Source organism: Aquila chrysaetos (genome assembly GCF_900496995.4).
Source record: "Aquila chrysaetos chrysaetos chromosome W unlocalized genomic scaffold, bAquChr1.4 W_unloc_2, whole genome shotgun sequence".
Lineage (NCBI taxonomy): Eukaryota > Metazoa > Chordata > Aves > Accipitriformes > Accipitridae > Aquila > Aquila chrysaetos.
In genome coordinates this window covers 5496473-5618368 of record NW_024470322.1, presented here as the reverse complement: position 1 = coordinate 5618368, position 121896 = coordinate 5496473, and the positions used below count along the sequence as shown (strand labels likewise).

At 42.6% G+C, this 121896-nt stretch overlaps 2 protein-coding genes and 2 long non-coding RNA genes across 4 annotated transcripts; all 4 read right to left on the bottom strand.

Moving 5' to 3' along the window:
* Positions 1-229: 229 nt before the first annotated feature.
* LOC121232944 (transportin-1-like) lies at positions 230-101754 on the bottom strand. The gene is given in 26 exon segments (XM_041121460.1): positions 230-466; positions 3250-3392; positions 6366-6431; positions 6433-6441; positions 9104-9203; positions 9983-10058; positions 12906-13001; positions 13226-13324; positions 14445-14532; positions 14628-14786; positions 15016-15123; positions 15905-15991; positions 17497-17668; positions 18655-18880; positions 20033-20185; positions 23424-23592; positions 24104-24164; positions 29356-29474; positions 33843-33965; positions 34703-34784; positions 46219-46352; positions 47504-47610; positions 54657-54806; positions 88963-89038; positions 92944-93057; positions 101642-101754. Coding segments are annotated over 25 exon segments (2691 nt in total). The 5' UTR covers positions 101651-101754; the 3' UTR covers positions 230-466; positions 3250-3284.
* On the bottom strand, positions 90424-92283 carry LOC121232976. The gene is made up of 2 exons (XR_005931782.1): positions 91481-92283; positions 90424-90618 (listed from the first exon to the last, which is right to left on the bottom strand). It is a non-coding gene; the product is annotated as an uncharacterized LOC121232976 (long non-coding RNA).
* Positions 101755-103843: 2089 nt separating the features above from the next.
* Positions 103844-110057, bottom strand: LOC121232952. Its single transcript, XM_041121508.1, has 3 exons — positions 107063-110057; positions 106344-106540; positions 103844-104974 (listed from the first exon to the last, which is right to left on the bottom strand). The coding sequence occupies exon 1, from the start codon at positions 109848-109850 to the stop codon at positions 108330-108332; it is 1521 nt and encodes a 506-aa protein (XP_040977442.1). The 5' UTR covers positions 109851-110057; the 3' UTR covers positions 103844-104974; positions 106344-106540; positions 107063-108329.
* Positions 110058-119648: 9591 nt separating this feature from the next.
* Positions 119649-119998, bottom strand: LOC121232970. The gene is made up of 2 exons (XR_005931776.1): positions 119901-119998; positions 119649-119727 (listed from the first exon to the last, which is right to left on the bottom strand). It is a non-coding gene; the product is annotated as an uncharacterized LOC121232970 (long non-coding RNA).
* Between the last annotated feature and the right edge of the window lie 1898 nt (positions 119999-121896).

The window sequence follows — 121896 nt, the reverse complement described above, 5'->3', positions numbered from 1 at the left end:
CAGGATGAAATAATGTAGAAAACCCTTACTTAAAAAAAATAAACAAAACATAAAAGAAAAAAGAAAGCCTTTTACTGTTTGTACCCCCCATTCTTAGGTTTCCTTTATTGTGCACAAAATAGTTTTCCTCTTTATGTATCCCTATGGTTCAATTATATGGTTCTTATTTTGGTACAATTCCCCACAATAGTCCAGAATGTGTTTTTTTGTTAATAGATTTTTTTTTTTCCTTCTTCACATCCAGTGCAGAGTTGTAATAGGAGACAGATTTCCACCCACAAAGGCTCCAGATGTTAAAACATTTCCAAACATCGACTTAATACAGTGATGGCAACACCTCCCTCCCACCCCTCCCAGTAGGGTTGGGATTGTACTGTATTCCCTACTGGTTTACCCTTCCCCCCAGTAAAGGGTAACATTTTCCCTGGGTGCAGAGGCTCCCTCATAGTCTCCCAGACTGAAGGACCTGTAAAAGAAAAGATAGAGGTATAGTTAAATCTTACCTTGAACCTTAACTGACAGATCAGTGCATAAAGAAAGAGCTTTTTTTCCTTTTTTAAGTGGTAGGTGTGTGGAATAATTGTTGGAGGTGACTTATTGATATGTGTCCCCCCCTCTTAAGGGAAGGTAAACCTCCAGGGTGGAATGCGGTGGATATACAAGAAATCTGTTCCATAATAATTCCCTAAGCAACATAACCTGCAGCCTTAGATGTTAGCAACACCAGGGGAGCTTGATATGCTGACTCTGAGAAACAACACGGAGGGTGGAGTGGAGTGGAGACACCACGGCCAGGCTCTGTGACATCACTGCAGGGATGGGGAACTGGAACTACTGGAACAAGAATGGAAGGTCCCTGCATTGAATCCACTGAAGCAAGGAGGTGAAACAATGGGGGTTCTGTCAACACTACTGCCCTACTTCTGATTTATATCATAAGTGCCCAATTCTGGAGTAGTGACACGCTAAATCATGTCCTCTGGGTGAACTTTGCTCATTATAATCTCATTATAATACCAAAACACACTTCCATCCCAAAAGCTACCTGCCTCCAAGCTGCGACCACCCCTCACTGAGCATGCGCTCTGATTTTTCTCTAGCATATACCTTTAAAAGTAAAGTGAGGAGATTTTACACCAGTCATAATAAAGGTATGTAAGACTAGAGTCACTCAAGCTCCACCTAAAAATAATAAAATAGTATAAAATGGCTTAAGGGAGGAGGAATGCTGGGGAAGACACCATCATAGACAAGTTGGGAGGACATCACTGACTTCTGGGATCAGTCGATGGGCTGAACCTCTCTTCCCCCCAATAGGGATGCCTATTGGGTAAGATTTGAACCCTCGGTTATACCGAGTGCTTCCCTGGGAAACTTAGAAATCTCTATAGAGTTTTTCCATAATTTAGTGTGCTTGTAGTCAACTGTATTATTATTTGCACATGCTTTGCAGACAGTGTATTTATCACCAGCAATCCAAAAGAACCTGTACTCCTGTTGCTTTAATAAACTGTACCATTCATTAAAATCTAGCCGTGATAGTTCATTGAACGCGACCAAACTCCTTAAGTCTGGCCGTGATAGTTTGTTGAACGCAACTAAATTGAAAGTACAGTGCGCTATTAGTGCATCCATAATCATGATAGTTCAATATATTGAATGCGACCGAACTTATAGTGCTGAACTGGGCATCACTCAGAATCTAAGCCTAGCTGCCCCCAGCCCTTCTGATATCTGAGGACAAGCTGGAATGCAAGGGGGTTTATTTTCTGCCAAACTTCTTTTCCCTTTAACGCAACAAGGTGCCAACCTTTAACTTAAAAATGAATTTATGCCTAGATTTTCCCTTTCAAGTCTGTTTGAGAAAAGAGCTCATTTATACCAGATAAATTATTCATGAAACAACAACGTATACTTTAAAGCTACACTGACAGTTCCACTATTGTTGCTAAGCTTAGATTTAAGATAAAAACAGTACTGTATATTCTAACAAGCTTTTGCCTTTTTAGTATAAGATCATGAGGTAGTTATGACATTGAGAAAGAACATTAAACATACCTTCTACTGACCTAACAATTTCACTTTTAGGTGGATTAAACAAGATAGACACAGTGTCTCCTCAGTACAAACTGAGGATAATTGACAATTTTATCACTTTGGATTCCTCTTCATTAGGATGAAAAACCCACTTATTTCAGAATTAAAATGCCCTCATTTATAAATAAGTGAATGTTTGAAACTGGTTTATTTTTAATCCATTGTTCAGATCAAAAATGTAATTCAAACAATTTCTTATGTCACTGACTGACAAATCTTAGGCTGACTTTTAAACAGTTGTCCATTCAACAATAAAACAGAATTGCATGATTCACTCCCATAATTTCAGTACAAAAATTCTAGAGCAAGTATCAAATTTATATAAAGATTGAATGAATAAGCTTAATTTGCCCTCTTTTTTGGATAGTATAATAATCTCTTCGCAGTATCACACTACTTTACACGTGGGAACTTTGCTTTATACAGTGTGCACAAACAGCATACAAAGCAAGGTTGTATAAGAATACAAGTATTCTAGAATGCACAGTCACTGTTCTTTGCTGAAGTTGAATCCTTCTCCGGACAGAACTGTAACAATTCTGAATTGGTACATAAAGTAGAACATGGCAATAATAAACACATCAGCTTCCCCAAAACATCAAGCTCTACAGTCAGCAGAGTTACAGATTAGCATAACATCCTTTATTCAGCGTAAAGATCATCTAGTATGTGGTTAGGAATGTATTTGATTTCTCATGGCTAAAGTGTCTTAACAAACTTGCTTTCCTATCCTAGGGAAATATTCCTGCTTAGACCACATCTGCCATCTACTAATTCATAAGACATAAGGGAGCCTATGACTAGTATGATGGCTTGAGGATTATAATCATCATTTTGCTTATTAAACCTGAACAGGCACTTTGTTACACCTACACTTCCAACCTTATCTTGATACGCTACTGTGCATATTGTACGCTCTCTTTCTCTCTCTCTGTAAAAATGAAAGAACAGTCTCAGACAACTGCTTTTGCTACAGCTACCACCATTTAGGTACACTATCTTTTTTTTTTTTATTCTTATATGAAGGAAAGATATCTGTTCCAGCGTATCTGAAAAATTTTAGTCTAGTGAATTAATTATGTTTCATATAATGTAAACAGGGAGGAAGTCTGTTATACAGCTCTGTTTAGCAAGGAAGATTCATGTGCTTACCTCTAATTATGGGACTGCAGCTACAGCACATAAGGTTAAACTCCATAGTAAGCTGCAAGGCGCTCTTTTAAGGGAAGAGGAAACTGGTCAGAGAAACGCCTCCAATTCTCATCCCCAACTTGATTTTTAAATCCATGAAGAATCTACAAATGAGAGGGGGGAAGTCAAGATAATCATTAAACAGCAGATACATGATCATTATTTAGTAGCAACATATGCAGTAAGCCACAAACTCCTAGATTGTGCATCTGTCCATTTGAATTCCTCAGTTTAATATTTAAATGTTACTAAGAAACGAAGGAAGTCTAGTAATGTCTGTCTTAAAAGAAAAAAAAAAATCAGTTGTGTGACATATAGAATATAGCTACCCACACCAATTAGTATAAAATATATAAATATATATTCTATATAAATATACATATATGTGTGTATGTATTTTTAATGATTATGGTGACTTACAACCTAGAGTTAGGCCAGTTCAGAATGCTAAACATTTTGTCAATTGACACAGTTTATATGTTAAGATTACTGTATTCACGTTTATTTTTTTAAATGTGTAATATGTTCTGGGAGGAAAGCTGAGCCAGAACCACCACCAGCATTTGACAGAATGAATGCCTGTCAATTTCTAGCAAATGCGTTTTTTCCATGGAACCTATAGACAACTATTACTAAAAAGGAAGCTATTAAATAAAATCTTTTGTGTTTGAAAGAACAGGGATCCACAGCAGTCAAAAGCCAGCATAAGAGGGGAAAAAAACCCAAACAAACAAAAAACCTACATGTTTCAGGTCTGGACCCTCCAATGTAACAAATTAACTGAAAACTACAAAAATTGAATGATACTGCCAAAAAGGTCTTAGTATTTTAGCTTGAAAACAGCAGGTTAAAAGGCAAACATACAAAAGAACAAAAGCAGATGAAATGGCTTCTTCTAATAGAAAATAACACAGAGAGTCTCTGAAGTTTTTGTTTGTTTTTCTGTTTTAAACTCAAGGATACTGAATTGTGGAACAGTCTGTCATGAAAACATCCTCACAAAAAAGGCAATGTCAAAGTTAAAGCTCATGGTACTGAGTTCACCCTCAACACAACTTTCTTAAGGAGAGCTGTTCTTAAACAGCACGTAGCAATAATAACATTACAGTGTCACCAGTTAATTTACTGCTTTTTCTCCCTGAAAGAGACCTTCCACAGGCAGATTCACCTCTCTTTCCTAACCCAAAGAGTCTGATTACCCAGCTGCCAAGAAACTACTGAAAAAAATCTAAGAATGTTCAGGTACAACAAAAAGAACACTTTTTGAAAATCATCTTTCAGTACAGTTTTAGCAAGTGAGCTTCAGCTACAGTCTTCAGATATCTTGCTTTTATAAAATGTGATACAATTCTTAGGGTACGTATCAGATCTCAACACTGGCAGCTCATCTACCTGTGCTCTTGGAAGGGGTATTTTCTCTCTCAGCTCTAGTGCTTCAAAAACAACAAACCAACCAACCAACCAACCCACCCACCCCAAAAACCAAACACTGGACAATCCACTAGCAAGAGAAAGACCTCATGGGACTACAAAAAGTTTTTTTCCATTGTTCCTAAAAGGCATAATTATTGCTGAAAAAACATGTAGCTGGACTACAGTAATCATGTATTCAGCTAGCATAAAAACTCACTCCAGTGAGGAAGTAATCTAAAAAATTTGCATGCCATCACTTGAAGAAAGCTTTGTCTCCTTTCTTGCATGGCAAAAAGCACAAATGAATACACTTTAAAAAGCAAGGATGTCCTTATGCCAAGTAACCAAGAAACATTGTGTCTAGTTTGAATGCATTAGATCCCACATGGATATCCTGGAAAGAATCTGAAAAAGAGGAGCGTAGCTTATTGAAGCAAGTATTGAATGCTGAAGGACCAGGACAGAAACATGTACTGAAACTGCTTTGGACAATCATCACAGACAGCATCCTGGACTATTCTTTTAAGCTTGTATTTCCTGTTTCCTTCTGCTGATGCTAGAATACTCACAGCCATGCATTTCCTGACCCTGATGTTCCTTTAAAGCCTCTTAGATAACTGGTCTCCCCTAACTAGGACAGCGAGATTTTTGTCTTTGTTCCTTCAAGACAGAATTCAAAAGTTCTAGCTTCTGTTCTGATATGCACACTTGGCATTACTCGAAGAGAAAGCGTCAATACTGACCCATGATCCAAGTACGTACTTAGAAATATGCTTCGTTTTAGCTTTAAGAGGACCATTAACTTTTGACATACATCCTTCCTAAAAACAGAGATTTCATTTTACAACGTACGAGGGGAGCCGCACTACTGAACAGTACCAGCATCTGTTCATGAAACTGAAATAAGTTTATTTTGTTCTGGTTTTTAACTTATGACACTAGTGCCAAAACACAATATATTACTTTCTGGGTGGTTTCTTTTTTTTTTTTTTTTTTCCTTGTTTATTTTCCAAAAGGCAAACAGTCCTTTTGCTTAAATTCTGTTGACACTTTGTCTAGGGATGCATTCTTGACTGTCACTGTACATTAGTTTCTTGAAGACTTGCTTATCCAAGAGGGATTCTGAGGAGGATTAGAGCAATCCCAAAAACTTATTTTCAGCTGAAGCAAGATAAACAGATCAGGATACCACTGGAAGATTTTTCATTTGCAATTTTCTAGATATTTCTCAAAAAAAAAAAAAAAAAAAAAAAGAGGCATTTGGGGGGGGAGGGGAAGTCTTGAACCACACAGATCTCATTTTCTAGAAAAGAAAAGAACCCCCCCCCCCAAAAAAAGTGTCTTATACGTGGTATAAAACCCCCTGTTCTTCCAAATGCAGTCAAAACATAGTAGGTTGGACATTATGAAAAGCTTTTTGAGGATGATTATCCTTTCAAATAAGATCTCAAGTGAGCTTTTCAACAATGTTAAAAAGAATTTTGGAATAACTTGAAAGCATGTAAGAAAATATAGGTAAGAAACCTTCAGATTTTATGACTTCGCAAGAAAGCCTTCATGACCACAAATACAATAAGTGCTAATAGTGGAAATAGAAAGCAAGAAAGAAACAGAGGATCCAAAACAACCACAGTTCAGACATACTGTCATACTAGAAACGTTACCTTACAGAACATGTCTCGGAGATCATCTTTTGGGCTAATCCACGATGCAACAGCATCACAAAAAAAAAATAAAGTCCTATAAGATTAAACAATCACATAGGTTAGAAACCTCAATTTATAGGTCTGAAAACAATGCTTGATGTTCATTCTTTGAACTATGCAGCGTATTTGATCCTAATTCACAACTGCTTTTGGTTTTATGTCCTTATTTTCCAGTTAATTCAGACAATAATGGTAAGTTATTGTATGCTTAAGTGTATGAAAACAGAAATAGCTGAGTGTAGGAATAGCTTTGTTTAATCAGGTTTTTGATTAAATAAAACCACAGTTAAAAAACCAAAACCAAGCTGTCCTGGTTTTGGCTGGGATAAAGTTAATTGTCTTCCTAGTAGCTGGTATAGTGCTATGTCTTGGATTCAGTACGAGAAGAATGTTGATCACACACTGATGTTTTCAGTTGTTGCTAAGTAGTGTTTAGTCTAAAGTCAAGGATTTCTCAGCTTCTCATGCCCAGCCAGCAAGAAGGCTGGAGGGGCACAAGAATTTGGGAGGGGACACAGCCAGGGCAGCTGACCCAAAGTGGCCAAAGGGGTATTCCATACCATGTGATGTCATGCCCAGTATATAAACTGGGGGGAGTTGGACTGGGGGGGATCGCTGCTCAGGAATTAACTGGGTGTCGGTTGGCGGGTGGTGAGCAGTTGAATTGTGCATCACTTGGTTTTTTGTAAATTCCAATCCTTTTATTATTATTATTGTCATTTTATTACTGCTATTATTACCATTATTAGTTTTTTCCTTTCTGTTCTATTAAACTGTTCTTATCTCAACCCACAAGTTTATAACTTTTTCCTTCCGATTTTCTCCCCCATCCCACTGGGTGGGGGGGGTGAGTGAGCGGCTGTGTGGTGCTTAGTTACCGGCTGGGGTTAAACCATGACACAACCAAACAAACACCTCCTCCCCTCCCACACCACACTTGTCTAATTATTTCAGTACACATACCGAGTTTGAGAACCAATCATCTTAATAACAATGGACAAACTCAAGACCACACTCGCAACTCATTCTCATGTATTTCCAGTTGGGAAAAAAGCTGCTGTATTTCTTTAAGCAGAGCCAGAAGTTGTTTCTGCGATAGACAGAATGTTTATCATACAGGTTCAAAAATAAAGCCACCCCAAAATCCCAATGTTTAGTTCATCTGCTGTTATGCGTTACCTCCTACTACACCATTAAAACATCAGTCTTCATGATTAAGTTGATAATGCACATGTTTTTGGATAGGAACTGAGGATAACAACTACATAGGAGGAGAGCTGGGATAATGAAGAGTCCTTAATTACTCCCTCCCTTTTTAAGCTGTGTTGAAGAACAAATGGACAGCAGAAGAGGGAAATGCTAAGTACAAAATAAGGGATAAGTGAAATGAACTGAAAAATTCAAAACAAGATAGAGGCTCAATTCTTGTGTTTCAGGGAGAAGGATTCCAGGCAGAGGAGAGGGGAAATTCACCTTCATTTTCCTCTTAGAAAATATTACATTGGTACAGTTTTACTTTGGAGCTGAAGAGACTAAAGAACAAGTCATATTCTATTCTTGAGATGTACCATTTATTTTAGAGGTGCATCTTCCTTGTTATATTAACTATTTAGGCAATATATCCAAAGCTGAAACAGAATCTTCCCTACCCAAGTTTTAAGAATGAAGGCGTGGTTATTGTTTTTGTTCTGTTTCTTTTTTTAAAAGCCTAGATTGCATCTGAAAAACAGGTTTTAGTATGTCAACTTCTGCCTTGTATTTTCATACATATCCTCAACATAAAAAAGACTGACAGAAGTATCAAACTACAGTTAATAAAAAGTTCATTATTTACATATTCTTTGTAAGTAAAAGTCAAAAAATGAATTTAACAATATTGTCCTTTCCTTTCCATAAGTGATAATTACTGAAGCAGAAATCCTGAAGTATCATGTGTCGTGGTTTAACCCCAGCCAGCAACTAAGCACCACGCAGCCGCTCACTCACTCCCCCCCACCCAGTAGGATGGGGGAGAAAATCGGGAAAAGAAGTAAAACTCATGGGTTGAGATAAGAACGGTTTAATAGAACAGAAAAGAATAAACTAATAATGATAAGGATAACACTAATAAAATGACAACAGCAATAATAAAAGGATTGGAATGTACAAATGATGCACAGTGCAATTGCTCACCACCCGCCGACCGACACCCAGTTAGTCCCCGAGCAGCGATCCCCCCACCCCCACTCCCCCCAGTTTATATACTAGATGTGAGGTCACATGGTATGGAATACCCCTTTGGCCACTTTGGGTCAGGTGCCCTGGCTGTGTCCCCTCCCAAATTCTTGTGCCCCTCCAGCCTTCTTGCTGGCTGGGCATGAGAAGCTGAAAAATCCTTGACTTTAGACTAAACACTACTTAGCAACAAGTGAAAACATCAGTGTGTTATCAACATTCTTCTCATACCTAACTCAAAAACATAGCACTGTACCAGCTACTAGGAAGACAATTAACTCTATCCCAGCTGAAACCAGGACATCATGATATGTATAATTTGAAATATAAACATTTTGGCCTCCTTGACGTCAAAAAAGCAGCTACAGTGTGTACTACAGGGAATCAACATCAAGCTAAACTTTTTCATACTCCATATACAGCTTTCACTAAATTTCACATGAGTAAAGAAAAAAAATTTATTATCTATTTATGTATCTTACTTGGACTACTCCACTGGGGTTGACTGAGATCATGGTACATATCCCACGGAATGCTGAATCCTTTTCCTCATTGTCTCTTATGTTTCGCAGAGAGGTGCACCTAGTAAGTTGGAGAGCAAAACTTAGCTAATTCTATTACTTTTTCATTCAATCAAGTCAGAACTAGATGACAGTATTTGATGGAATAAGTCACACTGACAACGTTATCTGAAACATTATTTTGAACACTCAGAAAGATACTTGTTGCACACAGTCTTTACTAATATATTCCCATTAGGTATCATCTCCAGAATCTTGCTTTCCTGTTGCACTATATACAGTTAGAAAGTGTGACCTGTATTCCATTAAATAAAAAAGAAACATGTATATGAAATATTTATAGAAACTATCATTATTAGAAGCAGAACATATAATACTATCACAGTATGAATTATGTCAGATACCACTTACAGAACAGTTATTTAACTTTTACAGCAGCAAGCAAGCTATTTTATACATAACAAGTCTAGAAACATATTCCTTACAGAAATTCAAGCCTCAGACTGAATTTTAAGTAATGTACTGTTTAAATTTTACAGTATTTGCATGCATTGTATTATCATTCTGGTGGATTTTAAAATGTTCTTTCGTAGTAACTTTAACACGCAAGCATGTGACAATCTTATCCCATGCATAAATTAGTCGTTAGCCACAACATAAAGAATACATGACGGTGCTACTAAAACCTCACAAACCTGATAGGACAAGATTAGTCACATGGTTGGCAATGATTAAGGATTGAGATTTTGTAACCAACTGAAAATATATCTAAAAGTGAGATAGAAGAAAGAAAGAGAGTGAAGAAAAATGAATTAAAAAAAAAGATTGAATAATACACACCAGGGTCTTATAAACTGCTGTAGCATGGGGGCCACCTCTTGAGGACAAACGTAACCAAGACGACCAATTGTTATTGCTAAGGTAATGCAATCACGGTTATACACCACCAAACGCCAACCAAGACATGAGCAAATGAGGGGGGAGGAGAAAAAATAAAGAAAAAACAACAAATAACTCAGAAACAGAAGCCAACAGAATCTGTGTATGATAGTAAACATAAGATTTCACCAGTGCTGTTTATTACCACCCCCTAAATAAGAGGCAGCAACATATATGGTATACTCTCCAGGGTAAAAGAAAAATTAAAGAAAATGAGAGAACACCAAAAAACACAATTTAAAATCCAAAGGCTTTCTGATTTAAGCAGTCATTCTGCCCTCTTCAGAATCATCTCTTACAGTAAATTTACCTATCATACACTTCAAAGTTTTTAATAAAAAGTACTATTATGGATACTCTTGACAGAAAGGAATTAACCATTTTCAGTTTTAGTATCAAGTAGTCCTAAACATTTTATTTTTTCAATATTTTGAATTCAAGATTTTAATAGGCCTACTATCTATCAGTAAAAATACATTTATAAATACTTTTACATTGAATATATTGTGGTCTATCTAGTAAACGCTAAATAGATTAAACACTTCTCAAAGGGCACCAAATATTTGTTTTCTTCATAATCTTGTAGAGAATTTAAAGTGGTTGCTAACTCACAGCAACTGACTGCAGAAAATTAATTCTTTAATCCCAATATTTCTCCTGTTCAGAAAAGGCTTCCTCATAAAAGTTGTATAAGAATCTGACTTCTGATACAAAAGCATAAGGACACATGAAAAGCAAAACTGCTTCTTTGGATGATTAGGTAGTGTGGTCCTTTGTTCTGAGGGACAGACTGAAGAAAATATCATCATGCAAACGTGTTTTAATGGTGTTTGCTCAACTCACGAAAGATTAATCTTTAGAAAAAGGAGAAGGTGGGGAATAATGTATCAGGATTACTTGAAGCAAAATACATGAATAATACTAAAATCCAGCAGATTTATATGAAGCAGAGAAAGGAAACCTATGTTCAAGGGACATACTATGCAACACTAATTAACAGGCATTTGTGAACAGTTTCATGAAACATGCAATAAAGCAGATGATGCTTTCTTCAATAAAAGTTTAGTGTAGGATATACTAGCAGTTTGAAACATACTCATTCCATAAAAGCTGTGGCTCACTGGTAATGTACTATTTTGTCCAGACATTACTCAATTTCAGTACACAGTGTCTCAAATTTTTGGCAGATCTAACTTATAAAACTGCATTTGAAGTGCTACTTTCAAATGAAAATACACTTTTAAGGTTTATCTGTAAGTTCTCACAGCTACAGTCTGTACAAGGAACAGTAATTTCTGTCAAAGCTTAACTTTTTGGCATGTACTCATTATTTTCTATGCAACTACTTTTACTTAAGGTGGTCTCATATGTTTCCATAGGAGAAGTGTTTTCATAGCTCATTACATAACAACCTAAAGCAGAAAACAGTAATACTCTTGCACATACCAATGGCATGCAGCACAATATCCCACAACAAACTTAAAAGTACACCACACTCAACATTTATTTGCAGTTATGCATACACATTTAAAGTGACTATTAAGATACTAAGAAAAAAAAGTCAGTGTTTGGATGCTTCAAAAAATTCTCTAGCAATGATGGAAGCAAACTTAAGTACTGGATGCTTCTCAGTTACGGTATTACACATCCATCAGTGCAGACAAAGGGGGTTGGGGCAGGGGGAAAGAAAATTTATATTGCTATACTATTCCATGGTGTATTTCATGACAAGTAGTTATTTGGTCCAAAATTATCTTTTCAAAAAGCAGTACCTATAATATGCCAGACAACTAGGCAATTTTTCCTTCAAGTTCACCTTCCATACTAAATGAGGGGGTGGGGTGTAGAGAATACTGGAGGGAAAATATGCATTGAAAGAAATCTCTCTCCAATTTATCTCATACTTAGCTCAAAAAAAAAAAAGTAACTGTAGCACTGAATTTGCATAATTTTCAATTATGTCAAATATAATGACTAAACTATCATTTTTCTTACAAGACAGTTTTCAAACAGAAAAAAGTCAAAAGATTCTCAATTAGTAAAATAGTAAACCAGAAACCTGTTAAATTATTAATAAAGTTTTGCTGAAGTATGGAAGGTGCTCTTCATACCATAACATGCCCTCTATAAATGCAAAAGAAACAAGTCTCAGAAATTCCAATTCAATAAGGCATTTGGGGACTGCTCCCAATTTGGAAAGCAAAGCTGCTGGCCAGAACATAAAAATGTGTATGCCACTGTTAGACTTCTTTTCAGAAATTTGTTATTAAGTGACCAGATAATAGAAGTTATACATAATTTCAGTTATGTTGTGGTAAAATTGCCATCACAGATCTAGATTTTTGTGCATATTACTACAAATTAATCTTAAAAAAAAGAAGTGCATTTTTTGTAAATTCAAAGAGTTCATTATTTGTTTTATATATGTCAATTACATTTGTTTCTAACACTAGACATCTATATACAGTACACGTGTAAGGACATGCATTTATTAAAATCAGTGTAAAGCCACTAAGTCTTTAAGTGTTATTGCATACATTTGTCATATTGTATACATAAATAAAATTGGAAGAATACTTAAATAGATGATAAATAAATATAAAATGTTATAAAGGTGAGAAAGCAATAACTTTAATAATCTAGATATATGATAGATGTTTTGCTGCAAGACTGAGACTTGTAAGAGCTTCTGCAAAACAGAGTTGGTTTTGCTTATAAAAGCCAAATACATAGCAATAAAATAAGTCCTATGCAATTTTTTAAATCATTAAAAAAAAATAAATCTCTAATTCCCTTCACCATGAATGGCTCAGTTTTTGGGTACCTGTGTTCTCTAACAATGTCTTTGGTGTGTTGGGTCTGTTAATTATTTCTACAAGCTGGTGCAACACCATTGGAATATAAGGCTGCATCTCTATACCTGAAACAGCCAAAAAGAAACATTCAGAAGAAAATGACCATTAATATACATAATCTATTTAGATTTGGTATATTGAATTTACTGTCAAGGACAAGAATATCAAATTTAATTTAAATTTTAACATGAAAATATCACTAAAAATAATAATAATAAAAAAAAACCAAACCAGGCAAACCATTCTAAATGTGCAAAGATTCAAAGAAAAAAAAATTTAAAAATCTTACCCATCTGGATGGAGATTTCTCCAATTGCCCAGGTGGCATTGTTACACACAGAAATGAATTCAGGGTTTAGGTTGGTTCCCAAAATAGGCATGAAATCAGCTAGAAAGAACAACAATTTAAAATCTCATGACAGAATACAATCATCTTGTCCCATTACTGTAAGATCACGGGGGGGGGGGGGGGGGGGAAGTTTTTAAAAAAATCGTGCAAGCATATTTAAATTCTTGTAAAGCACTACACCTGAATTAACAAGAGTTGTATTTCTGCTATATATCAGATTAACCTGGATTTTACAACCTAAGCAGATCAACGCAAATCTTTTCAAACTATGATTTAAAAATATTTCTAATAGGCTTTACTTTAGAAACCTTTTTTCTCCCCTTCCCAGGGGTGGGGGAAGAAAAAACACACCTGGATAGCTATGTATTCAGCTGTGCTAAAAAAACAAAACAAAACCAAAACCCCACAAAACCCCTACAAACCACCCCAAAGAAACCCAAACCAAAACCACCCCCCCAACAACAAAAACAAAACAAAAAACCACCAAACACAACACCACCCCCCCAAAAAAACCCGTCAACAACAATGAAGCCTAGAAGACAAATCACAGCCTTGATTAAATTTTAATAAAACATTAGTCACAAAGATAGATTATAACAACTGCCAAATAAATTTTAAATTCCAAGCCTATCCAAGCATTCATTTGTCAAGTTAAGTGTATCTCAAGAGTATCTGAGGGAAGGGACAGTGAATATCGTGGAAGTGTATAACTGATGCTACTTCCCTACTGAAATTAAAACCAAACCAAACCCAAAACCTACCCTCTAGCCAAGTTTTCTAATTTCAATATATATAAATTATATGTAAAAATAGATTCTAGTGGAACAAAACCACTACAAATTCAAGAATTTATCAAAGCAAGCAACTGTTCTAACTGAAGTCTAAGTACATCTGTTTTGCTGTATTCCAGCACAATAGGAAGCATGTTACATTATAAAAATCAAGCAGCAAAATGAACTTTTGCACTGTCTACAAAAAGAACAACATGTCTTAAACACACAGTTCAAAGGAGAAAAGACTACAGACCCTTACTGATAAAGGAAAATGAAAACTTACAACACCATGACAAGGCAAGCCACAGAAAAGGGAACAACAGCTAAACCAGCCTCTTATCAGTTTGTGAAACATGTTAATTATTTAATATGTAAAAGAAACATACCGATGCAAGGCTTAACATGCTGAAAACACGCCTTTGTCAGATCACCTAACAATGCAAAAGAACTCTGCCGTACCTCGGGCATTTTATCCTAAAGAGAGGAAGAAAAAAACCTGACAATTCTAGAAGTGTTTCCAATTCTCTTAAGAAAGAAAATCCTTGGATTAAACAGGTTACTCATCTCACCTGCATGCATTGGTACATTAGTGTCAGGATATTGCTGCGAGCCACTAGCTGTTCAATGTTGCCTCCAAGTCCTTCAGCTAAACCACTGAGTAAATCAAGAGCCACAATCATGAAATCTTTATCTGGAGCCTCATATTGGTCTGGCTGAGCATTGTGCAACTGCAACAAATAAGTATGCATTTTCAAAATGAGCATTAGATTTTCTCAGAGGTATGCATAAAAGTAAAAACAAAACAAACAAACAAACAATTAGTTTCAGAACTGCAGCTTCATTTAAATATTCAATGGTTAATACTACAAATCTCCCTGCAAACCCATAACTTTATATAGTTAATACACTGGTTTAAGGAGATATTCTGAAAAGATTGGAATAGCAATAGAAAAATACCATAGCTTGTGCAAGAGTCTTCTGCACCAGATTTACACAACGCTGGTACACAGGTTCACAGTATGGAAGAAAACCAGATTGCAAGGCAGTAGCAACTGACGACAGGCACTGGAATAAAAAAAAAAAAAAAAAAAAAAAGAGCAAGAGACACACACTAACTTTCCTCACCTCCCTGAAGTACCTTTTACTTGGGAGAGGTAAATTAAAAGCATTTTAAGTATATCCACAAATAGCTGATTAAGTAAAAACAGCCTAGAAAGGCAGCACCAATTAGCTGAGCCAAGGCAACTGTCAGCTAATTGTTACTCTCTCCTACGTATGTCAGTTGAGAAAATTTCTCAGAAGCAGCATCTTCTTAGAGGTGACCAAGAAAGTTCATATGAAGACAGTTACTATAATTCAGCTAGCACTTACACTAAACTTCAGTATCCTGACCATGTACAAGCCCTAACATTACCCACGAGTTACGAAACTAATTTCTCTAGAAGCATTTTCCTGCTTCACACTTGGAAAGTACAGAGAATAGACTACATGGTCTGGTTTATACCTTCAGCCTGTCTGATAATAGTTTTAATGGAGGGATGAAGGGAGAGCAAGGAGAGAGAGAAAACAAGAACAATAGGGGGATGGAACAACTTAAAAAAAAAAAAAATCCCAAAGAAAACACTCAGGAATGGCAGGAAAAAAACCCCCAAACCTAAAAGATTTCTGCTAAACCTAATGACATTTCCTCAGTCGCAAGATTTTCTCACTAGTCATATTTTCTCCATAATGGGAAATACCTAACACTGTCAGCTTTTGTAGTCACACTTCCTAGTAGTAGCATCTTTAGTAAAAGGGGTAATTCCTAAAAGAAGTTGATAAAACATATTCAAATTTTAACATTTACCTCTAATAAAGGGAAGAGATCTTTATCTTCATCCTTCAACATGTTCCACTTCTGGATTAATGGAGGCATTAGCATCTGAATATATTCCTGTTTAGGATTAAAATGCATCAGCTACTGAAACACTTCATTGCATACTAGTTTATTTCAATGCTAGAAAATTGATATATTAAGAATTGATATATTCTACTTTTTCAGCAAAATAAAATTGATATACTGTAATTCAATCATTGTTGCAATACGTAGAAGTAGTTTAATATTAGAATTTACAATTTATGTCTTAAGATTTTTTGCTGAGGCACATAAGTACCTTTGTAGAACGAATCTTTTCCTCCAGGTTTGGCTTCAGTCTAGCAACTTTTAATAGCTGCCTGGGTTGTTACAAATCTACAGGATTGTCTCAGGACCTACAGAAAATGTTTTTACCAGCAATGAAATCTGGCTGTGTATCTGCCACCTGCTTTTCTCAACCATCTCCCATTGCCCTGATGCTACAACCCTATTCCCCCAAGTTCCTGAAACCTCTTCCTCAAGCAACTACCCATCCATGAAGAAAGTAATTTTCTATCCCTCTAGAAGGGTGCACTTACCAATTCTGTATAAAGATGTTGCATCTTCCCTGCCACTGCTGTCACAGTCACAAGGACATTAAAAGCAAGGCATCCCTGTAGTACTGTTGCTCCCAGAAAGTATCCAAAGAGACAACAGATGCTGCCAGCTAATGCTATGTCCAAAGATACAATATTCTAAGTGACTGAAGAAAGTCCCACTATCACCAGGAGCTCCCATTTAGCTTCCTCCTGGTGTTGTCAAATGTCAAGCTGGCCAGGGCCAGAGAGAGATTGGAAAAGATGTCCTTTGATGGTGTGGAGTCTTGGACAGCAAGTAAAATGCCATGGCAACAATCCAAATTGTTTTATTCTAGTGTGTCTATGCCATGTGAAGCACTATAGAGAAATAAAGCAAATTCCAATAGCCATCATAAGATGCATGTGACATATATGCATATCCTATTAATGAACATATGTATACTACAAAAACCCCCACTATATTTGCCTGTGTGTTATCTGTGCTTTGTCCAAAGGATTCTGTGTTTTTATATATAAAATGCACCTCTTCCCACTCTCTGATAAAGCAATTTCTAATGATTATGTGCTCCAATACATTGGAAAGACACACAGAGCAGCTTAGCTATACTGAAAGTGGTTAAAAAAAAATATATAAAAAAAGAAGTCATTAGAAATTAGTGTACACATTCCACCAATTTCTTTAAAGTCCCATTTCATATCTATATTGATATATATAATCTCCTCTGAGCTGAAAAATTCTGAGAATGAGGAAAAATGTCACGAGAATGAGAAGCACATTTCACAAGCCACCACACACACAACTGTTTATTCAAAATGGAGAATATTTGTGTAGTGGGAAAATTACATGCAGTCTATGTATTTTACATGTAAATATTTATTATTATTGAAGCCTACACAGAGAGGTCAGCATTTCTGTTTTATAACATGTAAAGCACACTACAAAAACCACCAAACCAGTTTTTCAATATATGACAAGTGCTTCTACAGAACATAAGGTATACTCACTGGTTTATTTAGATGATGTCCTACAGAATCTGCTAGAGTTCCTATAGCATCATAAAGAATGAGCAGGTTTTTATGCTGGTATTTACTAAATGCGAAGACCAAAGTGTCAAGTATATACGCAAGATAAGGAACAAGCTCTGTACAAGCCTCCTCTTCTAGAGTAGCAAAGGCACTGAATGACAAAAAACCCACCCCAAACAGGTCAGTCAGTATTTTGGAAAAAACAAAACAAGACCACCCCAAAACACCCTATACTACCCATTTCTGTTTAAACATAGAACTGTATTTAGTCCTCAAATTCATCCAAGGTATATTTTCAAAATGGTATTACTGAGACAAACTCAATCTATTCCGAGCACAAAGATTCAGCTCTTACATTGTGATGAGCAAAATTTAAAAATATTCCTGTAAAACCTGTTATGTATACATGTTACAGATCTAATTCTGCTTTATGAAGAAACTTTCTTGGCAGTCTGCTGCGTACACTCCTGCCCCACAATAACTGACATGTAAAAGCTTTATTTGCTGAGTTTCCTGCACAAGAGGTGTACCCATTCCATTAATGGTGTGTCCGTTAAAAAAAAAAAACAAACAAACAAAAAAAAAAAAAACAAAACACATCAGCAGACAAGGAGGAGAAGAGAATCTTACCTCCAAGGATCTCCTTTCAAGAGAAAGGGAATACCCCTTGAAATAACTGTAACCCAAGTGTTTTGGTAATCCTGAGCTAAATAAAAACAACATCACTAATGCAATGATAGGATAGTTTTCCTTTGTCATCAGTATTGACCTTGTTCATAGGCATATAAAAGCCAGATTTCAGGTCAATGAAACTTCAAATATTGAAAATAAGCAGGTGTCACATACAGATCATTTCTTTTACTGCAATAGATTTTAGTTTGGTGATTCATATATTCTGAAAACAAACTGGACAAGATAGACAAGAGAAATAAAATGAAAACAGATAATTTGTATTACAACTTGGAGTAATTTGTGACTACTTCAGAAGCTGAACCTACTCCAATTTAAAAGGAAAAAAAAATAAAATACATTAAGAGCTAGAAATGGAGACATGCATTCATCGATAAAGGCATTAAAATAGTTTCTCATGAAAAAGCAGTGTCATGGATGGTGCTTTTTTTTTAAGCTTTGGCTCACCTGCAGGCAGCTTCTTGTACTCTCTTGTTGCTATCCAGAATACGCTTTAGCAATTCAGTCATTAATGGCTTCAAGTATGTGTCTGGGGGTTGACTAACTACCCAGTGTGCATAGCGACTAAGAGTCCAGCATGTAATGGAGCGCACAAGAGCCTTTTTATTAGAGAGGCACTGAATAAGGTGAGGTATCAGCTCAGGAAGATATGGAATCATACCCTGCATGCAGCCTAGAAGGAAAAATATAGCTATTACAGTATGAGAATTAGAAAACATAATAGAACTTTTTGTTATTTCCTAGAAGGGACATATTTTCATCCTCTATCATGTAGCAATACATTTTACCAATATACAAAGCAAGTCTACCTAATTTATGTTAATTCCCAAAAAGAAACCTCACCATAAACAATAATTAAAATTCCCAATCAAATTTACATTCATTTCTACTGTAGTGCTTCCCCAATCCCCAGAAATTCTGCTTTATTAAATGGAGTATAGCAAGAACATCCAAATAAAATTAGTTTATAAAGCTTGGAAGTCTTATGCCAGTCTACTCAGAGTGACCAAGACAACAAGTAGAGAAAGATTAGGCCTTGATAATAAATCAAGCTATCATTAAAAAGGATTACTTAAGAAATTTAATTTTCTTCTTGTTTTCTCCTAATATCACACAAATACTGACCAGCAATAAGAGCTACACACTTTAAGTCAGCAAGGGCAGGAATACACTGAGATTTGCCAGAAGTACTAACTTTTACCTTGCTTGACTTAAAATCAAAACCAGCAAAAAAGTTTTCTAGCAACAAAGAAAAAGTATGTTCACTGGGCACTGCAGGAAAAGATAGATAATCCAGGCACGGACCCAAACATATTCCTTCAGTTTGCAAAATGGACAGAGATGCTGGAAACACAGGCAGAAAGCCAAGCCTGTGAGTAAATACAAAGAAATGGAAGTGATCACATTTAAATCAGAGAACCATCCACAAAAAGCAGCTCAGGGCACTGAAGTCACAGGACCGGTCTTCTCCATTTCTGAAAACACTGAATGAAATGTAAGGCTCAAATTTATTAAATATTCCTGTTGTATCAAATCAAGGTAGTACTTCATGAGAGACCAATAAATATATGCTGCAGAGTTAAGAAAGGGAGGAATAAAATAAATTATCTAAGTTATTTAGCCTCTGAAACATGCATAGATTTGAAAATGAAAAATTAAACAAATAACTGCAGTCACCAACTAGTAGATGTAGAGATTAATCACTAAAACCAAATCAGCTAAGGACGTATACTTGTTTGCACAAGTAAATTCACCTAGAAGGAATCACAGAGCTGCTTTAGAACCAATCAAAAATTCAGCAACCTGATATGCACTGTTGCCTTACCTTCAGCAATTGCTCCAAGAACAAGGATACCAGATTCTTTAACTACCCATTCGGGATGGAAGAGCAATTCCTTCAAAAGGGGCAAGATGTGTGGCAGAAGTTCATCACGAAATACATTAGCCAGGACATCTAGAGCAGCAGCAGAACATTTCCCTGAGGGGAATTAACAGTGTTAATCTGCTTATTATACAAGCAGTTGTAGTTAGACAGTATAATCCTCATTTTAACTTTGAGCTGCCAAGACATTAGGAGGAAAGATACTTCCATTTCATTACAATACACAGGGACCCACTGTGCTCTGGTACAAAGCCACAGCTCTTAGAAAGCCAATTTTACAGCATTTTTATAGCCACTGAAAGGACTTATACCGTGGTGATATTAAAACACTCACTGACAGGAACCACACCATTATATTGCAACATTATATACACTACATAGTTTCAGGATGGTGTAACACTACAGAAGAGGGAAGGTCTGTGACATGAATGTAACATACTGGAGAAACTAAGGAGAAACAGCCTAAAAATATCAGCAATTGATTAAAAAGAAAATGCTCAAACACAATCCATGTCTCAAAGCAAAAAAAAGGGCAAAGTCATCAATCTCTAGAGACTGTAAGAAATTTGCTGACTTCTGCTCTGAGCTTTTATATCTTATTCCTAATTCTGTGATGCACCAATACAAAGAATGCCACCTCGAAATTTGTTTGAAAGTTTTTAATATCATATTGTTAGCACACAAAAGCTCATAAAAGAACAACTTCAAAACATGACTCAGAAATCCTTACTCTGGTTTTCTGCTGTGGTGCTGTCATGCCTAGAAAAATAATGCTAAGATGGATTTATAAAGACTGCTTGTATTACAGAATTTATACTGCACTTTTTTTGCTTATTATGATCTTAGTTCCTTCTTAATCTGTCAGAAATTATCCAACTGGAACAAAAGTATATACAAGACAGGTAATCAGGCAAAATATACATAGCAAATGTAACATGCAAAAATCCTAAACTGGACCTAAACTGTTAGTGGGCCCAAACAGGACACAGATAAGTTTTCAGCTGGGAGGTAGCAACGACTAGAATAGATAATAAATAAAAAACTTTTTCTGCTCTGCTCCTAGATCATGTCCAAGAGGTTTGAATAAAACAAAACACGAGCCCTCAACTCAGAGCAGATCTCCACTGCAAAGCAATAATAAACAGCACAGACTCCTCAAGACCACCACCTGCTGCTTTCAGCTAAGACTGTTTCAGCTTTCTGCTAGAGGGAAAAAAAGGCGGGCTCCCATATTTAGTTACCAGGTCTCATTAGTAAGCAATGCTGCTAACTGTCAGGCTGTGCTGCTGTTTCCTCTCTGTTCAAATTGGAAGTCAAATATAGAACACTGGATAAGAAACAGGGCACACAATTCTGAATTTCAGATAATCCAAATTCTCTCAAGTCCAGATGACATGCATCAAAACAGATTTCTTAACTGTTCTGTTCTCTCTCTTTCCTAGTGATGTGGTTTAACCCCAGCCAGCAACTAAGCAGCACACAGCCACTCTATCACTCCCCCTCCTCAGCTGGACAGGGGAGAGAAAATATAACAAAAGGCTCATGGGTCGAGATAAGGACAGGGAGAGATCACTCAACCAATTACCATCGTGGGCAAAACAGACTCAACTTGGGGAAAATTAACTTAATTTATTGCCAATCAAACCAGAGTAGGGTAATGAGAAATAAAACCAAATCTTAAAACACCTTCCCCCCACCCCTCCCTTCTTCCGAGGCACAACTTCACTCCTGAATTCTCTACCTCCTCCCCACCAGTGGCACAGGGGGACAGGGAATGGGGGTTATGGTCAGTTCATCACATGTTGTCTCTGCCGCTCCATCCTCTTCAGGGGCAGGACTCATCACACTCTTCCCCTGCTCCAGGGTGGGGTCCCTCCCATGGGAGACAGTCCTCCACGAACTTCTCCAATGTGGGTCCTTCCCACAGGCTGCAGTTCTTCACGAACTGCTCCAGCATGGGTCCCTTCCACGGGGTGCAGTCCTTCAGGAGCACACTGCTCCAGCGTGGGTCCCCCACGGGGTCACAAGTCCTGCCAGAAAACCTGCTCCAACATGGGCTCCTCTCTCCATGGGTCCGCAGGTCCTGCCAGGAGCCTGCTCCAGCATGGGCTTCCCATGGGGTCACAGCCTCCTTCGGGCACATCCACCTGCTCCAGCGTGGGGTCCTCCACAGGCTGCAGGTGGAGATCTGCTCCACTGTGGACCTCCATGGGCTGCAGGGGGACAGCCTGCCTCACCATGGTCTTCACCACAGGCTGCAGGGGAATCTCTGCTCTGGTGCCTGGAGCATCTCCTCCCCCTCCTTCTTCACTGACCTTGGTGTCTGCAGGGTTGTTTCTCTTACATGTTCTCACTTCTCTCTCCTGGCTGCAGTTTGTGTGCTACAGGAACTTTTTTTCCCTTCTTAAATATGCTATCACAGAGGCGCTACTACTGTTGCTGATTGGCTTGGCCTTGGCCAGCGGTGGGTCCATCTTGGAGCTGGCTGGCGTTGGCTCTGTTGGACATAGGGGAATCTTCTAGCAGCTTCTCACAGAAGCCACCCCTGTAGCCCCCCTGCTACCAAAACCTTGCCACGCAAACCCAATACACCTAGTCAGCTTTAGCTTCCTCACCATCTTAACCAAAACTGTGGACCACAGGGCACCCTCTGTCATTTCAGCTATGTTTTTTAGAATATATGTATTTAATGGTATGAAAAAAAAGATACTTTACAAGAGCAAGCATATTTGTGCTTATTTTCTTCTAAAATAATAATAATAATTTAAAAAGTTTAGATCTATCTCAAAGTTGTTTGATCCATAAGCTTCAAGTTACATTCATCTGTACTACATCTGAACTACTGGCAATGGCTGTCAGTTGTAGCGTGTTCAAATGGAGGAAAAAAAAGGAATAAAAATCAAACACACAAACCAGATTTAGAGGGAAGACTAAAAGTAAAAGAAAGCATTATTAAGCTTCCTCAAGCTAAGAACAGTGTGTAAGACTTTTTTTTAAATAAACAGGTGATCCATGATTTGTATTATCTTGTAGAATTCAAATTCAAAATCCAAAGCTTCTGTTGAACTGCATGCAGTAGATGTTTGCAGCTCTATTGGCCATATTCAAAATAAGCTTACAGATAGCTAGCTTTTGTCAATACAGTTACATAGCCACAACATCACCTGAAAGACTCCCCCTCTGCCCCAACCACCAATTACATCAGCAGATAGTTCCTTTTCTATGCAAAAGCAAAGCTTCAGTATTCCTATACACAAACTCCTCTTTTTACTGTGGTTCTTGTATTATGCAAGTAGCTATATTTTAAAACATTTTACACATTACTCTGACATACTTAAATTCCAGTCAGAAATAGTATCATCATCATCAAGATCGTCATCATCATCATCATCATCTTCAATACCATCTTCTTCATGTTGCTGAGCTACCGTCCGTGAACGATGAAAACGAGGTCTTATGTCCTGTTCACTATCTGGAATAGCTTCATCTTCTTCAACATCCCCCTGTCATCAAAATGATTTATCAGATAAACTAGTGCAACTATATTGCTCAAGGAAGTTAAGGATATAGTGTAAATTTTAGTTCAAGATTTTATAAGCATGTGAAAGATTCACATCCCACTTGTGCTGCCCAGCTAACTAAAAATGCCATTGTTCCTGCATTCTGCTACAGTATTTACCAGAAAAATTACAGGAAAACAGAAGCAAGAGAGGTAAGCTCACACAAAAGCACAAAGTATCCTTCTTGTTAAGAAATTACTCTTGATGGGAAGGAATTAGAAGGAAGAAGAGATAGAGAAATTCTAGTACACAGCAGGAAAGCCCACAGATTATTTTCCAACAAACATGGCAGCAGTCACATTTAGTTTTTGTAACAGCACACCTTGCCCCAGAAAACTAAATCTCCATTGAACAGATGGCAGACCAGATCTGGCCTACCAGCTCAATCATTCTGATTTACAAGTCAGAACCTAACCAGATATTCTTACTGAGTATAAAAGAAATCAATGCTTACCTTCAACAGAATAATATCGATCTCTGAATATTTCATACCATTTACCAGCACAGGTATCAGTCTACAAAGAAATATTGATACATGTCAAGAAGGAAGACCCTGGTAATTACAGGCCTGTCAGTCTCACTTCAGTGCCTGGTAAAATTATGGAGAAGGTCATTCTGGGAGTTACTGAAAAACACTTGAGAGACAATGCAGTCATTGGTCATAGCCAGCACGGGTTCACGAGGGGAAAGTCCTGCTTAACCAACTTAATTTCCTTTTATTACAAGGTCACCCATCTAGTTGACCAAGGGAAGCCAGTATATGGGGGATTTTTTCTGATTTTAGCAAAGCTTTTGATACTGTCTCTCATGGTATCCAGCACACAGCTAGACAAGTCCAAAATACGTTGGGTGAGCAAATGGCTGACGGGTCGGGCTCAAAGAGTTATAGTAAATGGGGTTACGTCAGGCTGGTGGCCAGTCACCAGTGGGGTTCCCCAAGGCTCAATTTTAGGGCCAGTGCTCTTCAATGTTTTTATAAATGATCTGGACGCAGGAATCGAATGTAAAATCATAGAATCATAGAATCATTTAGGTTGGAAAAGACCTTCAAGATCATTGAGTCCAACCATCATCCATGCCCACTAAACCATGTTACTAAACCATGTTATGGAGTACCCCGTCTACTCACTTTTTGAATACCTCCAGGGATGGTGACTCCACCACTTCCCTGGGCAGCCTATCCCAATGCCTGACAACCCTCTCAGTAAAGAAATTTTTCCTAATATCCAATCTAAAACTCCCCTGGCGCAACTTGAGGCCATTTCCTCTCGTCCTATCTCCAGCCACCTGACAGAAGAGACCAGTACCCACCTCACTACAACCTCCTTTCAGGTAATTGTAGAGAGTGATAAGGTCTCCCCTCAGCCTCCTCTTCTCCAGACTAAACAGCCCCAGCTCCCTCAGCCGCTCCTCATAAAACTTGTGCTCCAGGCCCTTCACCAACTTGGTCGCCCTTCTCTGGACATGCTCCAGCAACTCAATGTCTTTCCTGTAGTGAGGGGCCCAAAACTGAACACACTACTCGAGGTGCGGCCTCACCAGTGCCGAATACAGGGGAACAATCACCTCCCTAGTCCTGCTGGCCACACTATTTCTGATACAGGCCAGGATGCCGTTGGCCTTCTTGGCCACCTGGGCACACTGCTGGCTCATATTCAGCCGGCTGTCAACCAGCACACCCAGGTCTTTCTCTGCTGGGCAGCTTTCCAGCCACTCTTCCCCAAGCCTGTAGCGCTGCATGGGGTTGTTGTGACCCAAGTGCAGGACCCGGCACTTGGCCTTGTTGAACTTCATACAGTTGGCCTCAGCCCATCGATCCGGCCTGTCCAGATCTCTCTATAGAGCCTCCCTACCCTCAAGCAGATTGACCCTGCCTCCCAACTTGGTGTCATCTGCAAACTTGCTGAGGGTGCACTCAATTCCCTCATCCAAATCATCGATAAAGATATTAAACAGAATGGGGCCCAACACTGAGCCCTGGGGAACACCACTTGTGACCCGCCGCCAACTGGATTTCACCCCATTCACCACAACCCTCTGGGCTCATCCAGCCAGCCAGCTTTTCACCCAGCAAAGAGTACACTTGTCCAAGCCATGAGACACCAGCTTCTCAAGGAGTATGCCATGAGAGACAGTGTCAAAGGCCTTGCTGAAGTCAAGGTAGATAACATCCACAGCCTTTCCCTCATCCACTAGGCAGGTCACCTGGTCATAGAAGGAGATCAGGTTGGTCAAGCAGGACCTGCCTTTCGTAAACCCATGCTGACTGGGCCTGATCCCCTGCTTGTCCTGGACTTGCCATGTGAGTGCTCTCAAGACAAACCGTTCCATAATCTTCCCTGGTACTGAGGTCAAATGTACATTAAGTAAGTTTGCTGATGATACTAAACTAGGAGGAGCTGTGGACTCCCTCAAGGGTAGAGAGGCCTTACAGAGAGATCTGGATAGACTAGAGAGCTGGGCAATCACCAACCATATGAAATTTAACAAGAGCAAGTGCCAGATTCTCCACCTGGGATGGGGTAATCCTGGGTATATGTACAAATTAGGGGACGAGAGGCTGGAGAGCAGCCCCGCAGAAAGAGCTCTGGGGGTTTTGGCTGATGGCAAGTTGAATGTGAGTCAGCAGTGTGCCCTGGCAGCCAAAAGGGCCAACTTTGTCCTGGGGTGCATCAAGCACAGCATAGCTAGCCGGTCGAGGGTGGTGATTGTCCCACTCTACACTGCACTGGTGCGGCCCCACCTCGAGTACTGTGTGCGGTTTTGGGCGCCTTAATATAAGGACATCAAACTATTAGAGTGTGTCCAGAGGAGGGTGACCAAGATGGTGAAAGGTCTTGAGGGAAAGACTTAGGAGCAGCTGAGGTCACTTGGCTTGTTCAGCTTGGAGAAGAGAAGGCTGAGGGGTGACCTCATCGCAGTCTACAACTTCCTCAAGGGGAGGTGCTGATCTCCTCTGGTGACCAGCGATAGGACATGAGGAAATGAAATGAAGCTGTGTCAGGGGAAGCTCAGATTGGACATTAGGAAAAGGTTCTTCACTGAGAGGGTGGTCGGTCACTGGAACAGGCTTCCCAAGGAAGTGGTCACGGCACCAAGCCTGTCAGAGTTCAAGGAGCACCTGGATGATGCTCTTAGTCATATGGTTTAGTGTCAGGTAGTCCTGCGAGGAACAGGGAGTTGGACTCGATGATCCTTATGGGTCCCTTCCAACTTGAGATATTCTATGATTCTACGTCAAAGTAACACATAAATAAAGCAAGCTGGTTTTCAGTTACCTGGGCCATAATTTTGGTTGTAACCACCCCCCTCCCCCCAACAATAAAAACAAACAAACAAACAAAAACTTAGACTGATAAAAGCTAGTACCTTAACCATACTCCATTTCATGAGGTTCATCAATAATTTGTAATCTGAAAAAGTGTTAATTTCTAACTAGAGGTAGCCAGACGGCACAACTGAGTTTTACACTTTAAAAACAGGATATTCTTCCACACAATGAAATTTATTCTGAAGCACCTTTCAGAAATTAAGTCTAAAGCTTTTCAGTAAGAATTCAAACTCCCAAAATATGCTTGATAAACAAGTTATTAAGTTAGCTCTCATGAACAGTATTTGTCACTTTATTTACCTCTGGCTGAAGACTCTACCTCATTACTCTTAAGAATGGAAGTCTAACTACATTAAACCCTCCTATCCTTCTGTGATTACTTCAAGTATCACCCCTAAAGACAAGTCCCCAGCATTGCAGAGATCTTGACATTAGTCAAGTCATTAGTTTATATTAGAACTTTAGTTAGTTATTAAACTGGTTATGGCCATGGGACTCCAACGGTACTGATGTATGGCGCCAAAAAAAAAAAAAAAAAAAAAAAAAAAGTAGTACTAGGGGAAAAAAGTCAAATACTTCACATAAAAACACATTCACTATAAAAATAAAACCATAAAAATAAAAATATGTGTTACAAGCCAAATCAAGCTAATACTGAAATCATCGTGGACTGACCCAGCACCAGTGACAGACTCAATCCCTGTATATTCTGAAGCTGAGGAGTATTGTTTCTGAAGGTACTCAGGCCAGCAATAATATTCATGCATCTCAATGGCACATTACCTTCTGAACTTTTAATGAAAGTATTCTGATTAACACCCATTCATTGGCATTTCTGCAGCATACTTCATGAAGTATGCAGGAGCTATATATAAGAAAGCCTACAGGAGCAAAATGGAACAAGATATTAAACAAACAGGTTTTTAGAAGATCTTGTCCCACTTAATCTAATATAAAAAAAAATTAAGATTATCATCAAATATTGGCAAATTTATATAGCTCCATAGTCAAAAAGGACTTGCCAACAAACAAGTTGCTTTCAACAAATATGACGCTGAAAGATGAGAGATATGTAATGTTACTCTTATCTGTTTTTCTAGAAATTTAAAAGCTTCTTAAAAACCCCACAACAACCGAGGATGAAGCTGTTGCAATGTCAATGTTCATGTAGCCCAGAAGAGGTTTAAGTTTTATACTGAGAAGGTGACTAGTATTAATATGTGTGTTGGGAAGGGGTAGGTAGAATCAAGAACTGCGCTATCATTCTTTTGAGCTATAAGAGTAGGAGTTAAGTAATAACATTTTAAAACTTAAAATCATTTCTTATAACATTGGTTCTCCTGTTTTCAACTCCTATTCCTGTACTGCTACAGTAGGTGTTTTAATCTCAATTCTCTGCTTTCTAATTGCTTATGAAAACTGAAATTTTGACACCCCCCCCCTTTTTTTTTTTTAAATTGCTTTACATCTAAAATGGTCATTTTTGCTGAAAAGAGTGTGTCTCTTCTCTCAACATCTTGACTGGAAAAACAGAATCACAGACAGAACTGCTCTTCTAGTATTTTCAAAATCCTTCCATGCATGTGTCAAAACCAGAGTCTCCATTTATTTGGAACACTGAAGAATTTGTTTCCTATTGCAAAAGTGTTCAGATTAGTCTGGAAAAAAGTTACAAGCACTGTTGCACACGTGCAGATGTTTAAATCTCAAACATGGATATTCATTCCCATTCAATCAAGGATCTACATTTTAAGGCTTTGGATAACTTTTTGAAACTTACAAAAAAAAGTTTTTGAAACTTAAAAAACTACTGTCAGTCTGAAGAAGTATGAAGAAACACATTATACAGGCTTTCTTCAAGTTTAAATTGCAGTGGCAATTGATATGAAATTGATTCCTAAATCTAAATGATCTTGTCATTTTGTTATGTTCTTCATAAAGATGGGGAACCCTTGGCATGACTATGCACATAGAAGCATTGCACAGAGATACTCGCAATAGCGGTTGTCAAGACAACATGTTCATGGTACACCAGATACTACAGGTAATGTCACATGGAGATATTTGTTTAAGCTTAAGTGCGCATTAGTATACCTTTGCATCAATCTGATGCTTACCAGGCTGTTAAGCTCGAGGTAAAGCACCAGTGACACAGTTTAGGTTGCTTCTGGAGCTGAGTCTGAAATCTTCAGAAGTCTTTTCAGTGACCTCTGCTACAGCCATTTTTAATATGCACAAGAACTAGCTACAGGAAACTCCTCCTAAGCATACAGTAAGCTAGATAAAATCTCTATAAGAGTAACTAGGAACAAGTCAACTTAAGTTTAAAGATGACTATTTCAAAATAACTAGGAGTTGCAATTCTTAATACTTACTTAGTAAGATGCCGACATAATACATCTTTACAAATTGGCTGTTCGGCCAAAGTCAGCCAAAACTCGCAAGCCTCCAAAGCCACATTTTCATCTTGGTCCTGGGTCCTTTGAAGCATATACTACACAATATAAAAAAAATTACTTGTATAAGATATAACCGCCCAGAGGAAGCTATCAACATTGCAAAGTGTGTTTGCAAAAACAGACTACGCTATCAGAGTAATTTTGTTTCTTTGGGGTGAGGGGAAGAAACAGATATAAGAAACTACTTAAGGCTATGGTGAAAATAAGCCAAGAGACTTGCTTCTTAATGCTAGATGATTCAGATTCTAAGTTTCTTCACTGCTTAAGTGAGAACATTATTACCAAGAAACTATAGACCCAAGATAATAAACAGCAGTTTCCTGAAAATAGTTGGGGTTTTTTTTATTATTTTACCACCCCCCCTTTGCCCTTTTGAATAAAAAGGTACAACTATACACTTAGTAAGATGGAAATACTTTTTATATCTAATACCATAAAAAAGCTTCTCTTTCAAATCTTGATTACCTGACAGGATGCAATTAAGTAGAACCCATAACGGGGGGAGGGGGGGAAGTCTCACTTTTTTCTAGCATGAATGGTAATTCAGAGATTCAGTATCAAATCTTTAAGCTTGTTGTTAAAATTTAACCCCCCTTAAACAAAAAATAATCAAATACCTGCATAAAAAGACACCCTAAGTATACCACAGCTACATCAGTTTCTTATACACAACTGCCAAAACAATTTAGGGAAGATGCTTGCAACTTCCAAAATAGTAATTTCTGCATTCTTCCATGCCAGCCCTTACTTCTGAGACAGTTGGTTCTTCCACTCATTTTAGAAGCCTCATGGAAGTCCATACAGCTACCTTTCCTCACACATGGATTTAAAATGAGCAAAGGAAATCCTTCTTCAGAATACCATTTTATTCTCAAAATTAAATAGAACAGGGTGACCTATATTATCCTTATGCATTTCAGGGATGCAAGATTTGCCACAAACACACCCCTTCCTACAGAACTGCACTAAATTGCAAGTGTTTCCTAATGGGTCAATACTGTGATTAAGAACTCACAGTAACAGAAATACTGCTCTATTCTGAGTTGTCAACAGATTACAGCTTGGAAAAGTTGAATAATGTCCTACCCATTCCATGCAAGGCTTCATTAATGCACCTGAAGTGATTTGGCATTTTTCCCCAGAGGACTTGAAAATCCACTATTTTGTTGTATCCAGTTATTTGTCACAAAGACAAAAACAGAATGACAAAAACTAATCTCAGAAGGTTCTCCTCACACTGTCATTTCCTCTTTAAGTATGTATTATAGTATATGCTCCGTGAAGTTAGATAGCAGTAGATTGAAAGGACTACTTAAACTCAGTGGTATAAGATAGCCATATACACAGACTGGAAATCATAGAATGGTTTGCATTGGAAGGGACCTTAAACATCATCTAGTTCCAACCCCCCTGCCATGAGCAGGGACACCTTCCACTAGATCAGGTTGCTCCAAGCCTCATCTAACCTAGCCTTGAACACTTCCAGGGATGAGGCATCTACAACCTCTCTGGGCAACCTGTTCCAGTGCCTCACCACCCTCACAGTAAAGAATTTCTTCCTAATATCTAATCTGAATCTACCCTCTTTCAGTTTAAAACCATTACCCCTCATCCTATCACTACACTCCCTGATAAAGAGTCCCTCCCCATCTTTCCTGTAGGCCCCCATAGTAAGAACAGTGATACTAGTATCAAAGCGTGGGAAGAGTATTTGAAGGCTTTTTTTTAATATTATCATGCCAAATTTTAATAAGTACTTTTAATGATAAGCTATAAAGTTCTACTGACTTTAGGCAATGGAAATAGTTGCTTAATAACAATAAATGACAAAATAGCATAGGCATGACATGGGTTGAGATAAGAACAGTTTAATAGAACAGAAGGGAAGAAACTAATAATGACAATAATAATAAAAGAAATGAAATATACAAAACAAGTGATGCATAATGCAATTGCTCACCACCCGCCAACCGACACCCAGTTAGTTCCTGAGCAGCGATCCCTCCCAGTCCAACTCCCCCCAGTTTATATACTAGATGTGACATCACATGGTATGGAATACCCCGTTGGCCACTTTGGGTCAGCCGTCCTGGCTGTGTCCCCTCCCAAATTCTTGTGCCCCTCCAGCCTTCTTGCTGGCTGGGCATGAGAAGCTGAGAAATCCTTGACTTAGCATAAACACTACTTAGCAACAACTGAAAACATCAGTGTGTGATCAACATTCTTCTCGTACTGAATCCAAAACATAGCACTATACCAGCTACTAGGAAGACAATTAACTCTATCCCAGCTGAAACCAGGACAGAAGATTATTCAGAACTGGTTTGCGTACTCTGTAACAAACAGTGTTGCGTTAGTCTTGTTATGTCAAACCATCAAGAAAAGAATAGCGTGATGTACAAAGTATTAAGAACGCATCCTTTGAGCAGTAACAGGTGTCTATCTGAAGAAAACAACAGGATGCACACAATTTCATGACTTCAGCAACAAACTGAGTTTCTGTGTTATAACTTCATAACATCGATATACTATTAATTCATTACAAGTAATCTCATTATGCATTGTACAATAAAAAGTCAGGACTTCTATTGAGAAAGATCTTAGGAGCCATGTGTTTGGCTAAATATGCTCTATGAACATACAAGTGCAATCTAATAACTGAAAACTGTTAGGTCAGTCTACTTCTGACATATCCTGTTGTCATGTTCTCAGAGAAAGGAAGGAGGGAAAAAAAGAACACCACAAAACACCACCACAAAAACATACACCTCTGCTTCTGCTCACCTGGAAGTACATGCTCAAAAAACCCACTGAAATCCAAACTGAACCATTCCTGTATGCTCCAGGAACTTGGCAAGAAAGTTAATACTAAACCTGTCTGCTTCAAAAGCATGATGCTGGCCAAGACCTTCTGTCTTAGAATCACTACTGGAACATTAATATTCTTAACTACTTTAAAAGTGATTCTCCATAAGCATAAAAAACCCCCATCGTGTGGATACAAGTTTCTCTCTTTTTAAGACTTCCTTCAGTTAGAGCAGCCACCATCAGCAGCATTCAGCTTGGAGGTATTCAAGCTTCAAAGGGGTAAAACCAGACTCATTTGAATGTTGAACAACAGTCAGTTCTGAGATATTACATTTGCACATACCAATATGTATACAGAACTGGGGAAATCAGTAACAGTACACAGTAGTCCCAAAATGGGGGGAAAAAAAGTCTAAACTTTGTTATAGAACAAAAATTCACTACTACTGTCTTTTGTAGAGAAGCAGCCTAGTAATAGTTTTCCCAACAGAATACCGGATACAATGAGAATACAATCTTGGATCTTCTTCTGGTTGGTGACATCATTTCTACCTGCAAAGTCCAGAAGTTCCTTACTGATCTTAGGAGGGTGAAGAGCCAGAGAAGTTATCACTTGTTGACAATATAATCTCCAAAGCTTTATTCTCTCTCTCTCTCTAAACCCCAAACCCAACCAAACAAAAGAAAAAAAACCACCTCAGGTACCAACAATCCCTGCTTGTCCTGTGTTACATGAGAACGTCTGCCAGTGTTGGTGTCATGGAATTCCAGACAACATATAGGAAGACTAGACAGCAGGCCAAGGCTGTCACGGGTCACCTCAATTTTATGCCTCTCTAATGCCTTTGTACAGGAACAAAAAAAAATTAACACTTCCTTCATGTTGTCTGAACCTAGCCCTTATGGAATTTGATACTGAGTTATGACCCACTTGTTCACATGAAATCTGCATGGGAAACATACTGATCTTTGCTATATTTCCAGTCTAACAAATACTGTATGTAAAGGCTACCTAGAAACTACCAGTATTTCCCAGAAAGATGGAAATTACAACTCAAACAGTTGAGCAGACAAAAACCAGCTGATTGGTCCTCTGGTAGGCAAGTCTAAACTAATCTAGAATGATAAAGGAACTATCAAATGACACTAACCTCTACAACTGAATGCAATGGTGGGCAGCTTCGTTAGTAGCTCAAAGAGCATCTCAGCTATATAAAATAACATTCCTTATCCTTGTTGTGGTCAAAAGCTCAAAAAAAGGTGACAGCTTCAATGTGTAAACTGTCGCAGTATCAGCACTAGAACTAAGATTTTTAACATGATCTCACTTGTGGTCAGGCAATGCCTGGCTGCTCCATGGTATAGCTGATCCTGGCCATTTCAGGATCAATTATCTGCCATATGCATCGTCTGTCAAATACAACGTCAAGTTGGCAATTAGCTAAAAAGAAACTTTCACAACCTCAATCTTGAAGGAAAATGAAGAGCAGGCAAGTGCAAGAGTAACATGCCTGTTCTGATGAATGCTTTTAATTTGTTATTATTTCTGCAACCCCAAACATGTTTCAACATGCAATCTGGGAAATGAGACTCACCTCAACTATACTAATCATATGAGGAAGCAGGCGATCCATTCGAACTTCCAGCAACATTACCAGAGCACGGCAAACATTTTTGCGTACTTCAGGCTCCTCATCAGCAGCCAGTGCAAAAAGATTCTGTTGGAAAGCAATACCAGTTGAAAAGCCTCAATTCATCTAGTTCAACTTGTATTTAAATTGACATTACTGGCAAACTAAAGTATGCAAACACGTACTTCTGTAACCCTCCCAACCCACACCTCAAAATACCATGTTATTTCTTAAAAGATGTACGGTTTAGCAAATGAACTCTTCAGACTTTCAACGTGTATTGTTACCCAGTGTTTTGGTCATGTGTACATTAGACACAAGAACATTATTTCCTGAATTATTTTTTTTTCCTCTAAACATTAATGAAGTTCTGAAGCTAGAAAACTCCTTCAGTACATAACAGCAGCAAATAAAATACTCTAGATAATCCAAAATATCACCCTTCTAATCCACATTCAGTAGTAGTATTCAGAGACCCATCATCCAGACTCAGTGACATGATGATCCCCATACTGAACTCTCCATCACAGGTAAGCAACAGACTGCTGCCAGTACCTTTATAGCTTCCTCTATTTATGAAAAGGAAACATCTTTCAAAATACTATTTCTTGGGCTGGGAGAGTGCTTAGACTAATCTGAGCATAAGCATACAGAATGAACTTCAATCCATGGGGACTGAAGCTAAGAATGGGAAGCCAGCAGAGAATGGGAAGTCAGCAATATGGAGTTTGGGGGTAGTGGTGGTTGTAAACCATTATTCAAAGCTCTTGATAAATCTGATATGTAATTTGACTTAACCCCCCCAACCAAGAATGCACACTCACCTCAATAAAAGAATCTATGTGCAACATCAGAGCTTGAGTTCTGCTGATGATGAATTGATTGACGCATCCAACAGCATGAGACCTACAAATGGAACAGTTAAAATATACATTTTTCATTACTTAAACATTTTCTAAACTGTACATAGGCATCAAAAACATTAGGAAGCAAAGCACATTGTCCAAGCATCTTCTAGAGGCAAGAGGGAACAAATCTGCACATCTATATTGTTAGCAAGAAAAATTACTAACCCACATTTTTAAGTACCGCCTTGTACTCCCATATATATAATAAATAATTTATTTTAAAGTATTCAGTAAATAAAAACCAGAGCAGGATGACTATACCTGGCATATTTGTTCCAAACAGTATGTAATGTTCTTTTTCAGTATGATTATTGATCTTCTCTGATATTAACAATTCCATACAAGTCAACATGGTGAAATTTTAGCACGCCCTTCTTTGTTGCTAACTATCCAACTGCCTTTGCAATATTTTTAGTATTTAATGAGACTAATATGCATCGATAATATAGTTGTAGCTTAGAACAAATACACACTTGCATTAGGATACATACTAAAACACTTGTGGTAGAAACATACTAAAAGTAAAGAATTGTTTCTTCTATTCCACTTCATGCAAAGCCATTACTTGGAAGTCTTTTTCATTCTCGGAGATACAAAAGCCAAATTACGTAAGTAAAGGCACAAGGCAAAGCTACCTTTCAAAGCCTTTGAAGTTCCATTCAAGTATTTTTACTAATGTAACTCCAAACATCTAGTCTGTTCAGACATTTCTTGGAAGAAAGTCTCATAAAACAGCATTCAAAAGTTGTCTCTGACAGATTTAAATATATTTTACTGACACTACTAATATTCTTCATACTTCAGCACTATGTACTGAAACCAGGCCATGGGTCAGCAGGTGATCTGCCTTAACGTTGAAACTGGTTTAACTATCTCAAAGCCACAAACATCACAGCATACAAAAAGTGAAAGGCTGTTTAATGTGATAAGGAAAAAAGGAGGTTTTTCTCCATCTTTCTCAGCTCCAATGAAGTATTAAGCTTATCTTTCCACAAGTGCAAGATCATGCTTTGTTATATATTTTTCTTAGTGCACATCTATTTTAGGTGAGTTTCTAAATCTTATTTAAATCCTATCATGATATATTCCTAGCTATACTCTTCCTTTTAGTCTTCACCATCTACTACTGTTGGCAATAATTGCTGCCTCCAAGTTGTAAAACCTTTCAAAATACTTTTCAAAAAGGAGTTCAAAAACACATTTCACAGAATCACACAGAATGGTTGAGGTTGGAAGGGACCTCTGGAGGTCATCTTGTCCAATGCCACTGCTCAAGTAGGGCCACCTAGAGCTGGTTGCCCAGGACCACATTCTGACAGCTTTAGAATATCTCCAAGGATGGGGACTCCACCACCCCCCTAGGCAAACTGTGCCAGCGCTTATCACCCTCACAGTGAGAAAAAGTGTTTCCTGATGTTAAGGCAGAACCTCCTGTGGTTCAGTTTGTGCCCATTGCCTATTGTCCTGTCACTGGGCACTGCAGAAAAGAGCCGGGCTCCATCTTCTTTGCACCCTCCCTTCAGGTATTTATAAACATTGATGAGATCCCCCAAGCCTTCTCGTCTCCAGGCTGAACAATCCCAGCTCCCTCAGCCTTTCCTCACAGGAGAGAGGGTCCAGACACTTTATCACTTTCGTGGCCCTTCGCTAGACTCTCTCCAGAAGCTCCATGTCTCTCTTGTACTAGGGAGCACAGAAATGGACACAGAATTCCAGATGTGGCCTCACCTAGAGAATGAGGGGAAGAATCGCCTCCCATGCTGGCAACACTCCAGCCCAGGATACCATTCGCCATCTTTGTAGCAAGGGCACATTACTGGCTCATTTCAGGGTAAAAACTACTGTTCTTATTAATAAATATTAGCAATAACAAGTTGTCCTGGTTTCAGCTGGGATAGAGTTAATTTTCTTTCTAGTAGCTGGTACAGTGCTATGTTTTTGAGTTAGGTATGAGAAGAATGTTGATACCACACTGATGTTTTCAGTTGGTGCTAAGTAATGCTTAGTCTAAAGTCAAGGATTTTTCAGCTTCTCATGCCCAGCCAGCAAGAAGGCTGGAGGGGCACAAGAAGGTGGGAGGGGACACAGCCAGGACAGCTGACCCAAACTGGCCAACGGGGTATTCCATACCATGGGATGTCATGCCCAGTATATAAACGGGGGGAAATGGGGGGGGGGGGATCGCCGCTTGGGGACTAACTGGGCATCAGTCAGCAGGTGGTGAGCAATTGCATTGTGCATCACTTGCATATTCCAATCCTTTTATTATTACTATTGTCATTTCATTAGCGTTATCATTATCATTATTAGTTTCTTCCTTTCTGTTCTATTAAACCATTCTTATCTCAACCCACGAGTTTTACTTTTTCCCGATTTACTCCTCCATCCCAATGAGTGGGGGGGAAGTGAGTGAGCGGCTGCGTGGTACTTCGTTGCTGGCTGGGGTTAAACCACGACAACTGGTCATAATGTTGGTTTATGAGCTCTTAGAGTTGTGGCACTCCTTTTTAGAGTTCTGTTATGTATCACCTCACTTCCTGTATGAAGTCCCTGTGCTACTGCTTATCACCCGAGAGGTGGATTAAGGCTTTCACTTTGATGTATTGTGTAACACTGGCTTAAAGTACGATAAAATTATCAGTCGTGGGACTAATCCGGTATTCACACTCAGCATTGTTGTCACCCCTACACTTTGGGAGCCATCTGTGGGAAACTATTCATAATTACACCCTTTACCTTTCCTCCTCAGAGAGCCAATCTATGGGCGAGACACCTTTCCTCCCCTTTCCCTTCTCCTCCAGGCAAATTACAATGGCATTTGAGAATTTTGAACAATGTGAATACCCTTGGGATGTTGAAACCAGCATGGTCCTACTGCTAGGAACTAGCATGTTCCTGAATGTAGTTCAGGCCTTGTTTAGGGTTAAACAACTATTTAAGAAGATCACCCAGAGATCTGCCCCGAGGCTGGATAATTATGAGTGGCACGGTGTGTGGGGTAGTAAGGGCAAGTACCTAGAACAGTGGGCACCTCCAATGCTTTGGAAATTCACCCCTGAACAAGTGCAGAATCCAGAAGAACCAGCAGAACATTTGGAAAAAGTATGCTGTCACCCCGACAATTCCAGGAAGACACAAATCACTGCAATGTGCTGGGGCCTAGCCCATCCCTATCAAGCCCTGATAAACACCACTCAGTACCCTCAAGGGGAAGAGAAGGTCTCTGGACCTAACAACAAGGTGATAGGCACTGTGACCACTCCAACCCTGGCGACAGGCACTGCAGGCCCTCCAACCCCAGCGACCAGCACTGCAGCTGAACCAGCAAAAAAAACCGCACCAGTATCAGTTGCCCCCATACAGAAGAAGAAATATACAAAAAAATCAGTTCGCTTACCAAAGGATGAAGGTGAACCAGGGTCATCACGGGAACAGGAGGAAGAGGCAGAACCAGAGGTAATCACCCAATCCCTAACCCTGATTGAGCTGCGGGATACGCAAAAAGATTTCGGCCACCGTATAGGTGAGCACATTATCACCTGGCTGCTCCGATGTTGGGACAATGGGGCTAGTAGCCTGGAATTAGAAGGTAGGGAAGCCAAGCAGCTGGGATCGCTTGCCAGGGAAGGTGGCATTGACAAGGCAATTGGAAAAGGGACACAAGCCATCAGCCTCTGGAGGCGACTCCTGTCAAGGGTGAAGGAAAGGTACCCCTTTAAGGAAGATGTTATATGTCAATCAAGCAAGTGGACCACCATGGAAAAAGATATCCAATATCTGAGGGAATTAGCTGTGCTAGAGGCGATTCATCATGACCCGGACAACCCACAATTACCCAAAGATCCAGATGAAGTCCAATGCACACGACCCATGTGGCGGAAATTTGTACGGAGCGCACCATCGTCCTATGCCAACACACTGGCAATAATGACCTGGAAAGACGAGGAGGCACCGACAGTGGATGAAGTGGCTCGCCAACTCCGTCAATACGAAGAAAATCTCTCCTCCTCCCTGCAAGCCTGCACTGCAGCTGTGGAGAAGCTGTCCCAGGATGTCCAGAAATCCAAAGAGGATATGTCCCACTCCCCACCTGTAAGGACCAATGTCTCAGCTATTAGGAGTGAGCGTTCCTGTGTCGGAGAAAGACAATACAGAAGGTACACACTGCGAGGTGCCCTGTGGTTTTACCTATGTGATCATAGAGAGGACATGAGGAAATGGGATGGAAAACCTACCTCGGTCCTAGATGCACGGGTACGTGAGTTGAGATGAAAAACCACCACAAAAGGGGATTCTGCCAGGAAAAATGCCACTCCAGTTTCCAAACAGAGTAGAAGGGCTGATCTTATTTCTGATCCTCTTGAAGGGACTCCTGAGCCAATTTTACGAGAATTCAATACCGGATACTCTGACCAGAATTAGAGGGGCCCTGCCTCCAGCCAGGTGGAAGAAAGGGATAACCAGGTTTATTGGACTATGTGGATTCAATGGCCTGGCACGTTAGACCCACAAGAGTACAAGGCTTTAGTAGACACCAGTGCACAGTGTACTCTAATGCCATCAAGCTATAAAGGGGCAGAACCCATCTGCATTTCTGGTGTGACAGGGGGATCCCAAGAGTTAACTGCATTGGAAGCTGAAGTAAGCCTAACTGGGAATGAGTGGCAGAAACACCCCATTGTGACTGGCCCAGAGGCCCCGTGCATCCTTGGCATAGACTATCTCAGGAGAGGGTATTTTAAGGACCCAAAGGGGTATCGATGGGCTTTTGGTATAGCTGCCTTGGAGACGGAGGGCACTGAACAGCTGTCTACCCTGCCTGGTCTCTCTCAAGGCCCTTCAATTGTGGGGTTGCTGAAGGTTGAAGAACAACAAGTGCCAATTGCTACCACGATGGTGCACCAGCGGCAATATCGCACCAACCGAGACTCTCTGATTGTCATCCACAAGTTGATTCGCCAACGGGAGAGCCAAGGAGTGATCAGCAAAACTCACTCGCCCTTTAATAGTCCCATATGGCCAGTGTGAAAGTCTAATGGGGAGTGGAGACTAACAGCTGACTATCGTGGCTTGAATGAAGTCACCCCGCCACTGAGTGCTGCCGTTCCAGATATGCTAGAACTTCAATACGAACTAGAGTCAAAGGCAGCCAAGTGGTACACCACAATTGACACTGCTAATGTGTTCTGCTCAATCCCTCTGGCAGCAGAGTGTCGTCCACAATTTGCCTTTACTTGGAGGGGTGTCCAGTACACTTGGAATCGACTGCCCCAGGGGTGGAAACACAGCCCCACCATTTGCCATGGACTAATCCAGACTGCACTGGAAAAGGGTGAAGCTCCAGAACACCTGCAATACATTGATGACATCATTGTATGGGGTGACACAGCAGAAGAAGTTTTTGAGAAAGGGAAGAAAATAATCCAAATCCTTCTGAAAGCTGGTTTTGCCATAAAAGAAAAGTAAGGTCAAGAGACCTGCACAGGAGATCCAGTTTTTAGGAATAAAATGGCAAGATGGACGTTGTCAGATCCCAATGGACGTGATCCACAAAATAGCAGCTATGTCTCCACCAACTAATAAAAAGGAAACACAGGCCTTCTTAGGTGTCGTGGGGTTTTGGAGAATGCATATTCCAAATTACAGTCTGATTGTAAGCCCTCTCTGTCAAGTGACCCAGAAGAAGAATGATTTCAAATGGGGCCCTGAGCAATGACAAGCCTTTGAACAAATTAAGCGGGAGATTGTTCATGCAGTAGCCCTTGGACCAGTCCGGGCAGGACAAGATGTTAAGAACGTGCTCTTTACTGCAGCTGGGGAGAATGGCCCTACGTGGAGCCTCTGGCAGAAAGCGCCCGGGGAGACCCGAGGCCGACCCCTGGGGTTTTGGAGTCAGGGATATCGAGGATCCGAGGCTCGCTATACTCCAACGGAAAAAGAGATATTGGCAGCATATGAAGGAGTTCGAGCTGCCTCAGAAGTGGCTGGTACTGAAACACAGCTCCTCTTAGCACCCCTACTGCCAGTGCTGGGCTGGATGTTCAAAGGGAGGGTCTCCTCTACACATCACGCGACTCATGCCACATGGAGTAAGTGGATTGCACTGATCACACAATGGGCTCGCATAGGAAACCCCAGTCACCCAGGAATTTTGGAAGTGATCACGGACTGGCCAGAAGGCAAAGATTTTGGAATGTCGCCAGAAGAGGAGGTGACACGTGCTGAAGAGGCCACACTGTATAATAAACTGTCAGAAAATGAGAGGCAATATGCCCTGTTCACTGATGGATTCTGTCGCATTGTGGGAAAGCATCGGAGGTGGAAGGCTGCTGTATGGAGTCCTACACAACAAGTCACAGAAACTGCTGAAGGAGAATCAAGTCAGTTTGCAGAGGTGAAAGCCATCCAGCTAGCGTTAGACATTGCTGAAAGAGAAAAGTGGCCAGTGCTCTATCTCTGTACTGACTCATGGATGGTGGCAAATGCCCTGTGGGGGTGGCTACAGCAATGGAAGCAGAGCAACTGGCAGCGCAGAGGCAAACCCATTTGGGCTGCCGCACTGTGGCAAGATATCGCGTCCCGGCTAGAGAATCTGGTTGTAAAAGTACGTCATGTAGATGCTCACGTACCCAAGAGTCGGGCCACTGAAGAACATCAAAATAACCAACAGGTGGATCAGGCCGCCAAGACTGAAATGGCCTAGGCGTACCTGGACTGGCAACATAAGGGTGAGATATTTATGGCTCGGTGGGCCCATGATACATCAGGCCATCAGGGAAGAGATGCAACATATAGATGGGCTCGCGATCGAGGGGTGGACTTGACCATGGATACTATCGCACAGGTTATCCATGAACGTGAAACATGTGCTGCAATTAAGGAAGCCAAACAGTTAAAGCCCCTGTGGTATGGAGGGCGATGGCTGAAATATAAATATGGGGAAGCCTGGCAGATTGACTATATCACACTCACACAAACTCGCCAAGGCAAGCGCCATGTGCTTACAATGGTGGAAGCAACCACAGGATGGCTGGAAACATATCCTGTGCCCCATGCCGCCGCCCAGAACACTATCCTGGGCCTTGAATAGCAGGTCTTGTGGCGACACGGCACCCCAGAAAGAATTGAGTCAGACAACAGGACTCATTTCCGAAACAACCTCATAGACACCTGGGCCAAAGAGCATGGCATTGAGTGGGTATATCACATCCCCTATCATGCACCAGGCTCCAGGGAAATCAAACAATACAATGGAGTGTTAAAGGCTACATTGAGAGCAATTTGGGGTGTGTCGCGGTTTCAGTCCAGCCGGTAGTACAACACCACACAGCCCCTCGCTCACTCCCCCCACCCCGGCCATGGTGGGATGAGGAGAAAATATAAAGAAAGGCTCGTGGGTTGAGACAAGGACTGGGAGGGATCACTCACCACTTATAGTCACGGGCAAAAGACAGGCTCATCTTGGGGAAGAAACAAAATTAATTTAATTTACTACAAATCAAATCAAAACAAGGATACTGAGAAGTTAAACCAAACCTTAGAACACCTTCCCCCCACCCCTCCCTCCTTCCTGGCACAACTCCACTCCCGGTTCTCTCTACCTCCTCCCCCCGGCGGCGCAGGGGAACAGGGAATGGGGGTTGGGGTCAGCTCCCCACACATTGTCTCTGCCGCTCCTTCCTCCTCAGGGGGAGGACTCCTCACTCGTCCCCTGCTCCACCGTGGGGTCCCTCCCACGGGAGACAGTCCTTCACGAACTTCTCCAATGTGAGTCCTTTCCGTGCACTGCAGTTCCTCACAAACTTCCCTCGTGTGGGTCCTTTCCACGGGCCGATCTTCAGTGACAAACTGCTCCAGTACAGGCTTTCGCATGGAGTCACGGCCATCTTTGGGGGCATCTGACTGCTCCGGTATGGGCTTCTCTACAGCCTGCAGGTGGGCATCTGCTCCACCGCTCACCTCCATGGGCTGCAGAGGGACAGCCAGCCGTCTCACCACAGGCTGCAGGGGCATCAACCTCCTCAGGTGCCCCTCCTCCCCCTCCTTCTTCACTGACCTCAGTATCTGCATAGGTGTTCCTTTCACATTTCAATCCCCCTACCCACTGCAGGTTCCCTTTCTTAAATATGTTATCCCCAAGGCACTACCAATGTCACTGATTGGGTCAGCCTGGGCCAGAGACGGGTCCAACTTGGAGCCAGGGGAGCTTCTAGCAGCTTCTCAAAGAGCCACCCATGCAGCCCCCTCCCCCTCTACCAAAAATCCCATGCCACACAAACCCATAACAGGGTGGGACCTGCAAACATTGGGATACACATTTAGCAAAAGCCACCTGGTTAGTCAACACCAGAGGATCTGCCAATCGGGGTGGCCCTGCCCAGTCAGAATTTTTACGTACTGTAGAAGGGGATAAAGTCCCTGTAGTGCACACAAAAAATATGTTAGGGAAGTGTATTGGTTTTGCTGGCAAGGTTTTGGTAGCGGGGGGGGGTTACAGGGGTGGCTTCTGTAAGAAGTTGCTGGAAGTTTCCCCTGTGTTCGAGAGAGAGCCAATACCAGCCGGCTCTAAGATGGACCTGCCGCCGGCCAAGGCCGAGCCAATCAGCGATAGCGGTAACGCCTCTGTGATAACATTTTTAAGAAGGAAAAAAAGTTGGGACAGGCAGATTCGGCAGCCGGAGAGAGGAGTGAGAACATGTAAGAGAAACAACTCTGCGGACACCAAGGTCAGTGAAGAAGGAGGGGGAGGAGATGCTCCAGGCGCCGGAGCAGAGATTCCCCTGCAGCCCGTGGTGAAGACCATGGTGAGGCAGGCTGTCCCCCTGCAGTCCATGGAGGTCCACGGTGGAGCAGATCTCCACCTGTAGCCCGTGGAGGACCCCACGCCGGAGCAGGTGGGTTTCCCGAAGGAGGCTGTGACCCCGTGGGAACCCCGCGCTGGAGCAGGTTCCTGGCAGGACCTGCGGATCTGTGGAGAGAGGAGCCCACGGAGCAGGTTTTCTGGCAGGACTTGTGACCCCGTGGGGGACCCACGCTGGAGCAGTGTGCTCCTGAAGGACTGCACACCGTGGAAAGGACCCATGCTGGAGCAGTTCGTGAAGAACTGCAGCCCGTGGGAAGGGCCCACGTTGGAGAAGTTCGTGGAGGACTGTCTCCCGTGGGTGGGACCCCACGTTGGAGCAGGGAAGAGTGTGATGAGTCCTCCCCCTGAGGAGGGTGAAGCGGCAGAAAACAACGTGTGATGAACTGACCGTAAACCCCATCCCCGTCCCCCTGTGCTGCTGGGGGGGGTTGGTAGAGAAGCTGGGAGTGAAGTTGTGCCCGGGAAGAAGGGAGGGGTGGAGGGAAGGTGTTCTGAGATTCGGTTTTTTTCTCATTACCCTACTCTGGTTGATTTGTAATAAAGTGAGTTAATTTCCCCAAGTTGAGTCTGTTTTGCCCGTGACGGTAAGTGATGAGTGATATCTCTCCTGTCCTTATCTCGACCCACAAGCTCTTTGTTATATTTTCTCTCCCCTGTCCAGCTGAGGAGGGGGGAGTGATAGAACGGCTTTGGTGGGCACCTGGCAACCAGCCAGGGTCAACCCATCACAGGAAGACAGTCTGGGTTACTCCTGCCTCAGGCAAAGGCAAACCCATTCATGGGATTGCTTTTGCTCAAGGACCTGGGTGCACTTGGTGGGTGATGCGAAAAGATGGGGAAGTCCGATGTGTGCCTCAAGGGGATTTGATTTTAGGTGAGAATAGCCAATGAATTAAATTGTATGGTGTCAGTTGCTATATAACCCTGCCACTGTATGTTATCATTACTATAACTGTTATATGCTATATCAATGGTATTACAGTAAGAATCACTTAGATCAAGCAAGAATGAACCGTGATAAAACTGAGCAAAGTGCAGTAGTGATGGAACCAGAACTGACTCCAGCATGCAACAATCCAACAGCGCACACCATCCTCCTGCTGCGTCCAATGTCACCTGCTCGTCACGCCACACTGAAGCCCGATCCTGTTCTGCCGACTTAGTGGACTTCACACCATCCCTCCTGCCCAGAAAGACTGGTATGACAGACGGAGCCCAAAGTTGGGGACTAAATGAACTCAATGAACATTTTACAGAGATGTCCCATAGACTAAGGGAATGATATATCTGTGTGTGTATACATATATATATATCAAAGGACGGAAAACGTGATGGTGATTGATTAGGATGTACTGGAAAGTATGGGACCTGAGCATGACATCAATGGTATGGAATAAGGGGTGGATACTGTCCTGGTTTCGGCTGGGATAGAGTTAATTTTCTTTCTAGTAGCTCGTATAGCGTTATGTCTTGGATTCAGTATGAGAAGAATGTTGATCACACACTGATGTTTTTAGTTGTTGCTAAGTAGTGTTTATGCTAAGTCAAGGATTTTTCACAGCTTCTCATGCCCAGCCAGCAAGAAGGCTGGAGGGGCACAAGAATTTGGGAGGGGACACAGCCAGGGCAGCTGACCCAAACTGGCCAACAGGTTATTCCATACCATGTGATGTCATGCCTAGTATATAAACTGGGGGGAGTTGGCCTGGGAGGGATCGCTTCTCGGGAACTAACTGGGCATCCGTCAGCAAGTGGTGAGCAATTGCATTGTGCATCACTTGTTTTGTGTATTCCAATCCTTTTATTATTACTGTCATTTTATTTGTGTTATTATTATCATTATTAGTTTCTTCCTTTCTGTTCTACTAAAGTGTTCTCATCTCAACCCACGAGTTTTATCTTTTTCCTTCCAATCGTCTCCCCTATCCCACTGGGTGGGTGGGGGAAGTAAGTGAGCAGCTGTGTGGCGCTTAGTTGCTGGCTGGGGTTAAACCACAACACAAGTTAATTCTGGAATTTTTCTTCTATCCTATACTTCTGTTACTTTGGAGAGATTAATACTGTATTAAAGTAAAAAGATGTTGAACCCATTGAATTTGATCCAGCTGAAGGATAAAGAGCTAAGTTTTGGTGCAGTTAAAGCAGAAAAATATTTTTCTGCAAGAACTCAGAAAGTATTATCAGCAAACAATTTTTTACTCTCCCATTGCTGCAGTCATTGTAAAATGAATGGAAGATAGTTCTTGCTAATGAGAATATGAAATTTTAACCACAGCAATGAAATTCTCATAATAATACGCTAAATCTTAAAAGAGACAGTTTGATTTTCAACGTCAGACAGATTTTAGATTTGGAAGATGTATACAGAGGTGAGGCTGATCTATTAACTAAGCAGATAAGCGTGGAAATCACTGATGCATGAAATCTCTGTGCCTTCTCTTCTCACACTTGCACATGCAGGATCATTTAAAAAAAAACTAAGGATGTTTTAAACTGATCAAAGTATCAAGCTTGCTGCTCATGTAAATACATTTTTAATAGGTAACTTTAGTACAACACCTAAACATACCTTATTTTTGGACTGCTGTGCTTGAAGAACTGCAAGAATTTAGGTATCATGATATTGAGTGGTCGGTCTAATACGTCACTATCTAAAATTTCAGCAGAATCTTCACATATCTTCTGAAGAGCACCAAATGCACCCTGTTTAAAAAAAATAAAATAAAAGAAATAAAAAAAAAATCTGTTCTTTTACATTTTGAAGAAAGCAACATTTTAGGTTTTGTACAGAACAGGTAATTTTAGCACAACACCACAGTAAATGTAGCTAATTAACAAAGTAAATGTAGCTAACTAAATATGGAGTTAAATTAAAACATCCTTAAAGTCCTTTTATTGAAGCTCTTCATACTGTCATCTAAGCTCTCAAGGTGGATGAGTCTATAATAGATAAGTGGTAATTTTAATTTTAGCATTCAATGCTCATTTATTCAATCATATTTTTTAAAATGCTTAAAAGCAAGATCTTATTTGAAAAATAAATGACAAGTTGCAGAAGCATCCAATTTAATTTCATATATGATTTTATTTCCTTTAATGGTTTGTTATAGGGCAAAACAGAACTCTAGACATGATGGTCAATTTGAGTTTCATTTTCAAGTTTTGTTTTTTTCTTTTTCTTAAGAAAGCAGCACTAAAACACTACATAACAGCATGACATCTTGGACCACTGTCATATCTCTAAAGATTATTTCATACAAAATGCTTCACACACTTATGGAGTCAGCATCAAGTAATTAAAATTGTGTGATCACAGATTTTTATTTTTAAAAAACCAGACAAGACTTTTTTTCTCCTCATAGCAGTTTCTCTCCTCAAAACAGTTGAATTGGTATTTATTTTCCTTCATAAACACTGAACAAAAAAAGTTCATTTCACAGTAGTCTGATACAGCAGTGACAGATCACATTTCCAGATTAAGTTATAAGAAGAATGAACAACACTACTTTTAAGTAAGACAAAATTCAGGGTCAACTTGATGATGCCTAAAAGATTGGGCATCACAAAGCGATAACTTTAGGACACTTCTCAGCTGAGATGCTATGACTACCCATCTACAGTCTTATTCTGCTTTTATGCAAAGAAAACAAATTCATTTGAATGAACACTAAAAACATGGAATGCAGGTAGAATAAAAAGTATCAAATTTGAGCCACTATTCTCTGAAGAGATTACATATGTGCGTATACACACACACACACACAAAATACTATACATATATATAGTATCTATGAAGAGAGAGAAAAAAATAATCAAATTTAGATGATAATCCATTTCAAAATAAGTCTCCTTACCTCACAGGTATTGTAATCTTCAGAATCCAACAGGCTGCAAAGCTTTGGTAAGAGTTCAGGCCAATTCTGTAATTCCCCTTTTGAAGCAATGGTTGTTATCAGAATGCCTAAGTGAATCAGAGGAATAAAGGAAATGAGATCTCATATATCTTCACAGGTTTCACACCAGTTTTTCTCATTTTACTCCTCTCAAAGAGCTAAGGAGTTAAGAAATTTCTTGTTTTATTAAGAGCTGGCAAGCATAAAAAGAGGAATTACATTTAATTACAAATGGTATTTGAAGGGCTTTGAAATGCAAAGGCAGGTTGTTCCTTCCTGCTACCATGAAGAGCTCAGATGTGAGAAGTCAAGCACAAAGTAATACCAGTTAAGGAAATAATCATGCCCAAACACTGCAGGGCAGGTTCTGCTCTAAGTTTACTAAAAACTGTACAAATCTTGACCTCCAGTAAACATAAAGTATCCACCTCAAGTCACCTCGTCTTTATTATGACACAAAGGCATGAACATGGAAAGCTGTCATTCAATAAACTTATAACCCAATGGTAAATTATGTGTTCAAAACTTTACTATGTTTACACAAAACGTTAAGGACACATTCTAAAACCAAGATACCTACTAAGAGTTTACACACTATGGCAGGTCATCCAGTGATCAGCTGTAGGGGTTGGCTGATTCAGATCCAGCTAATAGATAGGACAGCCCTAAGAATCACTAATTCCATTTCCAGCACATACAGAAATCCCAGGAAAAAACAATTAGGTGACAGGAATGGGGAAGGCTGCTTACAAACTAGGACTGACTATGAGTCCATTTTGCCTCAACCAGTAATCTCCCAAGTGACAAGTGATGAAAAAAAAAGCTTTCCTAAGCTTTTTCATTGAGCTACTCACCATATATCCTTTTTCTTTGGAATAAAATGTTAAAATTCTTATTAAATATACAAGAATACAGGACAACATTACAGAGCAAAGGACATTCTGGGCAAGACACAAAGATATTTTGCATTGCGTTTCCTTTGATACAATAAGGCCGGAGAACCCAAGAAGACAAAGGGCAAAAACAAAGACAGAGGTAAAACACAATTTTACAGCTCCAGAAGTAGTTTGTATCCAGTTGTCTTCATAATTGCAACTGAATAGAAAAGATTCCCAAAAGCCTATAGGGATCTATGGAGTCATAAAGACTATTTTCTCCTGAATATTATGGTCCTGCAAAGAATATCAGATGCATTAATAGAAAATACATATTTTACTGTTGCTGGATCTTAATGATCTGCTTTTTAAAAAAAAATTAAACTGAACTTCATAAACAGAACAAAATAAATTAATGTTCTTGCCTCCTAGACAATGTAATTAAATTGCAAAATTGTCTCCCTGACTTAGATCTGGAACAGGTTTGTAGAAATAACACAAGTTGAGAAACAAACTTAAGAATCTACGATTCTATGATTCCATAAGATGTCGCTGATTGGCTTGGCCAGCGGCGGGTCCGTCTTGGAACCGGCTGGCATTGGCTCTGTCAGACATAGGGGAAGCTTCTAGCAGCTTCTCACAGAAGCCACCCCTGTAGCCCCCCCAGCTACCAAAACCTTGCCACGCAAACCCAATACATTCTACCCCTTGCCTCTGTGCATCACATATTCAAGAATTATCATTAAAATCCACGTTCATCACACAATCTTCACAGTTTTCACAAACTTCACTCACATCAACAAAAAAGAATTCTGCACACCAAAATCCAAATAACATCATCACAACACCGACAAAAAGTGGACAATTTACGCACGATCCACCCCTCGTCCCTTCACCACAATTACAACAACATAAATTCCCCACAGTCATTCAGCTCTTCACTCTCTAGCTGTGTTCAGTCCATGTTTTGCCTGTTACCTCTCCCAATTACTATGCCTTGAGCCCCACGTTGGGTGCCAGAAAGGACTGTCGTGGTTTAACCCCAGCCAGCAACTAAGCACCACGCAGCCACTCTATCACTCCCCCTCCTCAGCTGGACAGGGGAAAGAAAATATAACAAAAGGCTCATGGGTCAAGATAAGGACAGGGAGAGATCACTCAGCCAGTTACTGTCATGGGCAAAACAGACTTGACTTGGGGAAAATTAACTTAATTTATTGCCAATCAAACCAGAGTAGGGTAATGAGAAATAAAACCAAATCTTAAAACACTTTCCCCCCACCCCTCCCTTCTTCCCAGGCACAGCTTCACTCCTGGATTCTCTGCCTCCTCCCCCAGCGGCACAGGGGGACAGGGAACGGGGGTTACAGTCAGTTCACCACACGTTGTCTCTGCCGCTCCTTCCTCTTCAGGGGGAGGACTCCTCACACTCTTCCCTTGCTCCAGTGTGGGGTCCCTCCCACAGGAGACAGTCCTCCATGAACTTCTCCAACGTGGATCCTTCCCACGGGCTGCAGTTCTTCACAAACTGCTCCAGCACGGGTCCTTTCCACAGCGTGCAGTCCTGCCAGGAGCACACTGCTCCAGCACGAGCTTCCCACGGGGTCACAGCCTCCTTCGGGCACCCACCTGCTCCAGTGTGGGGTCCTCCACAGGCTGCAGGTGGAGATCTGCTCCACTGTGGACCTCCATGGGCTGCAGGAGGACAACCTGCCTCACCATGGTCTTCACCACAGGCTGCAGGGGAATCTCTTCTCCAGCACCTGGAGCACCTCCTCCCCCTCCTTCTTCACTGACCTTGGTGTCGGCAGGGTTGTTTCTCTCACATGTTCTCACTCTTCTCTCTCCAGCTGCAGTTTCTGTCCCGCAGCAACTTTTTTTCCCTTCTTAAATATGTTATCACAGAAGTGCTACCACTGTCACTGATTGGCTTGGCCTTAGCCAGTGGCGGGTCCATCTTGGAGCCGGCTGGCATTGTCTCTGTTGGACATAGGGGAAGCTTCTAGCAGCTTCTCACAGAAGCCACCCTGTAACCCCCCTGCTACCAAAACCTTGCCACACAAACCCCATACAAAGCATTCTTCAAAAAGGCTTATCCTAGACAGCAACAGGATAACCTAGGAGGAAACACTTCCAGATGTGTAGGCAGAATCGACTTGAGGCTATTGTCCCCTTGCAACAGACACATATGCAGTTCAGACCATACATGTCATTACGAGCTTTCTGTAAAGGTCTGCAGAGAAGCCATTTAATGTCATGCTAGGTGTTCTGGGTTTTTTTTGTTTTGGTTTTAAATGATGAAGAGACACTTTGTTGGGGACAGACAGAAATAAATAAATAGATAAATATCAGACTATCAAGAACTTAAAGAGGCAGTAGGTATAGCACTTGAAGCTTTGCAAAAGGTTTTAAGAACAATGAGGAAACAGCCATATAAAATAAAGTTTTAGGCACTTATATTCATTTTAAAAGAAATCTACATGGACTTCTAATGAGTTTCATCTCTTTTCAAATGTGAAAGCCTGCTGCTTTAGTTGGCCAGTAGGGAACAGAAGACACCAGAGATTTACCTTTGTGGCTTTCTCTGCAACACAGACACAAAAACAAGGACATTAGAAGAATAATCACAGTAAAGAAATAATCAATTTAGTAGCTAGCAGCTTTTTGACAGGTTTGGGCTAGATTTGACAGTTCATAGAATCATAGAATGGTTTGGGTTGGAAGGGACCTTAAACATCATCTAGTTCCAACACCCCTGCCATGGGCAGGGACACCTTCTACTAGACGAGGTTGCTCAAAGCCCCATCCAACCTGGCCTTGAACACTTCCAGGGAGGGGGCAGCCACAACCTCTCTGGGCAACCTGTCCCAGTGCCTTACCACCCTCACAGTGAAGAACTTCTTCCTTACGTCTCAACTAAATCTACCCTCTTTCAGTTTAAAGCCATTACCCCTTGTCCTATCACTGCATGCCCTTGTAAAAAGTCCCTCTCCAGCTTTCTTGTAGGCCCCCTTTAGGTACTGGAAGGCTGCTATAAGGTCTCCCCAGAGCCTTCTCTTCTCCAGGCTGAACAACCCCAACTCTCTCAGCCTGTCCTCAGAGGAGAGGTGCTCCAGCCCTCTGATCATCTTCATGGCCCTCCTCCAACAGGTCCATGGCCTTCTTATGTTGGGGGCTCCAGAGCTGGACACAGTACTCCAGGTGGGGTCTCACGAGAGCAGAGTAGAGAGGGAGAATCACCTCCCTCGACCTGCTGGTCATGCTTCTTTTGATGTGGCCCAGGATACTGTTGGCTTTCTGGGCTGCTAGCACACATTGCCGGGTCATGTTGAGCTTCTCATCAACCAACACCCCCAAGTCCTTCTCCTCCAAGCTGTTCTCAATCCACTTGTTGCCCAGCCTGTATTTGTGCTTGGGATTGCCCCACCCATGTGCAGGACCTTGCACTTGGCCTTGTTGAACTTCATGAGGTTTGCATGGGCCCACCTCTCAAGCCTTTCAAGGTCCCTCCAGATGGGAGGCCTTTCCTTCTGACCAACATGCTAAGCTGCAAGGTTAGAAATTGCAAACTGAAAGGTGGCCTTTGATTTGTAATGAACTTAATTACAAATCATTATTACAGAATCTGTTGATATTTCACTTGACAAATGTGAAATCTAACATGTACAGCAGTTAAGCTAATTGAGCAGTAAACACATGAGAGAACAGACTCCAGAGGGATGACAGAAATTGTTAAAAACAGAACTGTAATTGTCATGGCAGCATCTTTTATGTCACTATTCCAATTACATGCATCCCAGTTTATAGCATCAACTCTACAATAAAAAAACTTAACATAAAGAAAAAGTATCTATGCTTCAGTACTTCCATGCCAATAACAGGACAGGGGAAAGTTTGGGGGTTTTGGGGGGGGGGTGGTTTGCCTCTGTAGCTCCTAAACTTGATTTCTGAACTCTTCGATTCTAAAAAGTTGAACTTCATGACAAAATTTGCCCCTCATAGGGCAATCATTAACTTTCACTTTCCTTCTGCAATGAAGCTCTCCAGTCCCGCCACTACTCTTAAACACTCAAACTATTTCCCCTGCTTGCTTTTAAGCAGTGAGCTACACTAAGGTCCTGCCTAGACTAGAATCCCCAGAAAGTTTTAAGAACAGTCATAGACACCTCCTAAATAGATGTATGTATTTCTTGGTAAGTTTGTAGGTCCTCAACACATGCAGCTGTCTTTTTTGAACTTGAGTCCATATTTCAATGTTGGCACAAGGGTTTTTAAAACCTGTACCACACAGCACAGAGAAGTTCCACACTGTTACTCATTTGGGGGTTAAAACAGGGAAAAGCTAAGGATACAACAATGTGTAGTTACCATTCAGTCTGGAATCACAGTTCTAAAATAGACTACTGCCATCTTCATTGTCCTTAGTGAGGTGACTTCTGAGAATGGGATTAATCAGCTTGTCTCCACCTTGGTCAAAAGGTATCAGCTTTTGTCTGGTTAGCACCAGATGCCAGAGACCACAAAGGCTGCATTACTTCTTCCCTGATGCTATTTTGATGTACTTGCTCATCTTCCTCTCAGAATTCCAGAGATCTTATTTGTGGTTGGCTCATTAAATTGATAGTGCTTGAACAGCAAAAACATGTACGCATCTCAAAGAGCAGCTATGACTAGCACATGCCAACTCATATGCTAACAAGGCAGCCTAGGCAAGTAGCAATATATTTACACCTAGCTAGTATCAAGAGACCAGTGAGTACTGGACCAACCTCACTATTAAGACAGAAGCCTACAAGGATCCAACATTTAATTACTTCACACAGGAGGGTGCAAAACACATGCTAAATAGCAACTCTTATTATGTAAGCATACAGTTCATCAGTTGGTACGCATCTTCAGAGTTCATATATAATAATTGAATAATCCCTGCAAGGACCACTTAAAGCTCAACAGTAATTGAGCTACTAATCCACAAATGTTTCCTACTAGGATAAATCAAAGAACAAACTGCTCAAAACCAAACAAACAACAGCCTGCCCCCTCCCCCAGCCGCCGCCACCACCACCAAACTACCCTAAGACAGCAATCCAAACAGAGCTGTAATATATTCTTATATTCTTTAGTTGGCTCCATTGTACTCCACTGGCAACTCCTATGAACAAACAAGCAAGCACAACTCTTCTACAACCTGAAATCACAAAAGTATCTGCCACTCAAAGACTTGTTTCTACTGTCATTAAGGAAATGGGGCATTAATGAAATTCACAGCAAAGCAGCTTCACAAGGGATGAGACAGCAGGAAAAAAAAGAGAGACGGACATTTTTCTCTAGTCCAAAGTCCTTAACCCAGATGTCTGGAGAAGGAATCCTATAGAAAAAGCAAAGGATTCTAAAGGAGCAATAACTGGTAGATTATTTTATAACAGAAATCAGCTGATACAAGCTGAATTCCTTTCTGAACTTGCACCCGCCCCTGTTTTTTTCTACTGTACTTAAATATACATTTATTTTATTTTTTTCTAGTTTTTGGAGCGGACAAAGAAAATTACTACAATTGTAGTAACTGGGGGTAATCATATTATCAAAGAGCAGACAGAAAAGCAACATTACCTAGAAATAAGTAAAAATAACACAAATATACATGTTATGGAAGAGGTGTACTAAAGCACAATATTTAGGAAATCAGAAATCCATGCAACAAAACCCACTTCTAGCTGATGTTCTGATCACCACACTTTCTCTACTGTTTTCTGACAGAAGGTATTTAAAAAACATAAACTCATTATGTTAATGTGTGTCACGCATGGTATAATGATTCCCTGAAGGGGTGTGCATATGGGGGGGGGGGCAGGGAGGAAATCAGCTAACACAAGTATTTCATTGATGCAAGCGGAGTGTTGAAATAGTTCTGAAGTCAGACCTTTACCTTGTTCCTGGGTTTAGGTATAAAAATTGGCAGCAAGCTGAATTTTAGTAGATTCAAGCAAACTTATGTTCAGTCACATTTCAAGAGATAGGAACTGAATTGCTAAATCAGTTTTAAGAGAATAGGAAGCAAAAATAAGTGTGAATTTCATATATTCATGCTGAAGATTAATATCAGCATCAAAACATGGTGTAGTTGTGACAATTATCAGAAGCAAACAGTTTTAGGAGTTTAATAACTCTCACTCGTGCAGCTCTCGCTTATATCAGTAACATTTTTAGTGTGCAGAAGACTGTAATAAGAGTAAACTTACCTACAGTAGCTCTAATTAAGGGGGAGGAATCACCAATGTTGTTCAGACATTCACTTTTAATGAAGTCAGTTACCCCATTTGGAAAGTTGTGAAAATGTGCTTTTACATTATTCTTCAAGATGAGACCACTCAAGGAACGTGTCGGTTCATCTGCAACAGAAAATAATTACATTCAAACTTCAATCAGCTCATGGGATAAAGCAGATTTCCAGAACAATGCAACAAGATCAAAGCTTATAGTGAGAGATATTAATCTTTATTTCCTTATCTCTCCTTCCAAATATACCCATCAATTCACATAGCAAAATTTTTTAGTTTCAGAGTTCACTATTTCTATTTATTCAAAATTAGAATATCAGTACTGCAAATTCTACATTTTAAGAAAGTTTTGTATAGATATAAGGAAGGAATAGATCTGAACTCATGGGATATAGGAGACTCATGAAAGAGATTAATCAACCAAAGACATTCGGACATTCTGATTATATGGACAGGCTTGCTGTAGCACTATTACTGTATGAAATAAATGACAACCCACCTTTCACCATAGTAAGATGTAGAAATGAGGTAGGAACTATGCAGTAAGTCCAACACCCCCTACTCCCACAAAAATAGTGTTCAATTTTTCTACAAAGTATTGCACTCCCTTCAGATACCAGCTGTTCTATTAATCTATTAAATAAATAATTAGAGGGAGAAGAAAAAAGGCTTTAAACAATGTTAACAGGTAAGTGTAATATAGTGTGAACCATAAGAAAAAAGCCACCAGAATTGAGTAATAAGTTTAGGCAACAGTTTCAGTTCTCTTCACTGAGCTCTTTTTGCCTGCAAATTCCTCTAAATTACTGGGACAAGGGGAGGAGTGGAAAAGGAACAGCCTAAATTTTTCAGTTATACTGGAGCAGACTCATGTTTAGTTCTTCAACCAAGGGCATGAGTAACTTGATATTACTTCTGATACAAGCTGAAAGCAAGATCTGGATCTTCTACATAGAAAGGATTAGTTTACAGTATAAGAAAATTTAAATTTACAGTTTACAGCAATCCTAATCAGCACATGAAGCTAATTTTAATTAGCATTTTAGCCACTTGTTTGAATTTTTTTTGTATGAAGCTGATGTTTAACCTCAGCAGGCAGCTAAAAAGCACACAGCCGCTCGCTCACCCCCCTCGCAGGGGGATGGGGGAAGAGAATTGGCAGGGTAAAAGTGAGAAAACTTGTGGGCTGAGATAAAGACCGTTTAATAGGTAAAGCAAAAGCTGCACACACAAGCAAAGCAAAACAAGGAATTCATTCACTGCTTCCCATCAGCAGGCAGGTGTTCAGCCATTGCCAGGAAAGCAGGGCTCCATCATGTGTAACAGTTACTTGGGAAGACAAACACCAGCACTCCAAATGTCCCCCCTTCCTTCTTCTTCCCCCAGCTTTATATGCTGAGCATGACATCATATGGTCTGGAATATCCCTTTGGTCAGTTGGGCTCAGCTGTCCCAGCTGTGTCCCCTCCCAACTTCTTGTGCATCCCCAGCCTACTCGCTGGTGGGGTGGGGTGAGAAGCAGAAAAGGCCTTGACTCTGTGTAAGCACTGCTCAGCAGTATCGAAAACATCCCTGCGTTATCAACACTGTTTTCAGCACAAATCCAAAACATAGCCCCATACTAGCTACTATGAAGGAAACTAACTCTATCCCAGCCAAAACCAGAACAGAAGCCCTGATTTTGGCAAGAAGTAAGGATGTTCAAAGTTCCTTTGCACCAACAATTACAGTTTACACACAGATCTATTCTAGGCCTTCAAAACTATTAACATCCCAACAGAAATATAAGCAAAATAAATATAACTTTTAAATATAAAGTATTTTAAAACTAAAAGTTATTGCATCACAACACCAGGACTCTAGGCACACCCATGATGACTGACTGAGGGCCATTAAAAATACTTTCTATCGTGATCTATGCTAGTTAGAACAGAAATGGCACTTTTCATAAGAAGGGGTTTTGTTAAAATTCATTTTAATCAACTGATTTTATTTGAGCTCCAAAACCAGAATGCCATCATATGAACATAAAAACAAAATTAAAAAGTATATTTCAGTCTTCATAAAGAAGCATTATTTTTCATGCTCTGTAACTATAAATATATTGATTTGCAAACATAGCTTTTACATAGAATTCAGTAACTTTATAAACCAGGAATCCACCCTATGCATATATTTTTGAAACAATTCTATAACTTCACCTACACTACAGGTTTTAAATACACACCAACTTCTAAACAATGTAAAAATAAAAATCATTCCACTTGCACAGCACTGCATTTCAAAGGCCAACAACTTTTCTAGGTGAATGGATTTATTATTTTAAATAAAAATATTAAAGACTAGATGAGTGGACAAACCTCTCTCAACTACAGAACTTAGTTATGAGATGTGACAAGTATTATTATTATTATTACTTGGCAAGTCAAATCAAGTAATTTTGTCATTTTATTTAAAGTTTTGAAGATGTCAGTAACAAAGATCAGGTGGAGAATGACCTAAAGAAAGAAGTTCTCACTTGAACTCTTGATCAGTCTCAGGTTTGCCTGAAATACTCTCTGAATTCTACAGTAAAATCTCTGCATCTACTATCGCAACAATTTAATATGCCCAATTATGATTTCTTTACATAACATCTTCATGAAATCCAGAACTCCATAAGCAATTATTAAGATGTAATGTTGTGTCTGGCCAGGAAGGAAGCCAAAGGAGTTTTCCTTTAATTTCGCATTATTTAAAAGCATCTGCAAGCCACAATTAATACCTTATCTTTAGCAGCCACAGTTAGGCACAGAATCATAGAATTGTTTAGGTTGGAAAAGGCCCTTAAGATCATCAAGTCCAACCATTAACCTAACACTGCCAAGCCTAAACCATGTCCCTAAGCGCCACGTCTACATGTCTTTTACATACCTCCAGGATGGTAACTCAACCACTTCCCTGGGCAGCCTGTTCCAGTGCTTGATAACCTTTTTGGTGAAAGAATTTTTCCTAATATCCAATCTAAACCTCCCCTGGCGCAATTTGAGGCTGTTTACTCTCATCCTATTGCTTGTTACTTGGGAGAAGAGACAGATCCCCACCTCACTACAACCTCCTTTCAGGTAGTTGTAGAGAGCGATAAGGTCTCCCCTCAGCCTCCTTTTCTCCAGACTAAACAGCCCCAGCTCCCTCAGCCGCTCCTCATAAGACTTGTGCTCCAGGCCCCTCACCAACTTGGTCGCCCTTCTCTGGACATGCTCCAGCAACTCAATGTCTTTCCTGTAGTGAGGGGCCCAAAACTGAACACAGTACTCAAGGTGTGGCCTCACCAGTGCCGAGTACAGGGGAACAATCACTTCTCTAGTCCTGCTGGCCACACTATTTCTGATACAGGCCAGGATGCTATTAGCCGCCTTGGCCACCTGGGCACACTGCTGGCTCATATTCAGCCGGCTGTCAACCAACACCCACCCCCAGGTCCTTTTCTGCCAGGCAGCTTTCCAGCCACTCTTCCCCAAGCCTGTAGCAGCTGCATGAGGTTGCTGTGACCCAAGTGCAGGACCTGGTACTTGGCCTTGTTGAACCTCACACAACTGGCCTCGGCCCATCCATCCAGATCCCTCTGTAGAGCCTTTCTACCCTCAAGCAGATCAACCCTCCCACCCAACTTGGTGTCATCTGGAAACTTACTGAGGGTGTACTTGATCCCCTCATCCAGATCACTGATAAAGATATTAAACAGAACAGGGCCCAATACTGAGCACTGGGGAACACCACTTGTGACTGGCCACCAACTGGATTTAACTCCATTCACCACAACTCTTTGGGCTCTGCCATCCAGCCAGTTTTTTACCCAGCGAAGAGTATGCCCGTCCAAGCCATGGGCAGCCAGTTTCTCCAGGAGAATGCTGTGGGAAACGGTGTCAAAGGCTTTACTAAAGTCTAGGTAAACGACATCCACAGCCTTTCCCTCATCCACTAAGCGGGTCACCTTTTCATAGAAGGAGATCAGGTTAGTCAAGCAAGATCTGCCTTTCATAAACCCATGCTGACTGGGCCTGATCACCTGGTTGTCCTATACGTGCCATGTGATGGCACTCAAGATGATCTGCTCCATAACCTTCCCCAGCACAGAGATCATGCTGTGTTGTGGATTAACCCCAGCCAGCAACTAAGCACCACTGTCATGGTTTCAGCCCAAATGGTAAGAAAGCACCATGCAGCTGCTCGCTCACTCTCCCCACCCAGCCACGGTGGGATGAGGAGAAAATATAAAGAAAGGCTCGTGGGTTGAGACAAGGACTGGGAGGGATCACTCACCACTTATAGTCACGGGCAAAAGACAGGCTCATCTTGGGGAAGAAACAAAATCAATTTAATTTACTACAAATCAAATCAAAACAAGGATACTGAGAAGTTAAACCAAACCTTAGAACACCTTCCCCCCACCCCTCCCTCCTTCCTGGCACAACTCCACTCCCGGTTCTCTCTACCTCCTCCCCCCGGCGGCGCAGGGGAACAGGGAATGGGGGTTGGGGTCAGCTCCCCACACATTGTCTCTGCCGCTCCTTCCTCCTCAGGGGGAGGACTCCTCACTCGTCCCCTGCTCCACCGTGGGGTCCCTCCCACGGGAGACAGTCCTTCACGAACTTCTCCAATGTGAGTCCTTTCCGTGGGCTGCAGTTCCTCACAAACTTCCCTCGTGTGGGTCCTTTCCACAGGCCGATCTTCAGTCACAAACTGCTCAAACGTGGGCATTCCCATGGAGTCACGGCCATCTTGGGGGGCCTTCGCTCCACCGTTCACCTCCACAGGCTGCAGGGGGACAGCCTGCTGTCTCACCACGGGCTGCAGGAGCATCAACCTCCTCTGGCGCACCTCCTCCCCCTCCTTCTTCACTGACCTCGGTATCTGCATAGGTGTTCCTCTCACATTCCAATCCCACCACTCACTGCCAGTTCCCCTTCTTAAATCTGTTCTCCCAGAGGCGCTACCACTGTCGCTGATTGGGTCGGCCTGGGCCAGAGGCGGGTCTGTCTTGCAGCCAGGGGAGCTTCTAGCAGCTTCTCAAAGGAACCACCACTGCAGCCCCTCCCCCGCTACCAAACAAAAACCTGTGCCACACAAACCCATAACAACCAAACAGTGGGATGGGGGAAAGAATCGGGGAGAAGAAAAAGAAAAAAAAAGAAAACTAAAACACATGGGTTGAGATAAGCACAGTTGAATAGAACAGAAAGGAAGAAATAATAATGATAATAATAATAATAAAAGGATTGGAATATACAAACCAAGTGATGCACAATGCAATTGCTCACCAGCCGCTGTCATGGTTTAACCCCAGCCAGCAACTAAGCACCACGCAGCCGCTCGCTCACTCCCCCCCCACCCAGTGGGATGGGGGAGAAAATCGGGAAAAAGAAGCAAAACCCACGGGTTGAGATAAGAACAGTTTAATAGAACAGAAAAGAAGAAACTAATAATGATAATAACACTAATAAAATGACAATAATGATAATAAAAGGATTGGAATATACAAATGACGCACAATGCAATTGCTCACCACCCGATCAACACCCAGCTAGTCCCCGAGCTGTGATCCCCCCACCACCACTTCTGCCAGTTTATATACTAGACATGACATCCCATGGTATGGAATACCCCGTTGGCACGTTTGGGTCAGGTGCCCTGGCTGTGTCCCCTCCCAACTTCTTGTGCCCCTCCAGCTTTCTCGCTGGCTGGGCATCAGAAGCTGAAAAAATCCTCAACTTAGTCTAAACACTACTTAGCAACAACTGAAAACATCAGTGTTATCAACATTCTTCTCATAGCTGAATCAAAAAACATAGCACTGTACCAGCTACTAGGAAGACAGTTAACTCTATCCCAGCTGAAACCAGGACAGTATCCACCCCTTATTCTATACCATTGATGTCATGCTCAGTTCCCATACCTTTAGTTACATCCTGGTCAATCATCAACACCGTTTCCATCCCTTTGAGATATATAAACAATGATATATATATGTATATATGTATACACACACAGAGATATCATTCCTTTGGTTTACGGCTCGTGTTCACAAAATGTTTGTTGAGTTCATTTAGTTCCTGACTCTGGGCTCCATCTGTCATACCAGTCTTTCTGGGCAGGAGGGATGGTGCAAAGTCCTCTCAGTCGGTAGAGCAGAGTTGGGCTTCAGTGCAGTGTGATGAGCAGGTGACATTGGACACAGCAGGAGGATGGTGTGCACCGTTGGATTGTTGCATGCTGGAGTCAGTTCTGATTCCATCACTACTGCGCTTCGCTCAGTTTTATCACAGTTTTTTTCTTGCTTGATCTAAGTGATTCTTACTGTAGTACTATGGATATAGCATATAACAGTTATAGTAATGATAACATACAGTGGCAGGGTTATATAGCAACTGACACCATACAATTTAATTCATTGGCTATTCTCACCTAAAATTAAATCCCCTTGAGGCACACATCGGACTTCCCCATCTTTTCACATCACCCACCAAGTGCACCCAGGTCCTTGAGCAAAAGCAATCCAATGAATGGGTTTACCTTTGCCTGAGGCAGGAGTAACCCAGACTGTCTTCCCTAACATATTTTTTATGTGCACTACAGGGACTTTATCCCCTTCTACAGTATGTAACAATACTGAACAGGCAGGACCACCCTAATTGGCAGAACCTCTGCTGCTGACTAACACATTTAGCAAAAGCCACCGGGTATCCCAATGTTTGAAGGTTCCACCCCCCATTACTCTCAATGTAATGTTTAACACTCCACTGTAATCATTCGATTTTCCCAGAGGCTGGTGCATGATAGGGGATGTGATACACCCACTCAATGCCATGCTCTTTGGCCCAGGTGTCTGTGAGGTTGTTTCGGAAGTGAGTCCCGTTGTCTGACTCAATTCTTTCTGGGGTGCCATGTCGCCACAAGACCTGCTTTTCAAGGCCCAGGATAGTGTTCTGGGCGGTGGCATGGGGTACAGAATATGTTTCCAGCCATCCGGTGGTTGCTTCCACCACTGTGAGCACATAACGCTTGCCTTGGCGAGTTTGTGGGAGTGTGATATAGTCAATCTGCCAGGCTTCCCCAAATTTATATTTCAGATACCGTCCTCCATACTACAGGGGCTTTAAGTGCTTGTCTTCCTTAATTGCAGCACGTTTCACATTCACAGATAACCTGTGCGATAGCATCCATGGTCAAGTTCACCCCTCGGTCACGAGCCCATCTATATGTTGCATCTCTTCCCTGATGGCCTGAAGCATCATGGGCCCACTGAGCCATAAATAGCTCACCCTTATGTTGCCAGTCCAGGTCCACCTGAGCCACTTCAATCTTGGCAGCCTGATCCACCTGTTGGTTATTTTGATGTTCTTCAGTGGCCCAACTCTTGGGTACGTGAGCATCTACATGACATACTTTTACAACCAGATTCTCTAGCCGGGACACAATATCTTGCCACAGTGCGGCAGCCCAAATGGGTTTGCCTCTGCGCTGCCAGTTGCTCTGCTTCCATTGCTGTAGCCACCCCCACAGGGCATTTGCCACCATCCATGAGTCAGTACAGAGATAGAGCACTGGCCACTTCTCTCTTTCAGCAATGTCTAACGCTAGCTGGATGGCTTTCATCTCTGCAAATTGACTCAATTCACCTTCTCCTTCAGCAGTTTCTGCGACTAGTCGTGTAGGACTCCATACAGCAGCCTTCCACCTCCGATGCTTTCCCACAATGCGACAGGACCCATCAGTGAACAGAGCATATTGCCTCTCATTTTCTGACAGTTTATTATACAGCGGGGCCTCTTCAGCACGTGTCACCTCCTCCTCTGGCGACATTCCAAAATCTTTGCCTTCTGGCCAGTCCGTGATGACTTCCACAATTCCTGGGAGACTGGGGTTTCCTATGCGAGCCCGTTGTGTGATCAGCACGACCCACTTACTCCACGTGGCATCAGTCGCGTGATGTGTAGAGGAGACCCTCCCTTTGAACATCCAGCCCAGCACTGGCAGTAGGGGTGCTAAGAGGAGCTGTGTTTCAGTACCAACCACTTCTGAGGCAGCTCGAACTCCTTCATATGCTGCCAATATCTCTTTTTCCGTTGGAGTATAGCGAGCCTCGGATCCTCGATATCCCTGACTCCAAAACCCCAGGGGTCGGCCTCGGGTCTCCCCGGGTGCTTTCTGCCAGAGGCTCCACGTAGGGCCATTCTCCCCAGCTGCAGTAAAGAGCACGTTCTTAACATCTTGTCCTGCCCGGACTGGTCCAAGGGCTACTGCATGAACAATCTCCCGCTTAATTTGTTCAAAGGCTTGTCATTGATCAGGGCCCCATTTGAAATCATTCTTCTTCCGGGTCACTTGACAGAGAGGGCTTACAATCAGACTGTAATTTGGAATATGCATTCTCCAAAAACCCACAACACCTAAAAAGGCCTGTGTTTCCTTTTTATTAGTCGGTGGAGACATAGCTGCTATTTTGTGGATCACGTCCATTGGGATCTGACAACGTCCATCTTGCCATTTTATTCCTAAAAACTGGATCTCCTGTGCAGGTCTCTTGACCTTACTTTCTTTTATGGCAAAACCAGCTTTCAGAAGGATTTGGATTATTTTCTTCCCTTTCTCAAAAACTTCTTCTGCTGTGTTACCCCATACAATGATGTCATCAATGTACTGCAGGTGATCCGGAGCTTCACCCTTTTCCAGTGCAGTCTGGATTAGTCCATGGCAAATGGTGGGGCTGTGTTTCCACCCCTGGGGCAATCGATTCCAAGTGTACTGGACACCCCTCCAAGTAAAGGCAAATTGTGGACGACACTCTGCTGCCAGAGGGATTGAGCAGAACACATTAGCAGTGTCAATTGTGGTGTACCACTTGGCTGCCTTTGACTCTAGTTCGTATTGAAGTTCTAGCATATCTGGAACGGCAGCACTCAGCGGCGGGGTGACTTCATTCAGGCCACGATAGTCAGCTGTTAGTCTCCACTCCCCATTAGACTTTCACACTGGCCATATGGGACTATTAAAGGGCGAGCGAGTTTTGCTGATCACTCCTTGGCTCTCCCGTTGGCGAATCAACTTGTGGATGGGAATCAGAGAGTCTCAGTTGGTGCGATATTGCCGCCGGTGCACCGTCGTGGTAGCAATTGGCACTTGTTGTTCTTCAACCCTCAGCAACCCCACAACCAAAGGGTCTTGAGAGAGACCAGGCAGGGTAGACAGCTGTTCAGTGCCCTCCGTCTCTAAGGCAGCTATACCAAAGGCCCATTGATACCCCTTTGGGTCCTTAAAATACCCTCTCCTGAGATAGTCTGTGCCAAGGATACACGGAGCCTCTGGACCAGTCACAATGGGGTGTTTCTGCCATTCATTCCCAGTTAGGCTTACTTCAGCTTCCAATACAGTTAACTCTTGGGATCCCCCTGTCACACCAGAAATACAGATGGGTTCTGCCCCTTTATAACTTGATGGCATTAGAGTACACTGTGCGCCGGTGTCTACTAGAGCCTCATACTCCTGTGTGTCTAACGTGCCAGGCCATCGAATCCACACAGTCCTATAGACCCGGTTATCCCTTTCTTCCACCTGGCTGGAGGCAGGGCCCCTCTAATTCTGGTCAGAGTGTCCGGTATTCAATTCTCGTAAAATTGGCTCAGAAGTCCCTTCAAGAGGGTCAGAAATAAGATCAGCCCTTCTACTCTGTTTGGAAACTGGAGCAGCATTTTTCCTAGTAGAATCCCCTTTTGTGGTGGTTTTTCATCTCAACTCACGTACCCGTGCATCTAGGACCGAGGTAGGTTTTCCATCCCATTTCCTCATGTCCTCTCTATGATCACATAGGTAAAACCACAGGGCACCTCGCAGTGTGTACCTTCTATATTGTCTTTCTCCGACACAGGAATGCTCACTCCTAATAGCTGAGACATTGGTCCTTACAGGTGGGGAATGGGACATATCCTCTTTGATTTCTGGAAATCCTGGGACAGCTTCTCCACAGCTGAAATGCAGGCTTGTAGGGAGGAGGAGAGATTTTCTTCGTATTGACGGAGTTGGCGAGCCACTTCATCCACTGTCGGTGCCTCTTCGTCTTTCCAGGTCATTATTGCCAGTGAGTTGGCATAGGACGATGGTGCGCTCCGTACAAATTTCCGCCACATGGGTCGTGTGCATTGGACTTCATCTGGATCTTTGGGTAATTGTGGGTTGTCCGGGTCATGATGAATCGTCTCTAGCATGGCTAATTCCCTCAGATATTGGATACCTCTTTCCATGGTGGTCCACTTGCTTGATTGACATATAACATCTTCCTTGAAGGGGTACCTTTCCTTCACCCTTGACAGGAGCCACCTCCAGAGGCTGATGGCTTGTGTCCCTTTTCCAATTGCCTTGTCAATGCCACCTTCCCTGGCAAGCGATCCCAGCTGCTTGGCTTCCCTACCTTCTAATTCCAGGCTACTAGCCCTATTGTCCCAACATCGGAGCGGCCAGGTGATAATGTGCTCACCTATACGGTGGCCGAAATCTTTTTGCGTATCCCGCAGCTCAATCAGGGATAGGGATTGGGTGATTACCTCTGGTTCTGCCTCTTCCTCCTGTTCCCATGATGACCCTGGTTCACCTCCATCCTTCACTAAGCGAACTGATTTTTTTGTATATTTCTTCTTCTGTATGGGGGCAACTGATACTGGTGCAGGGGTTGAAGTGGCCGCAGTGCCTGTCACCTTGTTCTTAGATCCAGAGACCTTCTCTTCCCCTTGAGGGTACTGAGTGGTGTTGATCAGGGTTCGATAGGCATGAGCCAGGCCCCAGCAAATTGCAGTGATTTGTGTCTCCCTGGAATTGTCGGGGTGATGACAGCATACTTTTTCCAAATGTTCTGCTAGTTTTTCAGGATTCTGTACTTGTTCAAGGGTGAAGTTCCAAAACACTGGAGGTGTTTTCGAACACCGCCCTAGGCATTTGCCCTTACTACCCCACACACCGTGCCACTCATAATTATCCAGCCTCGGGGCAGACCTCTGGGTGATCTTCTTAAATAGTTTTTAACCTTAAACAAGACCTGAACCACATTCAGGAACATGCTAGTTCCTAGCAATAGGACCATACTGGTCTCAATATCCCGAGCGTATTCACATTTTCCAAAATTCTTAAACGCCATTGTAACTAGACTGGGGAAGAAAGGTGTCTTGCCCATAGATTGGCTCTCTCAGGAGGAAGGGTGAATGGTGTAATTATTAATAGTTTCCCACAGATGGCTCCCGAAGTATAGAGGTGACAATAATGCTGAGTGCAGACACCGGATTAGTCCCACGACCGATAATTTTATCATACCATAAGCCAGTATTACACAATACATCAAAGCAAAAACCTTAATCCACCTCCCACAGATGATAAGCAGCAGCACAGGGACTACATACAGGAAGTGAGGCGATACATAACAGAAGTCTAAAATCAAGCACCACAACTCTAAGAGCTCATAAATCAACATAGTGATAGGCAACTACTAGACCAATGTAATAAATGCTTGTAACAATTTTGTTTTAACAAGCTCTGGTTAGGCTTGTCGTTATCTCAACCCTTTGAGCCTCACGTTGGGTGGCAAAAGGACTGTCGTGGTTTAACCCCAGCCAGCAACTAAGCACCACACAGCCGCTCACTCACTTGCCCACCACGCAGTGGGATGGGGGAGGGGATCGGAAAAAAAAACCCAACAAACCCTCATGGGTTGAGATAAGAACAATTTAATAGAACAGAAAAGAAGAAACTAGTAATGATAATAATAACACTAATAAAATGACAATAGTAATAATTAAAGGATTGGAATATGCAAGTGATGCACAATGCAATTGCTCACCACTCGCCAACCAACGCCAAGTTAGACTTAGTCTAAACACTACTTAGCAACAACGGAAAACATCAGTGTGTTATCAACATTCTTCTCATACCAAACTCAAAAACATAGCACTGTACTGTGGGAGCAGCTCGGAACACCTGGCATTTGTTTTCAAGAGCGACTGTTAGAATTTGTTGTGCTGCATGTTTGCCAAGCCTTGAAGAACTAGTTTCACAAGGTCAGGTTGGAGGATGGCCTTGTGTAGGCCTGGGAAGATGTGGCTGAAGACAGTCACGAGTATGTCTATGGAATGTTTTTATCTTTAACTGTTCTGAGGACTGGCAAACATCCCAGCTGGGCCAGATATGCCCTCCTGTGTTAGTAGTATTGGCTGTATGCCATTAGTTCTTTCTAGACCTTTGTTGAAACATATATAAGTTTGATCTTTTAGTGAAATAAAGGGAATCTTGCACAGAGAGCTTGAGCGCTTGATTCAGTCACCGCAGATGGTGAGCCTGACGTGATCAAGAGAAGAAAACGACGTGATGGAGAGAAGAAGCCGGCACGATTAAGAGAAGAAAACGACATGATCGAGAGAAGAAGAAAAGAGGTGATTCCCCTTCACTGCGGAGACCACGCAATCTAAGGGGGAGAGTTCTGAAGAAGTGGCCACGACTCCGAGAAAATCGGTAGTTGCGAGATTGCGGTAGCATGGGGCAATCAGTTTCTCAGGAGCATAAGCTCTCCTTCAACGCTTTGCAGCAGATTTTACGGGCTTCTGGGTATAAAATAACAGAGGGACAAATTGCTTCACTTTTAATATGGGTAAAGGATAATTGTAAATGGTTTCCCACAGAGGGAACTTTTGATAGCAAGGTTTGGGAAAGAGTTGGGGAGTGTTTACAAATGCGAAAAACTTTGGCCTGTGGTGTATCAGAAAATTTAATTATGATATGGAGATTTATTTATGCTGCGCTGGTGCATTTACAGCCGACAGAGAAAATCATACCAATACAACCGGATACTGCTTTTGAGGAGACAGTCTGTAAGCAGGCTGCTAATGAGCAGGATTCTGATTCCGATAATAATTCTTTTGTATCAGGCAGGGTGGACTCTGAAAAAGAGCCGGATTTATATCCCTCATTACCTCCACCGCTGCCTGCACTAACACCGTTAATGCACACATCCTGCCGGCAGGCAGACAGGCAGGCAGCGGGCGGGCAGCACGGGCTCCGCAGGGTTGCCGACCCTCACCACCGCATACAAGTCCCTGCCGCCCCACCACTGCCTCCCGCTGCTTTCACACCCCCTTCGCCGCCGCCGCCGCCTGCTGCGGCCGCCGCACCTTCACCGCCGCTGCCTCCCACGGCCTCTGCGCCCGCCACAGCCACCGCCGTCCCCCACCCCCCCCACCCCAATCGCCTGGTACTCCCTCTCCAGCATTTGCAGAACTTAAAACGGAACCTGGCTTTGCTGCACTGCCTGTATGTCCTTCTCCTACTAATCCCTCTAACTCTGTGCCTCTGTCTAATCCAGTGGCTCCTGCTTTACAGCGGTGCGGAGAAAAAACTATAGTGCCTTCAGCTCTGCCTTTAACAGACTTTGATGCTAAATGTGACGATTCACTTAATGATTTGGGAAAAAAATAAAAATAGCTTGATGCAACGCTGTCAAGAAAAAGCTCTACAGCAAGGTGATACTATGTTCACTTTTCCTGTTATATACAAACCTCATAATCCACCACAGCATGAGGGTTTACCTTATGAAATGATAAAAGAATTACGGAAATCAATTCGTGAAAATGGGTTACACAATTCAATTAAATGCGACTAGTGGAAACAATTGGAGGCACTTTGTCCTAGTTTCAGCTGGGATAGAGTTAATTGTCTTCCTAGTAGCTAGTATGGTGCTATGTTTTGAGTTAGGTATGAGAAGAATGTTGATCACACACTGATGTTTTCAGTTGTTGCTAAGTAGTGTTTAGACTAATGTCAAGGATTTTTCAGCTTCTCATGCCCAGCCAGCGAGAAAGCTGGAGGGGCACAAGAAGTTGGCACAGGACACAGCCAGGGCACCTGACCCAAACTGGCCAACAGGGTATTCCATACCATGGGACGTCCCATCTAGTATAGGAACTGGGAAGTGGGGGCGGGGAATCGCCACTCGGGGACTAGCGGGGTGCCTGTTGGCGGGTGGTGAGCAATTGCACTGCGCATCATTTGTACATTCCAATCCTTTCATTATTGCTGTTGTCATTTTATTAGTGTTATCATTATCATTATTCGTTTCTTCTTTTCTGTTCTATTAAACTGTTCTTATCTCAACCCGTGGGTTTTGCTTCTTTTTCCCGATTTTCTCCCCCATCCCACTGGGTGGGGGGGGAGTGAGTGAGTGGCTGCGTGGTGCTTAGTTGCTGGCTGGGGTTAAACCACGACAGTCCATTTTGGCGCCCAACGTGGGGCCCGAAGGGTTGAGATAACGACAAACCTGACCAGAGCTCGTTAAAACAAATTTGTTATAAGCATTCATTATATTGGTCTAATAGTCGCTGGTCATTATGTTGATTTATGTGTTCTTAGAGTTGTTGCTCTGGTTTTTAAAGTTCTGTTATGTATCACCTCGCTTGCTGTATGTAGTCCCTCTTCTGCTGATTATCATCCGTGGGAGGTGGATTAAGGTTTTCGCTTTGATGTATTGTATAACACTGGTTTATGGTATGATAAAGTTATTGGTTGTGGGATTAACCCGGTATTTGCACTCAGCATTGTCACCTTTATACTGTGGGAGCCATCTGTGGGAAACTATTAATAATTATACCATTTACCTTTCCTCCTTGGAAAACCAGTCTATGAGTGGGATACCTTTCTTCCCCTCTCCTTTCTCCTTCAGTCCAGTTACAATGGTGTTTGAGAATTTTGAAAAATTTGAATACTCTTGGGATGTTGAGACCAGCACGGTCCTAGCCCTACTGCTGGGAATTAGCATGCTCCTGAATGTGGTTCAGCTCTTGTTTAAGGTTAAACAACTATTTAAGAAGATCACCCAGAGGTCTACCCCGAGGGTGGATAATTATGAGTGGCAGGGTGTGTGGGGTAGTATGGGCAAGTACCTAGAAAAGTAGGCACCTCCAATGTTTTGGAAATTCACCCCTGAACAAGTGCAGAATCCAGAAGAACTAGTAAAATATTTGGAAAAGGTATGCTGTCACCCCGGCAGCTCCAGAGAGATACAAATCACTGCAACGTGCTGGGGCCTGGCCCATGCCTATCGAGCCCTGTTTGACACAACTCAGCACCCTCAAGGGGAAGAGAAGGTCTCTGGACCTAACAACAAAACGATGAGCACTGCGGTCACCCAAACCCCGGCAATGGGCGCAGCAGCCCCTCCAGCCCCGGCGACGAGCATTGCGGCCACCCAGACCTTGGTGACAGGCACTGCGACCCCTCCAGCCCTGGCAATGAGAACTGTGGCTACCCAAACCTGAGCGACAGGCACTGCAGCCCCTCCAGCCGCAGCAACAGGCACTGCTGCTACCCAAACCTTGGCGACAGATGCTTCTACCCAAACCTTGGCGACAGACGCTGCGGTTATCCAAAACCCGGCGAGCGATACTGCAACTGAACCAGCGGATCAACCTGCACCAGTATCAGTTGCCCCCGTACAGAAAAAGAAACATACAAAAAAACCAGCTCGCTTAGCAAAGGATGAAGGTGAACCAGGGTCATCACGGGAACAGGAGGAAGAAGCAGAACCAGAGGTAATAACCCGGTCCCTATCCTTGAGTGAGCTGTGATATATGCGAAAAGATTTTGGCCGCCGTATAGGTGAGCATATTATCACCTGGCTCCTCCGATGCTGGGACAATGGGGCTAATAGCCTGGAATTAGAAGGTAGGGAAGCCAAGCAGCTGGGATCGCTTGCCAGGGAAGGTGGCATTGACAAGGCAATTGGAAGAGGAACACAAGCCATCAGCCTCTGGAGGCGACTCCTGTCAAGTGTGAAGGAAAGGTACCCCTTTAAGGAAGATGTTATATGTCAATCAAGCAAGTGGACCACCATGGAAAAAGATATCCAATATCTGAGGGAATTAGCTGTGCTAGAGGCGATTCATCATGACCCGGACAACCCACAATTACCCAAAGATCCAGATGAAGTCCAATGCACACGACCCATGTGGCGGAAATTTGTACGGAGCGCACCATCGTCCTATGCCAACTCACTGGCAATAATGACCTGGAAAGACGAAGAGGCACCGACAGTGGATGAAGTGGCTCGCCAACTCCGTCAATACGAAGAAAATCTCTCCTCCTCCCTACAAGCCTGCATTTCAGCTGTGGAGAAGCTATCTAAGGATTTCCAGCAATTCAAAGAGGATATGTCCTATTGCCCACCTGTAAGGACCAATGTCTCAGCTATTAGGAGTGAGCGCTCCTGTGTCGGAGAAAGACAATATAGAAGGTACACACTGCGAGGTGCCCTGTGGTTTTACCTATGTGATCATAGAGAGGACATGAGGAAATGGGATGGAAAACCTACCTCGGTCCTAAATGCACGGGTATGTGAGCTGCGAGGAAAAAACACCACAAAAGGGGATTCTACTAGGAAAAATGCTGCTCCAGTTTCCAAACAGAGTAGAAGGGCTGATCTTATTTCTGACCCTCTTGAAGGGACTTCTGAGCCAATTTTACGAGAATTGAATACCGGACACTCTGACCAGAATTAGAGGGGCCCTGCCTCCAGCCAGGTGGAAGAAAGGGATAACTGGGTCTATAGGACTGTGTGGATTCGATGGCCTGGCACGTTAGACACACAGGAGTATGAGGCTCTAGTAGACACCGGCGCACAGTGTACTCTAATGCCATCAAGTTATAAAGGGGCAGAACCCATCTGTATTTCTGGTGTGACAGGGGGATCCCAAGAGTTAACTGTATTGGAAGCTGAAGTAAGCCTAACTGGGAATGAATGGCAGAAACACCCCATTGTGACTGGTCCAGAGGCTCCGTGTATCCTTGGCATAGACTATCTCAGGAGAGGGTATTTTAAGGACCCAAAGGGGTATCAATGGGCCTTTGGTATAGCTGCCTTAGAGACGGAGGGCACTGAACAGCTGTCTACCCTGCCTGGTCTCTCTCAAGACCCTTTGGTTGTGGGGTTGCTGAGGGTTGAAGAACAACAAGTGCCAATTGCTACCACGACGGTGCACCGGCGGCAATATCGCACCAACCGAGACTCTCTGATTCCCATCCACAAGTTGATTCGCCAACGGGAGAGCCAAGGAGTGACCAGCAAAACTCGCTCACCCTTTAATAGTCCCATATGGCCAGTGTGAAAGTCTAATGGGGAGTGGAGACTAACAGCTGATTATCGTGGCCTGAATGAAGTCACCCCGCCGCTGAGTGCTGCCGTTCCAGATATGCTAGAACTTCAATACGAACTAGAGTCAAAGGCAGCCAAGTGGTATGCTACAATTGACATTGCTAATGCGTTTTTCTCAATCCCTCTGGCAGCAGAGTGTCGTCCACAATTTGCCTTTACTTGGAGGGGTGTCCAGTACACTTGGAATCGACTGCCCCAGGGGTGGAAACACAGCCCCACCATTTGCCATGGACTAATCCAGACTGCACTGGAAAAGGGTGAAGCTCCGGAACACCTGCAGTACATTGATGACATCATCGTATGGGGCAACACAGCAGAAGAAGTTTTTGAGAAAGGGAAGAAAATAATCCAAATCCTTCTGAAAGCTGGTTTTGCCATAAAAGAAAGTAAGGTCAAGGGACCTGCCCAGGAGATCCAGTTTTTAGGAATAAAATGGCAAGATGGACGTCGTCAGATCCCAATGGATGTGATCAACAAAATAGCAGCTATGTCCCCACCGACTAATAAAAAGGAAACACAGGCCTTCTTAGGTGTTGTGGGTTTTTGGAGAATGCATATTCCAAATTACAGTCTGATTATAAGCCCTCTCTGTCAAGCGACCCGGAAGAAGAATGATTTTAAATGGGGCCCTGAGCAACAGCAAGCCTTTGAACAAATTAAGCGGGAGATTGTTCATGCAGTAGCCCTTGGACCAGTCCGGGCAGGACAAGATGTTAAGAATGTGCTCTTTACTGCAGCTGGAGAAAATGGCCCTACCTGGAGCTTCTGGCAGAAAGCACCTGGGGAGACCCGAGGTTGACCCCCGGGGTTTTGGAGTCGAGGATATCGAGGATCCGAGGCTCGCTATACTCCAACGGAAAAAGAGATATTGGCAGCATATGAAGGAGTTCGAGCTGCCTCAGAAGTGGTTGGTACTGAAACACAGCTCCTCTTAGCACCCCGACTGCCAGTGCTGGGCTGGATGTTCAAAGGGAGGGTCTCCTCTACACATCACGCGACTCATGCCACATGGAGTAAGTGGATTGCACTGATCACAGAACGAGCTCGCATAGGAAACCCCAGTCGCCCAGGAATTTTAGAAGTGATCACGGACTGGCCAGAAGGCAAAGATTTTGGAATGTCACCAGAGGAGGAGGTGACATGTGCTGAAGAGGCCCCGCTGTATAATAAACTGCCAGAAAATGAGAGGCAATATGCTCTGTTCACTGATGGGTCCTGTCGCATTGTGGGAAAGCATCGGAGGTGGAAGGCTGCTGTATGGAGTCCTACACGACTAGTCGCAGAAACTGCTGAAGGAGAAGGTGAATTGAGTCAATTTGCAGAGATGAAAGCCATCCAGCTAGCGTTAGACATTGCTGAAAGAGAGAAGTGGCCAGTGCTCTATCTCTGTACTGACTCATGGATGGTGGCAAATGCCCTGTGGGGGTGGCTACAGCAATGGAAGCAGAGCAACTGGCAGCGCAGAGGTAAACCCATTTGGGCTGCCGCACTGTGGCAAGATATTGCGTCCCGGCTAGAGAATCTGGTTGTAAAAGTACATCATGTAGATGCTCATGTACCCAAGAGTCGGGCCACTGAAGAACATCAAAATAACCAACAGGTGGATCAGGCCGCCAAGATTGAAGTGGGTCAGGTGGACCTGGACTGGCAACATAAGGGTGAGCTATTTATGGCTCAGTGGGCCCATGATGCTTCAGGCCATCAGGGAAGAGATGCAACATATAGATGGGCTCGTGACCGAGGGGTGGACTTGACCATGAACACTATTGCACAGGTTATCCATGAACGTGAAACATGTGCTGCAATTAAGGAAGCCAAACAGTTAAAGCCCCTGTGGTATGGAGGACGATGGCTGAAATATAAATTTGGGGAAGCCTGGCAGATTGACTATATCACACTCCCACAAACTCGCCAAGGCAAGCGCTATGTGCTCACAATGGTGGAAGCAACCACCGGATGGCTGGAAACATATCCTGTGTCCCATGCCACTGCCCGGAACACTATCCTGGGCCTTGAAAAGCAGGTCTTGTGGCGACACGGCACCCCAGAGAGAATTGAGTCAGACAACGGGACTCATTTCCGAAACAACCTCATAGACACCTGGGCCAAAGAGCATGGCATTGAGTGGGTGTATCACATCCCCTATCATGCACCAGCCTCTGGGAAAATTGAGCGATACAATGGACTGTTAAAGACTACATTGAGAGCAATGGGGGGTGGAACTTTCAAACATTGGGATACACATTTAGCAAAAGCCACCTGGTTAGTCAACACCAGAGGATCTGCCAATTGGGGTGGCCCCACCCAGTCAGAATTTTTACGTACTGTAGAAGGGGATAAAGTCCCTGTAGTGCACGTAAAAAATATGTTAGGGAAGACAGTCTGGGTTACTCCTGCCTCAGGCAAAGGCAAACCCATTTGTGGGATTGCTTTTGCTCAAGGACCTGGGTGCACTTGGTGGGTGATGCGAAAAGATGGGGAACTCCAATGTGTGCCTCAAGGGGATTTGATTTTAGGTGAGAATAGCCAATGAATTAAATTGTATGATGTTAGTTGCTATATAACCCTGCTACTGTATGTTATCATTACTATAATTGTTATATGCTATATCCATAGTACTATAGTAAGAATCACTTAGATCAAGCAAGGAAGAACTGTGATAAAACTGAGCGAAGCGCAGTAGTGATGGAACCAGAACTGACTCCAGCATGCAACAATCCAACGGTGCACACCATCCTCCTGCTGCGCCCAATGTCACCTGCTCGTCACACTGCACTGAAGCCCAACTCTGCTCTACCGACTGAGAGGACTTTGCACCATCCCTCCTGCCCAGAAAGACTGGTATGACAGATGGAGCCCAGAGTCAGGAACTAAATGAACTCAATGAACATTTTATGAACATGACCCATAAACTAAAAGAATGATATCTCTGTGTATGTATACATATATATATACATATATAATTGTTCATATGTCTCAAAGGGATGGAAAAGGTGATGATGATTGACCAGGATGTAACTAAAGGTATGGGACCTGAGCATGATGTCAATGGTATAGAATAAGGGGTGGATACTGTCCTGGTTTCAGCTGGGATAGAGTTAACTGTCTTCCTAGTAGCTGGTACGGTGCTATGTTTTGAGTTCAGTATGTGAAGAATGTTGATAACACTGATGTTTTCAGTTGTTGCTAAGTAGTGTTTAGACTAATGTCAAGGATTTTTCAGCTTCTCATGCCCAGCCAGCGAGAAAGCTGGAGGGGCACAAGAAGTTGGCACAGGACACAGCCAGGGCACCTGACCCAAACTGGCCAACAGGGTATTCCATACCATGGGACGTCCCATCTAGTATAGGAACTGGGAAGTGGGGGCGGGGAATCGCCGCTCGGGGACTAACTGGGTGTCGGTCGGCGGGTGGTGAGCAATTGCACTGCGCATCATTTGTACATTCCAATCCTTTTATTATTGCTGTTGTCATTTTATTAGTGTTATCCTTATCATTATTAGTTTCTTCTTTTCTGTTCTATTAAACTGTTCTTATCTCAACCCGTGGGTTTTGCTTCTTTTTCCCGATTTTCTCCCCCATCCCACTGGGTGGGGGGGGGAGTGAGTGAGCGGCTGCGTGGTGCTTAGTTGCTGGCTGGGGTTAAACCACGATACTCTTACAGGGAAACTACAGGAGGGGTGCGAGACCCGGTGCCTCGCAAACCAACAGGGTCTGGAATTCAGTGGAGGCACCACTAACCAATGGGACTGCTACACAAACAGGCAGCACGCAAGAACCATCTATGACCTCCAGCCCGCAACTACAGGGAGTGCCGGGCTGGATTTGGCAACAGCAGCCGACCTCTCAATAAAAGAACAGAGAATTTATATTGTGGGGACTGCAATATTCAGACCTTTGCCTGATGGCATGTTAGGATTAATAATTGGACGATCTAGTGCTACGACACAGGGAATAATTGTATACCCTGGAGTTATTGATTCAGATTATCAAGGGGAAATTAAAATCATGCTAGCTCCAATGCAAATTCCATGTACAATTCCAGCAAACACAAAAATAACTCAATTAATATTGCTTCCTTGTTGGGTACCTCAAAACATGCAAAATAATCGAGGTGACGGTAGCTTTGATAGCACCGGGAGTCCTTTTGTGTTATGGTCACAGGAAATAACACAGCAACAGCCGATTTTAAAATTGCAAATTGAGGGCAGATGGTTTTCGGGATTGCTAGATACCGGAGCAGACGTTTCTATCATATCAAAAAAGGACTGGCCAACTTTGTGGCCATTGCAAATAGCTCTTTCTACAATTGTTGGTATAGAAGGCACTCAACAGCCCATGCGAAGTGCCAAACTTTTGTCAGTAAAGGGGCCTGAGAAGCATGAAGCATGGATTCAGCCTTATGTACTTGACTCATCTGTAAATTTGTGGGGCAGAGATTTATTGAAACAATGGCACATTACCCTAACCACAGTCAATTCAAATTTATCCTAAGGGTCACTGATGTAAAACCCCTGCTCAAACTTACGTGGCTGACCTCTGCGCCTGTTTGGGTCGATCAGTGGCCGTTAAAAGGGGACAAATTGATACAAGCACATAAATTAATTCAAGAGCAGTTGCAGCAAGGACACATTGTCACTTCAACTAGTCCATGGAATACACCGATTTTTGTTATTCCAAAAAAGTCAGGAAAATGGAGATTATTACAGGATTTACGAGCAATAAATGCAGTGTTACAACCTATGGGGATTAACCAGCTGGGAACGCCAAATCCTGCAATGATCCCTAAACAGTGGGAATTACAAGTCATTGATTTAAAAGGCTACTTCTTCACGATTCCTTTACATCCTGATGACTGTGCACATTTTGCCTTTTCAGTGCCTAGTGTAAATAATGCCGAGCCTATGCAGCGTTATCAGTGGACAGTGCTACCTCAGGGCATGATGAATAGTCCTACTATCTGTCAGATAGTAGTTGCTGTGGCTATTCAACCAAGCCGAGATGCATTTCCAAATGCTATAATATATCATTATATGGATGATATTTTAATTGCAACAGAAACAACACAGTATTTGGAAAGTGTTGTGCAACATCTTGTAAATTCTTTGCACACCTTTGGCCTTCAAATTGCTACAGAAAAAATTCAAAAGATGCCGCCCTGGAAATATTTAGGGTGGATTCTTACAGAAAGAACAGTACAGCCTCAATCATTAAAGTTGCGGACAGATATACGGACTCTGAACAATGCTCAAAAATTATTAGGAACAATAAACTGGGTATGACCTATGTTAGGTATAACCACAGAGGAATTAAGTAATCTCTTTAACATTCTGAGAGGTGATCCTGATCTAACATCACCACGGATCTTAACTCCAGCTGCCAAGGAAGAGATAAATTTAGTTTCACAATGATATCTACATTACAAGCCTATAGAAGGGACTTAACTTTACCTGTTGATGTGTATGTCATACAAGGTCCAAAACAACCTTTTGCTATTATAGGGCAACATGATAAAGTCGCTCAGAAAATTTTATATTTGGAATGGGTGTTTCTCTCTCACACTTTGAAGAAAACTATTACACAGCCTTTAGAAATGATTGTGACTGTGGTACAAAAAGCACAGTCTCGCACTCAGTGTCTCATTGGTTTTGACCCCGTGTATTGGGTCTGGCTGAGATGGAGTTAATAGTCCCCATAGCAGCCCTCATAGAACTGTGCTCTGCATTAGTAGCTAGAGAGGTGTTGATAACACACCAGTGTTTTGGCTACTGCTGAGCAGTGCTGGCACAGCATCAAGGCTGTCTCTCCAACATTTTTGCCCCCCCTCAATGGCAGGCTGGGGCAGGGCAAGATCTTGGGAGGGGACATAACCAGGACAGCTGACCTAAACTAACCAAACAGATATTCCATACCATATGACGTCAGCCCAGATATAAAAGCTAAGTAAAGGGAGATGGAAGGGGGCATTTTTGTCTTCTGGAGCAACCACCACACGTACTGAAGCCCTGCTTCCCAGGAAGTGGCCAGACATCGCCTGCTGATGGGAAGTAGAGAATAATATCATTTGTTTTTCTTTGCTTTCACGTGCGACCTTTGCTTTCACTTTATTAAACTGTCCTTATCTTGACCCACGAGCCTTTTGTTATATTTTCTCCCCCCTGTCCAGCTGAGAAGGGGGAGTGATAGAGCGGCTTTGGTGGGCACCTGGCACCCAGCCAGGGTCAACCCACCACACCCCGATACCTTATATCTTCCTTTTTCAAAACAAGATTTCAATTACCTTTTTCTTCAATCGCAATCAGTGCAAATCGCATTGGCCGACTTCACAAACAAAATTTCTTTCTCACTGCCTAAATGTAAGTTACTGCAAAACCTTCATGCATTAAACATCAAACCACAGACGATAGTATCAGATACTCCTATTGTTAATGCTCGTACAGTTTTTGTAGATGGCTCTGGAAAAACTGGACGAGGTGTAGTTGCCTGGCTAGATAATGGAGTATGGCACACATCTGTTGTTCTGTTACAAGGTTCCACACAGCGCGTGGAATTACAGGCTGTTTTACACGCTTTAACTTTATTTCCATCGGAACCACTCAATATTGTTTCTGATTCAGAATATGTCATCCGTGTTGTACAGCGATTACCAGGATCTTACTTAAAGAACATAAATGATGAAGACTTATTCAACAAATTTTTTGAATTGCAAACTCTTTTGAATAAAAGAGCTTATCCTTTGTTTATTTGTCACATTAGATCACACGCTGTGCTGCCAGGACCTTTGACTAAAGGCAATGCCGTGGCTGACTCTTTTACTGTTGGCACAGTGCAATTCCACTCTGCTGTGGCCTCTCATTCCTTTTTTCACCAAAATGCTGCAGCATTGCAAAAGATGTTTAATTTGACAAAAGCACAGGCTAAAGATATAATTCGTTCTTGTCCAGATTGTCAAAGAGTTGCTTCTGATGCAGTGAGCACTGGAGTTAACCCACATGGTTTACACTCTAATGCCATTTGGCAAAGTGATGTTACACATGTATCTGCCTTTGGCTCCTTGAAATTTGTGCATGTTTCTATTGATACCTTTTCCTCTTATATTTGTGCTACTGCTCATTCTGGAGAAAGGGCACAACGACATTGGTCACGATGCTTTGCAATTATGGGGGTTCCTCACACCATTAAAACTGACAACGGTCCAGGGTATGTAGCTAAATCTACTCAATTATTTTTGCAATAGTGGCAAGTATCCCATGTGACAGGAATTCCACATTCACCTACTGGACAAGCAATAATTGAGCGTGCGCATCATGCTTTAAAGTCCATGTTGCATAAACAAAAAAGGGGGAATATGCCACCACAAGAACAGCTAGATAATGCTATGTTTACTTTGAATTTTTTTAAATCACTCACCAGACTTAATGGCTAGCACAGCGATAGATCGGCATTTTAAAACTCCTGATTCTATTTCACACAGACCTAAAGTACTGTATAAAGATCCTTTTAGTGGACCTGGTTGGAATGGACCTGTGGAACTAATCACTTGGGGGCGAGGGTATGCTTGTGTTCTTCTTCCCACAGGAACCAAGTGGATTCCAGCTAAACACGTGAAGCCATATCATGAGCTGGCGAAACCACTTGGACAACCCAATCCCGCAGATGAAGACTCTGAATTTGAAGGAGGAGAGGCAAATGAGGAGGAAGCAGCACATCGAGAATGAAAAAGCTATCACATAGGGACATTTGAAGAGAATGCAGCAACAAGCTAGCGTGATGATGCAACGTGTATCCTACTCCAAAGAATACCTTTTTTAGCATACCTGGCAATAGTGTCCAGCAACAGTATTGTAAGAATTCTGATCCTTTTTCTTTGCGGGGTCACTGTGGCTTGGGTGCAGCATTTTTATTGGGCCCACTGAAGGTGTTGCGCCTAAGCCACAGTGACTATATAAAAAAACATTCCTTCTATAAGTTTGAACCTGACACAGAATCACAAAGATTCGGTGATGATATGTACTTCACATCCTTATGTTTTTGTAGGAGCTCAATTTGTAGATATCGCTTTATGTAACCATGCTTTTGAAACTAATCTGAATTAACCTTGGTATTTTAGCTGTTTTACTCATAAGAATATATCCAAACTAAGTCTTACAGTAATCATGCCAATGTGACATTGTGCTGAATTGTGGATCCCTGTAAATATGACCAAATCGTGGGAAGGGGAATCAGGATTAAGTCAATTATCAAGACTTTTAAAGTGGACAATTAGTCACCCAAAACGATTTAGAGGATAGCTCATTACCTTTATAATGTCAGCTATCATTATTGCAGCTACTGCTGCCGTTGCTACCACGGCGCTTGCGAAATCCATTCAGACTGCTCACACAGTAGATAATGTATTAAAAAATGTTATGGCTGAAACGAATACCCAGGTACAAATTGATCAACAATACTAGCATGATTGGATGCTTTAGAAGCAGTGGTAATTTGGCTTGCAGTGTATTGGGTTTGTGTGGCAAGGTTTTGGTAGCGGGGCGTTACAGGGGTGGCTTCTGTGGGGGCTGCTGGAGGTTTTCCCCTGTGTCTCACAGAGCCAATGCTGGCTGGCTCCAAGATGGACCTGCTGCCTGCCAAAGCTGAGCAAATCAGTGATAGTAGTAGCACCTCTGTGTAAAAAAAAACCAAAAACAAAAAAAAACCAAAAACACCCACAGCTGGAGAGGGGGAAGAGAAATGCGGTTGCAGAACACACAGAAAGGGCAGCTGAAGAGTGAGAACATGTGAGAGAAACAACCCTGCAGACACCAAGGTCAGTGAAGAAGGAGGGGGAGGAGGTGCTCCAGGCGCCGGAGCAGAGATTCCCCTGCAGCCCGTGGTGAAGACCATGGTGAGGCAGGCTGTCCCCCTGCGGTCCGTGGAGGTCCACAGTAGAGCAGATCTCCACCTGCAGCCCGTGGAGGACCCCACGCCGGAGCAGGTGGGTGCCCGAAGGAGGCTGTGACCCCGTGGGAAGCCCGCGCTGGAGCAGGATCCTGGCAGGACCTGCAGATCTGTGGAGAGAGAAGCCCATGGAGCGGGTTTTCTGGCAGGACTTGTGACCCCATGGGGGACCCACGCTGGAGCGGTATGCTCCTGAAGGACTGCATGCCACAGAAAGGACCCATGCTGAAGATCTTCATGGAGGACTGTCTCCCGTGGGAGAGATCCCACGCTGGAACAGGGGAAGAGTGTGATGAGTGCTGCCACTGAGGAAGATGAAGCGACAGAGATAACATGTGATGAACTGACTGCAAGCCTCATTTCCCATTCCCCTGTCCAGCTGTGGAAGAGAGAGTGATAGAATAGCTATGGTGGGCGCCTGGTGTCCAGCCAGGATCAACCCATCACACAGAGATAGACAAAGTGCATTACAAAATAGAATGAAATTACATTGCGATGGGGAATTTCAAAAACAAGGGCTCTGTGTAACTCCTTTACAAGGGAATGAAAGCGTATGTGATTGGAATTAGGTGAAGGCACATTTGCAAGGTGCATTTGCTACTAATATTGCAGGAGAGATCTAAGACCTTGCACAGATATTACAAGATCAAATGGGAAATATACGAAATTAGCAGAATAAGGTGTTTTTCAAAGAATTGTCTAATACTGTTGAATGCTTAAATCCAAAAACATGATTTGAAGGTTTAAATTTGTATATCTGAATTTATATTGCTATTGGAGAATTATTAATCATTTGTGTGTTTGCAGCAATCAGAATCACCTGAGGAGCAGTACGAGGATTGCGTCGGTTCGAAGCTAGAGTCCTCGCTGCCTTCCTCGTGAATCTGATGTTCCTAAACAAAAAAGGGGGCGATGTGGGAGCAGCTCGGAACACCTGGCATTTGTTTTCAAGAGTGACTGTTAGAATTTGTTGTGCTGCATGTTTGCCAAGCCTTGAAGAACTAGTTTCACAAGGTCAGGTTGGAGGATGGCCTTGTGTAGGCCTGGGAAGATGTGGCTGAAGACAGTCACGAGTATGTCTATGGAATGTTTTTATCTTTAACTGTTCTGAGGACTGGCAAACATCCCAGCTGGGGCCAGATATGCCCTCCTGTGTTAGTAGTATTGGCTGTATGCCATTAGTTCTTTCTAGACCTTTGTTGAAACATATATAAGTTTGATCTTTTAGTGAAATAAAGGGAATCTTGTACAGAGAGCTTGAGCACTTGATTCAGTCACCGCAGTGTACCAGCTACTAGGAAGACAATTAATTCTATCCCAGCTGAAACCAGGACAGTGGAATACCAGCAAATTTGTTTAGTAGAGATGGTGAAGCTATTTGCAACAGGTTTTTATTAAAATAGCCTTAAAGTTATTTAATGACCTGTGCATTTAAGGTAAATTTAATTATTTTAAATTACAATTTCCCCACTATTTAAATTTATTTTACCTTTGGGCATGGAAAAAACCCCCAACCTTTAAAAAACCTCAAAATACTTGTTTTGTATTGGTTGCATTATTAGTCACATTTTAAGGGAATTTTTTAACATCTCTAGCTATTTAGACTAACAACTAATCACAGCTAGGGATCCTCTCTGATTCAAGTACCATTCTGATATCTTTCACAAAACAGCATTAAAGTATTTAAATGCCTAAAATATTGAAAACTTACAACTCAGCTAAGAATGACAATGAAATTCCTCATCGAATTACATTTTTACATGTTCAGATTCCTTAGGTTTATCTGGCTTTTCTAAACTGAATGAATAATCTACTTTAATTTTTGGTTTATAGCGTTTCTTCTTTTGGCATAAAATGCTGCATTTGAAATAAAATGAGATAAAATAATTGCTATGTCACTTCTCATACGTGGTATGTATGCCATAGAACTACTTAGGAGAAGCATTTTCCTTAAATCTGCATTACAATATCTATACAGAAGCATGGAAAGGAAGAATTAGCCATCATAAGCCGGGGGGGGGGAATGGAATTTTTAGTGGTCTGATCTGACAAAATTCATTATCTTATAACTTGGTTTCCATTAAGATATTTACACACCTCAATTATTTTATGCATTGATTACTAATACTCAGTCGGGCTTAATTTCTTTTTGTAATTCTTAACATATCTGAATTTAAGGGAAAAAATGTTTTGCTGTTGTTTAAGTAGGATACTACATATGTTATGCATCATTTTAAAACTGTAAGGGTACATTAATCTGACTTGGTTTCTGAATTGTAATCCGATCAGATTCACTCCTTGGCAGTTATTTTAGTCTATTTAATAATGACACCATGTGGGATGATGGTATGGGGGGGGGGGGGTAGTAGGGTGGTATTTGTTTTAGTTAAACAGTTAAAGCTGCTGAACCACTTTTCAGGATTAATCCTGCTTATCAAAAAAATCCTTCCTGAAACTGGAATCTGGTTAATCAACACCTGACCTCACACAATGGTCTTTTTCTTGCTCAGCTTCAAAGATCTTTCAACACCAACACACCAAAAAAGTTCATAATGGAATGGACTCATGAAAACTGCTGTCTAGATCAAAGTTAAATTCCAACACTCATCAGAAAACATTCACATCAAACCCACAAGACTGCTTTGGATCCCAGTAACAGTTTATAAAAAGCCATTAACTAGATGAATTGTTACTGTAATTATTACCAGAAAATAAATTACCATCTGTGGTGACTTCTATTGAAACAAAAACTTGGGGGTGAATGGGGACAGGACCTTCCTCCATGGTAATATTTTATGTCAAAGTAAGGTACTCTGAAAGACTAAGTCATCACATGAACAAGATCAAGAGTTGCAGAGACACTGCTCTATCTTCAACTGGTTTTAAAAATCCAAAGCATTTTGGAAATAAACTTAAAAGACCATCCTTAAAGCTAATGACAAAGGCAGTACTCAAGCAGTGTTCTCAATCCCAGCTCATACACCTTCAGACTAAAAGTTCATCTTGAGGATTCTGATCCTTGAGTGTGATAGCCTCACACCAGGCCGTGATCAATCCACTGAGATAACACTCCAGTAAGACCAAAGACTAAAGATCCCACATTAGGATTGGGTGAAGAATCAGTCACTAAAACACAGTCCAAGATCAGGATCACAAGGACTTTGTATAGCTGCAACAGGATAAATAACTATGGCTATATGGGCCAGTAGAAAGCAACCAGGAACATCGTGCATTTGTCTCAATATACGTTCCTGTTAGCCTAGGTCCTGCCAAGAGCACAGCAACACTCCTAAAGGACAGGGGAAAAGAAGCCAAACTCAAAACTTTACTGAAATTGTGTGCAAACTAACCATGTCCTCTATCTCTTGTCTAACAAGGATAAAAGGTAGATCTGAGAAAGGACATGTGTGTTTTGGTATTACAGATGGACAGTCTGATTCTTAACTAGAATAGATCCTCTCATCAATAGTTCTGTTCTTTTTTCACCACACAGAGCAACATTAGATATGTCATCATATCTTATCTAAAACGCAGTAAGCTTTGACACCATTTCTGTTCTTGCAATTTTCATATAAAATATCCACCAACATGAAGGCCATATTAGGCTAACTAGAATGCCACATTAATTCTGACACCATATAAAGACAGCTTCCTTTTTTGCTCTCTGAGGTGTGAAGACCTCATTCAAGGAAAGGATACAGGCATAAACATAGTAGGAATAGTCTGCAGACATTACAAAGTCTCAATTTAGTTTATCTTTAGAGTTCAACAGAGAAATGTTACCAGAAGGCAACACAGTAGTCTCTACTGATGCAAGTAGACAGCATCATCTCAGTGTATGCTGACACAACCTTGCATCAAGAAAATATTATGGCAAGATTATGATAGAGTCATCACACCCAATACTCCCTGACAAGTTGAATTTCTGAAGATGGGAGAGTATTCTTGATGAATGACAACAGCCATCATCTTTTGATCATTTAGCGTATACCAGATCCACCTCTCATTCACAAAGCTCAGGATGCTGTGTGAGATAAAGCAAGGTATAATTCCAGGTTAAAAATAATAAATCCCAGGGAATTGACAGAATTGTCCTACTGCAGTGGGGTTTTGTGGCAAGGTTTTGGTAGCAGGTGGGTTACAGGGGTGGCTTCTCTGAGAAGAACCAGAAGCTGCCCCCATGTAGGACAGAGCCAGTTCCACCTGGCTCCAAGATGGACCCACCACTGACCAAAGCTGAGCCCGTCAGCAATGGTGGTAGTGCCTCTGTGATAACATGTTTAAGAAGGGGTAGAAACTGCTGCACAACAGCAGCCAGGAGAGAGAAGAGTGAGAATATGTGAGAAACAACTCTGCAGACACCAAGGTCAGTGAAAAAGGAGGGGGAGGAGGTGCCCCAGGCACCAAAGCAGAGATTCCCCTGCAGCCTGTGGTGAAGACCACAGTGAGGAAGGCTGTCCCCCTGCAGCCCATGGAGGTCCATGGTGGAGCAGGTATCCACCTGCAGCCCGTGGAGGACCCCACACTGGAGCAGGTGGATGACCGAAGGAGGCTGTGACCCCGTGGAGACCCTGCGCTGGAGCAGGCTCCTGGCAGGACCTCTGGACCCATGGAGAGGAGCCCACGCTGGAGCAGTGTGCTCCTGAAGGACTGCACGCCATGGAAGGGACCCATACTGGAGCAGTTTGTGAAGAACTGCAGCCCGTGGGAAGGATCCACGTTGGAGAAGTTCATGGAGGACTGTCTCCCATGGGAGGGACCCCACCCTGGAGCAGGGGAAGAGTGTGAGGAGTCCTGCCCCTGAGGAGGATGGAACAGCAGATACAACGTGTGATGAACTGATCGTAATCCCCATTCCCTGTCCCCCTGCGCTGCTGGGGGGAGGAGGCAGAGAATCCAGGAGTGAAGCTGTGCCTGGGAAGAAGGGAGGGGTGGGGGGAAGGTGTTTTAAGATTTGGTTTTATTTCTTATTACCCTACTCTGGCTTGATTGGCAATAAATTAAGTTAATTTTCCCCAAGTCGAGTCTGTTTTGCCTGTGATGGTAATTGGTTGAGTGATCTCTCCCTGTCCTTATCTCGACCCATGAGCCTTTTGTTTTATTTTCTCTCCCCTGTCCAGCTGAGGGGGGAAGTGATAGAGCAGCTTTGGTGGGCACCTGGCATCTAGCCAGGGTGTGATGGGTTGACCCTGGCTGGTTGCCAGGTGCCCACCAAAGCCGTTCTATCACTCCCCCTCCTCAGCTGGACAGGGGAGAGAAAATATAACAAAGAGCTTGTGGGTCGAGATAAGGACAGGAGAGAGATCACTCACCACTTACCGTCACGGGCAAAACAGACTCAACTTGGGGAAAATTAACTCACTTTATTACAAATCAACCAGAGTAGGGTAATGAGAAATAAAACCAAATCTCAGAACACCTTCCCTCCACCCCTCCCTTCTTCCCGGGCACAACTTCACTCCCAGCTTCTCTACCAACCCCCCCCAGCAGCACAGGGGGACGGGGAATGGGGTTTACGGTCAGTTCATCACATGTTGTTTTCTGCCGCTTCATCCTCCTCAGGGGGAGGACTCATCACACTCTTCCCCTGCTCCAGCGTGGGGTCCCACCCACGGGAGACAGTCCTCCACGAACTTCTCCAACGTGGGTCCTTCCCACGGGCTGCAGTTCTTCATGAACTGCTCCAGCATGGGTCCTTTCCACGGTGTGCAGTCCTTCAGGAGCACACTGCTCCAGCGTGGGTCCCCCACGGGGTCACAAGTCCTGCCAGAAAACCTGCTCCGTGGGCTCCTCTCTCCACAGATCCGCAGGTCCTGCCAGGAGCCTGCTCCAGCGCGGGGTTCCCACGGGGTCACAGCCTCCTTCAGGAAACCCACCTGCTCCGGCGTGGGGTCCTCCACGGGCTGCAGGTGGATATCTGCTCCACCGTGGACCTCCATGGACTGCAGGGGGACAGCCTGCCTCACCATGGTCTTCACCACGGGCTGCAGGGGAATCTCTGCTCCGGCGCCTGGAGCATCTCCTCCCCCTCCTTCTTCACTGACCTTGGTGTCCGCAGGGTTGTTTCTCTTACATGTTCTCACTCCTCTCTCCGGCTGCCGAATCCCGCCCGTCCCAACTTTTTCCTTCTTAAAAATGTTATCACAGAGGCATTACCACTATCACTGATTGGCTCGGCCTTGGCCGGCGGCGGGTCCGTCTTAGAGCCGGCTGGTATTGGCTCTCTCTCTCGAACATAGGGGAAGCTTCCAGCAACTTCTTACAGAAGCCACCCCTGTAACACCCCCCCCGCTACCAAAACCTTGCCACACAAAACCAATACACAGGGTCAACCCACTACAACAGCTTAACAAGGCCCACAGAAGTTTAAAAACAGAAAAAACACCACATACATGTGTAGGAGTACCACAACAGACCTAAATCCAGCAAGTCATAAGCATTCAGACACAAGAGCCTGACAAAGCTAACACTGGAGAAAAAAAAAAGTTACACTTTTTGCAACTGAAAAGTAATACCTCTGGTGCTAAAACAAAGCAAATCCCTAACCTACGCATAAGATACCTTGGAGGCAGGCCTCAGTGAAACAGCCAGCTTTGCAAGCAAAGTTAGTTATTTGTTTGCAAATAAAAGTTTGCTTGCAAAGTTATTTGGCCCGAGTCTTATGCCTCTGCAGGCAACTTGGCATAACTTCCATTGCAGTAAAATAAGAGTATTTAACACACATTTTAATCAACCATTACAGAATTGCCACATTCAGGAGCTGCCACCTAAAAGGTTCTTTAAGCACAGTTTTCTCAGCAGCTGTTTCAACAGTGGCAAAAACTGAATCAAAGGTTAGTCACACCTGCTATCAAATCAAGCTCGCTCTCATACACTAGCTATCAAACCACCTTAAGTTCCATTGAATAAGCTGCCAGTGATGTTGGAAGCTTATTTCCATGGCTCCTTCTGCTGGGACAGTATGGCCATAAAGTATTCATTATCTACACTAGCATCTTGCTCAAAAATTTAATATCCTTGCCGATTCAGGTCTTGAAAGTGCTCTCTCTCTCAAACTTGAGGTATTCCCCCAAGGCCTTAAGATTATCAGGACATTTCCTACATAAAACACACAAAAACATTTGGATATGCTCCAGCCTTCAAATATGAAAATATATTTTCCTCCTCCTCTCTCTTTCCTTCCTCCTGAAGTAAGATGACAGCACAACCAAAACACTAGTTCAAGCATTATATAAGTGTTCTTGCTGATGCTTTGAATGTTACAGGGCAACATGCAAGTAAAATCTAATTCAAAGCGAAAAAAAGCAAGCATTCAAAAACTCAGAGGTGAAGCACTAGAAGGCAGAAAAAGCACTGGTAGCAGGACACTAAGGAAAAAAAAAAACAAACTCCCCAAAATTAAACACATTAAGTACAAATGTAAAAAAGAGGGAAGATGTGCCAAAACAAATCTTGAAATAAGTCTCTCTCACTGGCAAAGGCCTCACAAATCAGTAGCTGTAGTACACTGGAAAGTCTTTCACACACCCTGATCATTACTAAGGAACTGCCTGAATTTACCAACTGGAAGAGGCTACACAGTATGCCATAAACAGTTTGTACTAACGCCCATAAAAATAAGCCAACAGTAAGTAACTACATTTTATTAGAATTAAGACTTCAGAATGAAGATTCTGACAGACATAATCTTTGGACAACTCTAGTATGTGATCTTCAAAATATTTAATGGGTTGATTACTAGAGAGACCACAATCACAACTGGATTTAGCAACCCATTTTATGTGTATAGTCATGATTCATCACCATGAAGTACAAAGTTATTCCACAATTTCACTATAGTCTGACAGAAGTATGATGCTCCCACATTTCTGGGAAGATTTCATAGGACATTTAGAATGGAATCTATTCCAAGACTGAAACTACAAGCACCAACATGTTATCAGATCTTTTTCCACAAAGACTCCTGAAAGGATAAGAAGAGTTCTACATGACTATGGAGATCAGCCAACTAGCAAACTGACTGTAGAAATCAGCTTCCTATTTCTTTCAAGCTAAATAAAATATATTTTTAAAAAAGAAAAAATAGAATAAAACAGTCAATATCTCAAGAACTTACCTTCAGACTTCAACTTCGTAAGAACAAAAATCAGGTAGTTGTTGAAATCTGGATACTGATTGAGTTGTTCTAGTTTCTGAAGAGAGAAACTGTTAAGGAAATTTGAATCTTCACACGCAGCATTTATAGCTTTCTGGATACTATGATTATTGAGTTATGTACTACTGCATCATTTCAAACAGCTGTGACTATAAGCTCACAACATACAGAGTATGAACAATCTGAAAACAGTTTCTATAATTTTTATACTGAAGCAGTAGCTTTTAGTTATGTTGAAATCTGAAAAAAGAATCCAGGAGACAGACACAGAAATTAATAGATCCTTAAAAATATTTTTAAAACAAAACAAAAAAACAACCCCCCCCAAAACCAAACCAACCCCCCCCCCACCTTCCTCTGTACAGTTGTAGACTTCAATATTTACACGTAGAAGCCAGCCAAACCTAAGGAATCCAGAGACACAATCCCATAATACATCTTTTTTTTTCTCCACAATAAATAAAAGCATTTCAGCATTAAAATACAACACCTATTATGATTTTAATAAGCTACTCACTTTAATATTAGTCCTATACTTTATGATGCTAACTAGCCACAGCCTGAGCTTTCAACAGTGAGAATCTGTTTAATTGTAAATGCCCAGATATTTGTACCAAGAAGTTCATGCTTATCCATGGTCTCAAAAAAACCAAACAAACAAAAAAAACCCTCTTTCTGTACACAAACCGATTTTCTAGAGTGACACCTTTCTGAATAAGTATCTTACTAGCAATACCAGCCTCTTCACTATGTCCCTGGGGAAACTGCAGGAAGAATGATTATGTTTCTGAACATCTAGAAAGTATGTAGTTTTTCTAAAATTTGTCATTACTTCTGCCTCAAATTTCTAAGTATTCTGCCACTGCTTGGCTAGAACAGTGATCTGGCATTCTCCCTGTATACTGTGCTCACACCCTGGTATTAAATTAGTATTACACTCAACAATATTTTAAGTCATAAAGAAGACACTACATGCTTAAGTTACTAAACCTACTAGATATCATCAGTATGGCAAACAATCAAGACATTTAACAAAAATAATTTTAGAAGAAGTAAGATTATTTGCTTCATAAGCATTTACTTTACTTGCTGTATAGCTAAATCTCTAAATATTCAAAGTCACATTTGGCTAAGGTTTAGTATCTGTGTTAGGACACTGATGGCCCTTCCAATAAGCAACAGCTAGTGTCTCAATCACAAACTTAAGAAACTTCATTTTTAGATATTTAGGCTGCTTGCATCAAGTAGTAACTTTGCTAGAGAAACCTGCCCTCTTTCCACTTAATAAGAGAATAAAATGTACTTATCACAGCCACAAGCTGTGAAACACACAGGAGATGAAATGTAAACAGAAGAATGGTCACAGCAAGTGAAAAATAACACAGAACATTCTACATGGCCCCTAGAAATGAAGAAACACACATCCAAAGATTGTTGTTAAAGGTGCCATGCCAAAGAGCTCTTTCAGGAACAGCCAAGAAGTAGGGTAGCACATTTTGAAATTTTTTTCTTCTTCTCCAAGCTTCAGAAACATAATCACCAAAACAGTCAGTCGAACATTACTAACAACTGTGAATTCCAATGGCTCAAATAAGAAGCAGCAGCAAGCAGAAAGAACTGAAAGAACAGTATTAAATAGAAAATTAATTAGAACACACCCAATAGGTCTAAGAATCAAGGAATAGCTTATAGGCCATATTTTCTTATCAATTTCTTCACCCACTTTAACTTTTTCTTTTTTACTCCAAGAAACATCTATATCTTCATTTGAAAAATGTTTGAAAGCCTTACCAATTCATAACTTTTGTTTGTTAACAAACAAAGGGTTTCGGCTAACCTGTGCTCCTCACTTTATTACACTTGAGTTCTAAACACCTAAATATGCCAAAACTGTGTCATAAAGAGCATGAGAGAATCAACACACTGATAGTTTTATTTAAAAAGTTATGGACTGGAAGTACTTTAAATTTGAAACAATTAATCACCATCCTACTTAGACATGCTACTAAGTAGCATTCCACAACACAACAGCCATCACAAATTTTAGTGGAAACAGTCTCAAAGGACACTTTTTTTTTTTTTAAATTATAGGACATGGCCTGTCAAGTTGTATTAGAACATTTTCCCAAACTGATAATACAATGGTAAAAATGTGCCACTTATATAACCTTTACAGGTCAACATATGAGGACCTCCTAGAAAGCACAGGTATTTCAGCACAGCAGGGAGTTACCACTACCATTTAAGAATTTCAAACATCAGTTAACAGCACTTTCGTTCAGTAAATTTCTACTCATCTTCAAGACAGACAGCAACGCCTATATTGCCCATCCTACACATACACCACTGTTTTTCAAAAAACAAACCAGATGTCATTAAGTTATTTGAAGCAGAGCTTTAAAATGTAATTTTACATTAAAGCTACACTATAAATACTGTTACTATAAACACTTGCATTTGAAATACTAAAGAGCAGTACCTGTTTAAGTTTGGGGCATTATCAGAACACTTCACTTAGCCACTTCTGTATAGTATTTTTCAAAGGAAGCAATAGCATCATAAGAATATGAAACATAGCTGCAGGAACAAGATGAAAACTACCTTCACCTTTCAGATAAGAACAGAAGCCTTCCAAAGCTTGACCACATCTGTTAGGAAAGCCTAGAATTCAAGAAAATTTGTCTCCAAGCTAAACTCCTAAAATAACATATATATAATAAAATTTTTTGTTCTTACCTACATAAATGAATTCTGTTGCTTTCTGTGAAGACCTTCAAGCAAATGCCTTAAATAAAAAGGGATCAAGATGATAAACTCATAAACTTCATAGGAGGATATCCTTTCAGGACTTCTAGATATTTTAAAGCACTTATATAGTTAGCTCAAGGAGTAGGAGACAATAGAGGAGAGCTTTATTTTTCAAGACTTATACTTCTATTAATCTTAATGTAAAATTTTCCTCTCTCAATCTTTGTTCCTTAAAACCTTGCTATTTCATCACTTCCACGATCAAGAGAGATTTGGGGGGGACACACAACACAACACCCAAACAACAAACCAACAATCCACAACACCAACACAAAACGCACTGCAAAGCTGCACAAGAAGCCACATACGGTAGATTTCCCCTTTCTCGTGAAATGTAAACAGCGTAACGAGCAGCATTTTAGGCTCAGAATTCTAGGCAAGCAGAAACATCCTCACAACGTAGCAAAATACAGTATCAGAGCCAGCAGGCCAACGAGAGCATGCAGGCAGCGGCTCCACCAGGGACACTCCTCCCACCAGGGACACTCCTCCCACCAGGGACACTCCTCCCACCAGGGACACTCCTCCCACCAGGGACACTCCTCCCACCAGGGACACTCCTCCCACCAGGGACACTCCTCCCACCAGGGACAGCTTTTGCCTTGAATCCCAGCACCGGATTAGTTTAGGAAGCCCCTGCTTTGCCGCAGGGGCGACGGGTACCCCGCGCCGCACCGCCAACTCAGCCCGGCGGGCAGTGGCCCCGCCCCCCCCCCGCAGCCCTCTCGGCGAGATTCCCCGCGGCTGAGTGCTAGACGCTGGCAGCGGCCCAGCGCGGGGTAACCTGGGAAAGCAGCAGATACCGAAGCAGCCACACCAGAGCCAGAGCTTTAAAAAGAAAAAAACGAACCTTGGCTCCAGGCTTGCAACAGGTGCCCAGGCTCCCAGCGGGGGAAGGCAGCCCCGCGGCCCACAGGCCTCCTCGGCGGTTCAAACGCCGCGCCACGGCCACCCGCTCCGGCGGAGGCTCGGCCCACAGCGCTCGCTGCGGCGGTTCCCCGGGCAGGCCCGGCCGCGGCCGCCGCCGCCTGCCGCAGCGCCGGCCTGCGGCCGCAGTGCCCCCACCCAGCGCCCCCCCGGCCCCGCTCTGCCTGCCCCACCCGCACGCGCGACGTAGGCCTCGACCAAGGATACTTGTTGCACGGCTCTCTGCGTGGTGGTGTCCGGGGACTGGGACTCCTTGAGCAGCTGCAGGATCTGCTGAAGCCCCTGTTCGTCGGGCTTCCACTCATACTCCATCTTGGCTTGCTGAAAAACACCAAACAAGCGGCCGCGGTTAGCGGCGCAACAGGCCCCAGGCCGGGGGGGGGGGGGGGGGGGGGGGAGGAAGCAAGGTAGCTGCACGGCGCCGAGCCCGAGCCCCACAGACGGACAGCACTGACCTGCTTTTGCCACTGCACCAAGCACACTGAGTCACGGCGAATTTGCAATCTGGCCCTAAGAGCCGCCTCACGTCTTCCTGGGTCCTAGCGCCGGGCACGCCTCCGCCCGCCCCAGCCGCCTCGGGCCCGCCGGCCCGCCGTCAGCCTTTCCCCAGTGCGTCCCACACCGTCAGGAACCTGGGGGCGACAAAACAGGAGCCCCTCAATCCCGGGCGGCGGAAAACAGGGCGCCTCCTCCACAGTCGTTCCCCCCCCCCCCGAAAACAGAGAGAAAGCTCCAGCAGCCCTGACAGGCGAGGGGCGAAGCGGAGTTCCAGCCCAGCCTCCTCGGGACGGCTGCGCAGCGCCTGGCAGCGAGCTAGGAGGCTGTCGCCCCACGGAAAAGCGGGGATGCGAATGCAGATCCAGGAGTTAGGAATGTGGTACCTGCTTTGCCGTCTGCTTTACTTGTACGTGATTTGTTTTAATGCTGGATAGATTTCATAAGTTCTCAATTTCACGTGTAAAGAGGAATAGGACCAACTACACAAGAAGGGGGGAAAGAAACTCAAAAGAAACTACTTTGAATACCTAGTGTATCTTATCCTTAGCCTCAAAATATATCAGAGGAAATCTCAGCTCAAAATTAGCAAATTTTGTGTATATAGAATAGTTCAGTTGGAAGGGACCTACAACGATTTTGGGAAAAAAATCTTCACCAAAAGGGTTGTCAAGCACTGGAACAGGCTGCCCAGGGAAGTGGTTGTGTCACCATCCCTGGAGGTATTTAAAAGACGTGTAGATGTGGCACTTAGGGACAAGGTTTAGTGGGGGATTTGGCAGTGTTAGGTTTACGGTTGGACTAGATGATCTTAAGGGTCTTTTCCAACTTAAATGATTCTATGAAAGTTGCTCAGCATGGATAAGACCAACACTAAGTATAAGTATGTCTTCACAATTTCAAAATTGAACTTCAAAGTCTAACTGAGGAAAGCAGAGTTCAGTCCCACACTTACTTATGACTAAATTAGCATAATCTCAAAGGACATCTGTATAATAATCAGATTTCCCTAATATACACTTACCTAAAGTGTAGAAAGTGTAGACAGGACAGCTAAGCTTCACTCAAGTAAAAAAAAAAAAAAAAAAAAAAAAAGATACAAATGCTTGCCTTCATTCAGGTCTTCCTAGATGCAAGGCTGCAGTAATTCCATCAATACAATACTGTGACAACAGTGTTATGAATTTTATTATTTTAAATTAACATAATCTTCTGGAGGACCCAAGGATTAAATTGCAATGAAAACATTATACAGTATAAGACCACTTTGTTGAATTTCCTCTGAACTTGAGATATCTCTTGTAATCTCCACAGAAGATGCCACAAGGGATGTTCCAGAGCTCAAAAGCATATACTATAGCATCTTTTCTAGAATTTCTTCTGACAGATGTAATGTTTTATCACAGATATCAAATTCTTCTATACTGGGTAACTTCTGAAATTAACACCTCACCTCCTTATTTATCACTTTATCACCAAATCTCTCAATTCTAACACTTCATTATGATTTCTGCTATTACCTTTGATAAAACAAGAGCATCAAGAAAACTGCATGAAAAAATATAAATTAATTCTTACTGCTGCCAAATTGATAAATGTTATTTTCTATTATTGTTTTCCCTACAGGTAGATATATTTGGTTCTAGTGAAAATAGCAACTCAAATTACTAATAACTCACAGGCCAACTTTTAAAATTTCTGTCATAGTATAAACTCAACTTGTATGACCTCAGATAATTTAGGATAGTTATTTGTTTTCAAGGGTGTATTCTTTCTCCAAAGCTTCAAGAAATGTGTGGTAAAGAAGGTTTTAAATCATCCTTATGTCCAATTAACTCTGTATTACTTCTGAATTTAGAAACATCCTGAAATATGCTTATCTAAAGCAAGACCTACAAGAAGATCCTCAAAAGGCAGCCTCTGCTCTCTTATTTTATTTGTTTATTTTTTAAAAACAAGAAGAGTTCCACCCCAGCGGAGCTGAGGTTATCAAAGCCTCACTATGCTCCATTAGCCCTGTTACCTAGCATAAAAGAAACAAAACAATGGCAGTAATCTCAGTGTCTGCTTGTATTGGGTTTGTGTGACAAGGTTTTGGTAGCAGGAGGGGCTCCGGGGGGCTTCTGTGAGAAGCTGCTCGAAGCTTCCCCTATGTCCAATAGACCCAGCACCAGCCGGCTCCAAGACGGACCCACCACTGGCCAAGGCCAACCCAATCAGCGATAGTGGTAGTACCTCTGATAACATATTTAAGAAGGGAAAAAAAGTTGTGTCAGGCACAGAAACTGCAGCCGGAGAGAGAAGTGAGAACATGTAAGAGAAACAACCCTGCAGACACCAAGGTCAGTGAAGAAGGAGGGGGAGGAGGTGCTCCAGGCACCAGAGCAGAGATTCCCCTGCAGCCTGTGGTGAAGACCATGGTGAGGCAGGCTGTCCCCCTGCAGCCCATGGAGGTCCATGGTGGAGCAGATATCCACCTGCAGCCCGTGGAGGACCCCACGCCAGAGCAGGTGGGTGCCCGAAGGAGGCTGTGACCCCATGGGAAGCCTGTGCTGGAGCAGGCTCCTGGCAGGACCTGCGGACCCGTGGAGAGAGAAGCCCACGTTGGAGCAGGTTTTCTGGCAGGACTTGTGACCCCGTGGGGGACCCACGCTGGAGCAGTGTGCTCCTGAAGGACTGCACGCTGTGGAAAGGACCCATGCTGGAGCAGTTTGTGAAGAACTGCAGCCTGTGGGAAGGACCCACATTGGAGAAGTTCATGGAGGACTGTCTCCCATGGGAGGGACCCCACCCTGGAGCAGGGGAAGAGCGTGAGGAGTCCTGCCCCTGAAGAAGATGAAGCAGCAGAGACAACGTGTGATGAACTGACCATAACCCCCATTCCCCGTCCCCCTGTGCCGCTGGGGGGGTAGGTAGAGAATCTGGGAGTGAAGCTGTGCCTCGGAAGAAGGGAGGGGTGGGGGGAAAGTGTTTTAAGATTTGGTTTTATTTCTCATTACCCTACTCTGGCTTGATTGGCAATAAATTAAGTTAATTCTCCCTAAGTCGAGTCTGTTTTGCCCACGATGGTAATTGGTTGAGTGATCTCTCCCTGTCCTTATCTCGATCAATGAGCCCTTTATTTTATTTTCTCTCCCCTGTCCAGCTGAAGAGGAGGAGTGATAGAGCAGCTTTGGTGGGCACCTGGCATCCAGCCAGGATCAACCCACCACACTGCTGATTCTCAATCTCATGCGCAGATATAAAAGTCCATATTCTAAAATGGGAAAATATTAAAGCATGCAGCTTCATATATTATATTACTTTTTTTCTTATCTAAAAAGAAACCTATCTCATCTTTCAAACACATTGTACAACTATTAATGAAAGAGAGACTGAACTCTGTGGTGGTTACATGCAAGATTCACCTCTGCCTCATAAAATTCCCTTATCAGTATCATCTTTTCCAATGCACATTTTAAAGGATTACAAATGTAAGTAGCAAACAAAATAAAGCACACCTTGAAATGTACACTCCAAATGAAGGAAGCTGTGAAAATACTGCCAATTGTGCTTTATTTAATTTTTGTTTTCTATTTTGATTCTGTGTGATCACTGAGAAATTAAGAGAATCACTAGAATGTACAGTGCCTAACCTAAAATATGCTTCCTTGCTAAACTGAAAGATATATTATCATCATAAATTGTAAAATATATTAGAAGTACTCATTGGCTCAGAGAACAACTGTAATAGTGTATTCTCCAGACACAAAACATTGTGTGAAATTACAGTGCATTACACAGTTTTTAGTCAAGAAACAGAGAAAGACTATAGAAAGTCTTCTACAGAGAGGAGGATTTTGGAAAGGATGCTGTCTGAAGATGTTTGTTAATGTGACCAAATGACCAACTGGATTTTTACATATCAAAGGTTAAAAGTTTTTAAGATAAGCAGATATCTGAAGATGTGATACACAAACACATACTTGCACTAGTGTATACATTTCTGTGTTAGAGAAACATGAAACAACCATAGATTTTTTTTTTAAATCAAATAATTTCCTCTGTTTCTCTACTTTAATTCCTTTTCCATGGGGCTCCAAAAGCATCTCCACTTCAGACTCCAGTGTTTTCAACCTAGTGCTGACTAGTTTCGCAATTACATGATTCTAGCATTCTTGTTAATGCAATTGGTTACCATTTGTTCAAAAGGTCCATTCAAACCTGATCTTCTTTGTTTTTAACTACTTATGGACCTGATTCAACAACTGAAGCTTTCACCTCTTATGCCAACTCCACTTCACTGCACTCCATTAGGTGTAATGTAGGTGAGTCCCTCCTGATTTCCAAACACATAGCTCAGGGCTTGACTGCACAAGAAAGTTATACCAATTTAGCTTAAACTTGCCTATACATCAATTTGCAAAATCCAGTGTGAAACAATTTATTTAAATTTAAGGCTGGCTTATGGTTTGTTTGGGTTTTGTTTGGTTTTGGGTTTTTGGTTGGTTGGTTGGGTTTTGTTTGTTTGTTTGTTAAGGAATGGACTCAAGCTCAACTATGTAAAACAGACTGAAATACAGGCATCTATTTGGACTTTTGCATTGATTTAGCTTATTTGGTTTTAAAAGCAGACCTGTGCTTTTTATTCTCCAATGAGAATTAGACTCTTGTCTCTCCACACTTGTCTGCTACTGACTTTCTTTGTTTCTCTATAAGAGAGGTGGCCAAACTGTAGTGCACATACCACTCGTGCTTTTGTGATATGCTCAATGCTGAACTGAGCCACAGCTCCTGGCTCTCACTGCTCTTACACAGGCAGCAGAATAACTGCCTACTAGGTCCTGTAAAGCCTCTGTAAACACAGTTAGGAACTACTGCAGCCACCACCTGCATCCAACAATAATGAAAAGCTCTGCTGCCCCCAGGCAGACCTGCACTTCTGGTTCAGGATATAGGAAGAGGACCAAGACATGGAGAAGTAGGAAGACCAGGATTAGGGTGATGGTATGTGCACAGGGGAAGCTGAGGTTCCACTTTGTACTTGCTAGAAGTGAAGATTCAGGATTTACATGTGTGCAGGGGAAAGGATGTGGCTGAAGTGCAAAATTAAACTTCTGCGGGTACATGAATGGATGGGGAAGGTGAGTGTGAGCATTGGACTGCAATCCTAGCTTGGAAGACAGGAACATGCAGTAGGAAAGCCAGGAGGAGAAGAGCCATAGATGAGGCTCTGGTTTTGTGTGGTTAGAAAAACATGTGACCCTGGATGCCAGAAGTTATCAGTGATGATCATATACCCACTAACTAGGTTTGGAAACCCCTGCTCTGTGCTACCTCACCATCATTTCCACAAGTATTTCCTTTTTGGGTTCTAATAGAGTAACAATTTTCTTGCATCTTTGTACCTACTCACCTACTATCTATTTTCTATTCTCTGCCAAAAACATTTTGTCTTGCCTTTTCCTCTGCTTTTATATTTAGCATTGATCAATTACTTAAATCAATGCCCTTAATGGCAGGTTCTTCATAAGCAGCACATTTGGAATGTTTAAGGGATTTCACAATGGCTTGTAGAAAATGCTATATAAAATTAAATTATTTAATAGGGGAATAATTTAACAGAAAGTTTATATTCTATACTCAAGGCTTAAAAAACATAAGTTTTCTTTACACATTAATTTTGTTTGACTTTAGGCCTTATCTCAGATTTTACTCATTAAAAACAACCCACGTATATACACAAACTCAAAATTTCAAAAGCATTCAGTATACAGGAAATTATCAGTGAATTTTTTTAATTGTTTAAATTACACTCTGGAGTCTGGTTTGGAAAGGAAAACCTTCTGGAGGCTAAAAGTGATGTTTGGAAGTTTATTTCTATATCATTAAAAGATGCCACAATCCATGGCATCCATATGTACATGCATAAACAGATTATTATGGACACTGATTTATCATGTATATGATAGATCACATACATAAACCCAACATCACTGGGCCTATACAAGTATATATCTACCATTGAAATATTTTAAAAAGAAAATTTTGGTATGAATTGCAGCCCTGATCTTGGGCCCCAATAGCTTCTGCATATTAGAAATACATTTTTTTTTCAACTATCATATAGATATGAAATCTATCAAAAGATATAGAAAACCTATCCAAGCTATCCAAATCAATACTATTAAACAGTTTAAAGAAGTGGAATAGGTGATCAAAACATACTACTGTTAAATGTATTTAAATGTTCATAGAATCTGGAACTGAATTAACTGGTAAAATTAATTTCTGTGATCAAAACTAATCAAAGTTGGAACATAATTAAGACATGAAAATAATGGAAAAAGAAGTCCTAGCCTTTTCAAAAACAAAGCAAATAAAAATCCTCCCCCCTGTTGCATATCACTGGCACAACTCCATTGACATAATGCATTGATCAGTGCATAAGTTTCACAAACCTGTAATCCAAATTTTTACGACAGTGACAACACTGAGTCTACAAAAGGAGTTCTCTTCTCCATCAATGAAACATTTAAAAAATAAAATCTCAGTATTGATTTCAGCCCTGATCTTTAAACTGTACAGATTCTGAATATCAGCTTTGATGAAGGAGAATTATACTTGGCCTTATGCCACCCTCCTTTGTAGCTACAGCATCTTTGTGTGCCCGAAGCAGGAGTAGGAAGGAAACTTGATTGAATTAAACTCTACTCCAGCTCTGCCAGTCCGCTGGACAGCTCTGTGCATACCTATCACCTGATTATCCCTGTGGTTGCTCCAATTTACACCATGAACCTAAAATTAAGCACATATATCTGTTCTCTTGAATATCTGCATACAAGCACTCCTAAACTGGAATCTAAATAAATATACTAGAAAAATGTATGTCAGATAATCCAATAAAAGCCTACATTCATAAATCCATCATTAATGTTGTTTTTACCTTCCTGCCACAAGGCATGCTTAGCTCAATTTAGCAGCTGTGCTTACATCTATATCCATTTTGGAAGTCACTGAAGTCTGTATCACTGCCTATATACAATGGTAAACATGGTCCTTAGTCAATATTAATTCTAACCAGAGCTTCCTCCTTTAAGACAGAAAGTAAACTGCTTTTTAACCCTGTTTTTGCAGGATCATAGTTATCCCTTTGTATCATACTGCTTTGAGTATAAGCTAGCTAGATATTTTGAAGAAATGCATTCTAAAGTAATTCTGATCATATAGAAACTATTCTTCCCAGTTGTGGGCAGCTTTCCTCTGTCCTCTCGCATATAACTCAAAAATAACTACAGTTCACACAGCAGATGCAAAGCGAGGACTTTTAGAAACAGACAATATACTGTCATTTTTAAACATAACTGAGACTCTGGATTAGAAATATAGGTTGTTTCCAATTCTACCAAAGGCTCCTTGTATGATCTTGGGCATGCAATTATTTTTCCTGTTTAATTGCTCACGTACTGAAGGGACACAAGTTAACTTTTTGTTCAATGAGTGTTGTAAGGATTGAACAATATCTGTGAAGTATTCAAATACCACATCAAGGACTACTTAAACATGCAAGAAGGCAAGCAAACAAGTTATGAACCTGTGGTGGCCAGAGTGCATAGCAGAACAAGCCTCACAGTAGGAGGATCTCTTAGGTCCTGAGCATAAATTCAAGGGAGGGGAATTGTTATCTTCACAGCAAGGAGATAAAGAGCTCGAAGACTGAGCAAGCCATTTATACCAACCCAAAAAGCGTTTCGGCCCTTTGTATAGTCACCCCACAAAGGCTTTACAAGTTCCATCGGCTATTTCCATTGAGCGCCTAAATTAACAACCTCCCCAAGCAAGCAAACAAACAAAAGTACAAGACAAACACGGGATTTCACTGCTCTCGAATGTCTCTTAGAAAAACAAATTAAAGAAAACCCACCTAGCCAGATCTGGACAGCAGGGACCCTACACACCCCAGAAAACAGGGAGGAAATAGGGCCACTTTCTTATATTCCCGAGGCGACTTTCACTTTCCGGCTCGCTGCAACGGCAGAGTTTGCGGCCCGGCTGCGGGAACGGCACCAGCTGTAGCATCGGGAGGATCCGAGGGAACTGGGGGGGGGGGGGGGGTGCCCAGTCCTCCGACCGCGATCCCTCAGGCCCCGGACGCCCCTCAGGCCGCGGCCACCCCATCCCCCCATCCATCCATTGATCCATCCACCGGCACGAGGCGGCAGAGCCCGCAGCGACAGCAGGAGAGGAAAGGGCAGCACACGGCCGAGCCCGCACGGCTCCCCTCCCAGCGGCGGCGCGAAAACCCCTAACGGCAGCCGGGCTCGCGGCTGGCTGGCTGCCCACCCGGCCTGGCCCTGCCTCAATCCGCAGGCTGGCAGCAGCTGCTGGAGATAGGACATCCCAGCCCGCCCCTCACAGCCCGAACACCTACCCACACCATCCCAGAACCCGACGGCAGAGGAGTGGCAAGGGAGCAGCCCGTCCTCTCCCTCCACAGCTCCGTACCCGTACTCCGTACTGAAATGGCTGAACAAAGGGAACCTCGCTCCGCTGCCACCACCCCTCCGATTGGACGGGGCGGGGCTCGGCGCGCGGAGGAGGGCGGGGGCGCCACTGGCCGGTCACCCTGGCAACGGCGGCCTCGTCTGGGATCCGTGGCCTCGGGTGTGATAGAGACGGCAGTGAAATGGCCGCCCGGCCCCACCTAGCCTCTCAGCCCCGGCCCCCGCCCTCGGCCTCTCCCGGGCTCCCGTGCACAGGGCCGCTTCTCCCTGCCGGCCCCCTGCTTCCCGCACGGCTCGCTGCTGGAGACACATGCACAGAGGCCTCGCGCTCGGGCACTGCCTCCTGCCTGGGGACGGGGCGGGGCGGACATTTTTCCCCCTCAGGGGCACCCACACACAGTCCCCTTTCTCCCAACCCACCACGGCCTCCCTCAAAGATGCACTAGTGTGAAGGGCCACCAACCCCTCGGGCAGCACATACCTACCCATAAGGAGCTCTCTTACCTCCTCAGCAGTACCTGTCCATCAGACCTACCGGCACAAATGGGCCCCTCGCAGGTGCCCTTCCCTTGGGGCACCGCCTGGCTCCCCAGGCTGGGCTCCTCTCCCCGCACCCCCCACAAAAGGGGTGCGATGACAGTGAGCTGCAGGGGCTCTGCAGCAGCTGGTTGACACACATGTTGATTCAAAGAAACTAGCACAATAGTTTGATTAACTATTGAGTAGGTTTTCTTTATTGGCAGTGCTGGATGCACGGGGGATCGCTCCACCTATCGTGCACACCGTCGGGCCTAATTGTGCAGGTTAAGTACAGGTTCTACATACATATTCACTAGATTTCTGAGAAATGTTATACATATTCATTAGTTTTCTGGGAAACTATTAGCATATGCAAATGTCCTTTACGCAGGTGCATTGAAGGTCTCTGGTGGTCTTCAGGAGTCCTCTGGTGGTCTTCCATAGTCTTCCTCACTTGTCCACTACTTGACCCTCCTCAGGTGATTCTGCGCAGTATGGTCCTTTACATGTTTTGATACATCAGTGCTTGTTAGTGCTCTTATTATCTAAGTTTTCATTAGTGGTATAGAACCATATGGCTAGTTTAAGCTAAATGATCTACAAGGACGAGAACAAAGGCAGGAGTTCTTATCTTTTCCGGCCCTATCTATTCAAGCAAGGCCTCTGCTTGTGCCTTCTCAACAAGATTGTAAATTCATCAAACATTTAATTAAGTTTTGTGATCGCTCATGGTTCCTTCTTGCTCATCATTCCCAAGTACCAGTCTCTGACAGGCTTAATCCTTGACAAACACCAGTCCTTGGTATGTAAAGTTAGAGAGAGACAATCATTAAGCAATAAGCAGTTCGTTCTCTATATCAATCCCCCCTTTTCTTTAAACCTTTGCAAATTCTTTTGCAACTATAGGATTCCACTACTTCCGAGAGACCGTGTAAAGTATTTTTCGACTTCTACTTGATGTCTGATTTTATTTCGTTTCCAACTTTCGTAATTTCCTACCGTGCTCTGACAACACCACACAAAACACTTAAGCATAATGCAGACCATCATTCCTAAAGTCATTAAAATTATAACCATAATAAAAATTTGCTTTAGCCACCCGAAATTTGGCAGCCAGGATGTTAGTTTGTCCCACAATTCTTTAAATCCCCATGAGAGGTGTCCTGGGTTCAGCTGGGATAGAGTTAATTTTTACAGGAACCTGGGAGGTGGGGGGGCATAGCCGGGGCAGCTGACCTGAACTAGCCAAGGAGCTATTCCATACCATGTGACATCATGCCCAGTATATAAATGGGGAGCGGGCCGGGGGAGGGCGCTCTCTCTCTCTCGACTTTCGATGGGGGAAGTGGTGGAGCGTCGGGTCCCGGGTGGTGAGCAGTTGCACTGTGCATCACTCTTTTCTGTATACTCTTTCATTAGTACCGTCGTTGTTGTTGTAACTTTTTTTGCGTTGTCCCAGTAAACTGCCCTTATCTCAACCCTCGAGGTTCCAGTTTTTTTTCTTTTCTCTCCTCCGTCTCTCCCCTATCCCACCGGAGGGGGCGGGAGGAGTGAGCGAGCGGCTGCGTGGTCCTTTGTTACCGGCTGGGCTGAAACCACGACAGAGGTCATCCTTTGTTATCTCATGTAGTATTTTGGTCTGTTTCCAAATTTCTTGTAAGTCGGTGGAGATTCTTCCACTTTGATCTATATACATGCAACAACTCGTATTTATAACTGTGCATACTCCACCCTGAGAGGTCAGTAATAGATCTAATGCCATTCTATTTTGTTGTACAATTTGAGATAAACTGGATATTTCTAATTGTTGGGCTCTTATTGCATCAATTGTTCTATTCTCAAGGTTTTCTATTACTGCCGAAATGTTAACTATGGCTTTTTCTAACTCACTCCCAACCATGGGAGTAACCATCGGACAAAACTATGAAAGGCAGTAGGCCTTCTTACTAAAGGATTCTCAACATCTCGTCTAATCTTTCGAAAGTGTGTTCGCACCCATCCTTTTGGTGGAGAACTGTGTATAGTCATATTCGGAACCACTGCTCCCAAAGTACATGTTCCCATCCAATTCTTTGGTAAAACTTTCCGGGCAGTGTCATTGCATAGCCAGTACCATCCTTTTCCTTCCAGCACTGGCCATGCTGTAGTATTAACAGAAGTTGAAGTTCCAATATCTATAGTTTTGTTACAAACTGTATGATTTCCTACATACGTCCCATTAACACAGTCAATTTTTCCAAGTCCTCTAGGTAGATTACATCTCTGTACACACATACAGTAAGGCTCCTGGGCCTCAGGACTAGTTATTTCTAACTTCTGGACTTCGTCATTGTCAGTATACCATGTGGTGCTTTCCCAAAGATCAGTCCAGGAGTGATTTCTTGGTATCGGAATACCAATTAGCGAGATTCCTTTTCCCCCATGTTCTGGCATGTGAGTACATATCCAACAGTCAGTTCTGTTCAGGATTTGGGAAACATTTTGTGTCAAGGAAAAATGTGAGTTCAAGTTCCATCGAGCTTCATTTGAACTGAGTAATAACTCTGTTATCATCATGATCTGGAGAATCACAGACCCGTGGGTCCTGTAGGGATGACTGTCCATGGCCTCTCAGGTGCTCTCTTTACTCTTGAATAGTGAATCCAGGCCGGCTGTTCCTTGATCTTAATGGCAGTGAAGGTCGTCAGCAACACTTGATAGGGTCCGTCCCATTTCTCCTCCAGAGGTTGTCCTGAAAAAATCTTTACATATACATAATCACCCGGTTTAAAGGGATGGATTGGTTGATCTAACCCTCTAGCCCTGGTTCCTAAAACTTGTTTATTTATATTTTCCAACTGTTTCTGGAGGGATACCATGTAGTCACACAAATACCCTGCACCCAGTTGGGTTAAATCTCCTGTAAATTGAAATTGATATGGTCTCCCATACAATATTTCAAAGGGACTTAAATTTTCCTTTGTTTTTGGTTTCACTCTCATTCTGAGCAATGCCAGGGGAAGAGATCGGGGCCAAGTTAGATTAGTCTTTTGACCAATTTTTGCTATCTATTGCTTAATTAAATGATTCATCTTTTCAACTTGCCCACTTGCTTGAGGTCTATATGGGGTATGTAACTGCCAGTCTATCCTTAAAGTTTGGATCACCTGCTGTACTACTTTGGCACAAAAATGAGAACCTCGATCGGAAGATATTGTTGCTGGAATTCCGAAACGAGGAATGATTTCATTCAACAACATCTTAGTTACTTCTCTTGCTTTGTTTGTTCGGCAGGGGAAAGCCTCTGGCCAGCCTGAAAATGTGTCAGTCATGACTAACAAGTATCGGTACCCCCCTTTTCTTGGGAGTTCCGAAAAATCAATTTGCCACTGTTGTCCTGGATAATTTCCTTTGCCAATTATCCCCAACTTTACTTTATTCGCCACATTAGGGTTATTACGTAAACAAATTTCACACTGTTGAGATATTTGTTTCACCATTGTATACAGATTGCGTCCTATTAATTTCTGATTTAAGTTTTTGTATAGGGCATCCGCTCCCCAATGCGTCTTTATTATGTTCAGTTAAAACTGTTGTCCATATTAAATTGGATGGTATTACTATACGATTATCTGCTAAATGAACCCATCCATCTGACTCTACTTTACCATCCAGATCTTCAATTAATTTTAGGTCTTCCTTCGAATAATTTGGTTTCTGATTTGTACTTACAGTTTGGATTTTACCATCTGGTATTAAGGATAATGTCTCTGCTTCCACTTCTTCCACCACCCGCCTAGCCTCATAATCTGCTAGTTGATTTCCAATTTCTGAATCTGTGTTTCCTTTCTGGTGTCCTTGACAATGCATGATAGCTACCTTTTCTGGTTGCTTCACGGCTTCTAATAGTTTTAAGATTTCTTCTGCATGTTTTATTTGCTTTCCTTGAGCAGTTAGCAATCCTCGTTCCTTCCAAATTGCACCGTGAGCGTGAACTACTCCAAATGCATATTTAGAATCTGTCCAAATGTTTATCTTTTTCCCTTTTGCCAATTCCAATGCTCGGGTAAGGGCAATTATCTCCACCTTTTGGGCTGAAGTTCCGGAAGGCAATGACTTAGATTCAATTACCTGTTGGATGGTTGTGATTGCGTATCCTGCTTTACGTTGTCCCTGTTTTATAAAACTACTCCCGTCGGTATACCAGGAGTTTTCAGCATCCTCCAGAGGTTCTTCTTTGAGGTCTGGTCGACTGGAATATATAGCTTCTACTGTTTCTATGCAGTCATGTGTCACTGGTTCATCCAAAGTTCCACTAAGAAAAGAGGCTGGATTGACAATGTTAGTAACTACAATTTCTACATCATCTTGTTCTACTAACACTGCTTGGTACTTTAAGAATCTCTGGGGCGAGAGCAAACGGCTTCCTTTTTGTTCCAAAACCACTGAAACTGTATGGGAGACTAACACCGTTATTTTCTGTCCCATGGTAAACTTTCGGGCCTCTTGAATATTGATAACAACTGCTGCAACAGCTCGAAGACAGCCAGGCCATCCTTTGCTCACCTTGTCCAGTTGTTTGGAGAAATAAGCTACTGCTCGTTTATAGGGACCAAGTCTTTGTGCTAGTACTCCCAAAGCTATTCCTTGTCTCTCATGAGAAAACAGCCAAAATGGTTTTGAAACATCCGGCAGTCCCAGAGCAGGAGCTCTCATTAGTTCTCATTTGAGCTGCTTAAATGCGTTTCGTGCTTCTCCAGTCCAAGTTATTTTTGACTGGTCTCTCTTTATCAATTCATATAATGGCTTTACCAATAATCCGTAATTATATATCCAAAGGCGACACCAACCTGTCATTCCCAGAAAGGTCCGCAGCTCTTTTATCGTTTGGGGCTCCGGGGTTCGGCAAATGGCTTCTTTTCGCTCGGTCCCAAGCTCCTGTTGTCCTCCCGAGATTTCAAGTCCCAGGTAGGTCACACGCTGTCGAACCAGCTGGGCTTTCTGTTGAGAGACTCAATATCCACTTAAACCCCAAAAATTAAGAAGATTCACAGTCCATCGAATACAACTTTCCCTGGTTTCAGTAGCTATTAAGAGATCATCCACATATTGTAACAAGATTCCTTCATTGTCTGGAGGTACTCAAGTTTCAAGCTCTTTCGCCAATTGATTTCCAAAGATAGTGGGGCTATTCTTAAAGCCTTGAGGTAATACTGTCCATGTTAGCTGAGTTCTTCTTCTGGACTCAGGATTCTCCCATTCAAAAGCAAACAAATTCTGACTTTCTGCGGCTAAGGTCAGGCAGAAGAAGGCATCCTTCAAATCCAGCACGGTAAACTAAACTTGGTTATCTTTTAGTTTTGTTAACAAAGTATATGGATTTGCAACTACTGGATGTATATCTTCAGTAATCTTATTTATGGCTCTCAGATCTTGGACCAACCTATAGCTTTTCCCGTCTGCCTTTTTAATTGGTAGTATAGGTGTATTATATTCTGATTCACACTCAATCAATATTCCATATTGTAGAAACTTGTCAATTATCTCCTTGATCCCCTTCCTATCATCTAATTTCAGGGGATATTGCTTAACTTTGACAGGTTCTTCTCCTGGTCTCAGCTTAATTACTATAGGGGCTGCATTTTTAGCCTTTCCTGGAACCTCAGAGGCCCAGACTCCAGAATATACTTGATCAACAATTTCTGGAGGTACTTCAAATTTTGGTTCAGCTTGTATTAATGCCAAGCTTAAAATGTTAATTAGCTGGTCTTCCTTGACTTTTAATTCCATTTTTCCTTTTTCAGAAACAATTTCTGCTTCCAATTGTTCTAGCAAATCACGGCCTAACAAGGATTTTGGAGATCCAGGCAAATACAGAAATTTATGTATTCCTATTTGTTTACCCAATTTATATTTAAGTGGTTTTAGGAAATAAGCCTTTTTCTGCTGGCCAGTAGCTCCCACTACAGTCACAAACTCTTCATCCTCCGGTATCAACCTTTGATTTAACACTGAATAGGATGCTCCCGTATCTACAAGAAAATCCACCTCTCGTTCTATTTTCCCTAGCTTAACTTTAACCAGTGGATCCGCTAGGGTGGATTCCCCCGGTCCCCCTCATTGACCAGAGGTAACATCGGCTACAACAGCTCGTGCTCCACTTAGCTTAGGACATTGTCCTTTCCAATGGCCTATTTCTTTACAATAAGCACATTGATCCGATCTTAGGGGCTGGCGTGAGCCTCCCCTCCTTCCAGTTCCCCAACCCCTCCCACAAAGGGAGTTGTCCTGCTTTCCCAGCGCAGCTACAGTAGCTGCAGCAATAGCTTTTCCCAATTTTCGTCTCTCATCCCCCTCTCTGTTCCAATATGTTCTCCAAGCTTCCTCTATCAACTTCTCTAAGTCCCTTATCTCAGGCTCTTTCAGTTTCTGAAGCTTTCGCCTTATATCTTCTGAAGATTGTCCTAGAAACAAAGAGACTAACTGTTGTTTTCCTACTTCAGATAAGGGATCTAAGGTAGTAAATTTCCGCATAGCTGCTCTTAACCGATCAAGAAACTCTGTGGGAGTTTCAGTCTGACCTTGTTTTACTGCATACAGACTTGACCAATTAACTGCTTTCGGTATCGCATTTTCAATACCAATCTTTATCCATTCTTGATATTTTTTCAACAATCGGTAATCACTGTCATCATTAGGGTCCCAATTGGGGTCTGTTCTCAGTACGTGATTATCTACCATACCGGGTAAAACCCCAGCAGTTATTTGAATTTGGACCTGAGTCCGAGCAGTCTTTATTATTAATCGCTTTTCAGTTTCAGTTAAGGCATCTAACATCAAATCAATATCTCTCCAATCTGGATCTTGATTTTTAACGATTAACTCAAATCTTTTAGCAACTCCCTCAGGATCATCCCGATATCCTTTTACCATTTCCCTCCATGAATCTAAATCATTCATCGTAAATGGCAATTTAATCCTCGTAGGACCGGTAGCTCCTACTGCCTGTCTTAAGGGAGCCTGGATTATTGGACCAACCTTACTCCGTGTGCGAGCTGTAATAGGAGTAAAACCTAAATCTCTCGTGCTCGTACCTTCATCAGGTTCTTTCGCACCTGTATCATCAGTAAAATTACCTTCTACGGGTGTTGGAGGTAGTAAGGGTGGTGAAAAAACAAAATCTTCTATTCTTTCCTCAGTTTCCTTTAATTTTACACATCTTTGTCCTATACTACATGCCGAACAACATCTCTTCATCTTCCCTGTAGTCCTTTTCTGCTCCTTTTCCATTGCTAACACAAGAGGATCTTGTGGGGCCAAATTAATACCACATTCTTTCTGCCATTCTGAATGATTTCTTAAAGTGAAAAACATATCTGCATACATCACCTCATCCCATTTTCCTTCTCGTCTCAAAAACAACATCAATTGTAACAAAGTGTTATAATTCAATGTCCCATTAAAGGGCCATTTTTCATCACCGTCTAACTTATATAATGGCCACCACTGATTGCAATATTTTATTAAAGTTTTCTTATCCACGCTTCCACCTGGCGGTCCCCCTATCTCCTTCCAGTGATCCAAAATACAGCCTAAGGGGCTCTTTTTCAATATTCCACCACTTTGTTTACCTCCCATATTACTCGTTTAGATTTTTACCTTTCCAACCACAAACAATCTCAACTGTATACGTAGCCCGTTCCCTCTTGTCCCAGGGAGTTCAAACCTGACACTCAGGGCATTCAATATCCCCTCCACAATCTATTTGCAACCTCTCTTTGCACCACATGCATTCCAGGACATATGAGGGCATACAGTCATTTCCTGGATGTAAAAGACACCATTCAAATACCCACATTTATATGATGCACCATATAGGGACTTTCTTACACCAACACCACAAAATGATTAAGATAATCAAACTCAAACTTACAATTACAACGCTAACATATAAATTCAAGTTCCAAATCATCAGGGAGTCACACTTCGTTCGTCTCCGGCCGTACCCCTTGCAGAGTTATGAAACTGCGGATCAGAACTCCACACACGCTCCGCAGCTGAGCTGCGTCTCATTTACTTAAACATTCAATCCGCAGTTTTAATTGTCTTATGTCGTTTCAATTTGCAATCCAAAGACCAAAATCCGCAAACGATATCCGTAATTCAGTTCCAATAGCCGTTTACCACATTCAGTAACCAAAAACGTCAAAATCAAATTCAAAACATAAACAAAAGCACGAGTGGGTACCAAACCTAAAGCACACAAAGTGTACAAAAGCATACAGAGTGTACCGAAACAAAAGCACCCAAACATATACCACACCAAATGTATACCAAGGGGGCTAGCTACCTGGTATACACCATCCTGCATAATTTTACTTTTGTCTTATGACTTATGGATAGTTTTACAAATGACTGGTCCCAAAAATAAAATAAACATAAAAGAATAAAGAATACCTTTACTCCTTTAGATGGTGTCCTTGTCTGCTCCCGCAGTGATCCGATTGACGCGAGGAGTCCCTCTGGGAAATCCCGGGGGTACCCTAGGGAGTCCTGTTCTCAGCAGGTCCTGCAGCCGAGCAGAACAGGTCCCATCTGGGGTGCCAGATTGATTCAAAGAAACTAGCACAATAGTTTGATTAACTATTGAGTAGGTTTTCTTTATTGGCAGTGCTGGATGCACGGGGGATCGCTCCACCTATCGTGCACACCGTCGGGCCTAATTGTGCAGGTTAAGTACAGGTTCTACATACATATTCACTAGATTTCTGAGAAATGTTATACATATTCATTAGTTTTCTGGGAAACTATTAGCATATGCAAATGTCCTTTACGCAGGTGCATTGAAGGTCTCTGGTGGTCTTCAGGAGTCCTCTGGTGGTCTTCCATAGTCTTCCTCACTTGTCCACTACTTGACCCTCCTCAGGTGATTCTGCGCAGTATGGTCCTTTACATGTTTTGATACATCAGTGCTTGTTAGTGCTCTTATTATCTAAGTTTTCATTAGTGGTATAGAACCATATGGCTAGTTTAAGCTAAATGATCTACAAGGACGAGAACAAAGGCAGGAGTTCTTATCTTTTCCGGCCCTATCTATTCAAGCAAGGCCTCTGCTTGTGCCTTCTCAACAAGATTGTAAATTCATCAAACATTTAATTAAGTTTTGTGATCGCTCATGGTTCCTTCTTGCTCATCATTCCCAAGTACCAGTCTCTGACAGGCTTAATCCTTGACAAACACCAGTCCTTGGTATGTAAAGTTAGAGAGAGACAATCATTAAGCAATAAGCAGTTCGTTCTCTATATCAGTTGCTCCAGAAGACAAACACCTTAATAATGAAGGCCCCCCCCCCCCCTTCTCTTAGCTTTTATTGCTGAGCACAAGGTCATATGGTATGGAATACACCTTTGGTCAGTTTGGGTCAGCTGTCCTGGGTCTGTCCCCTCCCAACCTCTTGCCCATCCCCAGCCTGCTGGCCTTTGGGGGTGGGGGGCTTTGGAGAGACAGCCTTGATGCTGTGGGAGCACTGCTCAGCAGCAGCCAAAACTCTGGTGTGTTATCAACACCTTTCTAGCTACAAATACAAAGCACAGCACTATGAGGGCTGCTATGGGGAAAGTTAACTCCATCCCAGCCAGACCCAATACAATCTCCAACCCTTCTTCCATACCATTTGCATCATCCTCAGGTCCCATATAATTTGATTGTTGAGCGCCAACACCAGCCTGGTTTGAGTCATTGTTGCTCTTGCCCGGTTCTGTCGGGGAATGTAGCAAATCTGCCGAATGCCTGACGGTGCGTGAGCAGCGTGACCTTGAGCAGCTTGTGGTGTATCCTTGAGAGTCTGGAAAGTCCTGGGAAAGATGATAAGAAGAACCGTCTTGACGAATCCGCAGCTAAAACTGTTACCCAATCATGAATTGTTAGTTACTAACTAAACCAATCATATATGAACACATACTCTGAAGAAAGTTATAAAAAAGCTTGTTAGAACAATAAAGTGGCCATTTTGCCATTTTTGCACAGTCTGATGTTTGTCGTGTCCATCTCTACTGCGACAAATGGTGACCCCCGATCGTGCAAAGTGATCATTTAGAAAACATATTTTGGTACTAGTGAGAAGTATTGTGGCAGCGGGGAGAGCTGCTGAGAACTATTGTGGCAGCGGGGAGAGCTGCGGAGATGGAGCCTGGTGAAGCTGAGAGCAGAGGGAGTCTGCTTGGTCCGGACCTGAACTTCGACACCTAAAAAGGTGAGCCACTGGGGACTAAACTGTTAGAATGGGGCAGCAATTAACAAAAGAAGAGGAGACAATTTTGTCTACCTGGAAGGCCCTATTAAAAAGAAAAGGGGTTAAAATCCCTGAACAAAACCTGAAAAAGATTTTGATATGGAGTAAGATGCACGGCTTTGAAGCCACAACAGTTACTGCATTCAGTGTGAGTGCATGGCAAGCCATAGGACTGAAAATATTGGAGGAAATCTCTACAGAACAAAAAGAGGTATGTGAGTTGGCGATTACATGGCATCTATTAAGCAAGACCCTGAAGGAATGGAAATTAGAATGTGAGGCGAATGATGAGCAAAAGAAAGATGAAAAACCAGAAAGTGTTAGGAAGGGGAAAGATTGTGGCCAAGAAACAAATGAAGCCGATGCCGCAGCATCAGCAGTAGCAGGCAGGAAACCCCTCACGGGCAAAAGCAGATCATGTCCTCGTCCACCTTCTTCTCCTCCGCCATTAAATATTTTACAGGGCAATGAGGGGCCCTCCCCATCCAGTGGTGCAGCAGCAGAAGGGGTGACCCCATCGGCCCCCCCCCGAGGAGGAATATACGGCGAATCCGGCGAATAACACAGAGCCGAAAAGTGAGAACAACAATAACAGTGAGGGAGAAGAAGCTTTAACTGCCGCTATGCAAGGTCTGCATGTTACAGATAAAACCATAGTGTTAAAAGCCCTGCCATGGACTCTCCCTCGATCCACAGTAACTGTAGTCCCAAGATCTCCTGTTCAATTTTGGGAGGGAGTTAGGAAATATGCTGCCGAAGCTGGCAACTGGGATCTAGTTGAACACCTCAGCCCGTGCTCTCCAATGCCAGCATGTTCGAAGCCTCTAAACGTAACAGCAGAGGCTCCTGGTACATTTCCTGTTTTCAAAGCTGCTGCAGGCACAAACCAGCACGATGAGCACAATCCAATTGGCTGGAAAGTGGTGCAGGATTTGCAGAATAAAGCACAAAAATTTGGAATCAATTCTCCTGAGGTGATGCAACTTATTCAAATAATCAGCACAGATCTGCTGTGTCCATATGACATTATACATCTCGCACAAGTGCTGTTTCAGCCCGTGCAGTTGCAAGTGTTTCAATCTACTTGGAGGCAGATGGCACGCACAGCAGCGCAGAATAATTTGTGACTGCCACAGGGTGACCCGAGGCTTGGCCTTGCAGAGGATGCTTTGCTTGGTGAAGGGCCGTTTAATAACCCTCAATTGCAGGCTACATGGCCTCCGATTGTTCTCGAACAGGCACAGCATATAGGAATTACGGCATTAAAGCGAACCATGGAACTAGCAGCTCCGAAACAAAAATACATTGCTATCCACCAAGACCCCAGAGAACCCTTTTTTAGTTTGTAGAAAAAATATCTGCCGCACTCGAAAAACAGGTAGAAGATGAGGTGTTAAGACAAATGCTGTGCAAACAGCTAGCAAAAGATAATGCTAATGAGGACTGTCAAAAGATAATACAGGCTTTACCAGGAGATCCTTCTATTCCCAACATGGTGGCCGCATGCTCTAAAGTTGGGACAGTGGAACATAAGGTGGCCGTCCAGACGGCAGCACAAGTGGCCGCCCTAGCTACTGTTATGAATATGAAAAATTCAGGGAACTGCTTTGGGTGTGACAGAGAAGGGCACATAAAGGCAGCTTGTCTAAACAAAACAAATAGCAGGTAAACAACCGGTGAACATCTCACCGGGGATTAATTGCAACAGATGCGGAAAACCAGGACATTTTGCAAAACAATGTCGTTCCAAATTTCATATTAATGAGCAGCCACTACAGGGAAACCACAAGAAGAGCGCGAGAGGGCGCGCGAGGACAACAAATCCCCTCCCGGCAGCCGGCCAACTCCCTTCTGCGAACAATTATTCAGCCGCAACAGCTGGCTCAGCAGGGTTGGATGTATCCACCGCCGACACAATAACTATAGTCACAAAAGACATCATTAATGTCCCTCTTGATGCAAAGGGTCCTATAGGACGAGGACTGAGTGCATTGCTACTGGGAAGATCAAGTAGCACGTTAAATGGGCTAATTGTGCATGTAGGAGTTATTGATGCTGATTTTACAGGTCAAATTTGCGCGCTGGTTTCAACCCCCTACCCACCAGTAACAATCCCAAAAGGTACAATTGCTCAACTTATTCCTTTTTCGAGTTGTGTTTCAAAAGCAGAACAGCACCTGCGATGCGATGGAGGCTTCGGCTCTACGAGACCCCCTCAAGTCTGCTGGTCTCAGACTGTTTCCTCATCCCGACCACATATGACGTGCACGCTGTCGAATCACGGAAGATCGCCGACCACAGTAAGGCTTGCGGGGCTCCTGGACACCGGAGCCGATGTGACTGTTATTGCTGATTATCTGTGGCCATCCACCTGGCCAACAGAGGATGCGGGTATAGGGGTAGTGGGGCTGGGAGAATCTGCACGAGCAAGGACGGCAGCCACAGCAGTTCTGATTACCAATCCTGAGGGCCAACAAGCAGTCATTAAACCATATGTGACGGCAGCTCCCCTCAATTTATGGGGGGGGGGATTGCTTGTCGCAATGGGGGGTGAGAATTACCATGGATTTTTAACAGGGGCCACTGTGCTGCAGGGTGTTAGACAACCCACGCTTGTTTTAACTTGGTTAACAAATAACCCTGGGTGGGTGGATCAGTGGCCCCTACCAATTGAAAAATTAAAGGCCCTGCAAGAATTGGTGACAGAACAACTAGCTGCTGGACACATTGAACCCTCTCAGAGCCCATAGAATACTCCAGTGTTTGTGATAAAAAAGAAATCAGGAAAATGGCGATTTTTGCATGACCTGCGGCAAGTCAATGCTGTCATGGCCACGATGGGGGCTCTGCAACCAGGCATGCCTTCACCTGCCATGATCCCTCAAGATTGGGAAATCATTGTCATGGACCTTAAGGACTGTTTTTTTACGATACCATTAGCTTCCCAAGACAAAGAAAAATTTGCATTTTCTGTGCCTTCTATCAGTCATGCAGAACTGGCAAAAAGATATCAATGGAGAGTTTTGCCGCAGGGCATGAAAAATTCGCCAACAATTTGTCAATGGTTTGTAGCACAAGCTTTGTCACCTGTAAGGGAAAAATTCCCTACTAGTTATTGTTATCATTATATGGATGACATTCTGTTAGCATCAGACAATAAGGAGCAGTTGAATGACATGGAGAATTTGGCCAGGAATTTGTTACAACAATATGGATTAGTTATTGCCCCTGAAAAGGTACAAAAAAAAGAACCCTGGAAATATTTGGGAATGACAGTTACAAGCAAGCAGGTTGTGCCCCAACCTGTGAAACTCAACCTTGAGGTTAAGACACTCAATGATGTACAGAAACTGATGGGATCCTTGAACTGGATCAGGCCCTATCTTGGACTGACCAATTCACAGTTGCAACCTTTATTGGAATTATTAAAAAATTCCACTAATCCAACAGAACCCAGAATATTAAATAAGGAAGCATTAAATGTAATTCACATGGTGGAACAATGCATATACAAGAAATTTGTTTCTCGAATAGATCTGTCTCAATTGGTACAATTCTTTGTACTAATTGACAAAACTGTGCCGTTTGGTGCTTTGGTGCAGTGGAATTCTGAGTGGGATGACCCATTACATATTTTAGAATGGATGTTTTTGTCATTCTGGCCACGAAAAACTGCTCCTGGATTGTTTGAACTTATTGCTGATGTAATCATAAAAGCCAGAAAACGATGTTTAGAACTAACAGGACGTGATCCAGCTACGATTGTTTTACCTGTTCAAAATTGGTATTTTGAATGGTGTCTGGCAAACAATTACGAGCTACAAGCGGCCATGGCGGATTTTCAAGGGCAGATATTGTATCATCTACCGTCACACCCGCTACTGAAATTTGCTCGAGAAATACCATTTGGTCAGAAAAATCTAAACCAGCCAGAACCTGTGAAAGGCCCCACTGTCTTTACAGATGGCTCGGGAAAAACAGGTAAAGCAGCAGTAGCATGGTATGAGAACAACAACTGGAACAACAAAGCAGTATATCAAAATGGTTCTCCACAAGTAGTAGAGCTGCGTGCAATGGCTGTTGCTTTTTCTATTTTTTCTACTCCTGTAAATATTGTAACTGACTCAGCGTATGTAGCTAACAGTTTCTCGCCTAGACAAAGTGGTTTTGACCATGTCAGACAATCAATTATTATTTGATGTGCTTTTAGAACTCTGAAAAGGTATTCAACTACGGACAGAACCTTATTTTATCATGCACATCCGGAGTCATACCACTTTACCAGGATTTTATACGGAAGGTAATGCCAGAGCGGATGCTCTTGTTTCTGCTACGGCTCTGAGTACTGTTCCTAACCTGAAGCAACAAGCTGTATTATCACATCAATTTTTTCATCAAGGTTTTCGAGCTTTACGACGGCAGTTTGGTTTGTCCCATACTGAAGCTCGCTCCATTATAGCTGCCTGCCCTGATTGTCAAGGAACTCACACTCCAGTGTATTTTGGTACTAATCCCAGAGGTATGCAGGCTTTACAGATTTGGCAAACTGATGTTACTCATATAAATGAATTTGGCCGACAGAAATATGTTCATGTTTCTATTGATACTTATTCTCATGCCTTAGTAGCAACAGCACATAATGCAGAAACAGGAAAAGATGTGATTCGACATTTGCAGAAGGCTTTCTCTATGCTTAGGGTGCCACGCCAAATTAAAACAGACAATGTCCCAGCATATGTTTCACAGAAAGTGCGAACATTTTTTAATTTGTGGGGTGTTACTCATGTTACAAGAATTCCCCACTCCCCGACAGGACAAGCAATTGTTGAGCGTGCACATGGCACATTGAAGCGGCAGCTTCAATAACAAAAAGGGAGAATGATTGGGGAACCACCACAGGCATGTTTAGATAAAGCAGTTTATGTTCTTAACTTTCTCCATTATAGGGATAATTCTTCTCTACCTCCTCTTTTTCAACATTTCTCTTCTCTTTTTTCAACACAGAATTTACAAAAAGGCATCAAAGTACATGTTAAAGATTTAATTACTGGTCAGTGGAGTGGACCATGTGAACTATTAACCTGGGGAAGCGGTTATGCTTGTGTTTCCACAGATGCTGGTCCTCGCTGGGTTCCTGCTCGGTGTGTTCGGCCTGTATTGGAACCTGCCTCAGGGTGAAGGATGGGTGGTCTCACAACCTAAACAAAATGTTTGGGTCACTTTAGCAAACATGACACATCGCAACAACATGTGTCTCGCCACCGCAAGCCCTGAAAATCCATTTTCTACATGCTTGGTAGGAATACCCGTGGACACATGGCCGAACCCACTGCAGATCCCGAATCTCTGTAGTTCTCCAGAAAATTGTACAAAAAACTGGGATGGTGTGTATGCACACCTCCCGCAGGTTACCCAGGAACCCCAAGAGTTAGAATTACTAGGATCTGTAGTGATGGATTCTTGTGTATTTTTTAATTACTCTTATAACAATACTGCTCGCTGAGGCCAAAATGTTAATACAACTAGTATTCTCTATCACAATGCAACTGCGTGGTGTAATTACACCACACCTAATGCTTCACGATCCTCTGTTGCTCCTCTTGCGCTACCTCCTGGTGTGTTTTTAATCTGTGGAGATCGTGCCTGGGGAGGCATTCCATCTAAATTGAATGGAGGCCCGTGTAGCCTCGGACACCTCACGTTATTAACACCAAATGTGTCAACGATTCTGAGCATGACTCGAAAACATAAGCGAGTCCAAAGGACTGTTCATCAGTTTAGCAGTTCCTGACAAGATAACCTTGAATTCTGGAATCGAGGCCAGATAATAGCAGCCTCCATATTGGCACCAGGAGTTGGCGTTGCAAATGCCTTAAGAACTTTAAATAAGTTGAGATGTTGGCTTAGCAAACAAACTAATGCTACCTCTTTAGCTTTAAGTGGCCTTCTAACTGATGGTGATAGCGTTAGACATGCTACACTACAAAATAGAGCTGCAATTGATTTTTTGCTTTTAACACAAGGACATGGTTGTGATGAGTTTGAAGGGATGTGTTGTATGAATCTATCCAATCACTCAGAATCCATTTACAGTAGTATTCAACAATTAAAGAAGGAAGTCAGGAAGTTGACAAAAAGCGATGAGTCAGATTGGCTAACAAAGATGTTCAAGGGTTGGGGATTGTCTGGATTGTTGATATCTCTGCTCAAGACTGTGGGGGTAGTGATCTTGATTGTGATAACTGTGCTCCTAATGTTGCCCTGTTTTCTCAGCCTTCTGCAAAGGGCCCTGCAGAGGGCCGCCAGAGCAATATTTTTAGCACAAATACAAAAAGGGGGAATTGTCGGGGAATGCAGCCAATCTGCCAAATGCCTGACGGTGCATGAGCAGCCTGACCTTGAGCAGCTTGTGGTATATCCTTGAGAGTCTGGAAAGTCCCAAGCAAGAAAATGATAAGAAGAACCGTCTTGACAAATCCGCAGCAAAACTGTTACCCAAACATGAATTGTTAGTTACTAACTAAACCAATCATATATGAACACATACTCTGAAGAAGGTTATAAAAAAGCTTGTTAGAACAATAAAGTAGCCATTTTGACACAATCTGATGTTTGTCGTGTCTGTCTCTACTGCGACACTGTTCCTGTGGTCGAGGGGGAGGCTTAAACAAATCAGTTAGATCTTGTTCTGGTGCCTGATGAATTTTATTTGTCTTTGTACATCTTTGTCCAATACTACATGCTGAACAACACCGCCTCAGTTTACCTCTAAGCTCCTTGTTGTTCTCTCGCTCAAGTGCAAGCACCATGGGGTCCTGTGGGGGTACCATTCCACAGTCCCTTTGCCACTCCGGATGGTTTTGGAGGGTGAAAAACATGTCTGCATACGAAACCTCATCCCATTTTCCCTCTCTCCTTAAAAACAGCATTAGTTGTAATGGGTCAATAGATTATAATACTCTATTAAGTGGCCACTTAGCATCACCTTCTAACTTATACAACGGCCACCATTGACTGCAATACTTATTAAGGTTCTTTTTATTTTCCGTACCTCCAGTCCCAACAAAATCTTTCCAGTGGGCAATTACACAACCCAAAGGACTCTTCCTCAATACTCCTGATTGTTTCCCATTTTAATACTCCTCCTAATGATTCTTAAGTTTGATTTTGGCTTCTCCTTTTAATAAGCTTCCATGCAAATCATTTCTTACACTTCTTTATATTCTTCCCTCAGTTTTCTTCCCACACGTCCCAAATTTCTGGAATTAAATTTTCCCTTCCACACCAATCTCACTATTTCGTATTCTTGGTGAGCTCTTTCCCAATCATAAAAGTGTGGAATTTGGGGAAAAAACTCAAGGCAGTCTGGTTTCCGTCTGCTAGATGTACAGGACCACCTCCTCCCACAAGATTTACACTTCAACAAAACCCAAGCCGGATGCTAATTATTATATAGTCCAGTTGCAAGCCCACATACAAAACAGGGAATCACCCCTATTAAGACGTAAAGACATTCACACATTAACAAACATACATACACCTATAAATTTCAACATATCATTTCCACACACCCACACAAAATCATAAACTTCCAAACATTCACATCATACAATCATCGCTCCAGTTGACAACCTTTCAGCAGCTGCAAAAATAAACCAAGCGCAATTGCGAGGGGGCGCGCTTACCCTTCTCCTGCCTCTTATATACCAGTCATCGACAGGTCCATCCTGGCTCCCGATACTGGGATGCAGCGGTCACCCCAGATTTGCTCGATCTACCCCCAAGATCACTAGCGGCCGCTCTATTGGTCAGCAAATCCCCCTTGTTACCATACAGGGTACCCTCCTCCCATACGGGAACTCTGCTGCACGCCAGACATCGCAATTTACCAGCTGCCCCGGCCCATACGATTTACAGGCTCCCTCTGAGACACATACCGTTTGGTCGGTGGCTTCAGGAGGTCGTTGTCTGCTCCCGCAGTGAGCGGCTGGCAGCGGAGGCCCCTCCGAGGAAAGTGCTCGGGGCGCGCCGAGGGGCGTCCGCTCCGCAGTCGGTCCCGCAGCCGAGCAGAGAGTCTCCTGCCTGGCTCGCCAAACTGACGTGCGGAAACAGACTCCACAATCAGTGAGATTGTAAAGTAGGTATGTTTATTCAGCGCTGGGCAGCACGGGGGTAGTCCCACCAAAGTCGTGCGCGCCCGACTCAGCAATTCGCTTCAAGTTTATACAGTCAAGCGTTACATATTCACAATACGCCTATACATATGCATGACCTGTCCCCGCTTCATATTAAAATTAGCTCCGAGAGGTCATTTCCATAGTCTCCTCTCAACTGCGCTTGCGCAGTGCCTCTTTATGGTGGTTGCCTGGTGGTCGCAGAGATGAAGATAGATGACTCCTCTTCGTCACCACTAGTAACCTCTTTTCTTGCGCAGGCTCAGTGGTTTCTTGGTATTCACCCAAGCCGCAAGACCAGTCTTAGCTGGCTCTTGGGGCCTGCTCCTGCTTCTTATCAGGAACTGTCTCTGCCTCATTGGCTGGTTCTTGGGACCAGCTCTTCTTATCAAGGACTGTCTCTATGTCAGCTAATTTCAACAATGTAAGCGCTAAACATCATCTTTCATCCCCCTTTATTATGTCTACTGAGATTCTTTTGACTCCCCTTGTCTCATCTGATAAGCCTTAAGCTCATCTTTCAGAGTGGTAAGGGCTTCCGTATGTTGCAAAGTCCAATCCCATTTTCTGTTTTTTCGGGGCAAGTCATAAAGAGGGCAGCCAATCACCAAAAACCCTGGTATATGTTTTCTCCAATAGCCCAAGGTACCTAACAGCTGTTGTAATTCCGTTTTATTACTTGGAGTCTGTCCCTTTTCAATAGCTGATAGAGTGTCATCAGGTACCGCAACTGCTCCAGCTATCCACCATGCCCCTAGGAATTTGACTTCTTGTCCTGGACCTTGGCATTTAGAAGATGGAATGTCTAGCCCATTCTTGACTAACAGATTCCAGATGGCCTCAGCCACTTGCCCTACCTGTTCCTTGTTGTCCCCACCAACTAGGATATCATCTATGTATTCATATATGTGGACACCTGGTGGTACCTCCACAGCATCAAGGAGCTTGGCTAAAGCATTTTGGGCAATAGCAGGGGAGTGCTTGTATCCCTGGGGAAGTCAGTTAAAAGTGTATTGGGTCCCTTCCCAAGTGAAGGCAAACTGGGGTTTGTCCTCTTCCCTTAGGGGAACCATAAAAAACATATCTTTGACGTCTAAAGCAGCCATCCATGGGTGGGCTGCAGCCTGTATTGCTTTTATCACTGAGGCGATACTTGGAACAGCAGCAGTTAATGGTGGGGTATTACTATTCAATCTTCTATAATCACTTGTTAGTCACC

Coding starts and splice junctions, on each gene's coding strand:
- LOC121232952 (XM_041121508.1), bottom strand. CDS start 109,850: ATGGGAGGTAAACAAAGTGGTGGAATATTGAAAAAGAGCCCCTTAGGC.